This window comes from Salvia splendens, chromosome 3 (genome assembly GCF_004379255.2).
Source record: "Salvia splendens isolate huo1 chromosome 3, SspV2, whole genome shotgun sequence".
NCBI lineage: Eukaryota > Viridiplantae > Streptophyta > Magnoliopsida > Lamiales > Lamiaceae > Salvia > Salvia splendens.
The window spans coordinates 5,352,492-5,492,850 of NC_056034.1; the positions used below are offsets into that span (position 1 = coordinate 5,352,492).

Consider the following 140,359-nt stretch of genomic DNA (forward strand, 5'->3'; position numbering starts at 1 on the left):
AGTATTACTGAAGCAGAATCAAGTCAGTGGTCCTCTAAATCTATATACTAATACTATGAATTAAGAAACGAGGTATACATGCTTAAGGAAGATATCGTTTTCGTGAGTGCCAAATGCAGAAATTATGTCGACATTAAACTGTACTATATAAGAAAAATAATTAAAGTTTTCCATATAATTGTAAATAAATAAGTTAAATAATAAATTGAGCTTTGACTTATAATTTTGTAAAATAAAAAGACACTACATTTGTCCCATAAAAATATCAATATTTTCATTTTGTTCCGTCCCATAAAAATAGCATCTTCTATTTTTGGTAACTTTCTTCTTTCTAATGAGGTGGACCTCATTATCCAACGACAATAATTCAATTATTTTTTGTTTATATATTACTCTTACATTACTAATTGTTCATTAAAATTTGTGCCGTTCCAAATGTCTATTTTTATGGAATATTGAATATTTTTAATATTTTAGAATTGAATTAAATATATAAAATAAAATAAATAACGATAAACATATATCAAATAAGGATAATGTTATGTAAGATATGTAAGGAGTAACATATTATTTTCCTACAAAAGAATATTATAATGCGAAAAAAATCACAATGATATAGTTTAATTACGTGACTATTACGTTTATATCAATATGGAATTTTCTAATAATCTCTCCGTCCGAAAAAAATAATCTGATCTTTTCTTTTTCGTCTATTCACTAAAATTTGTCTTATACTAAAATGAAAAGTTACTCTCAATATATTACTCACTTTTATCATTCTATAATCTACGTTTTATTCATGTATTTTTATCGATTTCTCAGATTTTACTCACTTTATATTTTTCTTAATTATACTTTATTAATTTTATATTAAAATGTGACTCATTTGAGATTATTTTTTATGGGTGATATGGGCAGTGGCATGGCGGACCTAAAGAGGGTCATGGGGGACCCATGGAACCCCCAACTATTTTATGAATGCCTATATATAATCCATATTAATGATAATGCTAAATACTTCATCCGTCCACGAAAAATATGGCTATTCTATTTTTATTTCTCTCTTACTTTTCTTTCTATCCACTTTAACTATTTATTATCATTTTTTCAAAACAAGGGATAAAAATGGAATAGTGCTATTTTTCATGAATATAAAGAGTAGTTCAGTAGCACAGTTGGCTTCCTTAGCAGCCTTTACAGTGATAGGTGGGGAGTTTGATTTCCAGCAACACCATAGTTTAGTGTTTATTTATTTCTTTTACTGATTCTTCTAACAACTTTATTTTTCCTTATTTACGGTTAGACTTAGAGTTTGATTCTTATAAAAATTATACTTTACAATAACAGAATTACTAAATTTTTTTCCTACATTTTACATTGATTTTTTTATTTTATATTTTATGTGCGCATAATTATAGTATCACTTTTTTTTCTACATTTTACATTGCTCCGATTTAGAACCCAATTAAGTCTTTCTTTTTTTTAATAATTTATGCTTTATTTTATTTATTTTTAAAAACTCTTTTTTTAGACAATCTTTTTATTTTTTATTTTTTTTACGTTGGTATTCCATCTATCAACAATAACCTTACATATAACCTTAATCATTTAGGTTGACTATTCATAAATCATTCTTTGCTGCTTCACCGTTCTTCCACATTGCAAACCCAAATTTGGTGTGCCCCACCCATTAATTATCGTGAATGCTCAAAATTATTTACAATTTGATACTAGTATTAGCTACTAAAAGTCTAAAAGAGATTTTTCAGAACCGAAAATGAGACACCGCGTGGTTTCCTCTCACTTTAGTGGGGGCACCACGTGCTCCAATCTTATCACAATTCATCCATACGATTATATCACAATTTTGTTTGCAAGTGAAAGTGATGATGCTCATAATCAGGGGGAATTGATCAAGAAAGTTCATTGAATAAAACCCGTGGAAAAGTAATAAAGATTACAAACACATTATTCTTGTTACGAATCAAAATCCAAAAATGAAAAGTAATCATGCCCACTCCACGTCTATTGTGTTAGTGCATGGGTTTTGTCGGACCCCGTTTCACTCATTTTATGGACTCTTACAAATAAAGATTAACACTAATTTTGTTTAATCAAATCAAATCAAATTCATGTCAGCCTTTGAATCTGGCTCAAACTATGTGCTGTCAATTATTTTCAATAGTAACATTTTTGTGAGACCACTATTAACTATGGACTCGGGGGAGTCAGCGTAATATATACGTACTCCTCGTTATCCAGTCAAACTAGCTAGGAGTGGGAAAAAAAATGATATTTGTGGAAACTAAATCTATAATATTTTATGTCAATCATGGTTGGCATTGGCCATATCATTGGCTTAAAAGGGTAAAAAAATATTGAACATTGGAAGCATAATAACAAAATCAAGGCTCAATATTTAAAACCTAACATTTAAATAATGATGTAAAAGTATCCAAAATCACAATTTTCAATTTCGAAAAATCGATAGTTCAAAAATATACACCCAGTCCATAAAATCGAATATCACATTTGATAATTTAAATATATATAGTACGAATCTAGATATTGTTTATGTTGAACGGCAACAGTAACACTAATGAAATGGATACATCATCCAATGGATTTTAATATTATGGGATGCAATTTCATAACCGTTATCCTATTTTTACTGCTTAAGTTACCGTTGGAAGGGGTGAACAAATGAAAGATCTAACCAAAATTATTCATCCACTGGCTAAATCTGAATTCCCATTAAATTTTGCTCGGAACTTCTGTTTGTGTAATGGTGTCCATAATGGTGGCCCTTGAAGGCCACCAAATGTGGCCCGGCCACCATTCGTGGCTCTTATGTGGCCCTCCGCAATGGTAAAAGTAACAAAATTAACAAAAATAACAAGGGCCACCAAATGTGGCCCTCTAAAAAAAATTTAATTTATTTGCTTTTTTTAATGTTATTTTTAATTTAACTATATTAAATTTTAGTAGACTAATAATTTGGGAAATAAACATAATTTAATAAAGTTACAAATTAGAGATAAATTTTCATCGTACTTTTGATAGGGGAAAATTCTACAACGAAAATTTTTAAAAAACACAACATAAAAAGATAAAAAACGCCACCGCTACCTACTCGGTGGCGTCATCGGAATCCGGCACATCTTCTTCACCTCCTCCACTGCCGCCGACACCGGCCCCACTGGCGCTAGCTTCTCCCGTCTCCGACCGAACGGAGAAGCCCAACTTCGACCTCAATCTAAGAATGAGGTCGTAGTACATCATCTTGGTGATAGGGTCCGTCGACTTCTCGTACAAGGACAAGTTATCCGCAAGTTGCTTCATCATCTGCACCTCCAGTGTTTGAGTCAACACCGCGGTCAGTGAAGGGCGCGGTGCCGCCGCGCTCGCCCGAGAGACTTGGGAAGCGGTTCTAGCTTCCCGGATGGCGGCTTGTTCGCCCTGCGGGCGCTGGCGCCTCGACATTGTCGAGGGGGGCTCATCCCTCATATCATCATTCAGGTCGAATGCACGTGAGTCGCTACCACTGCTGTAGGTGCCGTCGGCCCCGATTTTTGTCCGCTTCCCAGTAGGACCGGTCTCATCATCGCAGATCACCTTGAATTGAGGGGAGTCTCGGAGAAGCATGTATTCATTCCAGTAGGTGAACTTGGGCCAACGTTCAGTATTAAACAACTGATACGATAACGCCCGTACGTCGGCTTCGCTGCGGCCGCTTTCGGCATTCTGGAGCTGTTTCTCGTAAATGCTCCTGAACCTCTTCAAAGCTCTACTGATCCGGCCGAACTTCTTCCGGATCTGGCCTTCATCACGTCCGGCATTGCCTTCTGGTTTGAAGTCGTTGTACACCGTCAGGACGCGCCTCTAGAAGCAAAAGTCGGTCTGATCCGTGTCGATGACCGGATTCGTCGTGACCGCCTCCCAAGCCCGCGCAACAGCGAGGGATTCGTCGTCGTTGTACTTCTCGCCCCGCCGATCACCACCGCCTCGGCCACCGCCGGTTTTCGGCTCTCCGTCTCCGCCTCGCCCACCCCCGGTGGGCCGCCCACATCTGATTGGGGAAGTTGTCGTATCCCGAGTCTCCATACCCCGGGGAATTACCATCTCCACCTTGTATTTTTTGTAGGGTTTGGAAGTGTAAAATGAAGGGATTGGAAGTGTAGAAATAAGTGAAAAAAAATGGAAATAGAAGTGCAAATTTATAAAAAAATTCGAAATTAAAAAAAAAATTTATTTACGCGGCCCGCTGCAATGGATGGCCGCGGCTCGCCCTCGGCTCTCGGCCCTGCGCCCCGGCTCTCAGCTCTCTGCAATGGGGGGCCGCCCACCGAGCCGCGGGCCCGGCTCCCCCATTGTGGACACTCTAAAAAAAACTTTTGTAGACATTAGGTGTGTTTTAGTGAATTTGCATAACTTATACAACTACATGTTATTATAAAATGTGGATTTATGAATAATGACACTGATGAATCCGCGAATTTTTGATGTTAGTAAATGCTGGTAGAGAATAAAGACTACGACACAAAGAATTTACGTGGTTCGATTTACTGAAGTAAATCTACGTCCACGGGAAGAAGGGAGGGCAAGATTGTATTGCTTGATCTGGGATTACAGCTTACAACACAGACTTGCTATATGATTTTATCTCTAGAGAGCTTAACCCTTTTCTATCTGATCTAAGTTCTATTTATACCTTGAACTAGGATCGTGGTTTGCAGCCCCACTAACAAGATCGTGGGTGAGCAATAACTGCTCAATAACTGCTTCGTACCACTAAATAGATCGTGGGCATAGTGGAGGTCGTGGAGGCCTTTCATGAGTCCACTAACTCCTAGTTCGGTCGAATGCTGAGACCGAACTGCTGGACTTTACCGATCAGCTCTTGCCGATCTGAGAGGAGAGCTTGACTGGTCGGCTTTTACCGAGCTGTAGGCTGAGTCCGAACTCTTTGGTCGTGCCGAACTCTTTGGTGCCGAACAGATACTCTTTCTTGGGCTCTGGGCTGATGGGCCGTCACTGTTATTGGGCTTGCCATTAGGGTTTAGTTCGTACCCCATCACTACCCCCCCCGAAAAGCGAAGTGAATCACTTCGGCGAGGTGAGTCACTTCGGCATTCTGGATAACGGTAAGGGGGAGGCTGACGTCAGGGGACGTGCCTTGCGCGTGCCTGCATTAAATGCGACAGTAAAATCCGGCCGTTGAATCCTGAAAAGGTGGGATTCGAAACAGCGCAACGATTTCGAAATCTTTCCTGAATCTGATAAATATGCTCTTTCTTCCTCATTTGAACACTTTTGCTGTTGCGTCTTCTATACTCTCTCTTTCTCGAGAAATTTTCTTCCGCTTTCAAGAGCTTCCTCAGACTTTCTTCACCTTCAAAAAGTAAGAAAAATGGCTTCTATTTCTTCTTCGGAGTCGGGTAGCGGTAGGAGAGGCGGTAAGGGGTCTTCTGGCCGGAAAGAGTCCGGGGAGAAGACCGTAGAGTATTTCCATAGTATTTTGAGTAAGGATACTGTGATATCCCTACCCGAAAAATACTTTTTTCCTGGGGGGAAGGCGGTGGTACCTGACGGTGATCATAGGGCTGACTCCCCGCCGGAGGGTTACGCCACCGTGTACGAGGCCTGCTTAGAATGCGGGCTTCGTTTCCCCCTCCCTTCTGCCTTTATAGATTTACTAGATTTTTTTCAGCTTCCTTTAGGCCAGGTGACTCCGAACTCTTGGAGGCACTTGTCGGCCTTCGCTGCCGAACTCCGTAGGTTAGGAAGGGATTTGTCTTTGAAGGCGATCCTTAAATTCTTTCAATTTAAGAGGAAGGGGTCTTGGTTTTACTTGATCCCTGTACAGCCCTTTAGGGCCTTTTGTAAAACGAAGTGGCCGAAGTGGCAAAACCGCTTCTTCTACTATGATAGGACCGCGGCTCCTAGTTTTCCCTGGAGAGGGCCGAAGTCCGTTATCCGTCATCCTCGGCCTGAACCGTTGGACGAGCTCGATGGCGAGCTCAACAAGATTCCCATAGTTAGGAAACAATACACGGAGTCTGAGCTCGTCAAGGGCGACGTCGTGTTCGACATCTCGTCTTCGGACGAAGAGGCCGAGGGTGAGGATTTCTCTTTATCTTTATGCTCTACTGCTTTAACGAAGAAAATCTGACTTTGCTTTCTTGCTTTTTGGCAGTGTACATGCTGAATAAGGCTATCCGAAAGTCCTCCGAGCTTGTGGAGCCGGAGAGGCAGAGAGCCCCTAGCTCGGCGTCTGAAGCCGAGAAGAATCCGAAGAGGCAAAAAACCTCTTCTTCGGATCCGAAAGTGCCGGAGTCGTGTTCGGCTAAAGGGAAGGGGAAATTTCATGAGTCCCCAAGAGTGCCGGGGAAAGACCTGGTCATCTCCGAGGTGGTTGCAGACATCCCGGAACACGTCCCTGAGCCTTTTCAATGGCCGACGAATTTTGTGGAGGTAAGCTTTCTGACTTGGCTTCTTTTCCACATTTTTTGATGGCCATTCTGTTGAGTTTTTTCCTTGTTCATCTTCAGAGAGCCAAGCTCGTCTCCGTGGAGCTCTCCAAAGCATCCCACGACTACGAGGAGATGCAGAAGAAGTTGCATCTTGCTCGTAGTCTGGCCGAACAGGCTGAGGCCAAATTTGAGAGGGCCCGAGCTGCTAGGATCTCGGCTCAGGATGAAGCCCGGTCAGCCAAAAACCAGCTCATCATCCTGCAAGAGCAGACGAAGCACCGGGAGGCTCAGAAGGAGGCTGCCGCCGTGGCTGCCCAGGGGGAGGCTCTCCGTGTTTACACGGAGAAACTCTTTTTGAGCAGCCAGTTCTCGGCCTTTGTCGGTAGTCTGGTAAGGCTAATTACCGATAAGGGCGAGCAGGGGGCCGACGTCGTGCTGCCTCTGTACAGCCGAGAGATAGCAGCTCGGCTTCAGAATCTGCCGCTCCTTGAGGAGCTCGCTTCATCCTCGGTCCTGCTTTCTGCAGACCGAGTCCGGAGTTGTCGAGCTGATCGGGACGAGAACCTGGAGGCTATCTTTGCCTCCGTGGGACCCGTTTCTCCCGCTTCGACTTACAACGGAGAGGGTGAGGCCGAGCCGTTGGAGCTGGAGGCCGAAGTCGAGCGGGCCGGGCATCCGGAGAAGGAAGCCGATCAGGAGGCGGAGGCGAGGCCGGCAGGATGCGAGGCCGAGGCTGAGGTAGCTCAGGAGAAAGAAGCTGAACCAGACCCAGGAGCCGGAGACGAAGCTGGCGGAGTATGATTTCGTCTCCCTTCTCTTAGTCTAGTTTCTTCCTTGTAAAATGGCCTTGAAGCCCTCCTAGTGTAAAAAATTTTCCTTGTGAATGAAAAATTCTCCACACTTGTCTTCGTATAGCTTTTCGTACTCGCCTTTATTCCTGTTGTATTTTACTATCTGCTCGGTACAGCTGCCGAACTAATATAGCTGCTTTGTACTCAAGGAGATGGAGATACTTCACTGGAAACGGCTGTACTCTTCGGCTTTAGACGAAGCTGAGAAAAGAGCTATAGCCGATCAGACGAAGAATGACGAGCTTCTGGCTCGTTTAGTGAAGCTGGAGGCCGATAATAAGGACTTAGAGTCCGATAAGAAGGATCTGGAGGCCGAGCTGAATACGACCATTGCTGAGAGGACTGCGTACGAGGATTACATCCGTGTGCGCGGGGGAGTGACCATATCAGATGTTCAGAGTCGAGTTGACGAACTGTGGGAGGAATATCATGTACTCCGGAGGAACAATGCGCTGGAGAGCTCGGCTTGCCAACAAGTTGTGAAATCATTACGGCGCTGGGCTTCTCGGTACGACATCATTCTTTCCCGGCGTCCCTCAATCGAGAGATTCCTTAGGCATTTCCCGCCAACAGATGCTCGCACTCCAGATCAAGCCTCTGGTTCCCTTGTTCAAAATCCTACTCCAAGTCAACAACGAACTCCGGAACAGCCGGAAACGTCAAGACGAGAACGGGCTCAGGAGCAACCGGAATCGTCAAGACAGGGACGGACTGAAATTCGCCGAGGAGTTGTGACTATGAGCGAGCAAGATCAGCAGATGCTTATTGCAGAGACTCTTCATCGCCGAGGGGTTAGAGCTTCCGGGGCTCGCGGAAGAGGTGTTGGGTCGAGGATAGCATCTCGTCGACCGGCTTATTCTTCATCTGCTCGGAACAACCGAACTCGGCTTCCAGAGGATTTTGTAGATAGGTGGCTTAACTTCATCAACCCTGGACAGTAGAATAGTCCTTTGTAATAGCGTAACGCCATTTTGTAGGGTAGCGGAGTTGTATGCCGAACAAGATTTGAAAAATGAAATTTTGTTTTCGCTTCTAACACTGTATTTACAGCTTAGCGAAAAAATTTCATCGTACTTGTCCTCGGTCTTATGAAGTAAACTTCTTTGACCGGACTTGGTCCTTGGTCTTGTGAAGTAAACTTCTTTGACCGGACTTGGTCCTTGGTCTGATGAAATAAACATCTTTGACCGGACTCGTCTTTGGTCTGATGAAATAAACATCTTTGACCGGACTCGTCTTTGGTCTGATGAAATAAACATCTTTGACCGGACTCGTCTTTGGTCTGATGAAATAAACATCTTTAACCGGACTCGTCTTTGGTCTGATGAAATAAACATCTTTGACCGGACTCGTCTTTGGTCTGATGAAATAAACATCTTTGACCGGACTCGTCTTTGGTCTGATGAAATAAACATCTTTGACCGGACTTGGTTTGTGTTCTAATTCGGCGATTTTTGTCGCCGGGATCGAACTTTCCCTTGTCCTAATTCGGCGAGTTTTATCGCGTGGATCGGACTTTCCCAGTTAACCGAAGTGGTCTTATGCAGTAAACCTCTTTGACTAGACATGGTCGTCTCCGGTCTTATGAGGTAAACTTCTTTGACCGAACTTGGTCGTCCTAATTCGGCGAGGTTTATCGCGTGGATCGGACTTTCCCTTATTGCAGTTCGTTTCAGACGAAGTGCTTATTTCTTAAGCCGAATTGTGGTCTTGTATCTTCCTGAGAAGCTTGGACTCACAATCGTCTTTAATAATCGATCTAAAAAGGGGATCAGTCTTTAAAGAACGATATACCTTGGTACCATTTGTAAGAGACGACAAGCACATAGAGACAAAACACATAGAGAAAAAATGAAAAAGATGAAGGAAAAAAACTTTAAACATTTTTTTAAAAAACGACAAGTAAAAGGTACAAGTAAGAAACAAACAAATAAAAACATATACCCCTATGACCGAACTAGACACGAGACGGACTGACCGGACTTTTGTCTCTTACAAGTGGAACTTCTTGAGGTTGGAGACGTGCCATGTTCGGGGTACTTGTTCTCCTGACATGTGAGTCAATTTATAAGACCCTTTGCCGAGGACTTCTGACACCCGATATGGACCCTCCCATGTGGGTTCGAGTTTGCCCAGCTTTTCTGCTCGGCTTACTTCGTTGTTTCTCAAGACGAGATCTCCCACTTGAAATTGAAGCTTTTTCACCCTTTGGTTATAATACCGGGCTGCTTGCTCCTTATACTTGGCTGCTTTTATGCACGCCAATTCTCTTCTTTCTTCGGCGAGATCTAGTTCTGCTCTCAGTCCGTCGTCATTCATTTCTGAGGAGAAATTTAGAGTTCGGGGACTGGGTACGCCGATCTCCACCGGAATTACGGCTTCAGTGCCGTACACCAGACTATACGGAGTTTCACCGTTGGAGGTTTTGGGTGTAGTTCGGTAGGACCATAGGACTTGAGGGAGATTTTCTACCCATTGTCCTTTGGCTTGTTCTAACCGAGCTTTTAACCCTTTCACCAGAATCCGGTTCGTTACTTCCGTTTGTCCGTTTGCTTGGGGATGGGAGACCGAAGTGAACCGCTGTTGAATGTTCAGCTCTTGGCACCAATTCTTGAACGTCTTGTCGGTGAACTGAGTCCCGTTATCCGAGATGAGGATGTGGGGTATGCCAAATCGGCACACTATGTTCTTCCAGACGAAGTCCAATGCCTTTGAGCTCGTTATCGTAGCTAATGGCTCAGCCTCCACCCACTTCGTGAAGTAGTCCACGGCAACGATAAGGAATTTCATTTGCCGAGGAGCTTGAGGAAGTGGTCCCACTATGTCTATGCCCCATTGCATGAAAGGCCAAGGGCTTTGCATAGTGTATAGATCGGTCTGCGGCATCCTTGGGACATTTGCATGAATTTGGCACTTCGTACACTTCTTGACGAGCTGCACTGCCTCTTGTACCATGGTTGGCCAATAATATCCCCATCTCAGTACTTTTTTAGCTAAAGCTCTGGCTCCGATGTGGCTACCGCACGATCCTTCATGAACTTCTCTGAGGATGTAGTCCGTCTCTTCTGGTCCTACGCACCGCAATAACGGCTGAAGGTAAGACTTTCTAAAGAGGACTCCTTCATGAAGTTCGTACCGAAGTGCTCGGCACGTGATATTCCGAGCTTCTCTCTTATCCTCGGGCAATTGTCCTTGATCCAGATACTGCAAGATCGGCGTCATCCAGTTCGGCGAGCTGGATACTGAGTGTACCTCGGCTTCATCAATGCTTCGGTGCATTAATTCTTCCGCCTTTGAGCTCGGATCTGAGGCCAACTTACTTAAGGTATCTGCTCGGCTATTTTCCGCTCTGGGAATGCGGATTATCCGAAAATAGGAGAAACTTCGGCTGATGCTTTGCGCTTTGTCCAAATACTTCTTCATTCTCTCGTCACGGGCTTCACTTGTACCCAACATGTGATTTACTATGACTTGTGAATCACAATGGACTTTGAGAGATTTGACGAGCAGACTTTGCGCTAACTGGAGTCCGGCCAGGAGGGCTTCGTACTCGGCTTCATTATTAGTAGTGGGGAATAGGAACCGAAGTGAGTAGGCTACCTCGTGTCCGTCGGGAGCGACAAGTAAAATACCAGCTCCACTTCCCATCTTGTTCGAAGCTCCATCTACGAACCCGCTCCAGCAGTCCGGCGGCTCTACTTCGGATTCCAAGGGCTGTGCTAGTTCGGCACTGGCAGAATTCTTCTGTTCGGCAATAACAGGAATTGCTTGATCGAACTTCGCTTCTGCAAGAAAATCTGCCAAGGCTTGTCCCTTGATGGCTTTCCGAGGTAGATATTCAATTGTGTGCTCTCCCAACTCTATAGCCCACTTGGCGATTCTGCCTGATGCTTCTGGTTTGGTCAACACTTGCCGAAGTGGCAGATCAGTTAAGACGCATACCTTGTGAGCATAGAAGTATGGCCGCAGTCTCCTTGCTGCATTTACTAATGCCAGAGCAATCTTTTCCAGAGGTTGATACCTGGTTTCTGGACCTCTTAATGCTCGGCTTGTAAAGTAGATGGGAAGCTGCTTTAGGCCTTCTTCTCGTACAAGCACCGCGCTGATGGTTTGATCCGATGCCGCTAAGTATAAGAATATTACTTCGGCTTCGGTTGGAGCAGAGAGAATAGGAAGCTCGGCTAGATAACTTTTGAGCTCGTCAAAGGCCTTTTTCTGCTCGGCTCCCCACTCGAACTTTGGTGCCTTTTTCAACACCGTGAAGAACGGCAGTTGCTTTTCGGCTGCTTGAGAAAGGAATCGATTCAGTGCGGCTAGACATCCGGTTAGCCTTTGCACGTCATGTATGGACTTCGGCATCGCCATGTTTTGAACAACTTGAACTTTTGAGGGGTTTGCCTTGAGTCCGTCCTTTGAAACCCAACACCCCAGAAACTTTCCCGAATCTACCAAAAAGGTACACTTTTGGGGATTAAGTTTGAGGTTGGCTTTCTTGAGCACGTTGAGAGTGGACTTGAGGTTGTGCTCGTACTCCGAAGTGCTTTTGCTTTTGACGACTATATCGTCAACATACACTTCGACCTCCTTTCCAATCAGGTGCCGAAAAAGCTTGTCTACCATCCTTTGATAAGTGGCTCCGGCATTCTTTAAACCGAATGGCATCTTTTTATAAGCGAAAATGCCGAAATCAGTAATGAAGGCCGTTTTTGAAGCGTCAATCTCATCCATTAAAACTTGATGGTATCCTTTGTACAGATCAAGAAAACAAAAAATTTCAAAGCCTATCAAAGCTTCTACTTTTTTATCTATGTTCGGAAGGGGATAGCAATCTTTGGGACAGTGCTTATTTAGATCGGTGAAATCTATGCACATCCGCCATCCTCCTTCCTTTTTCTTGATCATGACAGGATTGGCCACCCACGAAGGATACTTCACTTCGAATAACACATCCGCCTTCAATAATTGACGGACTTCGTCATGGATGACTTGACTTCGTTCTGCCGCAAAGAGTCTTTGCTTCTGTTTTATCGGCCGGACCGAAGGATCAATATTTAACCGATGAGTGATTACCTCGGGGGGCACTCCGGTCATGTCCAACGGAGACCATGCAAAGACGTCTTTATACTCCTTGAGGAGCTGGATGGTTTTTTCCCGAAGTAGAGGCGTTCCCGCGAAGCCGATCTTAACCGTTCTGGATGGATCGTCTTCGTACAGCTGAACTGTCATCGAGTTCGGCTCCGGTATGACTTCGGTCATCGCCTCTGACTCCGGCTGCTGTGATTGCTATGCTTGGTGGTGCCGATCTGACTGCTCGGCACTTCTAAGCGCAATTTGCAGACATTCCTTTGCTCTCTTTTGGTCACCTCGGATGACCGCTATCCCTCCTTTAGTAGGGATCTTGACGGTGAGGTGATAAGTGGAGCAAACGGCCCGAACTGTGTTGAGCCAGTCTCTTCCCAGGATGATGTTGTACGGGGACCGAGCTTTCACCACGAAAAACTCAATCATCGTACTGGAGCTAGTAGGCGCTTTCCCCACCGTGATCGGAAGGCTGATAATACCTTCAGGGCGGGTGTCCTCCTGGGCGAAGCTCTTTAGGGGAAGCGGAGCCGGACTGAGCCGAGCTGGGTCCACTTCTAGTTTGTCAAAGCACTCTTTAAAAAGAATGCTAACCGACGCTCCTGTATCCACAAACACCCTGTGGATCAGTTTGTTTGCCACTCCGGCTTGGATGACAATGGCGTCTTGGTGAGGAGAGATGGCCGGGACGGGATCAGCAGCCGAGAACGTAATCACTTCGTCCTGCTTCAGCCTTTTATGCGTTGGCTCCTCTCGATTGGAGCCTCTGCGCTCTGACTTTAGGGACGACTTGGTCTTCCCGGCAGGGAGCGCGTCAATAGTCTGGATTACTCCATCATATTGCGGCTCGTCATCGTCTTCGGGATCCGGCTGCCTTTTCGGATCCTGAGGAGCGCAGTTCGCACCACTCTGCTTTTTATTCTTCTTTGGCTGCTTGCTTTGGTATTTTTTCAATGTCCCTGCCTTCACAAGAACATCGATACCTGCAGCCAAGTTTCTGCACTCCTCAGTATCGTGACCGTGGTCTTGATGGTAGGAGCAGTAGCTATCCTGTGGTCGGCGCGCGGCTGATTTCGTCATCCGCTTTGGCTTTTCGAATAGGTCAGAGTGCAGTTCGAAAATTTCCGCTCTCGGCTTGTTCAGCGGTACGAACTGAGCGGGCGGCTTCTCGGGATTGAGACGAGGTCCCAATCTGTCTTGCACCGGAGCCCTTTGAATTCTTTCAAATGGAGTCCGGCGAGGATGCCCCTGATCGCTATGATCGGGCTTCCTTCTGTCTCCTCGGGTCGATGAGCTGTCTAACGACCGTTTGCGACGGTCTGCCTCATCGGCCCGGGAGTACTGGTCCGCAATGTCCCACATTTCCTGAGCTGTCTGCGGACCGCACTCAACGAGCTTCCTGTAGAGAGCTCCGGGCAGGATTCCATTTTGGAATGCCGAGATGACAAGCAGATCGTTGAGATCGTCTACTTGCAGGCATTCCTTGTGGAATCTTGTCATAAAGTCGCTGATTTTTTCGTCGCGACCTTGACGAATGGAAAGCAGCTGAGCCGAAGTGATTCGGGCTTCCGCTTTCTGAAAGAACCTCCTGTGGAAGGCATCCATTAGATCTCGGTAAGATCTGATGCTGCCCTGGGGGAGGCTATCGAACCACCTTCTCGCGTTCCCGATGAGCAGCTCGGGAAACAGCTTGCACATGTGGACCTCGTTGAGACCCTGGTTCGCCATGTTATATTGATAGCGCCCCAAGAAATCGTGAGGGTCCACGAGCCCGTCGTAAGTCATCGACGGAGTTCGGTAGTTCTGTGGAAGGGGAGTTCGGGTGATATCGTCCGAGAACGGAGTCTTCAATGCTCCGTACATGGTGAACCCGACATCTCTTCGGTATGGAGGAGATGGAGATCTCCTGTGATTCCGGTACCGAGGAGGAACAGGAACATGTCGGGGTTGAGGATTCTTCTTCCTGGAAGACACGGCACTACTGCGGTAGTGACTTTCATGTCTGGATGAGGAAGGAGAATCCACCGTTTTCGTCTTCGGCTCTTGGCTCTTTTGCAGGAAGGCTAAGAACTCATCCTGCTTCTCAGCCAAGAACAGCTTGACAGCCTCATTCAAATCAGGCTGCTGGGAAGACTCGGTGTGTGGACCTTTTGAGCGGCTTGTTCCTTCATCGTGAAAACTGGAAGTAGATGTCTCCCGAGGCTGTTTTCCGGACCTGCGGGCTGGACTGGCTTCCTCATGGTTTTCACGAACGGTATTACGGGTAGTATGTGATCTGGTATGCATTTTTTTGGGGTGGAAAAAGGGTCAAAAATTCGCTTTATCACAAATTTTGTTCTCTGATTCCCACAGACGGCGCCAGTGATGAATCCGCGAATTTTTGATGTTAGTAAATGCTGGTAGAGAATAAAGACTACGACACAAAGAATTTACGTGGTTCGATTTACTGAAGTAAATCTACGTCCACGGGAAGAAGGGAGGGCAAGATTGTATTGCTTGATCTGGGATTACAGCTTACAACACAGACTTGCTATATGATTTTATCTCTAGAGAGCTTAACCCTTTTCTATCTGATCTAAGTTCTATTTATACCTTGAACTAGGATCGTGGTTTGCAGCCCCACTAACAAGATCGTGGGTGAGCAATAACTGCTCAATAACTGCTTCGTACCACTAAATAGATCGTGGGCATAGTGGAGGTCGTGGAGGCCTTTCATGAGTCCACTAACTCCTAGTTCGGTCGAATGCTGAGACCGAACTGCTGGACTTTACCGATCAGCTCTTGCCGATCTGAGAGGAGAGCTTGACTGGTCGGCTTTTACCGAGCTGTAGGCTGAGTCCGAACTCTTTGGTCGTGCCGAACTCTTTGGTGCCGAACAGATACTCTTTCTTGGGCTCTGGGCTGATGGGCCGTCACTGTTATTGGGCTTGCCATTAGGGTTTAGTTCGTACCCCATCAGACACATGTTTCACTAAAAGTGGGTAGATTCTCCCACTATTGTGTTACATAAGTAAATTTTGAATTAGTAGTTATAGCGTCAAAACAAAAGGGTTGGTTGAAGATCTGTGAATCACCTGCAAAAGTAATTGAATGATTCCAAAGTTGTGAAAAGTAGTAATTAGTTATAATCTAATGACATCCTAATAGGGTAGTGAATAAAGTAATTACCAACTTGAAAGATGTGGTAATAACTGTGCAAAATGAAAGGCTCTGAGAGGACAGGAACAAAAAGCTAAACCATAAAAATGTGATACTTGTACAAGAACAAAAAATAAAGGACCACAGCAAGTGTAAAAGGTAGTGGGCGATGGGCATGTGAGTGTGAAGAAGAGGAAGCCTACAAAGCCAAAGTTACACAAGAAACATTATATAGAGGCAGAGCGAGGTACCACGCGATCGCCACGACCGTACACTACTCCTCCTGCTACCCAACACACGCCCTCAATTCACAACCACGCTTTTCCTCCAACGTCATAAATATTCACTCCATTGCCTCTCCTAATTTACTCACACTCAACACATATATATATGATGTTGGAGTGTGGACAACTCCTCTTCTGTCTCTCTCACACACACATACACCCACACCCACACCCACTAGAGTTTTTCTATTACTATTTGATAAAACTAAATTTCTAATTGGAGGGTAGGATTTCAAATGAAATATGACAAACCCAAAATTGATCACAGCTGGAGTACTAGATTTGTGCTCACACACACAAAATAAGCAATCCCTCGGTTCAGAATCACCGTTTAAAAGATTAGTTGTCAAATCTACAAAAACCATAAATTTTTAACTTTTATAACGGCCATTTAATGGAATTATATTTTTGTCATAATAGTAATCCTCAACTCACATTTTGCTAATTACTATGCATTAAAGAAACAAATAATGCCCAACATTAATTTTTAAAATATTAGGAGCCTCTTTTGATACTTTATTGACGTTGAAAATGAAATTAATGTCAGCCGGTCGAGGATTATGCAAGATTTGCATGTTCCTTATATATTGGATTCATTTATGTGTTATTCGTTTATAATATCAGTAATTTTATAAAATTAGATTATAAATATATAATACTAGTAAATTTGATCTTAAAGCAATGCACGTAAATTTTTTTTTCAAATTAGTAATTTTTGTTGGTTTTCTGTTTTATGGATTTTCTCTGTAACTTATATTGATTTTTTAGTATTATAAATCATTATAATTTGTAATCATAAAGAATAATTTTTATAATTTCAAAATATAAAATAATTTTTTGATTTGATAAATATTTTAAAATATTAATCACACCGTCGCACAAGAATATGCACTCTTTCCTTTTTAGTCCGTCCCACAAGAATATGCAATTTCTAATTTTAGAAAATCTTTTCTCTCTAATGAGCTGAGACCCATTCTCCACAAACAATACTTTAACTATTTTTTTTCTCTACCTCTCTGTTAAGAGCACAATTCTCTTAACAAAGAAATCCTGCGATTACACTCGCAACACACCAATCCGGCGCCCCGAACGTTGGGGTCGGCGGCTCAATTCGTGGCTGGCGCAGAGAACTTCCTCCGTCGGCAGTCTTCAAGGTTTGATAAGGAGTATTGCACAAGTAATGTGGGTAAATTATTTCTTCATTCAATGAATAAAAAGATAACAACCTAGCCCTATTTATAATACTAGAATACTAGCTTAGGGAACAAGAAAACAAGATATGAAAATATACTATGAATCAAAAGATATGGGGAATAAAAAGATAACTAAATATTTGGAGAATCCTAAGATATAGGAGGATCGTAACAACTCCCCCACGGTTAAAATCCACCTTGTCCTCAAGGTGGGAACCATGGAACCTCGGGCACAATCGACGATAGCAAAAGCATTGAAACGTCACCTCCTGGATCAAATGCGATTAGGAACATGATCACCATCATTTCACTTATGACTCCCACCAACATTTCTACGCCGTCCCTTTCCTCTCTCGCCTTCGTCTTCACAAAATCATCCTCGATGGCTGGGACTTGGAGGAGGCTCCGGATCATGCACCGGCTCCTGACGCCGGCATCATTCCTACGCCCCCCAAACTGCTTGTCCTCCATGAATCGCTGCACAAGGACTCTTACCAGCTGGAACTCCGCAGCAGTGAGGTTGTAGGAACGCCTCTCATCACCATCTACTCTATCATCTTCATAATCATCATCAGAGTCCAAACACTTATGCTGTGAACAATTATCAACACATGATGAAGATGAATCAGTCACTCCCACCACATCCCAAAGCAAGTCCGAATCATCACTCATCTTCACAGAATGGCATTCCATCTTTGTGAACTCATCATCATCAAAAGTAGCCTTATCATGATTATTATCATCTACTAGAGATGATTTTGAATCATCAGCCTCTTCAAGAAAACTACCCATCCAGTTCGAGGAATCATTTTTTTCCTGATGAGCATCTGATTCTTGATCCAGGCTTGAAGAATGGCAGCCGGGAATCAATTCGATTTCATAGCAAAATTCTTCATCCACCATCTTTTCTTCAAACCCCATGATTTCAGGGCGCCAAGGTTGTGTGCTCGGGCGTGGGCTGCGCTGCTGCCGGAAGTGATCGGTTTGTCGCCTGGGTGTATCCCAACGACTAGGCAGACACTGTGGTGGCTGATCATAATCCGAGTATCCTTGCGATGCACGGTGAGGTGGTGGTTCCCAACAAGAGGGATGCCATGACCGTGGTGGGTCGTAGGGCTGGAAGCTCAGTATTGGTCGGTTACCGGGAGGATCCCAACCGGAGGGGCGGTTGATGGGGGGGTCCCACGATGTAGGCTGTCGGTACCCCCGAAAACCCCTATCAAACTCCGTTGTGACGCGAGCTGCTGGTCTATCCCAGCTCGTGCGAGGCCACGAAGCAGTGTGCGCGCGATATGGAATCGTGCCAGAGCCAGGCTGTGCGAGCCCTGCCTCTCGCCTGTTTAAATCACGACCCGTGCCCCTACGCCGGCGGACATCCCTACAACGGACACGCCTGCCGTGATTGAAAACTGAGGGGCCGTCCTCGTCGGTCGGCCAGACGTCTCCCTGGGAAAGATACCCATCGACGTCCCCGTCGTCCGAAAAATAGGGTTGATCCGGTTTGGGAAGCCGTGTGGCCTTCAACCTATCAACCCTTCTATCCCTCGCATCCAATTTAAATTCCAATTGATCAAATCTTGCCATAATTTTGTCGAGCGCTGACAAAGTAGGTACGAGCGCCCCCGATCCATTGCGCAGCGCGCTGCTTGACTCCGGGTCGTCTCGTCGTATCCGCTGCCATCCGTCACCGAGGTAGCCACTCGCCGTGAAGCGTCGGGGCTGATCGGCCATGGTTGAGCTCTGGATGAAAGCACCAGTTGTTAAGAGCACAATTCTCTTAACAAAGAAATCCTGCGATTACACTCGCAACACACCAATCCGGCGCCCCGAACGTTAGGGTCGGCGGCTCAATTCGTGGCTGGCGCAGAGAACTTCCTCCGTCGGCAGTCTTCAAGGTTTGATAAGGAGTATTGCACAAGTAATGTGGGTAAATTATTTCTTCATTCAATGAATAAAAAGATAACAACCTAGCCCTATTTATAATACTAGAATACTAGCTTAGGGAACAAGAAAACAAGATATGAAAATATACTATGAATCAAAAGATATGGGGAATAAAAAGATAACTAAATATTTGGAGAATCCTAAGATATAGGAGGATCGTAACACTCTCTCTTACTTTACCAATTTTACATTAAAACTCGTACCGAACCCAAAGTTCTTATTCTTTGAGACGGAGGGAATATATAATATTCCCTCTAATATAAAAAATCTATAATAGAAATAACTTTTTGATCTAAGAAATATGAAAATATATCATACTATAATATTAGTAAAATATGTGCTATACTCTAAAAAAATCTATTCAATAATTAATTTTCTCATCATTCAATAATTAATCCTTTTATATTGCTCATGTTCAAACTATATCCGCATCATTAGCACTGAACACACTCAACGCATTTTAAGACCATCCACAATGCCGCCCAGCCGACTCCCAGCCGAGCGCCGGCGCTGGGCGGTTCGCTGGGCGGTCTATTGCAGTCGCCCAGCGGGCGAATGAAGAGAGAAACCGCGCAGCGCTGGGCGGTCGCTGGGCGGTCCGCTCGGCGCTATTGCAGCGCCCGGATCGCCCAGCGCACCGCCTAGCGCGAATTTTTTTTTTTTCGAAACACTATATATACGCGCTTTGCTCGTCATTTTCATTCGCACCACTTGTTTTAACGAGTACTCTCTCTATCTTAATTTATGTACAAGATCAACAAGGGAAATGGATCTCAACAACGAGCCTAGTTCAGGGAGTAGCGGGTCACAAACTCCGTCGATCCCCGTGGGAAGTGGATGGGGTCAGATGCCCGGGTACTACAACATGTACCCGTGGCAGTAGATGTATTCCGGGATGCCAACGGGGGGGAGTCCGCCGGGGGGGTTTCTGGCGGTACCGGGATGGGCACCACCGGGATGGGCACCCGGGATGCAGATGATGCCCGGGGGTACCGCCGACACAGGGGACTCCGGGGGTAGTACCGGCTACACAGTAGACTTATGGGGGGTCCCCGGCGACGGCGGGGGATGTCTATCGCCCCAGTTTAGATTTTTCGACTGGTTCATCGCACACATCGACCCAAACGCCCTTGGGGTTTGATAGTTTCTCCTTAGATGACTTGGTGTTTGATACTCCCGGAGCTCCGGATACTCTCGTTGAAGGGGGAGGGGCAGAGCGGGTACGTGGCGCCCCCGCGAAGAAGGGCAAGAAGAAGGTCGGCGAGTCGTCGCAGCCGGGTGAGGAGGAGGTACGGAGGAGGTGGACGGACGAGGAGAACGTCGCGCTCTGCAAGGCGTGGGTGAGTGTTTGCGACGATCCTCTCGTTTCGAACGAGCAGAGGATCGTCAACATGTGGGGCAAGATAGCAGCAGCCTATATGAGATTTTGCCCGGAGGGGAGGCCACGCAACGGGGAGGATTGCCGGAAGGCCTGGAACCGAATCAGGAGTGCGGTCTCCCGATTTTTGGGTTTGTACACCAACGCACTCCGCATGATGAGCAGTGGCCAAACGGAGGAGGACTGCAGGAGAATAGCTGAGAAAGCCTTCCCACTGAAGGGGGTATACAAGGACTTCACCTACTGGAACTGCTATCTTGTGCTGAACGAGTCCGAGAAGTTCCGAGTAGGTGTCGACTCTGGCTTGCCGAAGAAGCAACAACGGAACTACACCGGCGATTTCAGCGGCAGCAGCGGTGGTTCCCACGACCTCCCCGAGACGACGCAGGAGTTCCCCACGCCGCGTTTGGTCGGTGGCCGACCTCGCCCGATGGGGCGCAAGCGCGCTCAGCGGGAGGCGAGGGGGAACGCCGGGGCTTCCCAGGAGGTCCAGTCGGCATCCCCCCTTGGCCAATCCGCCGAGGATCTCAAATTCTTCGCTCGCGCCCAAACGCGCGCTCAGTTGATCAAGACGATGGCCGAATGACGGGTTGCGACGGATCCCGTGGAGAAGAGCGTGCTTCAAACCTTGCTCATGAGCCTGCAGGACGAGTTGGAGGCGGCACGGAGGGAGACCGGCGGCGGCGGCGGCGGTGGCGGCGGTGATGGTGGCGACAACGACGGAGGCGGCGACGACGGAGATGAGGAGTGAATTGGCACTCCTTTTTATTATTGTATTTTTTAAAATTATTATACTTTTTTAAATTTTAATATTATTATTAAACTTTTCCCGTATTTGTCTCGTAAATTAAATTTCGTATATTGTGTGATTGTTAATTATTTCATTTTGTATATATTTGCTAATAGTGATGTGGATATTATGTGGCTGGGCTATTGCTGGACTATTTGCTTGTTTTGATGATGTGGTAGAAGGATTTTTAGTGCTGATGATGTGGCAGTGGCTAGGCTATGACTGGACTATTGCTGGGCTATTCCTATCGTGGATGGTCTAATGGTAGTTTGGGTCCTCAACAGTCAAAATTTTGGCTCTGCCACCGGGTACATCCATTCTTCCTGTTTATTTAAGCTAAGTACTTAGTAAATACAGAAATGGTGGGTTCAGACTTATCGCTTAATTATTTTCCATAGATGCAGGAAATTATTATTATTAGGTAAAAAACAAAAATGCTGTGTTTATGCTTATCCCCGGCTTTTACAATTCATATCTATCTATCCATCTATATGTAGGATAATTATACAGATTGTAATAACTAAAATAATTTTATAATGACGACATTTGAATTTCATCTCTGACGAATTTGTTCAGACTTCAGAGTGGCCACATTAAATAAAAAGCAAAATTCAAACTGGGCACAGTGTTGGGATTCTGGTCCCATTATTTTTTCGCCTTATTTGCAGGGGGAAAAAAGAAAAGAAATCACAGGTTAAAGAAAGTGATAGTCCCCAAACTTACTCAAGATTCCTGATGTGATTGTATATGTTCAACATTTCAAATTTCACCAATTTCATTTCATGTGATATATAATAATCCTATGTAAGAATAGAGGCAGAAAGCAGCAGCCTATTTGTCCCACCATCTCTAAAAGCTTGGATTCCATACCACTGTTTCACCAACCTTGAACTTCCCACGTGCTTTCTTCACATTTGCACCAGTTTTGGATATACATTTCACCATTATAGTATGTACCCTATTTGATATGAGTATTTGGTTTAATTTCACAACTACTCCACTTGTGCTTAATGGAATTTTAGTTGCTCTACTCTTTGTAACTCTCTTTCTAACATTTTTTTGTTTTTTGTATTTATGAATGCAATTTTTGCTATTGTTTCAGGTTTTTGATTGTTGTGGTGGAGAAACTTGTTGATGAATTCCTTTTTGTTAATGGATGTTAATCTGAAGTTGGTGGATGTGGCATTTTGCCTGCTGTTTTTGGTATGGATTTTGTGGGATTCATCCGGGAAAAGAAAAGAAGCTGGTGCTGATGAACATTTTGTGCGTAGAGAGAGGTCTTCACTCTCTGCCAAAGTTAATGTTCTATTGAGCTGTGTAGTAGGAGTTTCCTACATCATCTACTTGCTTCGTGAGTTTTGGGAGTCAGTGAATTTCCCTATTGATGACATCTTCTCTGCTATAGCTTGGGGTTGTGCATGCATGTTGGCTGTTTATTCTGTGAGCATAGGAAAGAAGAGGTGGCCTTTACTTCTCATTCTGTGGTGGGTCGTTTCGAGCATTTGCTCTTCGGTTGCAGTCTCCTTTTGCTGTCTCCGTCATTTTAGACACATAAATGAGCCTAAGTTTGTCCCAAAAGCCAACACGGTTGATTTTGCTGCTATGCCGTTGTCATTGCTGATGTGTTTGAATGCTCTACTTAACAATACTGTCAAGAAAAAGAGCGATGCAACGAGACCTTTGCTTTCAGAGCTGGAGAGCGAGTCAGGATGTGAGAGTGATCCTTTTTCCAATGCTGGGATTTGGAGTCTCCTCACATTCAGGTGGCTTAATCCTCTCTTTCACAAGGGCCGTTGTGAGAAGCTCCAAACAGAAGATGTACCACCAATTCCTCAATCAGAAACTGCAGATGAGGCTTCTTGTTTGCTCGAGGAGTTTTCCAGGAAGCAGAAGACTAGCATGCCCTCCCTGTCGAATGCCATACTCTACTCGATCAAGACGCCCCTCGCCATAAATGCGGTTTTTGCAGGTATTCTTCTGCCTACAATCCAAACTCTTTGATACTTTAAAATGAAATAATTAGCACTACTTATGTTTATGTCCTAGCAATGATTTTTATTTTTTGGTATTCTTCTGCCTTTTTTCAAACTGGTTGATAATTTATAATGAAATATTTAGTGGTTATGTCCTAAGCTATGATTTTGATATTGATTTTTATGCATAACTTTGATTGTCCTTGATGAAGTGTCATATACTCTTGTTAATAGGTTTGTGTGGCTTGTCGAACTTTTTTTGTAATGTTGACATGATAATTAATTTTATTTTGAACATGACTTTCTATTTTTATTTTTCCCTAATCTGGTGTTTTGCTGATGGTTTTTTAGGAGTCAATACAATTGCTTCTTATATCGGTCCACTCCTAATTACAACATTCGTAAACTTTATGTCATCAAACGATGAAAATTTGAAATGGCATCATGGTTTGATTCTTGCACTGATCTTCTTCTTTGCGAAGAATGTGGAGTCACTATCTCAAAGGCAGTGGTACTTTGGTGCTCGTCGGCTTGGCATCAGGGTCAGGGCAGGTCTGATGGCATTGATATATAAGAAAACTCTGGCCTTGAAGTATGGTGGTACGAGAAGTGGTAAGATCATTAATTACGTCAACGTTGATGTTGAGAGGATTGCAGAGTTCTGTTGGCACTTCCATGGCATTTGGCTGCTCCCGTTTCAGGTCACCTTTGCCCTGGGCATCTTGTACAATAATTTAGGGGCAGCTCCCGCTCTTGCTGCTTTTTTCACCACCATATTTGTGATGATAAGCAACACGCCGCTTGCCAAAGTGCAAGAGAAACTCCATACAAAGATAATGGAAGCCAGGGATTCGCGGATAAAAGCTACTTCAGAGTCCCTGAAGAGCATGAGAGTCCTGAAGCTGCATTCATGGGAACCGACTTTTCTGAAAAAGCTATTCCATCTCAGGGAAACAGAAAGAGGTTTCTTGAAAAGGTACCTCTACACAAGCTCAGCTGTGACTTTTCTTTTCTGGGCTTCGCCAACATTGGTTTCAGTTGTCACCTTTGGGGTGTGTGTCTTGTTGGGGACGCCATTAACATCAGCCACAGTTCTCTCAGCTTTAGCCACTTTCCGAATTCTTCAAGAACCTATCTACAATCTGCCAGAGCTTATTTCGATGGTGGCTCAGACTAAAGTCTCAATTGATCGGGTGCAAAGTTTCATAAGGGAGGAAGATTCGAAGAGATTGATGCATAGTCATACTTCAGGTGCACCAGGTGTTGCCATCGAGATTGAAGCTGCCGAATTTGCATGGCAGGATAGAGATGCAAAAAAACCAACCATCAAGATAACAAAGAAGCTTAGAATCATGAAGGGGAGCAAGGTGGCTGTTTGCGGTTCAGTGGGCTCTGGTAAGACGAGTTTTCTCTGTAGTATACTCGGTGAAATACCTAGAGTATCTGGGCCAAGTATCGAAACTTATGGCTCAAAGGCTTTCGTGCTTCAAAGTGCTTGGATACAAACCGGTACTGTTAGAGACAACGTACTGTTTGGTAAGGATATGGATAGATCTTTCTATGAAAATGTGGTGGAAGCATGTGCGTTGAACCATGATATTGAGATGTGGGCTGATGGAGATTTATGTGTCGTGGGTGAGAGGGGGTTGAACTTGAGCGGAGGTCAGAAACAAAGAATTCAAATGGCAAGGGCGTTGTATAGCAACTCGGATATATATCTGCTCGATGATCCTTTTAGCGCTGTCGATGCACATACTGGGGCTCATATGTTCAAGGTATGTGATTTTTACTTATCTTCATCCCATCAGTGAACACATTCCTTTCATGCGGACTAAGTTCCTTCGTTGATTTATATATGCAGAAATGTCTAATGCAACTCTTGCACGACAAGACCGTAGTCTATGTTACTCATCAGTTGGAGTTTTTAGATTCCTCTGACCTAGTATTGGTATGTTTTTTTTACAGATTCATAGCCTAAACCAAGAGTGATTTGTATATTACCAGATTCATTATGAGAGAGGTATATATAGTTGTAATGGTAATTAGCAAAACTAGATTCTCATCTTAGTTTTTACATTTTTAACAGGTCATGAAAGATGGAAGAATTGTGGAATCAGGAAAGTACCATGATTTAGTTTTGAATCCTGATGGGGAACTGATGAAACAAATGGCAGCCCACCACAAATCTTTAGATCAAGTGAACCCTTCCAAGTCGAACCCCCCAATGAAGCACCGCCAGTCTAACAGCATAGAAGCTTGTGAAGTAAAATTTATCGACCTTAGTAGAAGCAACCCGGTTTCAAAGATGTGTCTGTACGAAGAAGCAGAGAGTGGGAGAGTAAAATGGCACGCATATGCAGCCTTTGTGACAGCTGCATATAAAGGAGCTCTTGTTCCAATCACCCTGTTATGTCATGTGCTTTTCCAGTTGTTGCAAATGGCTAGCAACTACTGGATTGCGTGGGCGTCAGATAGAGAAGAAATCGTTACAAAACAACAGTTGATTAATATGTTTGCTTTGCTCTCTGGTGCAAGCTCCTTGTTTGTTTTGGGAAGAGCATTTCTCTTGTCAACTATTGCCATAGAGACCTCTCAGTGTCTTTTCGTTCGAATGATGAAATCGGTGTTTCGTGCACCGTTGTCGTTCTTCGACTCCACCCCTTCAAGCCGAATCCTGAATCGAGTAAGTTGATTCACAGTGCTGCTATTTTCATTTTCAGTACAAACATGTTGGTTTCTAAAATGTTGATCTACATTACCAGTCTTCAACAGATCAAAGCATAGTGGACACGGATATTCCATACCGGTTAGCTGGACTGGCCTTTGCGATTATCCAGCTATTAGGCATCGTTGCGCTCATGTGCCAAGTTGCCTGGCAGATCTTCTTCCTCTTCCTCGTGGTTTTTGTTGTCTCCATATGGTATCAGGCAAGCACTATTTCCATTTTTTAAGTGCAATCTCCATTTCAAACTAGATGTCAATAGATGCAATGAGTTAGCAGCAAGCAATGTGTGTCAACTACTAATTATAATGGCTTCTTTGGTGCAGGCATACTATATCAGCACAGCGAGAGAGCTAGCCAGAATGGTTCCTATTCAGCAAGCTCCGATTCTTCATCACTTTTCTGAATCAATAGCTGGAGCAACAGTAATTCGGAGCTTTAACCAGGAGAGCCGATTTTGGAAGACAAATGTAGATCTTATTGACAACTACTCTCACGTTGCATTTTACAACGCTGGTACAATGGAATGGCTCTGCGTCCGGATCAACTTTCTCTTCAACCTCGTCTTTTTTCTCCTCCTCGTTATTTTAGTCAGCCTTCCACGATCAGCCATTGACCCAAGTAAGCACTTCGCATCCTCTATGTTTTTATATCTTGATAATCTAGCAGTAAACACAGTTTTTTTTAATCCAAATAGCCAATACATAGTTGAATATCTGAGTGATCTAGTTTTTCTCTATTGCTTGCAGGCTTGGCTGGACTAGCAGCTACATATGGTTTGAATTTAAACGTGCTACAAGCATGGGTGATATGGAACCTCTGTAATGTAGAAAACAAAATGATATCCGTAGAGAGGATCCTTCAGTTCACTGGCATACAAAGTGAAGCTCCTCTGGTCATTGAAGATCACAGACCAGAGATGGATTGGCCTCGTGATGGAGAGATCAACGTTGAGAATCTCCATGTGCAGTACCACCCCGATCTTCCTAAAGTTCTCAAGGGAGTCAGCTGCACCTTCCCAGGTAAAAAGAAAATTGGTGTTGTGGGAAGAACCGGAAGTGGCAAGTCGACTCTGATCCAAGCACTCTTCAGAGTGGTCGAACCTTCACAGGGACGTATTCTGATAGATGGAGTCGACATTTCAAAGTTAGGACTACAAGATCTGAGATCGAGATTGAGTATAATTCCACAAGACCCGACTTTGTTTCAAGGAACGTTGAGGATGAATCTTGATCCTCTGGAAGAGCACACGGACCACGAGATATGGGAGGTAAGAAGCCATGCGAGTTTCCCTTGCCAGCATTCTAATGAAAGAATTCTTAACTTATTGCTGTTGCAATGTTCTAACTTTCCCAGGTTATACACAAATGTCACCTTGCTAAAAATGTCAAGCAAGACGAAAGGCTTCTAGAAGCACCAGGTTCCATTTCTTCCGCAGCCTTGAATGGGTATATTCTTCTTGTTAATTGTGTGACAAAAAGTATGGAAATTAAATTTTTTGCAGTTGCTGAAGATGGAGAAAACTGGAGTGTGGGACAAAGGCAGCTTGTATGCTTAGCTAGAGTGTTGCTGCAGAGGAGAAGAATACTAGTCCTGGATGAGGCCACAGCATCGGTAGATACAGCAACGGATAATTTAATGCAGAAGACAATAAGAGAAGAGACAAATGGATGCACCGTTATAACTGTGGCCCACCGGATTCCCACGGTAGTGGACAACGACCTCGTTTTGGTTCTTGGTGAAGGTAAGAAATGATCAAGAAAATGCAACTAAAATCCCTTGTGTTTTATTGTCTAAGATACATATGATGTGCTGTTTCTTGCAGGTAAGGTAGTGGAGTACAACTCTCCTTCGGAGTTATTAGGCGATAGCAGCTCGGCCTTCTCGAGTTTGGTGATGGAGTTTCTACGAAGATCATCTATAACGGACAACTACCAATGAGACAAGTTCAGAGGTTCAATCGTTGAATATAGGTGGCTCTTTTCACACTTGTATAACTAGCAAAAGGAAATCATAACCTAGCAGTAGCAGTGACTTTATAACTCAGGAAGAAATAAGAATAGGTAGTTAGTTCCATTCACGGCTTCGAGAATCTGCATTTGGAGAGCGATCAGTGATGTAAATATAGGCTAGAAAATATCTCATGCTAGTTTTATTTTCTACTCCATCTGTACACAATTACTAGAAGTCAACTAGTCATCCTGTTTCCATTTTGAGTTATCCAAAAAAAATAGAACCTTAAATTTTTGTTAAGTTTCTCTCAAATGATGTGAGACTCGACCTCCACTCGCAATGCTACTATCAATTTTTTCCCCTATACCTCTCCTACTTTTCCAATTTATCGTAGGTGATATAAGAGCATAACATGTTCACTTTAATACTTCCGAAGTTTCAGCAAAAAAACTACCTATGTGAGTTGGATCCCCTCTGCAACCGCTGCCATTTCTTATCCGCTGTTGTGAAAATTAATGCATGCAATCAGTGGCGAAGCCACATGAGGGCCATGGGAGCCCATGGTCCCCCATCAATTTCATTGTTTACTATATTCCATATACATATGTCTAAATGTCATGTACTAATAACCAACGCAGTTGTTTTACCACTTTGCCTTTTTACCACTAGGTTTAGAGTTCGAATTCGAATCCCATAGGCGCAGATTGAATTTTAGTTTCACAATGTTTGTTTTTTTATATTTATTACTTCTAGTTTTTTGCATCCATAAAAGTATCTTATAAATATTATTAGTAAGTACAGTTTCACCTAGGTTGCATCGGTTTTTGGCTATGGAAAAAAAAAACTCGCCCCCTAACACTAAAATTCTGACTTCGCCACTGCATGCAATGCAACATCATATTCTCTGCTAAAGTAGATAACCTTTTCCAGCTTCTAATGATTATATATGCTATAGTAGATAACCTTTTCCACCTTCATTAGTGTTGTGGTTTCATTAGATGGCATTGCTATTTAAACTAAGCAAAAGTTACAGAAGAGGTGTTAAATCTGGTGAAGTTTTTTATATAATCAGGAGCTAACTGGTCTGTCTTTAAGAGTTGTACTAGAATTAATTTTGTGGAAATAAACTTATTGAACAAATGGTTTCGTGGTGTAGTTGGTTATCACGTCAGTCTAACACACTGAAGGTCTCCGGTTCAAGTCCGGGCGAAGCCACTTTTTATATTAATTTTATTTAAGACATAATTTTCGTTTGTTATACTTGGTATTTATGTTCAATTTTCGGTGCAACTGAACCTTAAAAACATAGTTTTGTGCCTTGAACATACAAATATTATTTTTACAAATAAGTGTGAAATACATCGTAGCTATGACGTCCACTCTCATGCCTCCCAAAATTGCCGTTTAAATTTTCTCGTTGACATTTATTCAACATTATTTTATTTTCTAAAAAATCTTATTTTGATTGGTAAAGTTATTCTCTGAATATAAATATTGTCTAATAATTATGTACATATATTTTTCTTTACCGAACAATGAGCCAAAATTTCATCAAACTTCTAATATATCATATAAATACTTTATTTAGTTGATGATTTAATGTTATATATCGATATTGAATACTGGTTTGACCTCAACATATAAAATAAAAAAAAATCAGAAGTGACTTCAGACAGTTGGTATCAGAAAATGTGGTGGACCACGTTTTATTTGCTAGAGTATCCACTACAATGTCCTCTCACCGTAATGTCCTCTCACCGTCCCTTAAACTAATATTTGAGAGTCTATTATACTTTTTTACTTCATCCCTTAACTAAGGGACGGAACCTACAACGCTCCGTCCCTTAACCGTCCCTTAAATTACTATTAATTCAATTTCATTTTTTATTTTTATTTTCAACCCAATTCAATTAAAACAAACACACTTCATTAAAATTAAAATAACACTACAACATAAAATAAAAATACAACTTAAAATTAAAAAAAATATATAATTAAAATACTAAAAAATAAAAATGACATAATTTAAAATATAATTTTATAGAGACATCCTTGAATGTTTTATGTTTCATTTTTTACGTGAGACAAAATCAATCAAGGATGTCTCTATAAAAGAGAAACAACCAAGAATGATTTTGTCCCACATCGAAAGTGAAACATAAAACATTCAAGGATGTCTCTATAAAAGAGAAACAACCAATAATGATTTCATAAATTCGCAAGCTCATCAAATATATATGGGCTATTATGAATTTCTTGTATTCATTTATTTGTAAAAATTGTTTTTAAATATAAAAACAATTTTTATAAATAAAAAGTATTTTTTTAAATTCGATTTTTTTAAAAAAAATTATTTATTGCGTCAGCGTGACAACGCTCACTCGCATGCCGGCGTGACACGTCGCCACGACGCGTGGCGTGATAGCTTTCCCATGTCTCGCATGCACGGGTCGCGGGACGGGACGATGTGCGGCAACGCGTCGCGCGAGCGTTCCGTTCCTCCGCGACGGAACGCGGGACGGTGGCGCGCCGCGTTGCGGGTGCCCTTATGCATGCACCATGATTGGTCAATACTCCACTATTTATTGTCTTTCCGTTACTGTTCTTCGGTTCTTCCACTTATATTTATCAAATAAATATCTCAAAAAAATAAGAAAGTAGCGAAACCAGATGATTAAAAAGAAGCAAAGAAAAAAGCAAGAATGTTTCAGCACTTGTATCGAAAAGTGGCATTTCAAAATTGGAGTCTTGAATTGTTCCTACTAATATTCTATAAACGATTATGAATACTTACTTTTGATAGCAGCCATAATAAGTACTACTCCAGTTTTAATTGCTTGAAAATATAGCTATAGTACTTCATTTTAGTAATAGAGTCATTTACTATTTTATTTTATTTTCTAGCAAAAAAGTTAAAACAATACTTCTTTCTTACTTGCTCTCTTCATCTTTTTATCTATTTTATTTTTCTATTTTATTATTTCTTTACTTAACTTATTTAATATGAATAGAAGTATTTCTTATATTGCTGGAAAAAAAAAACATCTCCAATACCATAAAATAAAATGTAGTAACAGTACTAATACTCAAATTTCCAAAAAGAGCAAAAGAAGAATTCAGAAAGAATTCAAAGCTTCGAAATTCTATGGGTGCAAAAATGAAAAATCTATGTACTCATCCAGATTTAAAGCAAAATTCGAGGAGATATTTTATTTTATTAAGTAGAGCATCGATTTCAATTTCTTTTTCCCTTTTATTTTTCAAAACATTTCTTTTTCCCCAAGACAAGAATGAAAACCACTAGTAGTTTTGACAAAACCGGGTTTTACAACACACCTTTAAATATGCCTCAAAGGCTCATTTCTCCTCACTACCTACTCACGAATCTCACAACTCTCTTTTTCTATCATTCAACCGCAAAGTTTTCAGTTCTCGTTTTACTAACCAGCAAATGGCCAAGATTAAGATAGGAATCAATGGTATATCACTAGATCTACGCTTCAATTCTAAATTAATTTCTCAGTTTTTCAATTTCCGCTCTGTTTCGCTTCAGCTTCATCTGCATTGTTCTGATCTGTTGATACTGGTTGTTTTTATGTTGTTTGATCAGGATTCGGTAGAATCGGCCGTTTGGTCGCGAGAGTAGCTCTCCAGAGGGACGATGTAGAGCTTGTCGCTATTAACGATCCATTTATCACCACCGAGTACATGGTAAAATCTCATTTATTGTAGTACTAGTAAATTTCGCGATCTGTTTCTCCTTGAGATTAATGATGGTTGATTTATTTCCTGCAGACATATATGTTCAAGTATGACAGTGTGCACGGCCGCTGGAAGCACAGCGATGTGAAGGTGCAAGACGAGAAGAGCCTTCTCTTCGGCGAGAAGTCGGTCAGAGTCTTCGGATGCAGGTACTAGTTTGTTTGCATGTTGTTGACGATGTTAAGACTTATAAAAACATGAATCGAATAGCCAAATTTATTTAATCATGGCGGTTGGTTTGCAGGAACCCTGAGGAGATCCCATGGGGTGAAACTGGTGCCGAGTATGTCGTGGAGTCTACTGGAGTCTTCACTGACAAGGACAAGGCTGCTGCTCACTTGAAGGTAGGTCTTTATTCTCTTTCTGGACCAATTTTATAGCCTTTATATTTTCATTCGTGCTTTCTTCTCATTATCGTTTGTTTACTTAAAATATGTGTATCTTCTTAAGATCTGAATTTACTATGCGTTGTCAAATGAATTAATGATTAGATCTTTCTGTGATGCCTAATATTTAATTCGGTTCGGATTTGTTCCATGGCGTTTAAGTTATTGATTGTGCTGTATTTGTTAATTTTATGGGGATCAGGGTGGTGCCAAGAAGGTTGTTATCTCCGCCCCTAGCAAAGATGCCCCAATGTTTGTTGTGGGTGTCAACGAGAAGGAATACAAACCCGAGTTGGACATTGTTTCCAATGCCAGTTGCACTACCAATTGCCTTGCTCCATTGGCCAAGGTTATCAACGATAGGTTTGGCATTGTGGAGGGGCTTATGACCACCGTCCACTCCATCACTGGTACTTGATAATATATCCTGTTTGCTTATGATTATAGGTTGATATTGCATTTAGGTTGTAATATGTTTTGTTGATCCAATACTTGATTCATTCAGCTACCCAAAAGACTGTTGATGGTCCATCAAGCAAGGACTGGAGAGGTGGAAGAGCTGCCTCATTCAACATCATCCCCAGCAGCACTGGAGCTGCCAAGGTATTGTGTTCACTCAAGCTCATCTACTCATTTGATTTGATAGAACATTGTAGAGATGTATTTGATGTGTCTTTGTTTAGGCTGTTGGTAAAGTGCTTCCAACTCTTAACGGAAAGTTGACTGGCATGTCCTTCCGAGTCCCCACCGTTGATGTCTCAGTTGTTGACCTCACTGTCAGGCTAGAGAAAGAGGCCACTTATGATGAGATCAAGGCTGCCATCAAGTGAGTTATTGTTTCGAACAATGCGAGTTTGGAGTTGGTTGAGAGTATTATCTAATGTTGGTTGTTAATGTTATTCACAGGGAGGAGTCAGAGAACAAGCTCAAGGGCATCTTGGGATACACAGATGATGATGTGGTGTCCACTGATTTCGTTGGTGACAGCAGATCAAGCATATTTGATGCCAAGGCTGGAATTGCATTGAGCAAGAACTTTGTGAAGCTTGTCTCGTGGTATGACAATGAATGGGGATACAGGTATGTAAAGATTTCATTCAAGCTTTACTAATCTTGCTAGTTGAATTGGTTGTTGATACATATTGTTAACATGAATGGTGTTGTGGTGTTGCAGCTCAAGAGTGATCGATCTGATTGTTCACATGTCATCTGTTGCATGAAGATGAAGGCATTTTTTCCTCTTGGAAATGGCGACGCTTTAGTTTCATATTTCCGGCTTTGTTTTATGGCATTTTCCTTTCTATTCTAGTTAAGACTTCAGAGTTGAGACTAGTAATAATTCCTGTGACTGCTACTCTGTGTTGCAGTTATTTGTGTCATTATCTTTCAAAGAATTTACCTGAGATTCAAAATCAATATATCACCTCTTCTTCTTCCAATGTTCCTCAGCTAGGGCTAGTGTTATTTATAAGTATTACTGAATTATTTTAATTTATTCATCTTAAATATGCACCAAATTTTGGTTCTTCCATGTAATTTGTTTTGTTGAAAAAATTTAAAAAATAAGAGACCATAAGGCTAAAACAAAAAATAGAAAATGAAAAAGTCTAGCTTATCTATACATATATAAAAAGGGAATTTTGGAGATATTTACAAAACTGCCATTATGAATATTATAATAAAATAAAGACTTCATAATTATAAATCATAAATTATAGTCATTATATGTAACTGCTATTCAGTTGGTTTAGTGGAGTAGTGCAACACATTAAATCTTCCTATAAGTATTTTCTTTAATGTAATGCTGAGACACGGAAAAGAGAAACTACATTGAATACTTTCATCCTTCTCCTATGGATATCTCTCTCATCTACTATAGTCTTCTCATTTTCCTTTAGTCGGATCTTTATGTTTTTCGGCAACGATGAACCAAGTAGAGGTCTGCCGTGGTCAAGGCAGAGTTGGATGTCCCCATCAGGTTGTAACTTATAAACGTCTGGGCGAAGCGGAGGATGCGGTTCTCAATATGGAAGCCCTTGGAATAGCTTGTTTTAAACGTTCCCACCTTGGGGTGGGTAACGAATTCTCATGCCGAATGTGCCTTGAAACAGGAGGTGTACTTCGGAGCTCCTACCATGCGCTCGTTTCAAATGCCATTATCGTCCTCAGCGTGGGTGAACAACCCCATCCGCACGGACCACTCTCTTATACTCATTTCGTGCTCCTCGGTGAAGAGTCTGAAAGAGATGGAATCAGCATCGAGGTCAGTGGTAGGTTTGAGCCGGAATGTCGAGAAGAACTCCCGTGCTAACGCCGTCGGCACCTCCGCAGTGCTATGTTTCAATAGCCAATCAAACCCAATAGCACCAATATATTGGCGGAATTCCTCGTCTGAGTCAATCTCCCGCAGTTCTTCCGGATCGTACTGCTTCCCAGACTTCGCCAGCTTACCAAATCCACTCCGCTCCTTGTAAGTTGCTGCCCTCTTTGGATCGTCAAACTTCCCCATCGCTTCAAGCAGCCCCTTTGTCACCCAGACCTCCGCTGGGTCGTAATTTAGCTCTTCTTCTTGCTCATCTACTTCTTCATCCTCGGACTCACCAGCCGGGCTAGGGCCGACCTGCTCCTTAGCGAAAGGAACCTTGGTTGGGGCTGTGTGTGGAGCTTCAACAGATTTGACCGTTGCGGTCTTCTTTGACTTCTTGGTCTGGGGAGCGGCCGCGTGCTTACCCTTGCGCTTTCTTTCCGCGGCCAAGCGGCGTTCTTCTTGTTCATCCTCTTCCCTGCTAAACCCAAGAGCCTCCTCCTCTTGTTCGCCCTCTGTCCCTGGGGCAAGGAACTCCTCTGCTGTATGTTGGGCGAGATCATTGGCGAGCAGGTTTCGAACGTCGAGCGAATACGGACCAAGTTATATTGAAGATAACTGAACCGATTGGATCAGTTAGCAAATGTCGTTTCCACTTGATCGATGCAAACTCGCTCTCACTCGTTTTACCCACCAAAGTAATTTATAACTCCCAATTTCGCACTACTTTAACAGTAAAGCGGCAAGTTCATGGTCGATCCCACAGAGAAGTTGGTGTATCAAGAGTGTGAATAGAGAACAGGGGGTTGGCTGCTGCCACGCTTTAACTTGGGAGTTTTTAACTACTGATTTTACTCTAGGCAGAATTAAACTTGCTAGCTTGATCAAGGTAAATTTAACTACTGGGTCAAGTGCTCAAAGATGAAATTAAAGCAGTAAATGCGAGGATGAAAACGGAAGGAACTTTGATTAAAACTAAACTCATTACAACGCGAAATTTAAACTAAGCTAATACTTGGGCAACTACGAAAGCAATTAAAACCGAGACGAGCCTAAGCGGGAAACTTAAGACTACGCCGACAGATAAAAAGTATTCTGTAGTGCTTCTTCAATCCCCCTTTCTAACTAAGCATTACTTTATCTAAGCTAAACTAAGCTATTTTAGAGAACTGAACTAAACACTAGAACTAAGCTAAACTAGGCGGCAAGTAAAAGATCGGCTCTTTTTTCATGTGGTGGCACATCCTCTATTTATAGGCTCGGCACGACCTCCAGCTAGATAACAATCTTGGCAGGGAATATTCGCTTATGCTGAGAGTGAGTGACTCATTGATTGCTACGTGCTCTTCTTCTAGAACGACGACGATTTTCAGCAACAGAATCGTGACTCAGCTCCTTCCTTGCGTCTCATATTTCAGCACGTGTCCCCTTCTAGAACGTTGTCCTTGATAACAGAATGTTGTGCACCATCCAGTTCATAGCCTCGTGTGTCCTTCTTCTGACATCCAGTGGTCCCCTCCTTAACTGCTTGATTACTCCCCTTGATCAACTTCCCCCGAAATCTGGTCTTTTTCACCTATTGTACTTGTTTGATCAGTGTGACCTAGTTGTCTTGGTCAAACGGCATTTCTGCACATTTAACACTTGTTTTGAGCGATAAAACTGATTAAGTAGAGTACATTTTACCCCTAAACCGCTGCATGAAATGAGCCTTATCAAACTACTCAGACTTAAAACATACTTGTCCTCAAGTATAAAGAAAAAGAAAAGAAAAGGATAAGGCAAATTTCAGGCACGATTTACTTATTTCAAAAGAAAAAAAAGAAGACGAAAAGGAAAAACAGGACTCGAAACAAAAACACATATTCACATGTATGCATTAGATCGAATAAATTTCCAACAATCATACCCGAGGTCGAGGTCAATCCATTTGCCAGTAGCTTATGTTTCTTCTCTTTCGCGTTTGCTTGATCAATGTGTCAGTTCGTCAAGATTGCTCAAATTATTTTTGACCCATATAAGGGTATTGCTTAATATTCAAAAAATATTTTATAATTTGATATAAATAATATGCGTCATAGCACGGGTGTAATACTAATTTATACTAAACTCAAACTTATTTTAGTCTCTAGTTATTTATACTAAACTCAAACTTAGTTTAGTGTAAATATTATTTAAAAAATAATATTACTTCAATCATTTACATTAAACTTAAATTTAAAATAATACTATATTAAGCTTTTTTTTATTCTTAAAATTTGAAAAAAGTTATAGGTTTGATTTTCGAGTATTATTGAAGCCAATTGTCTACTCCATTATAGATTCTAGTGCATCATAGGAGATATCTAAAGACGCACGCGTTGGCATTAAAAACAATAATTCGTTCTAATATTTTCAATTGAGTTAGACAGAGAGACTGCATAATTTCAAAACATTAAATAAATAGCGAGATATAAAATACCCCGTAGTAAACAACATACTGTGTAGATAACCTTTTCCACCTTCATTAGTGTTGTGGTTTCATTAGATGGCATTGCTATTTAAACTAAGCAAAAGTTACAGAAGAGGTGTTAAATCTGGTGAAGTTTTTTATATAATTAGGAGCTAACTGGTCTGTCTTTAAGAGTTGTACTAGAATTAATTTTCTGGAAATAAACTTATTAAACAAATGGTTTCGTGGTGTAGTTGGTTATCACGTCAGTCTAACACACTGAAGGTCTCCGGTTCGAGTCCGGGCGAAGCCAATTTATTTTTTCCTATTTTGCATTACAATTTTATATCCAAATTGGCCAAATAGTCAAATATACTAGCGACTTTCACATGTCCTGTACTGGATTAGTATTTGTTAAAATCTTCAAGGATTCTGAATTTTGATTTACACATTTCATATAGATGTTTGAATTTGAAATATGGCATCTACAAACTTTGTGACGAGTTTAAAATATCATTGTGGCCTTCTTACACAATAAAAAAATATCCATGTGGACGATAGAGACTATTACTCCCTCCATCCCACATAATTTGGGACACTTTGACCGGGCACGAGTTTTAAGAAATGTAATGAAAAGTGAGTTGAAAAAATTAGTGGAATGTGAGTCCCACTTTTATATATTAGTTTTATAATTAAATGTGAGTACGAATGAGTTAGTGAAATGTGGGGTCCACTACAAAAATGTTAAAGTGAAATGGGTCAAATTATGTGGGATGGCCCAAAATGAAAAAACTGGGTCAAATTATGTGGGACGGAGGGAGTATAACATAGTAATAAAACATGGACATTTAGAAGCCAACATATTTGAATCCAAGCACTTCCTTTCTCATTAAGCTGTGGATGAATGAAACTAAAATTTCATTTCATCACCTTAAATTAGTTTCTCCATAAAATAAAAAGTTAAGAGCGTAATACATAAAAAAAATAAGTTTCGTCGACAGCAGGGTTCGAACCTGCGCGGGCGAAGCCCAACAGATTTCAAGTCTGTCTCCTTAACCACTCGGACATATCGACCTGTCGTGTTCTGGTTGGAGTTGTAATCAATTATTAACCCATATTAGTTCGCACTAAGAATGAGTTGATGATTTGTTAGCACAATTGGTCACTATGCAGCAATCCTGCTTTAAATGAACATTGAAGAATGTAATATTGCTCATTACTAGTTTTCACCATTCTAGTGTAATATTTCAACATGTGGTATGTTTGCAGCAGGTTTTTATATGCAGAAAATTTGAAGCCAAAGACAAAAGCATCAACTTCATGTGGCGTAGTTGAAGATGTCAGTGGGTTGTTTGTTTGGCTTAAATTTGTATGGGATTCTCACCCCCAAATTACAACCTTCCAAAATCCAAACATACTATACCACTTCATATGTTGACAAACAAATCACTAAATTGTAGCCATCCATTTTATTCATTTCGATTTGGATTAGTGCACCTCTTTTCTTTGCCAATGGGAGTAACTTTTTTGGATTATTCTTGATCAGCAATTACTTCCCAAAATCCACATCAAATCTCTTTTCACATAGTCAAGTAATTAATTTGAGCGTTAGATAATTGTGAATATTATAGAAAAGACCGCCATGATTTGTTCCTGACTAACTTCAAAACTCAAAAGACTCATACAATAAAAATTAAGAAAGATAAATTATGACACGTAATACATTTTTTTTAATTTAGTTCTATTTTAGGATATAATTTCATGACTAATATATCCATATTTTATAATTTTGGATATTTTTTTATCATTATCATTTTAGGAAAAAATCATTGATTTAGATTATAAATTAATTATGGTATATACACACCTACATAATTAAATTACTCCATTATACGTAATTGTAAAATAATTTTACTATAACTTAATACAACCTTATATATTTTTCAAATAAATTTTCATCTAATTATTTTATATAGATTTTTTCTAGTTTTTGTCTTTGTATTTTATGTAATTCTCCCATAGCTTGTTTTTATTTTTATTAATATTTTATAAAACAAATCATCGTGTATAAATCATCAATTTAAGAATGAAATCCTTTGTCTTAATATATGAATTTTTTAAAAAATATTTTCCATATTGAAATGTGAATTACTAATAAAATAATATAGTCAAAATAATTAAACATTTTTCTTATCCAAAACTTAATAAAGAACCCAAATTTTGAAATGTGAATCCTATTTTGGATGTCTATCTTATTTTCAAAGTAATGGCTAAATGCTATATTAACAACGGGTAATAACTTTTAAATCTTCGTGAAAAATACGATCGCACATAATTACTGTGGGCAGTGGAGGGAATATTTTTTTAAAGGTAACATGCACAATTTACAAATCTAAATATCATGTATACAATTAAAGACTATAAATATTAATGTAAATTACCTCTTTTATTTAGAGTTAAGATTCTCTAGTTTTGAAAGCCTGTTTTACACTGTATTCCTAAAAGCTAAAAGTAAAACTAAGCCAGCTATACATAAAGATAATTACAAATACAACATACAAAATAACCAAATTTACAATCTGCCGAGTCAAATCACCCAAAAATGTTATACTACCATTGTTGCCTAATTTTTGTTGACTTGCATTTTTGTAATGAAATGTGGTCTATTTTCAAATAACCCGGCTACTTATTTAATCGTCCACATTTGATTACTTGGAACTTTTCGTTTGTTATTCTTCTCCTATGAAATTTTCGAAAAGTAATTATAAATACTTATATTCAAGTACAATTCCCCATAATTAATGCTAATAATGAAAAAAATTCTACCTACCTTGCCAAAAAAGGCATAAAAACACGTTAAGCAAAAGTAATTTTCTTCACCAGTTGCTGTGTGCACGAATACAAGATGAATCCAGTGATTCTTTTTAGAGGGAACGTCTTTTTTCGGTCCACAAACTTTATTAAAATATCATTTTAGGTCCGTGAACTTTGAAAATATCATTTGAGGTCCGTCTACTATGGGTTAATCTCAATCGAAGTATTTTTTTTACTATTTCCAAGTTATTTCGGACGAAAATACCCTCAATACCTTGAAGGGTGCATATTTTTTATAAACTTATCACATACTCATATTTTTTATAAATATCTTTACTATATATTTTTTTTATAAATTTTCTAAATATAATTTGACTTTCAATATTATCACTTAATATTGTGACAATCAAGAAAAGTTTCTTCTTCAACTTTTTATAATTAAAGAATTTTAAAATATTTTTGAGATATGGATACTCGTAAAATATTAATGTTACAGTCAATAGACGATATTTGAATATTGATATATTGTCAAAAATATATAGTAAAGATATTTATCAATATTCAAGTATCGTCTATTGACGGTGACATTAATTTTTACTAGTATTCATACCTCAAAAATATTTTAAAATTCTTTAATTATAAACAGTTGAAGATGAATTTTTTCTTGCATGTCACAAAATTAAGTGATAACATTGAATGTCAAATTATATTTAGAAAATTCATCAAAAATATATAGTAAATATATTTATAAAAAATATGAATATGTGATAAGTTTATTAAAAAAATGTACTATTAAAGGCACTGGGGGTATTTTTATCTGAAAAAACTTAGAAATAGTAAAAAGTATTTCGATTGAGATTAATTCATAGTTGACGAATCTCAAATGATTTTCTTCAAAATTGACGAATATAAAATAATACTTTGACAAAGTTCATGTACTCAAAAATAGGTCCCTCTTCTTTTTATTACACCACTCGGATCTTTTCTTATTATTACAGGACGACCTAGGAGACACGATAAAGAAGAATCTGTTGCAAATCCTAGCGAAAAATAATACTCCGCCTCACCACAAACGTTGTAATCTCTCTCCTCTCTCTCTTTAATGTCTCTGTGTACTGAAGCCTCGACATCTATGGCCACTCACGGGATGAATTGAAAGGGAGGGAATCTTCAACTCGAGGAAATTTCATGCTTTCCATTTTTCTCTGTCCACAAAAATACAGAAAAATTAAAACCCAAACCAACTAACAAATTTGTGGCCTTTCTTCTCCTCTGCCTCACCTCCCATCACTTCACACAATTAACTCTGCTCCTGCTTCCTCCTCTCTTCTTGTCTTTCACTACTAATTTTCAATTTCTTGATGATTGATTTTCTGCTTTTCTTTTGCTGATCCCAAGAATTCCCACCCCTTTATTGAGAAGTTTCCGCTAATCCAACAAAAAACAATCAATTTCTATAAACTTTTGTCGAGCTTCAACTGCAACTTGTTTGATCAAATGACTCATCCAACATACTTCCCCTTGAGATGGGAGACAACAGGAGATCAATGGTGGTTCGCTTCTCCAATAGATTTGGCTGCTGCAAACGGCCACTACGATCTAGTCAGAGAGCTTCTTTACATTGACACCAATCTTCTCATCAAACTAACATCCCTTCCAAGAATCCGGCGCCTCGAGACCGTGTGGGACGACGACGCCACCTTCGCCCACGTTGCCAAGTGCAGGTCCCAAGTCGCTAGAAAGCTCCTCCTCGGGTGTGAAAAAAGAAACGGCCACAATTCTCTCATCAGGGCTGGCTATGGAGGCTGGCTGCTCTACACTGCTGCCTCAGCTGGAGATATGCCTTTTGTGAAAGAATTGCTGCAGAGGGATCCTCTGCTTGTGTTTGGGGAGAGAGAGTATGGCGTCACTGATATGTTCTATGCTGCTGCCAGGAGCGGGAATTCGGAGGTCTTCATGCTCTTGTTTGATAGCTCTCTCTCCGCGAGGGGGCAGGCCGAGCCATCGTCCGGTTTTAAGGCGGAGATGGTGAATAGGTCGGTTCATGCTGCGGCTAGGGGCGGCAATGTGGGGTTGTTGGTGGAGCTTTTGGGAGATGGCGCCGATGTTCTTGGTTTTAGGGATGTTAGAGGCTCCACGCTTCTGCATACTGCCGCTGGGAGAGGGCAGCTTAAGGTGAGATTGATGAGATTTTCATGTTGTTGTTTCTCTTTATTGGTTTAGTGTGTCTCTTTAATGATTAGCAGATAATTTATGCTTCTCTGTTACATGCTGCTGTTGTTTAGTTTAATGTGGATTGAATTCAAAGATGCTTATTTCAAGTGATGGTTTAGTTTGAGGTGTGTTGTGAAGTTATCATGTAGAGTAAGTGTTTGGTGGTTCTACAATGCAGGTAGTTAGGCATTTAATATCCTCGTATGAGGCGATGATCGAGTCTGTGGACAACAGAGGCAACACGGCCTTAAATATTGCGGCCTACAGGGGCCATCTGCCAGTGGTGGAGCTTCTTACACGCGCAAGGCCTAGCACTGCATCTCTGACAAACAACAGCGGGAACACGTTTCTTCACATGGCAGTGTTGGGCTTCCTCGCCCCCGGCTTCAAAAGGCTGGACCGACAGCTGGAGCTCATGAAACAGCTGGTTTCCGGGAGCTTTGTTAGTATGGAAGATGTTGTCAATGTGAAGAACAAAGAAGGCAGAACTGCCCTTCACATGGCAGTAATCGAGAACCTTCAGTCCCAAGTTGTCGAGCTACTCATGTCTATGCGCTACATCAACCTCAACATACGCGATTCAGATGGGAACACGCCCTTGGATCTGCTCAAGCAGCGACCACATTCAGCCTCTTCTGAGATTCTGATCAGACGGCTGATTGCAGCCGGAGGGATTGAGAATTCTAAGGATCAAACGACAAGAAATGCTCTTGTCTCTCATCTGAGGAGGCATGGCATTGGAGGTAGTCCCGGGACTTCTTTCAGAATCCCAGATGCTGAGATACTTCTGCACACTGGAACGGATGACATTGGCCCCTCGAGCTGTGATTTGACTAGCTCTGAGTTTGGCTACTCTTGTGAAATCGAACGTGTTGCATCCACCTCCTCTAAATACAACAAGATGGCCACCATCAACAGTGCTGCCAAGCGTTTCAAGAACCTGCTGCTGAAGAAGGCCAGGGATGGAGATGCTTCTGACATGGAAGACGATTATTCCTTTGGATCGCCTAGGTTAAGCTCGGGCAGTAAGAACAGTCCTATCTCGCTTAGGCAGCAATTCTCGAAGCAAGCTTCCCTCCCAAACAACAAGAGAACACAATATTCTTTACCAGCTGGTACTCTTCCAAGTCCATCCACCAAGAAGAAGTTTGCTGCAGGGTTATCACAAGGCGTGCTGCAGCTGCTGCCAAAGTCATACGCTGGTTCCCCCTCGAGTGCCTACTCTGAGTCGTCGTGGTCATCTCCACTATCAGCTGATAAAGGAAAGAGCCATTATCATCGCAGTGGGAGCGATGCACCTCACTCCCCCAACTCGGGCAGCCTTAAAATGAAGCACAACCACCCGTCGTTCAACTTGAAGCTGATGAACAACTACTTCTGTTTCGGAGCCCAAGGCTTGGCCGTGGACAACTCCATCACCTCGCCACGGCCGAGCCAGAGTCAGCATAGACTAGCTGCCTAGGTTTGGTTTTGGAGAAAGAAAAGTTGTGGCTAGTTTGTGTTTGTGGGACTTTTGGTTATGGATCAATAATACACAATGTAAATTATTGAGAGGCTATCTATCTATAGTAGTTATACCTAATTGTTTATCGGAAATTTGCTCACTGTGACGCCTTGTGTTCCTCCTCTTGAGGTAAACCATTACTATAAAAATATATTGTTTCCTTAATTTGTGAGACTCATTGATGCCCTTTCATTCTTGGCGTTACATATGTTGTCAGTTATTTTTGGTAGTGAGGTGAATTTGACACGGTTTTGATTCAACTTTCCAAACCCAAAAAAAGAATCAAAGACAGTGAATAATTTCCAAAATCTTGGGAGATTTAAAGGGCTGGAATCAACTTTCCTTGTATTCATATATTATTAATGGAGTACTAATACATATTGAATTTTGACAGCATAGCTATCTGTTCATTTTTAAAAGAGGATTTGCTACTCAAGAATCTTGATTTGCCATTCTTGTGTTGAGTGTGAGGGATGGCTGCCAGAGAAGGAGAATGTGACCAGAGAACGGAGGAGGAGAGGGCGATTGATGACTGGCTTCCGATCACGTCGTCAAGGACGGCCAAATGGTGGTACTCAACTTTCCACAATGTGACTGCCATGGTTGGAGCTGGTGTCCTCAGTCTTCCATATGCCATGTCTAGCATGGGATGGTACACTATTTCATTTCTAAAATATCCCTTTTTTTACTAATAGATCTTTGGAATTTGACTGTAAATATGTTGTAGAGTCATGGTGAAAAAAACAACTGATTTTTCACTCATCAAATAATTAAAAAGATATATAGTCTTGAGGAATCTATGAAATTTTTAGTTTTCCTTGTATAACTTTGACAGTAAAACAAAGATCTGACTTGATTATTCAAATTATATGCAATGTAAAAAATATTGTTCCATTAAGGGAAAATGAAGAGTGATTCTGCAGGGGAGCTGGTGTGACAATGTTGATAATATCATGGATCATCACCCTCTACACACTATGGCAAATGGTGGAGATGCACGAGATGGTTCCTGGGAAGAGGTTCGACAGGTACCACGAGCTAGGCCAGCACGCATTTGGGGAGAAACTCGGACTATACATCGTGGTTCCTCAGCAAGTGGTGGTCGAGGTCAGCACGTGCATCATCTACATGGTCACCGGGGGAAAATCCTTGAAGAAGACGTACGAGTCCTTGTGCTCCGACTGCAGGGAGATCAAGCTCACCTACTTCATCTTGATCTTCGCCTCTGTCCACTTTTTCCTCTCCCACCTCCCCAACTTCAACTCCATCTCTGTTGTTTCCCTTGCAGCAGCTGTCATGTCCCTGACGTACGTTCAACGTTGCCATAGCTCGATCTTTCTTGATTTATGTGTGTTGTAACTAGTGTGTTGATTAATTTGTTCCATTTGTGGTATGTGTAGCTACTCTACCATTGCTTGGACAGCTGCACTTGCAAAAGGAAGTGATGGTCATGTGGACTACGGGCCAAGGGGCAAGAACACGAAGGACAATGTGTTCAATTTCTTCAACGCGTTGGGAGACATAGCCTTCGCCTATGCTGGACACAACGTGGTGTTGGAGATCCAAGCAACGATCCCATCTCCTTCCAAAAAACCTATGTGGAAGGGAGTTGTGTTTGCATATATTATTGTCGCCCTCTGCTACTTGCCCGTTGCATTCATCGGGTACTACATTTTTGGGAACGAGGTGGAGGACAACATCCTGCTTGGGCTCAACAAGCCAGAATGGCTCATTGCTGCTGCTAACATCTTTGTGTTTGTACATGTTGTCGGAGGCTACCAGGTTAGTTTGTGGTGTATTCAAGATTGTGTGTCTATATTGTTGATGTTTTGTACTGTTGGAATGGTAGATATATGCAATGCCGGTTTTCGACATGTTGGAGACGTATTTGGTGAAGGAGATCAAGTTGAAGCCTAGTTTCTGGCTTCGTTTCACTACCCGTACCATATACGTTGGTCAGCTTATTTATCAATTATCATCATCTTCTTAGATTATGTTTACCTTTGTATTGTGAAAGAAAACACATTTTTGAATCCATTTGCTGTGCAGCATTGACTATGTTTATTGGTATGACATTCCCCTTCTTTGGTGGACTGGTTGGATTCTTTGGAGGATTTGCTTTGGCTCCAACTACTTACTTTGTTAGTCACTCTCACTCTCAATATCTCTCTCTTATAAGTATATGAATCTTTTATTTGTTTATATTTTTGTAGCTTCCTTGCATCATCTGGCTAATTGTGAAGAAGCCCAAGAAGTTCAGTTTCTCCTGGATTATTAACTGGGTAAGTCATCTTCTTGTAATATAGTTCTACTAACAATTGAAAGTTTCTTGAAATTGTATGATGTTGAATGTTCAGGTGTTTATTATATTGGGTTTGATGCTAATGACATTGGCGCCCATTGGAGGGCTAAGGAACATCATTCTATCAGCCAAGACCTACAAGTTCTACCAATAGATTTGTCTCCTTGTTTATCGTTTGAATTTCAATAACATATGTTCCTCATGTTTGGCTACATATCAGTTATCGATGTTGACCAAATTGACCTAAAGAATTCATCTTTGCTGCAATTTTTGTCACATTTTGTTTCATTTCCAACCCTTTTTCTTACTAACCATATACGACTTATAATTATTGCAATTCTACATACATAAAACCACAATATTTCTCAGTGAAACAATATTTTACTCGTGTCATATTACTTCGGTGCATATATGTGACGTTCGGTTGTCATGACTAATTATTATACATAATCCATCTAGGATTAAGTTGTGAAATTAACTGATTATCACATAATTATCCATCTAGGATTAGAATTAAGTTGTGGGATTCAATCTTATGAATCTAATACAATGCTACATACTTAATTATGAGATAAGTATAATCTTGCAAACCGAATAGTTCCAATAGTGTGTAACAACTATTAACCCAAATTGTATAATTGCCCATCCCACACCTTGTGTGTATCATCTACAATCGTTTCCGAATTCTTACCCTTCAAACTTTATACTCCTATTTGTTTGAGTATTCTTCTTACCTAATACAAGAAAGAAAATTAGAAAATATTGCAGTGTAGACCAAGATTGTTTTGTCCCTAAAACAAGAAAGAGCAGAAGAAATAGCAATGAAATAAAAAAAGAAATTGCATTGTAACAAAGGCCCAAACTTCACTTATGACCCTGAACAAGAAAGAAAAATAGAAGAAGAAATTGAAATTGCAATGAACGTCAAAACCATTCTAGTAAGTTGGTATCTTGGCCTAATTTTTCTTCATATGCCTCTCCCAATTTTCTTACAATATTCACATAATCACATATAAAGAAAAGGCAACAATCAGCAATTATTCATAAAAAAAATTAAAGTTAAAAAAATGCACTCCTACTAATTACATTTTCTAAAAAATGACTAATTTAACTTGTTGACCTCCTCTTTGACTCTACGGCTGCGGCTGTACAAGTGAAGCCAGAGATGAAGAACCCACAAAATGCTCAACCCAATCCCAACCGCCATCACAACAATCCAAGAAACCCAACCCCACCTCGGAATCACTCCACCCAATTCACTACCCCCAAACAAAACCCCAATCCTGTACACATACAACGGCCCGACAATCCCCCTCACCACGCTGTAAAACCCATAGAAAAACGGCGACAGGAACTCAACTAGCGCCGCCGCCCTAGCCGATTCCCCCCGCCGGCATCTCGCCAGGCTCCACACGTTCTGACAAGATGAAGTAACTTCAGCGAGCGCGAGGATTCCGAGCACAGCGGCGGCGCCGTGGGCGAAGGCGAAGCGGCAGGTGGCGAGGACGTAGAGCGTGGCGAGGTGGTGGAGGATGAAGAGGGCGTCGGTGGGGGTGAGGATGAGGTAGTGGAGGAGGTCGGTGATGAAGTAGGCAATGCTGTGGTCGAGGACTAGGTTTTGGAAGGGCGTGTTTGGGGATGCGAATTCCAATTCAGATTGGGATTGGAGGAGGGATGGCATTGATAGGATTAGTGCTGGGGTGCCGTGTGCCAGGGAGATTAGGCAGCTTGATGCTTCGCCTCTCTGTTTTTTGGGCCACTTTTTGAAGGCGAACAAGTATCCGATGGTGTATATGGAGATGAACCACGCTGTGAATGCAGCCACGCCTTCCATTGACGCAATTCTGGCGAGCTTCAAAAATCCATCAAATCCGCCCCATGTCTCGTCTATCTATATATTCTTCTTCCACATTACATTATTTTATTCGTATGTTAGGATATACACATGCGATGCGAAAATATCTGTGACTGTCACTATCATATGAAAATATTATTATTTATTGACATCATATGGGAATGAAATGCTTTGTTCTTGGAGAATATTCTCCGTGTCATCTGTTGCTTGTGTTGATTCTTTTATTCAAAGTTATCTAATTTCAAGCAAAACATAAAATATTAGTTTTTTTGGTTCATTATTATATAACTGGAAAAAAGTCTTTGGGTTAATCTTGCAAGGCAACCTGTCTATGGAAGATGGATTGTAAAATGGAACAAGTTGTCACTATAAAAAGAAAGATGACTCAACATGTCAATCTTTTGTGTGTGAATGGAAATTGGGATTCAAGATGTACGTGAAATAAACGTAGTAATTAATGTGAGCTTAAACGATAAGAGTGGTGGAGGCAGCTATCGTTGAATATCAACTTGAATTAAGAGGATTTATCATAGTAGTAGTATTAATTAGGTGGAACACCAAACATATTTCCACGTTGGAATGATCGCCATTATCTAATGGAGCAATGCAATTGGATTATTGGATAGTAGTGTTAATTTAAGAAGGGTCTATTTTGGCTGATTTTATTTTATCAAGTTTAAAACTTAATAATATCGTATTTTGGCGTCAACCGATAGACTTGGAAATATTTTAAGGTGTGGTTGGATGGACTAGTTTTTAATTTATTTGGATATTAATTGAAGGAATCAACTTTCTCTTGGTTGAAGCTACCTAGTTGTTTTTTTAAGGTATATCAAAAGGTTATAGTTATTTATATTAGGTTATCTAAAAAATAAAACAACAAATTGAATTCTCAAATCTTCACGCCTTAAATCTTGTAAAGCGTAATGACTTTTTTACCCAATACAACTTTGTTCTTGAATACAACTTTGTTCTCATAACACTTTCAAATAAATTACAAGATCTTTTCTAAGAGCTTCAATGATAATATAAAATGCCATGAATGGCAAAACTAATCTCAATGATAATACTATAATTTGTTTTAATAAACCATAAGATCATATTCAAATGGAAGTACTACAATACAACCACCTGCTTTCAATAAACTCAAATCTTGTTTTTTTGTTCTCCATAAACTCAAATCTTGGTCACGCCAAATTCTTTCGCTATAATAGATGCGAGTCGACTCATTTGGAGAGGAGAATCTAGAGCAATGGTAAATATCAGGAGGTTCTTACAGGACCATACCTCCATCAATGGTTAACACCTGCACAGCATAAAAATTACAAGGTAAACAAGAGAGGCTCTGAGTTTAGCACTATGAAACTCATTCCCAAGACAGATTTTGTGGGTAAACAAGGTGTGTGCTAAGTGGTCGATTGGTTACAAACCTGTCCAGTGATATAACTAGCGGCAGGGCTAAGGGCCAAGAATTCCACCAACCCGGCAACTTCGTCTGGTTGTCCATACCTTCCTGAATTTGCATAGGGAAGCAGTTAGTAAACCTAAAATATTTGCTCAAGATATGAATATCAATATGACCTTGAGCAATTGCAATTGGCATGCCAAGATAAATGTCCCCCTAAGTGGCCCTAACCAATATGCAGTATCAGTGGTACTACATGCAGATTAACTCTGAGAATTTCATCATAGTAGTCATCATTTTATGTTGAAGAGATTCACTAAATTAACCTAACATTATTGAGTAAAACACAAAAAATGATCATCTAGGCAATATAGAAGGAGAGGTATCATGGTTATCCATAAACATGTTCAATGTGGCCAAGACATAGATGGAAGTGGCCAGAGTTAGTTACAAGTTCAGATGAAAATGGACACGATTACCAGAGGAAGAGAGGGAGAATGACATGTATGACACTGATTATGATCAGAGAAATTAACTGACCCAATGGGATGGCGTCCAATATCTTTTTCTCAAACTCTGCCCCAAGCTTAGAAGTCATATCAGATGCAATGAATCCAGGAGCAACAGCATTCACCTGTCACATAATTTTTTCAAATTTCAGAATGCAGATAAATACAATTTTCATAACACATAAAGATAAACCATCTCAGCAAACTCACAGTAATGTTTCTGCTAGAATATTCCTTGGCGACTGCCTTTGTTAGTCCAATTACCCCGGCTTTTGCAGCACTGTAGTTGGCTTGTCCAACATTTCCAACAAGACCAACTACGGATGAGATATTAATAATCCTTCCCTATAGATTAAAAAATATGATATCAAGAAACCTTCATCTCTAGAGAGTGAAATTATACTGCATAAGAGAATTGAAAAGAAACTGAAGGACGGAATTGCAGCTTAAGAGTCACACAATTATTTAGGACATTGTGAATGCAACAAAGATATAAACAAGGAGTCATCACATGTAACTTCACAGGTTCTAGTACCACCACCCACTAGCATAATACCACTAAAGAAACAAGACAAAGAAGAATGTGCTCATCCAGAAACAAAGAGAATATTTACAACGAGAAATAAGCTCATGAACATGATTCAAACATTAAGAAACTAAGCATCGTAGTTACCTTTTTCTTCCTCATCATAACCTTGGCAGCTGCCTGAAGAGAATGAAAACATCAGAATTATTTTTTGTGTAAGTTTGGTCATTACTATCAGCAGGCAAATAGGAGCTCTGGCAAATTGACCTGTGTGCATAGGAAAACTCCAGTAAGGTTCAGATCAATGACCTCATTCCATTGAGATGTCTTCATTCTCATCAACAAACCATCCCTTGTAATTCCTGAGATTTGTTCACATTAATACACTATAAAAGAAACCAACCAGATAAATTGGATTTACAACTAAAAAGAAGTGGATCCTTCTACTACCTGCATTGTTGATCAAAATATCTACAGTTCCCCATGCATCAACTGCCTGCAGGAAAGATGTGATTGAGACAATGATATACTTCCATTCAACATAAGGTGAAAATAACAGAAATGGGGAATTATCTCACAGTTTTTATCATTGAATCCACATCTGCTTCTTTGGAAACATCTCCACCAAAAGTAAGAGCCTGTCCACCAGACGCCTCTATCTGCAATAAGTACAAGGTATAATTTTATCATTTACATTAAAGCATCAAGTACTTGCTATAACCAGCATACTTAATGTCCAAATCCTGGTGAGTGGTAACGTCATATTACATGGAGTATTATTTATATCTCTTTATAGAGAGCAGGTAGCCAAGATCATGCATGTAGTTCACAAGGATGGCTGGGAAGAAGGGGATACAGACATGCAGTCCACTGAAAATCAACTACCAAAGAATCCTTCTATATGAACTTGAGATTTTAAAATGTGTTTTTTCAAAAATGGTAATATGGCCACATCATACACTTACCAGTCAATCATAATCTTTATGAGGCCTTTGAGGAGGGATTGAGAATTTTGGATCCAAAAATATTATAACTCGTATGATGAACCCAATAACGATTTTACAAACAGTTAGTGCATGTTTGGTAGGCATGTTAAATTAGCACAATATAATTAATTAAGATGGACTGTAAGATAAGGATATGCTATCTCCCTAAATAATCCACCATTTTGAACTAATTCACTCCGGGCCTCGGCGGGCCGAGATGGGCTTTGATGGCCTAACATGGCCTTATTTTATCTACCAAATAGCCAAATAATCCATATAACTCATATATCTTGGTCTTATAGGTCACCAAACAAGCACTTACTATACTATTTAACAAATCTTGAGAGAGTTTGAGGATAAGGTAGGAGTGACAACCCAGATATTTGGTACTATGACAAATAGTTCTGAAGAGTACATTATGCATTCGTATAAGTGGTAAGTTACCTCTTTGCAAACTTCTTCTGCGTCACTTGATGACCTTGCATAATTAACTAAAATCTGCAGCACGTAATGCCTAATTAGTTCGAGAGAAGCCAAATTCTCACATAGTACATATCACAATTACCATATACTCAGCAAAGCAACATACAGGATTCCCGATTAACTGACTCAGTACTACATTAAATTAAACTAGATACTAATCGAGAATATTTATTCATCCAGCTGGATGAAAGCCTAGAAGTTCCTTGCATAACAGTAGCTGGGACAACAAAAAATAAAGAAACTTAAAAGATACAGATTACGTCATGAATTCTCAGAAAATAGCTTCCTAAAATAAATTATTCATTACATTGCTCCTCTGCTACAACACAATCACAATGCCATGTGAAGTATAATCATCAATCCATCTCATTGCAGAAAGGTAAGCAATAAAAACACACGAACACCTAAATGCAGACTTGTTTAGCAATGAAGTAAAGAAGGCAACCTTGCAGCCAGCTTTCCCGAGAGCCAAAGCAACAGCTTTGCCGATTCCTCTGGATGCTCCTGTGATAACAACAACAGGAGCTTCTACCTTCTGTGGTGTTTCAGTAGCCGCTTGTTCGATAGTTGCGACCTGCGCCTTTATGCCTGCATATGCAATTTAACGAGCTACTGAAATTATGCAGTAAGCAATTAACACCTTCCTTTACGTCTATTAGAGCTAAATGAGGCTAACAATAAAACGAAACATTCTGAGCACGAAATGGGAGGTGGTAGTACCTGAGGAAGAAGCGGCGCGAAGAGATCGGCATTGCAAATCGATGGAGGCCGGAAACTTAACAGGCAATGAAAGGTGGCTAAAATTGGAGATTTGTTTGCGGTGGGAAATCCGTTGAGCATTGAGGGAAAGGGCGGTGGATCCAGCAGCAGACATCGTGGTTAGAATCGCGGAGCGGAGGGGGAGAAGAATACGAGAAGACGCAGCTGAGGTAAAAGCACCAACTTTATTTATGCAGTGCAAAGGTGGGAATTTCCGCAGAGGCGATGACTACTATGTTCAAATTTTCCCATTTTGTTGGGTGGTTAGGAATTTTTCTTTTTCACTTGTAAACCTTTTATTTTCTTTGCTTTTTTTAATTGGGCATGAGAAATTATCTTCAATATTTAGGTAGGCATTAGCATAAATTTAAGTTCATATACAATAATCTAACTTTGTATTAACACATATTCCACTTTTTTTTCATGAAGAGACTTCGTATTTGGTAAACAACTCTTTTTTCCATCAACAGGCATAAATAGGTCAACTGCAATAGAAAGAGTGGGTATGACTCACTTGACCAATATAGTCTTCATGCCCCCAATGGAATAATCCACAAGCAAATAGTAGTATACTACTACTACTACTACTATGTCTTTTCTATTTAATTTATCCATCGAAACAAGTTTGGACTTTGGACAATGGACTACTATGGTGAGCTATTTAATCTATGAAAGAATAATTAGAAGCTTAATTTAGGGTCCAAAGTGTGACGCTTTTAGTTGGGCCACGAGCCCCAATTATACTTAAATTGCATATTTTGCTTAGTTTCATCATTTGTGATAGGCTTATAGCTCAATGTGGGTTTGTATTCCAATTTCCAACTTTGCTGATTTCATTTTTTTAATGTGTTGTAGTACATGAATAACATGATATTTATAGTTTGGTTTTTCAAGGTCCTCGCTCGCAATCGTATACAAATACATGAATATGATACATCATCTTTTCAAATGGGCTGACTACTACACAGGTTGTAATTTGCAGCCATATGAGCAAAAATAAACAATTATCCCTTGGCTACTTTGCTTAATACTAGTAGAATGTTGAAAAGTGAATAGGAGGGATATGATTCATTCTATCATACCCACTAAACTATCTATTGAGACCACTTCTCGAAGACAAGAGATAGAAAATTGGCAACATTTATCCCAAAACGACTATGCTCGCACTTGTGTGTTAGAGCATCTCCTATGGCGCCCCTCCGGTAGGACGTCCGGTCGGACACCGGGAAGGGCGACGGGACGTCCGCCGTTGGGAGGTCGGAGGTCGGATACGGACGTCCCGTGAGGACGTCGGGTGTCCTCAGACGTCCCGGGGACGGGCGGGTGGACGGGCGCCACTGTGGCGAAGGTCGGACGTCCCGGTCGGACGTCCCGGTCGGACGTCCGATATTTGATTTTTTTTTTTTTTTAAATTCTATATATACGGCTCGTTGAACTTCATTTCATTTGCACCACTTGTGTTAACAAGTTTCTCTCTTCTTTTACTACAAATTTCATTTCTACAAATTAAATTATTGTGATTTTTTTAATTGCGGGATGTCCTAGTGGGAAGGGCGATGAGAAGGGCGGATATGCAGGGGATGTCCTAGTGATGTGGCAGTGGGGTGGGATGTCCTAGTGACGTGGCAGGAGGTGTTTTTGGGATGTCCTAGTGGATGTCCGAGTGGGATGTCCGCCCACTGGAGATGCTCTTAGCTTTAGCAATCTCGTTAACTTTTCTGCATTCGTTTTATAAAAATAAAATAAATAGTTAAAGTAGAGAAATGATAAAATAAGAGATAATAATTTAGAGAAGAGTATTAGTTTCTGTAGTTATTATTTCTGATAACCTTGACTCCAAATCATACGCATTTTAAATGGCACGAATTAACCACGCAATAGAATTAAAACACTTTCTCATAATACTCCCTCCGTCCCAGTTTAAGAGTCTTATTTTGCCATTTCCGTCCGTCTCAGTTTACGAGTCTCATTTAGAATTTACCATATTTGGACATATAATTTAACCTCATTGTTGATTAAATTTACACTCAAATGTCATTACTTTCATAAAAGTAAAACAAAACAAAATCCTAAACATACAAAAAGTTAAAAGGGTCCCACTCTCTGCTACTTAACTTTAATTATTACACACTCCAACAACTACGACCTAACTTTATTTATTACACACTCCACCAATTTCTTAAAACTCATGTCATAACTAAATCTTACTCTTAAACTGAGACGGATGGAGTATAACATGACGCTTTTACATGAATGTCTCTATGTTTGATGATGGCTTTGCAGCCAGAATCCCCTCAAAGTTATAATAAGCTCTTGCCTTCTCTTCACCAACGTGAACAAACACAGTGCTTAACTTTTAGGCAAGATGCTTAGAGCATCCACTACGCGTCCCGCGCGGCTCGCGTTCCGTCCCGGAGGGACGGTTCCGCCGCGGGACCCGTCCCCAGCCCGTCCCGTAGCCCGTATCCGCGAGACAAGGGACGCGCCGACCCGTCACGCGCCCGGGCGACGTGGCGCGCCCCCTATGCATGCGTGACGCCCACTCGCTGGCCCGCGAGTGGGCGTCGTCACTGATGACGCAATAATTCGTTTTTTTTTAATTCTATTTTTTTTAAAAAAAAAATCGAATTTTAATAAAAAAATTTATTTTTCAAACGGTAATGTTACCGTTAATTTTTTATTTTTATTTTTTTAATTTTTTATTTATTTACTCTATAAATAATCCTATTTCATACTCATTTCACACACAAACACACATCTATTCCTCTCAAATCCTCTCTATACTCCAATTTTCATCTTAAATCAACTCAAACAAATGGATCCTTTTGAGCAAATGCGTCAATTAATGGAACAATCACTTGAAGAAGATCGACGACGAGAGGCAGAGGAAGCCGCGCCACCCCCACGACGCTCCCGGAAGTACATCAATCGGAACCGGGAGGAAGCCGCCGCACGGTTAGTACGCGACTACTTCTGCGATAACCCGATTTGGGGAGATACCTACTTCCGTCGCCGTTTCCGCATGAGTAAATCGCTATTTCTCCACATAGCGAATACTTTGGCGGCCCGGGAAGAGTTCTTCCGAGAAGGGTTCGACGCGGTCGGCCGTCCCAGCCACACGACGCTGCAGAAATGTACTGCAGCCATCCGTCAGCTTGCGACTGGACAAACGGCCGACATATTCGACGAATACCTCCACATCGGAGACACCACTGGGCGCATGTGCTTTCTCAACTTCTGCAGAGGCGTCCGGGCAGCCTTCAGTGACGAATTTCTCCGGAGGCCAAGCATGGACGATTGTCAGTTCCTCCTCAACCTGCACGAACAAGTGCACGGATTCCCCGGGATGCTTGGCAGTGTCGATTGCATGCACTGGCAATGGAAGAATTGCCCGGTGGCTTGGAGGGGGTCCTACACGAGCGGCCACAGAGGCACCCACCCAACCGTTGTACTCGAGGCCGTTGCCGACTACCGGCTTTGGATCTGGCACGCGTACTTCAGGGTCTCTGGCTCGAACAACGACGTAAACGTGCTCCACCAGTCCGATCTCTTTACCGAAGTTTTGGATGGTAAAACGTCGGCCATCAACTTCGTCGCCAACAACCGGCTGTATAAAATGGGGTACTATCTCGCCGACGGCATCTACCCGAAGTGGCCGACCTTCGTGAAGACGTGCAGCAGGCCTGCGAACCCAAAGCAGGCTCTTTTTGCGCAGAAGCAGGAGGCTGCGCGCAAGGATGTGGAGAGGGCATTCGGGGTTCTCCAAGCGCGCTTCAATATCATCAAAGCCCCGGCTCGTTCGTGGTTCATGGAGAGCATGGTCGACATCATGTATACGTGCATAATCTTGCACAACATAATTGTCCGAGACGAAGGACCCGATGCGGGAAATTGGTTCGACCCCGAATCCCCCGGAAGCTCAACCGCAAGTAGTCCGCCGCGAAGTGGAGCGCATCCGTCTATACAAGAACGGTTGGCTATTCGGGCAAGGACACGCGACTCTAGCGCCCACACCCAACTCCAAGAGGATCTAATTGAGCACATTTGGGAAAACTTTGGCGGATAAGATTAAATTATGTCATTTTTATTTTTTTATAATTTTAATTATGTCTTTTTTTCTTTTTTTAAAGTTTAAGTTGTAATGTTGTTTTAGTTTTAATGAATTGTGTTTGTTTAAATTTAATTGGGTTGTAAAAAAAATAAAAAATGGAATTGAATGAATAGTAATTAAGGGACGGAATAAGGGACGGTTAAGGGACGGAGCGTTGCAGGTTCCGTCCCTTAGTTAAGGGATGGAGGAAAAAAGGACAGTGGAGCCCTCGAATAGTGGTCAAATAGTAGTTAAGGGACGGTTTAAGGTACGGTATAGAGACAGCGTGGTAGATGGTTTTATGGTATTGAATATTCACAATTCGGTATCAAGCGTCCCCTTTGGATTCTATACTTAAATAAATACTCCTTCAGTCATTCCTCATCATAAAATAGACTACTTTAATCATTTTTTATTCATTCTATAAAAATAAATAAATTTTTTTACTAACTTTTTTTATCTAATGATGTGGGCCTCATTCTTCGGTATTTTGTCATCCAAAACTTTGATATTTTTATAGGATGTACTATTAAAATATACTCCCTCCTTCCACGTTAGGATTCGCAATTGAGTCAGACACAAATTTTAAGAAATGTAAAGAAAAGTTAGTGAAAAATGATATAATGTGTCTCATTTTAATATATTAGTTTTATAATAAATATGAGTGAAATAGGATTAGTGTAATATGAGGCCTATTACTATTTATAAAATAAGTAAACCGACTAAAATGAAAAACTGGAAGTCTGGAAGGGATTCTATCCCGCAAAAGTACTCAATTTGCCATGGTCATAATTCTCATAAGAATGTGCAAATCCATTATGTAGAAACAACCCTTCATATTTTCTACTACAACAAAACCAAGAATTCAAGAATAATACACGAACAGAAGTTGGATCCTTTTCCCAGTCAGGACATTTGTAATAGTGGACAAAAAATCAGTCCTAATATTCGCCGCATTTCATTCTTCACCTGCCACATCTTCAACTTAATTTACTATTTTTTATATTTTTATATTTTAATTTTTGTTTTAGAAAACACGTACTCATTCCCTTAAAATTTACTCCCTCCGTCCCAAGCTACTCGCACTTATTTCCTTTTTGGGCGTCCCAAGTTACTTGCACTCTTTCCATTTTTAGTAAAAAATTTCACCTACAGCCGTCATTTTTTACTTTCCTATACACTCATTCCTTAATCTCCGTGCCGAAAAGGAAAGGAGCGAGTAGCCCGGGACGGAGGGAGTATTATTTATTTCAATTTTTCTCAGTCCCAAAAAATTTGTCACATTACTATTTTTGATAGTGGACATCACATTCCACCAACCCATTCTCATTCATATTTTATTAGTATAAAACTAGATATAAAAGTATGACCCACTTTCCACTAACTTTTTAAACCTCGTGGTGGATCAAATGACGACAAATTATATTAGGAAGGGAGGGAGTAACATAAATTAAAATACGACTACAATGCTAGAAGAATAGGGGTAAATTAAAATTAAAAATTAAAAATTAAAAATATCCGCTCGACGGAAGCGCCTGCAATAGCACTGCAGAACCCGCCGATCATCAGGCGAGTCACCATACGCTTTACCATTTCTCCACCTACAATATAGCCCCAAAAACAGCCGCATGCGGCTGACCGACTTTTGGGCTCTATTGTCGATGCTCTGACCCACGTACGCGGTACACCTACAATAAAAAATGGAACCGTTTCTCCACTTAAAACCCTCCGTCCCAAGGAAGATGACCATTTTTTTGGGCGGCACGGATTTTCTGCCATTTTATTTTATGAGTTAAGTGGAGATAATCAAGTAAGAGAGAATAAAATAGAGATAAATGTATTTCTATTTTTAGTAATAAATCATATTGGTTAGGACAACTAAAAAGAAAAGTGAGTGATTTTCGATGGAAGAAAATGTATAAAATTATCACCTATAAATAGTAAGCACATTCTTATCCTGAGATTAAATAATAATGAGTAATAATTAATTTTAATTAATACTATAATTCATCAAACTAAACCTAACAAAAACAATCCAACGATATATTTTAAGTTTTTGAATCGGGCTTAAAAACCTATGAATTGATATATTGTCGAGAAATGTGAATATTAAATTTAATATTTTTTAGGTCAAATTAAAATATTGAATAGAAATCGATATGTATGGATGTTCATGTTCTCTTTACAAATTTAATAATATAATATAGAATGATAGTCCATCCTTTTAATAATAACGTAATGACTAATCCAAAAATGTCGACTTTATTAATTTATCAATCGAATCACAGTTGTTTTTGTTTGGAGACGCCAATAATGGCCGATTACAACTAGCAAATGCGAGATATTAGCAAAAGCCATGATTAATTAAATGCTAAGTAATAACCTAAGAATAAGAAAGCCTACTAGTTTATCCACTATGACCAAAGCTTAATTTAATCCTTCAACAACCAATTAAAAAACATGATTTTATAGTTAGCCTATTTGAAGACAAAGTTAAGACAACATTTTCGTCATTATATTTATCTTCCTGGTTGTTGGGTCGTGGTCCATTATAGACCTATAACTTGAGATATATTAAGCCCTTTTTTTTATTGATTTTGGTGATGATCCAATTCCTGAGATGTAAATATAGCACTGAAAGTAAAACACATAGAGGAAAGATTCGTGTAACTCCAATTTAACATTGATTTTGTGTCACCACCTGTCATTAATATTTAATGATAATAATATACTCCTACTTACATTGAGTTAATTGCTTAAAAAATCAAGAAGTATAATAGGTTTTGGTTTCCTGAGCATTTTTCCAATTGTTGTAATATTAATTTTTTTATTTTAGAACAAAATACACGTGTTACTAGTTACTCCTATATTTTGAAGATCTCATTATTCCTACAACTTCGTTGGCGAGTATTATATGCACATGTCAAGTTTACGCAGATATGAAAAATCACATTGCTTCATTTTTTTATGACCGTCTAAAAACATATTAACCAAATCATATCAAAGTTAGTGAAACTTTTAATAATTAATCATAATATATTTGCGTTGGTGATCAAAGCAAAAAATCATAGTAATTGTAAGATTTTTTTAAACTGGTAGTAATTAATTTCCAACTGATACACTTGTCTAAGTTTGCCACATTAGGCACTATCACGTACTTACCTTAAGGTTCGTTTCAAATACTATTAAAATATGGAATAGCAAAAATAAATGCTACTACTTAGTGAAAGATCTTCAAAAATATCCCGATTTTTTTTTAAAATTAACTCCTATATAAGAGAGAAAATTACAAATATAGATAGGAGGAAATTACAACTGATGTTAAGAGGGCTCGAACTCAGCACATCAGGCAATAATGTCTAAGCTCCTTACCGCTAGGACAAAGGCTCTGGACAAAATAAAATAAAAATATCCCGAAAAGTTGAATACACAATTGCTGCGAAATTCGCAAAACGATTCATTACACCACTAGGACTAGAATGAGGTATTCTACAATAGTGATTATATAACTCATCTTTTTTGGATAATTACCTATTCACCAAAGTGTTGATTTTTTCATGCTTTGTCATTTCAAGTTATTATCAAAGTTTGTTTATTTCTTGCATTCCAACTAAAGTATTTGAATATTATTGCATTTACCAGCTTGACAGTTTTGTATGCAAATAAATATAATAAAATACGGAGTTTAAAATAAAACCAAAATAACATTTAAATAATGAATTATTGGTGCATAAAAAGTTTCTGATCAAAAGTTTAATTAGATCGATGAGTTTGGGATGAGTGGTCCAAAAATTGTTAGATGCAACGAATAAAGTGCAACAGAAAAAGAAAATTAGGTTTCAGAGTAACATGATAGATAGAAGTGTAATTATCTGTATTTCATATTCATTTTATTTCACCATTGCTTGATAAAAAGTGGTAATAAGGATATTAAACAACAAAAAGATTTCCACATGGAATAAAGTGCAGTAAAAGGGAAACAGAAATATCTATAAATAGGTAAATGAGTTCAATTATTCCAACTAATTATTACGTCATTACATAACTAAGCAGCGTAATGTTAGTTAAAGAAATATTTTAATTAATAGCCTTATCTATTTACTTTATTATTATTATGGTAATTAATGTGTGTGTTTGTGGTGTGAGTGAGAGAGAGAAGAACTGGTATACTTATGGAGAATATCCAATGTAACTGAGAGTGACTGCAAAGTGCAAACATAGTAAAGAAAAGCTCCATTAATAATGGTGTTTTTATGATTTACTATTATGAGAGGCGAAAAACATAAACAAGGATAATTTTTTATCTAACCTGCTTTTCTTTTTCATTTTGATTTTTGTTTCGCTTCTGCTATTGTGGTGTGGTGTGGTGTGGTGTGGTGTGGTGGTGCTGCTGCTGCCTGCTGCACATTTCCCTTTCTCACTTCACAATCCACCTCTCACGTGAACCATAATTACACCCTTTCTTCATCATTTGCTTTTTCCTGTTCTTCACCTTCTATTCTTAGGGTTTTCTAGGCATTACTTTTTCTGATCTCTGATTTCTTTTGATCTACTCAAGCCTCTGTAGATCCACCCAACTTTATTGCTCTTGCTTCAGAAAATTTCGAGGGTTTTTGCAGGAAAGATTTCAGCTCTCAAGGGGTAAGTGTACAACGAACAACACTGTGCACATGTTTCACATATTGGACATTTTTCCCGTAGCGTGTGAATTTGAGTAAGCATTTTCTAAGCTGGGTTTAGGATTTTTTAAGTGAAATTTGTTTTAATCTGTGATTTGGGTTGGGGTTTTGGGAAGTGGATGAATAATTTACCAATTTGATCCGGCTCTTTTATATCATTATATGATTGTATATGTCAAAGAAGATTGTATTTTTCCTGAATTTGATGAGAATGTGAAGTGGGACTTGCTTGTTTATGGCAGCGAGGAAGGAAGTTGAGCTTCATAGTTCGGCAGCGGACCAGTTTCTGTGATTTTCATAATGTGTAGTTTAGGTTTGAGTTTTTTTGAGGATTTGATTGAGATTCTGTAGGGTGTGCTAAGTTTAAGAGTTTCAGATATGCCTCCGTCGCCTGCTTTTAGAGTTTCCCCTGGGAGGGGGATGAAGGCAGAGAATCACAAGAGGGGCCGCAGTCTTGAGAGTGGGCTTCTCTTTCAAGAGAAGGATGATGATCTTGCTCTGTTCAATGAGGTGCAGAACAAAGAAACAAATAATTTCTTACTTCAGACGAATGATGACTTTGATGACATGTTTTGTAAGTTCTCAAGTCCTGTTCTGGCAATAGTGAAGTGTGCGTTACCTGTGTTAAGTGCCCTTGCTGACAATGTCGTTATTCACCATTTATGTTTGACAGCTACAAGGGCGAGACACTTCTCCGATTACAAGCTTGGAATATCCATTCCTGCTCGAGGGGAGAGTAGTGACCTGCTCAATGCCGGAGGAGATAAAAATGATTATGACTGGTTGGTTTTTCGTTGCTTATGAATTTTTTCCTTTACCGAGTTTCTAGTTCTTATGTTTTGGAAAGGCTTGTGTAGCTTAGTCATGTTGTCCTGATTGGTGTTTCATTTGAGAACAAGAATCTCGGCTGAGTTTACTTTCTGGATTTAGTCAAGTTAGTTCAGATTGTTTCTATTTTTGTTCTCTTTCTGTAATCACTTCGGAAAATACCAGTGTTACTGAATTGTGTAAAGATTAAATGAAGATAATTTATAAATAGATCACATGCTGGTTTATATGTGAAAGTAGTTCATCGCTGTATGGTGTTAATGATTTTTTGCCTATATTGCTACCTTTTATTTGTTTTTGACTAATACATGTTGCCATTATAGGTTAATAACCCCTCCTGAAACTCCTCTGTTTCCTTCTTTGGATGATGAGGCACCAGCAGTTAGTCTTGCTCCCAGGGGCAGGCCCAGGAGTCAACCTATTACAATCTCGCGATCATCCACGGTAAGATATTAAATATAGAAACAGCAATGATCTTATAAATGTCCCATCTTTTCTTGTAATTTCTTATTGATGTCTGCAAATGGTTGCTGAATATGTTCAATTTTAGATGGAGAAGGGTTACAAGAGTAGCAGGACTAGTGCTAGTCCTCGTCGCCTTAGTCCATCTCCTCGATCTGGTACCAGTACGATGCAGTCTAGAAGCAGACCATTTTCTGCCACTCATTCTAGTCCACCTCCTGCTTTGAGACATTCTTCTCCATCAAGGGGGCAGTCTCCCACACCAAGTAAGCAAATACCTGCTCCAAGGACTAGAACGCCAACACCTAGGAGAATGAGCACAGGTTCAACTGGTGCTACTGCACCTTCAAGGGTGAGAGGAGCCTCTCCTGTCAAGACAAGTCAGGGTAACTCTGCTTCACCTAAAATAAAAGCATGGCAATCTAACATCCCTGGATTTTCCTTAGAGGCACCTCCTAATCTTCGCACCTCACTAGCTGATAGGCCAGCATCATATGTCAGAGGTTCCTCACCGGCATCGAGAAATGGGTCCAGATCTGCTAGACAGTCTATGTCCCCCACTGCCTCAAGAAGTGTCGGTTCATCCCATAGTCGTGAAAGGGACCAATTTAGTTCCTACAGCAGAGGTTCAGTTGCATCATCTGGTGATGATGATGTGGACTCACTACAATCCATTCCTATCAGCACCTCTGACCGCTCATATCCAAGAAGCATAGGTACTTCACCAAAAAGCAAGACTATGGGGCTCTCCAAGAAACCAACCAAAACTTTGTCAAATTCTGCTCCCAAAAGATCCTTTGACTTGGCACTTCGACAAATGGTAAGCATCTTTCTTCTTTTATCCTACTGTTTCCTTTGCTGATGGATGGAATATGGCAGCCTACTATTCTAGATTCTACATTATTTATTTAACTGCTTTCAAGCTCTTGCTTCTAGACCTTTTTTCTCATTGAAACGTGGGTCTTGTGATAAATCACTTTTGTTTGCTCGTGTGTTCATGTTTGCATGGGGAGTGCAATAATTGAATTTAATTTGGCATATAACAATATTTAATACTACATTGCTAAACTTATCAACTTTAAGGCTGGCTTCATTCAGTTGGTTCGCAAAAAATGTTTATTCTACTGGTACCTGCACAACATGCCTTTGATCGAGTTAGATGGATTATTTTATTTGCTCCAGAAAGAGGTTTCTACTTGCATTACAAATATATCCACCTATATAGCTGACCTGACTAGAAAAATACATTGCCAAAATCTTTAAGAAGTATACGTGGCAATAACCTATATAAGAGTAGTGTTTGTAATAAGGATTATACAAACTCAAGCAAGCACATCCCTGCACGGAGTATTAATTATTAGGACTTGTTATCTCCTAAACTGAACAGATTACTTTGTATGTTTATTGTTGCATGAGAAACATAATAAACATATTAGTAGTAGAAAGAATTCAGCATCCCTATAATGGTAAGACATTTCCAAGTGAGGCAGGCTATGGTTATTGAACTTGACTGATTATGTTCAAATTATTCATTCTATCTTTATCTGATATTCCATGTGCAGGATAGGAAGGTTCCTCAGAATATGTTTAGACCCCTGCTGTCCAGTGTACCCAGTTCTACCTTCTCTGCAGGGAAAGCAAGTACACATCATCGTGCTCTGACATCAAGAAATTCTTCAATCACTACTAGCAGTAATGCCAGTTCTGATCAAGGAACAAGTGGGGCACTTGATACTGAAGAAAATGAGCCAAACCAGGATGAGGTGACCAGCAACTTTGTGAAGGGACGATACCCAACAATGCATGATGAAGTATTTGTCATGGATCATGCTGATGTCATAAGTGAAGCATTTGAGAACAGAATTATTGAGGAGGTACCTGGTTATCAGGATGAGGAAAATGATAACCCTGCTAGAGTTATTTCTCGTTTAAATACTACTGAGAGTAGCAGCCAACTTGAAACTAGCCCAGCTATGGCTTCTGCTGATGTAGTCTCGGATGGGAAATATGACGATTCCGGTGTTGATGGGACGACCGATATGGGAGTATGCTCTGGATGCAGTGACAGGTTTCCTTCAAGTCAATTGGCAAGGGAAGGTGACCTATGGTTCTGTGTGGAGTGCAATAGTTTGAAAACAAATCCAGTGGCAAGCCTCCCAGTGAAAACAGTAAAGAAAGATAAGGAAATTGCAGAAGATTTTGTTCACGATGAAGAGTGTGGATGGCTTGAGGTTTTGGACCAATCTGTCTCAATTCAAGAAATGCACCACCTTGACTCTACTGCAACTGATGATCAACAGTCAAAGAACGAGCCATGCATGGATCATGAAGTATTGCAATCTGAGAAGAGGGAGCTTATGGTCACCGGCCAGCAAGAGATAGTTAGAGATGTGGATTGTCACAGTGGCAACCAACAATTGCACCAGTCTGGTATCTGTTCAACTTCAGATGCTGATGTTTCAGAAGGGACAGGTATATCATTACTTCTGAAGAAATCAAGTAGCAGTAAAGGACATCTCTTACAAAGCAGGAGTTTCACCGCAAGTAACATTTGTTATGATGATTTCTCTTATGTGAGGGATAGTGTTAATAGTATGAGAAGCTCTGGGGGGTATAGCAATGCATCTATATCATCCTCCATTGATCTGGGATCTTCTAGGCAAAGTGAGGTACGCATTAATCGACAATCAAGTGGTCGGAGATCTGATATTGAAAATCACAGATATGACATTCCTACAAAGCACAAACGCTCCGTCTCCTCTATGTCTGGTGCATCAGCTCTTGGATCCCAGGTCCCAAGTACAACACCAAGTTGCCTAGGAGAGAGTTTTGAGCTAGTGTCTTCCAACAAAGATAGGGAGGTTAGTGGAGTAACAGATGCTGATCCTCCTAAACAGTCACTGCTCTCCGAAAAAGAAGCAGAAAGTACATGCACGGATTTAGAAAGCAGTCTAACTTTCAAGGATGCTGCAGAATTAGCGAGTGATTTGATGAATTCCCATTCAGGAGGTAGTCCACCGGAGTCACTGCTGGCTTTGGAAGAGCCAGTATCACAGGAGAGTGGTGAAAACCTGACAAACAAATCCAGTAATGAAGAAACAACAGCTACACAGTTGCAGACTGCTACCCGAGGGGAAGACATGCAAAGCTCTTGTAATGACATTGTGGATGTCACAGAAGTTCCAGATCTGGGTTCTTTGAATGATATATCTGAAATGGAAATTCAGAATTCTGGTATTGTGTCTTGTGACTCACAATCTGACATTGATTCCACAAATTCAAAGACTTGGATGGATGAATTAGTGGAGCCTTGTGTCTCAGTGGAACAGAATGGTGTTATGAGTGCGACTTCAGAAGAATTTAACATATCTGTTCCTGTAAATTACTTCCTTGGTATGTGCATCTTACATTCTAAATGTTATGTGTTTTATCTTAGTCTTCCCCTCTTTATGCTTGAGCTTCTTTTTGGTGCCAAACTGGTTATATGAATATTATAAGACTTCTAAATTGTAATACCGACTGGAGATGTCTTTATACCTATCTTTCATCCTTGATTTTTGTACTTTTCAGTAAAAAAAAACTTGTGTTTGATCTTCTTTGAAAAATTCCCAGAGTGTTTGGTTGTGCATAGTTTCTATTTCTTGTGTCTTGCTTATTTTAGCATCAGACACATGAAGATTACAGTTCTATTCTCATTTATATTTGTACTGGTATCTCCAACTTCTGTGAATTTCAGAAGATTCTACTATTGTACTAGAAGACAACATTGTTGGAGCAAAATCTAGAAGCCTGACCCTCGAGGAAGCAACAGACACAATCCTCTTCTGCAGCTCGATTGTCCACAATCTGGCATACGAAGCTGCAAACATAGCCATAGAGAAGGAGAACTCATTATTGGAAGTCGCTAGACCAACAGTGACAGTGGTTGGCAAACCCAATCCCGACAGAAGGGAGATGCGTTCAAGGCCACTGGGGAAACGCAGTTCCAAGTCCCAGAAAGCTCGTCAAAGAAAATTGGAGACGGAGACAAAGCCACGGCCTGTGACTCCGGAAATGGAAGAAAAATGTAGTCCGCGCATTGTGAGATCTCCTAGCAAGGTTGATGCCACGCATCCTCCTCCGAAACTGGAGTCCAAGTGCAACTGCACCATCATGTAAGCTGGAGATGGTAACCACGTGTGTTTAGTCGATTTGTTTTTGTTGATTCTAATTGTTCCCTAAGAATATGATATTTAGAGGCAATCCCTTTTGTAAAGTTGTAATTTTTATTAGGCTGGCTGATAATAGGTTGGTATTCTTATTCTTGGTATACGTTGATAGAAGGTGAAATCCGTAAATTCTTTTGTTCTGGGGCTTTAGAAGTCAGAACATTGTATTAGACAATTATTCTTGGCCATTGTAATTGTAGCACTTGCTTCAGTTGTAATTACTCAGAATAATTGCCATTTGCTTTGTTTTGTTTGTAATGCCATTTTATGAATAAAGACGGGTGAAAAATGGAAATTAATATTTTTTCGTTTTTCGAATAAATGCACAATGTGGGGTGAAAAATATCCTATAAAAATTAGATACTCTCTATTTTCATTTATTCCATTAAAATAGATATTCTTGTCATTTTTGTCACTTTCATAAAAATAGCCTATTTATATTTGTAATAATTTTTTTCGTTCTAATAAAACGAGTCTTATTCTCCACTAATAATACTTCAATAACTTTTTTTATTTACCTTATTAATTGCATATTAATATTTATATTATTTCAAAAATGTCTAGTATTTCAAAAATGTGCATCTCTTCCAATGGCTTTCAATGATCAGCAAATAAAAAAAATAGTCCGGGTCGAGCGAGTTCGGATCGGGTTTGACCCAAGTGCGCTCATATTGACAAAAATACCCTTATAGCTAGAGCAGCCCCTTACAAAATCGGCGGGAAAATCATGTTGCCCACACTGCAGTGTTGTCGGCCATGGAGTCCGATTCAGACTCCGGTGCCTCTCACATCTCCGCCACACCGCCTAATTCTCCACCACGTGCTCCGGCCCCTACGCGGTCAGCGTCACGCCGCGCTGCTCTTCTCTCCTCTTCCAAATCAAGAACCAAAACCTCTATCTCCACCTCAACCACTGCAAGAACATTTCTTCAGCCCGTAATCTCCAGGAAAAAATCAAACCCACTTCCACAGGCGGTCCCGGAACCGGATCCTCCACGATCCAGCCCGCCAATCACTCCTCTCCTCTCCAATCTGCCATTCCAAATTAAGAAAGGCAACCTACAAAATGGCAAGGGTGCCTCTGATGGACTCCTTCATGGTGGCCACTGTGCTTCCAAGTTTGCGTCTTTCTTGAAAGCTCGGGATAAGAATCTCAACTTTGAGGCCGATAATGCAATTGAGATGAAAAGTAGGACTTCGGTTGAAAGTGCTACTCCCGTAGAGGCAGTAAAAAAGGAGGTCATTGGGGAGGATTCGATGGTGAAAAGAATGCGGAAAAATCTTGGTGTGATTGGAGGTAGTAGTTCTGATACTGTTATAGACAAAAAGGTTAAATGTGGCAGTGAAGGGAATTTTGTGAAGCTTAATATCAACGGCTATGGCAGGAAAAAGTTCAAGTTTAAGAATAAGAGGACTGGTTTTAGTTCTTCTTCATCCAGTAAGTATCGGAAAAATTTTAGACGAAGCAAGGGAAGTGAGAAAGGTAGAGGAGGAGGAGGAGAAGAAAATTGTGTTTTTGATGAAGAGGGATTGGTGGTGGATATTGGAATGGGGCAGAAAACGTTGAGTGTTGATGCTGGATCAATTGAAGAGGCTGTGATGAGGGTGAGAGACGAGGCATCGGATGAGAATCTGCTGAAGCTGTTGAAGCTGACACATGGTTATGACTCATTTAGGGATGGCCAGTTAGAGGCTATAAAGATGGTACTTTCTGGGAAGTCCACTATGCTGGTCTTGCCGACTGGCGCAGGCAAGTCCTTGTGTTACCAGTTACCGGCATTGGCGTTGCCAGGGATCACACTTGTGGTCAGCCCTTTAGTAGCTTTGATGATTGATCAGCTTAAGCATCTGCCTCCAGTGATTCGAGGTGGCCTCTTGTGCAGCAGTCAGGTTGCTTCTGTCTCTGTGTTATAACTATGTCCTTTGCATTTGTATTACCAATTATTTGATTTTTATATCTATCTTGGTTGTTGTTTAGACAATGGAAGAGGCTTCAGAAACACTCCGGTTGCTGCAAGAAGGTTCTATTAAGGTTCATTTATGCCTTTGGTAGCCTCTGAGCCCACTCAAGCTCTCTGCACACTATCACCAATGCTCTAAATTTGGAATTAATTTGCGTAAATGAACATCTGCAGTCAAAACTCAATACTATAATCAACATTTTGTCAACAAATTTGAGTCGTATTTCAACAAGATGATACTTTCTACTTCTGTTTTACTCATGTTGTAGGTCCTTTTTGTTTCGCCAGAGAGGTTTTTAAATGCGGATTTTATTTCCATCTTTTATGGCTCTTCGGTGTTATCTACTGTTGTTGTTGATGAGGCCCATTGTGTTTCAGAGTGGTGAGTGCACATTTGCGTATTTTCTCTTTTGCACTCACACATTACCTTTTCTAATCTTGCTTGGTTCCCTTTTCTAACTCATTGGTAGTAGAATACTTTAAATACTTGATATATTTTTGCAGGTCACACAACTTTCGACCTTCATATATGAGGCTTAGAGCCTCTTTGCTGCGTGGTAAGCTTAGTGCTGGATGCATTCTTGCAATGACTGCAACTGCAACAAATAAAACCTTGTGTGATGTGATGCATGCTTTAGAGATTCCCCCTACAAACCTTATCCAGTCTACCAAGTTGAGGGAAAATCTGCATCTGTCAGTTTCTACAAGTGGGAATAGGTCTGTGCATGCACACTCTAGCTAAACCAATGTCTGATTCGGGAAACTTAATGTTAGCTTTGAATGTAGTATCAACATAATTCAACCACTTTGCAGGATGAAAGATTTGATGGCGCTGCTTAAATCTTCTCCTTTTTCAAATATTAAAAGCACCATTGTTTACTGCAAATTCCAGGTATATTTTTCCTTTAATATTTTATGTATAGCCATGAGTTCACACTCTCAATACTAAATGTAACCGAAACTTCAGTAGACATATATTATTACAAATTGTACTTATTGGCCTTCATGTAACTCCTTTTGCTCAATTTTTGTCTGCAGTCTGAAACTGACATGATAAGCAAGTATCTTTGTGATAACAATATCTCAGCAAGGGTTAGTGTTTTATTTGTAGGCTTCATTTGGTTGAAAGATCAAGCTGCTTCTGGACATTGTTCTTAATTAATATTTTTGTTCAAATGAATTATTATTTTTATGTTCAGAGTTACCATAGTGGTATTCCTGCAAAAGATAGGAGTCGTGTACAGGATTTGTTCTGTTCAAACAAGATTAAAGTGGTAAGAAGTTTGATTATTCTTTACTAGCTTGGTCTTTTAGGGTGTCTAGGTTTCATACTATTTTATACAATCTGTTTAGGTCTATTAACTTGTATGTTTCTGTTTATGGAAGGTTGTTGCAACTGTAGCATTCGGGATGGGACTTGATAAAAGTGATGTTGGAGCTGTAAGAGAATGTTCTATCATTTTTTTTCCTTACATTTGGTTCTACTTCACGTGAAGTCAAAAGTCATGACTCTAGTGACATTGAACCATTGTGATCTTTATGGTCATTCTGGTTTAGTTTCTTTCAAATATCTCTGTTAAAAATCTCTGTTCAATACTATAATATTTAATCCCTTACACTTAATGAGAAACTTGAAATATAGAGCGCAGCTTGAGAATTTATTTTGCAATAAATAAGAAATCCTTGCATATTGGTAAAAGCTTATCTTCAACAATCTGTAGTGACTTATGCGTGGATGGAGATAGTTCCTCTTGGCACATTTTACATTATGGCCACACTTATGGTTATTTTACCAACTCTCTAATTGTCCTACCTCAGGTGATTCATTATAGTTTACCTGAAAGCTTGGAAGAGTATGTTCAGGTAAACTATTCACATTTATATCTTGTAAACACTGATAGTCTTCCCCAACTAGTTTAGTTGAAAGATGAATATGTTGTCAAGCTGCTAGAAGTAAAATCACATTATTGTGTTAGGAAATTGGTCGTGCTGGGCGTGATGGTAGATTATCTTATTGTCACCTTCTCTTTGATGATGCCACATATATCAAACTTCGTAGTTTAATGTACAGGTAATTAATTGACTAGACCATTTTGAGGTCAGTTCCTCCCTTTTCTATAGTTTCTTGTCTAGATTTACTAACATATGTTCTATTACTCAATGATCAGTGATGGTGTAGATGAATATACTGTCAACAAGTTACTCTGTCAAATTTTCACAAGTGACACACCTTCTGGGGAAGAAACGTGTTCGATAGTCAAAGAATCAGCATGTCGTAAATTTGACATGAAAGAAGAGGTCATTCATATAGCTGTTTTTGCTACAAGTCTGTCTATTCTTCCTCTCAAATCCCTGTCTACATCTGCAGTATTGAGTAGGAGTAGTATTTAAATAAAAGCTAATTTTCCTGATCCTTGGAAATTTTCTATGGCTTTAGTGAACAAGTTGATATTGCTATTTGCTAATATGTGAATTTGTGATAAGTTCCAGTGATACAATCCCTGAGTTTGGAAGTTAAAAAATGATTTCAAAACTGATTCTACCACTCTTATTTGGCTCAATATTAGGATGATTACCATTAACCTTTTCCTTGTTTATAGGTAATTTTAACCATTCTGACGCAGTTGGAGTTGGGTGAAGTACGTTATGTGAAATTGTTTCCGCAAATAAATGTAACTTGTGTCTTAAATTTCCACCAGGTGTGTAGCCTAACCTTTTCCGAAAAGCAATTACACACAAGCGGATCATGTGGTTATGCTCTCAAGTCTTATATAATTATCCCATGTTGTTATCTCTTCTTGTTAGAATCACCCATAGAATTTATCTACATCCCAACTAATTTTCTTGTTCAGTTCATCAAATGCAAATGTGAAGCTGTAAAGTGTAGACAGAAAGGAGAAAATAATAAAGTGTGCATTCACAGCTAGAGAGATTCCTATATATATAGAGAGTAGAAAGCTAGGATTACTATTAGGTTAAAGCTATTCCTCAATTACAGCTGATAAGTAAAGAAAGCCTAGATACAAAAGATATTATACAATATTCCCCTCAAGCTGGAGGATAGCAACCATGTCCAGTACAAAGATCTGATAGCATTTCCCTTCCAACGGTTTACTGATGATATCAACAATTTATTTGGATGAAGAAGTGAATGGAGTAGCAATGATCTGGCCGCTTATACACTCATAAATAAAATGTCAGTCAACCTTAATTTTTTTGCCCTCTCATGAAACACTGGGTTATTTGCAATATAGATAGCTACTTGGTTAGGTCAAGGTTCTCAACCTCGACAGAAGATCTAGCAATTGTGTGTTGTTTCTTACTTCACCAAGCTACTAAGTTTCCTCCCTATTATATGCGTTATCCATGACTAGAACAACAGCACCCCAGTGAACCTGCCCAGGCTTATCCATAAAAAATGGCTGATCAAACCAACAAGAAAGAGATGGCAGGCCTTTGTTACTGTCAAGTAGATAATTTTCCCAACAAGTTCTGTACTTAGCTTTGTCCTCCAAGAAGTCTCCAGTATCATCCCAAATGCTCGGATAGTATCTATAGAGTATCAACTAGTTTCGTTCCTAGCAAGAACATAATTTTTTGAGATCCTAAGAATAACATAAAAGCATAAGAACATAGCAGATAACTGGACACATATAGGAGAAAAGAATAAATTGTACATTAACAGCTAGGGAACCTCCTATATATAAGGAGTAGAAAGCTAGGGTTACTACTAGCTTAAAATTTAAATCTATTCCTACAATAACAAGGATAAATAAGGAAATTCTAGATACAAAAGGTATTCACAATAACAAGCATATATTATCTGCCTATCTTTGCTCTAGTTTAGTTTAGCTTGAATCATCATCCTTCTTCAATTGCAGACTCCACCACCAGTACTTGCAGCTAGAGATGTTGCAGTTGCTGCAATTTTAAAAAAGTGAGAACTAATATATGGCTTAAACTGCCAACTGGAGCAATTATGTTTTCCAAGTTCTTTTCACTTAGTTATATTATATGCGCACCTTATTACACAGGTCTGAGATGAAAGATGGGCAGTATGTGTTTAACATTCCTTCTGTTGCAAATAACATTAGAATGCAAGCTTCTGAGCTGTTAAATCACTTGCAGAATCTAAAGGTTAGTATTATTTAAGTTGTACTATAAAATTCTTATATAAGTTTCAGTTATTAATGGCCTGAGGATTTTGTTGCACATTTTGTGATGTGCTTGTAGACTTAATATGATAGGATTTCCATTTCTTGACCAGATGAAGAGGGAAATAACATATGAATTGAAGGATCAAGCATTTTGTTATAAAATTTTGGGGGTACCAAACGATATTTGCTCTTTGGCAGCTCAGCTAACTAAGTGGCTTGGGGAGGTTGAAACTTGTAAGGTGATTGAGTTTCTTTCCATGTTATTAGTTGGTTTGTGCTTTCTTGTTGCTATTCACTTGCTAATTTGTATTCATTAACTGGTTTATTGAAATGGAAATATGCCTGTCATTTACCTACTATCTAAATTATGGAATAACATTATGTTGCTTTTAATTTATTTGTTATAGAATGTCTTAACCTGCAGATGAAATCACAAGTCTCCTTTTCTGTGTTAAGAATTAGTCAAAAGAATCATAAGATCCTTATTTGTTTTCTCTAGTTATATAGTGCTTCTGAGAATATATTGAGATCTTTTTGGCCAATCTTTTGGTGAGAGAATAATTATTGCCAATATATATTTGTAAAGAGATCATTGTATTTGTTTTCCAATGCTTACTAGTTTATACCTACGCTACTAAATTGCAATCCAATTTTCACATGCACTTGGCTCAACATAGGTACGGAAGCTAGACATGGTGTATAATGCTTCAGTCTTTGCCGCAAAAGTTTGTGACAAAGCTCTCGGTTGCAACAATGACGAACATACACCTTGTTTGCAAAGGAAGATTCAGGAGTACTTCAGTGGGGACTGTGATGCTGATACACATATTCAGATGGATCAAAACAGGTTGAGTACAAATTTTCTGAAATCCAGCACATAATTTAAGAATGTTAAATTTTTTTGCTTGGAGCTGTACATATATAACTGCCTAAAGTTATCAAATCAAGTAAGTCTAACTAGATAGATTAGTGTATGAAACTAAATGCCAAGTTATTGATCATGATAAACCTGGAATAAGCATAATCTTTTATTCCTTATATGCATCATGTAAGTAATCATGCTTCTAGTTGGAAAATATGTCGTTGAGCATTCTAATACCAATAAACTAATACAAATGTGCTTCCATTTTGCAGTAGATTTTTGCGAGCAGATACAAAGGTAAAATTCCAAACCTTATATTTTCACAGCTGCTGGAAAAGAAGTTTATCAGGTGATACTTAATCTTTGATTTTCTAATAATGCATTAGGTTTTTCTCCAAAGCAACGCACAGGCAAAATTCACACCCAGAGCGATTGCAAGGATTTTTCATGGACTTGGCAGTCCAGCCTTTCCTTCTGCTACTTGGTCAAGAACTCATTTCTGGTAATTTTAGGGAAATGAGAATGTTTTTACATGGTTATAGTTTACTGTTCCCTTTAAACTAGCAAGGTGTAACTGATTGAATTTCAGGGGACGATATGCAAATGTGGAGTTCAGGGCAATAATGGAGGCAGCAAAGGAAGAACTCGTGAATTTTGTGGGGAAGAACGTGACATAAACCTTTTCACTCCCAAATTTTCACCTGAAATTCCAGATCTGCTAATGGTTTTGCTAGTCATCAACCACAAAGAACAAGGGATCATCGTGTCATAACGATGCTGAACTTCATCATGAGGTTACGTCACGTTCGTCCATTGCATCACACTGAGTAATCCTTAGCTGCTGAAGCATCCTTAGTTGTATTATGAACCACAGAACAGGGGATCATATCGCGTCATGCAGAAACCAGTGGGCATGATGTAAAACGAGTTTGTGCATAGCGAAAGAGGATTCTGCTTTTCTTCCACCATTGCAGTCAATCTGAGTGAAGATTTCCAGTCTCATCTTAAAGTTGAAGGTAGGTCGATACAATGTTCTTGTAGTGATATTGCAGCTTTTGGAACTGTCATTCTTGTATTTTTCTCTTTTTTTCTTTACTTTTTATGCTTGTAAATCTGTGGGGGCATAACATTTGTGTTGTGATCACTGTCATGGGATAATTCCATATATGTAGCGGTTGTTCAGTTTGTTAGACAAAATAATCATGAGATGTAGTTTAAGATTTCATTGTGAGATTATTTTAATTAGAGATGATGACTACTACTAATTATCACATGATCATCCATTTAGGATTGAGTTGTGAGATTCAATCTAATTAACTAAAAAAAAATAGTACATATTTCATTCTTAGATATAATCTTACAAGTTACAATAACATGCATATTTGAGATTATGTTGTGATAATTAGATATTACTCCTACGTTACACGCTTTATAAGAGCATAATTAGTGAGCACCACACTTTTAGCATTTTATATTTTGTTTAGCACGTTTAGTTTGTATCTAATAAATTAAATTTTGTTATTGATATTATAAATTTACAATTCATATAAAATTTAGAGTTTGATTTGTTATTTTATCCATTTATTTGACATTATAGAAAAAATGAATACTAAATTGAACTTTAATTTTTGATTAATTCATGTAATTAATAATAAATAATAATGCAATATTTTCATTACGTACTTGCAATGTTTGAATTGTATATAATTTATAAATTATTGATTGTTGATGCAATATTTTCTTTGAATATAACTTCATCATACTATTATCATGATATTTATATTACGTTTTTACATAATGTTCATTACTACTATTATTTAGACAATCTCACGTCATATTTCCCTTCATCATCACGTTCTGGCTTTTCATAATGAATATTGATATATGTGTAATGGAAAGTTTATATAGGTATCTAATAAATGCAAAGTTTAAATATTATACAAACTCCAAACTATTATCTGCACTGTTAAAAATGTCAACAGATGGCAACAGAAAATATCAACGCATTGTCAACGGTTGACACCGTGTTGACATTGTGTTGACATCAAAATCTTAAAATTTTACACTTTATTGACATGAGGGGTGATCAATTGCTAACTCACCCCTTAGTTGTTAACTATAACTAATTTACGACCATAGGAATTAAGAGATCTAATGGCCTATAATTTGTCATGTGTAATTTCATTTTTCATATTTTAATATTAAAAATAGAGTAAAGGTTAATTTTGGTCCTAAACATATGCTAAAAATACGAATTTTGTCCAAAACATTCACTTTTTGAAAAACGGGTCCATAACATACGAAAACGCTATCGGTTTGGTCCTAAACATATGAAAACGCTGTCGATTTGGTCCTTTTTGACGATTCCGTCAATTTTTTGACGGTCAGCCGTGAATTAGCAAAATTTTGACCAGATTAGTAATTAATTAAAATAAAATAAAATAAATTTAAAAAAATCTAAAATAAAATCTCTCTCACATTTCTCTTCCTCTCCCCCCTCTCCCGTCAATTCTAAAATCTGAGATTTGTAGTTGTAGGCCTAAACCATTAATTCCATCAAATTGCTTCGAACCTCCAACTCTAGTTGTTGATTCTTTAATGGCGTTTCAACGATTTCCACATCCTTCCCCATGATGCAAGGATTCGATAATCCATTCCACGAATTCAGCTTGCTCAGCTCACCCAAACACCTCGCCACCTCCTTCATCGACAGCCTCTTGTCTCTGCACGACCTCACACATTTCGCCGACACCATCTTCCTCACCCTCGCATCCCTGGGCATCGGAACCCTAGGATCGTACTCGCTCATGAATTTCCGCTTTCTTATCAGCGGAATCTCCCAATCCACCACCAACGGCGACGAATTCACCATATCCAGCTCTGGCGGTCCGGAGAGCTAATCGGAGGCGGCGGGGCCAGGTTGGGGGGCGAGGATTGGTGTGGAGGAAGTCGTACAGAGTGTCGTTGCTCATGAATTCGACGAGGAGGCGGCGGCTGTGGGAGTTGGTGGAGAAGCCGAGGAGGTTGATGAGGGAGGGGCTGTAGAGAGAGGAGAGGGTGTCGATCTCATTGCCGAGGTCGTTGGCGGAGGGCTTCTTGGAGTCGGAGAGGTTGGCTGTGGGCCGGTGGCTAATTGGAGGTCTTTGTAGGTGAATTCTTGGATTTTGATGGGGTGGGAATGGAAATCGGATGTGGAGATGGAAGAGTCGATTTTGCAGGAGAGGTACCCCTTTAGAATTGAAGAGGGAGAGTGATGGATTGAGTGTCGCCGGCGAGAGAGGAAGAGAGAGGTACCCCTCTATTTTGAATTATTTTTATTTTATTTTATTAAATTATTATGCATCATTATACTAATTAAGTCAAAAAATCGTTAATTGGGTGCTGACCGTCAGAAATTAACGGTTCCGTCAAATTAGGACCACTTCGTTAACGATTTCAAATGTTCAGGACCCGATTTTCAAAAAGTGAATATTTTGGACCAAATTTGTATTCTGGCTATATGTTTAGAACCAATTTTGACATTTACTCTTAAAAATATAAGATTAACACCACATTTAGGGTTTTGAATCGGAATGTCAATATAGTGTATTAAAGATATCAACACAATGCATTGAATATGTCAACACAATTTAATATTGACATTGTACACATATTATGTTGACATATTATGTTCTCTATATTGATATTAAGCTGTATGTCGAAATTATACGAAAATTTACAATTTTTTAAAAAAATTTGACATCAGAACATGTGCATGTAAGATCTCGTTGGAATTCTTATAAAGTTATCTTTAATTTGATATATGTTGTGTGAAAAAATAATTTAAATTGAGATTATTTATAATCATTTAAAGTTTTGAGAAATTTTTTAAAAGTTAGTTATAACTTATCTTTTTGTCCGTTGACATTAATACCCCTAATTGATATTATTGATACGTTGTATTGATATTTATGGTTGTATGATCTTGTGCCTAGATTTAATGATCCAAATCCAAATGCTATCGTTTAGTCGTAGTTAGCAATTTAAGAATGAGTTAGCAATATAACACACCATGTGTTGACATTGTGCTTATGTTATGTTGACACTGTATTGAAAAGTTTGAAATTTGTATAATATATAGAGTTTGCATTTTATCACTACCCATATACACTATATATCACACTACATCATACTTCCTCCATCCGCCATTAGGAGTCTCATTTCTTGGCGACACTGGTTTTAAGAAATATTAAGAAAAATGAATAAAAAAAGTTAGTGGAATATGAGTCTCACTTTTATATATTAGTTTTAAATAAAATGTGGGTGGGATGAGTTGGTAGAATGTGAGACCCTATTACCATTTATAGTAAAAGTGAATCGGAACTCCTATTCGCGAACGGACTAAAATAGAGAAGCGAGACTCTTATTCACGGACGGAGGGAGTACCTAAAGTACATTGATACAAAGACCAAAGGAAACAACAACTGTAGAATGACTTAAATGAAAAAATTGTATTATAATAAACATATAGTATCACAATACATGCATGATAACGCAACAATGATATAATTGTAATGGAAGTTTTTAACATCCATTAATGACATCTTGAATAAAATATTAATATAATCAAAATGAGATAATCATATTGAATGAACATAATTATATACGTCAATACATATTTACACTGGAAATTGTGCACACTATGTAATGAACAATCTATAACTGTAACAGATAAATAATAATTTAAAATATATCAGTAAACACATTAAAATAAAAATATATCACAACACATTAGGGCCTCGTTTGATTGGCCACATAGGGTGGGGTGAGATATGATTTTTTTATATGGTTTTGCATGATATGTCAGATGGGGCTTATCACAAACCGATGTTTGATAGCCCTGATGTTGCTTTGAAGAAATCTTTTATTGTCTTTGATTAGATAATCGAAAATGTATGATAAGATGATATATAGTCTGTTTTGTCCTCATAAATTTACTGAATATCCCATTTTGTCCTTGCAGCCCTAAATAGCGGGTATTCAATATTTCGCCCAAATGGTTCCCGCGCCTCGCCGAATACCGCGGTCGTGAAGAACGATTTTGCAGATTCCAAGCAACATCTGTCGAACTACTTAATTCCCATCGTCATTCGCCCTAATTTTCGTATCGACAGGTATGCAATCCTTCAAAAACCTCTTCAAATCCAATGATTAACCAAGGTGATTGCTTTGAATGTATACTATCTGGGTTCATTTGGACTAAATTGAGTTGGAATTTATCGCCCATTGTTACTTCTTAATCTTGGTACACCTTGAGTTGGTTGATTCGCTCGTATCGTGATAATCTACGTTTATGAATTGATCGTCGTTTATACTTTTTCCAATGTTGGTGTTTGATGTTTTGGTGTCCGATTGTATAGGATTTAAAGTGCATTGTTACTTCTGACTCTTGGTAGTTTTTGAGTGATATGGCCTCGCAACACCATGACGTTAGCGAGAACGAAGGAAGTCCAGAGGGTAATATTGTTTTTGATTCATGTAATCGTTTACTATGGTATGCATACACAAAAAATCGATATTCAGTTGTTTCTTTCAATAGGTAGCAACGATTTCTATCCGACTAGGAACTCAAAAGCTGACAGGTCTAGACGCATATGGTCGGTCCGTGAAGAAGAGATCCTAATGGCAACTCTAAAGGAGTTGGCAGCTAATGGATGGAAATCCGACAACGGGTTTCGCTCTGGTTACCTGGTACGCGCGAGGGAGGCGATAAAGCGTGAATTTCCAAATACCGATATCCTCCCACACCCGCACATCTACTCCAAAATAACTACTTGGAAGAGGAATTATGGATCACTAAAGATGATGTTAAACCACAGCGGCATTGGCTTCAATTCGGATGGTACATACCGAATCGAAGCCGATGATGAGCAGTGGGCACTTTTTTGCAAGGTTTGTATTGTTCTATTTGATTTGTGGTTTGCAAAATGGTTTTTTTTCCCTGCGTGCCTACTGCTTAGGATTCATTACATTGAATTGATCATTGTGTATATAAATCTTGATATATATAGCAAGGTCTGTAATGTGCTATTTGGTTTGGGGTTTGAAAAATGTTTTATTTTTCAATGCGAGCCTACTGCTGGAGTGATCAGTGGGTGTATAAATCTTGATATGTTTGCTCTGGATGTTTGTACCCAGAAAGACAGACATGCGAAGTACATGAGGAACAAATCGTGGCCTCAATACGAAGACTGGAAGGAGGTGTTTGGTCAGGACCGTGCCGATGGTGAACGTGGTATAGACGTGGCTGCTGCTGCGGGTTCAATATACGGCCAACAAAATGAAGTTCCAGTCGATGAGGCCATTTCCCCCCACATGACGTTTGCAGAGCTATTTCCTGACGAGCCAATCCCGGACGGGATCCTTCCAGACATGTTAGACGACAGCCAATCTGTAACAGAGGGTGGAGTGCCTGGATCTGGTGCTGGTGTTGATGTCGGGACTGTTTCGGGGGACGGGGTGCGTGAAGCACATGCCGTGGGTGCTGCATCTGGGTCGAGGTCCGGTCCAGGACAAAAACTTACTAAGAAGGTGATGAAGAAGCGAAAGGTCGAAGACAAGATGGACGGCGTGCTAACGCTCATGGGACAGATTCACAGCGATACTAATGATCGTTTGTCCGAGATTTCGAAGAGAATAGGATACGAGTTCGATCTAAGCAACAAGCGGGCTGAGGTCTTTGACCAACTGAAGGGTCTACCAGGCTTATCTCTTAAGCTACAATTCTATGTGAGTAAGAAGCTGGTCAAAGAACCCGAGCTACTTGACCTGTTTCGGGGGTTGCCGGAAACTGCTCGTGCAGCGTTTGTGTTCGACCTATTGGAAACTGACAACATGTTGCAAGGCTGATCTCGGTGAAGAAATGGTTGGTGATGTTTTTTTGCTTTTATGGTGCAGCAGTTGGTAGTTTTTTTTGGGGTAACAGTAGGGGCTCATTTGGGAACTCTTGTTTATGGCCCTGCTTTTGTATGCATTGTTGTTATTTAAGGTCTTTACCTGAACATGACACTTTGTTATGCATAGTTTTTGATGGAAGCTTATTTGATACTGTTAGCTTATTTGATAATGTTAGCTTATTTGTTAGTGTCTGCTTATTAGCGTTCTGTTTAAGTGGTTCCAGTCGACACACATGATGCTTCCCAATATACAGCCAAACATTAGATAAGCTAAAAGACCTCATATTACATCAGTTGAACCATTCCCACCACAAAACTAGTCATTTCCATTGAACTTCAAAACAAAAGGTTGTAACGCATGGTTGGCGCCCCAGGGCACCATAACCTTACCTCGGGGAAGGACTCCAAGAAGCGCACGACTCTCCATCTGATGAGGAGAAGTTGACCCTTTTCTCATTGTTATACACAGTAGGCAATGAAGAACTGGGACGCGCGTGGAAGCTTGGTATGTCTACTTCAAAGAGATTACGCCGAACAAACGTTGAAGAGACCGGCATCGGTGATGTCACTTCATCAGAGATCGCGGGTGAATGAATTAGCCGGTTTTGCGTTGGCTCAGCCGGGATGTCGGAGTCAGATAGCACTATGACCTCCGCACTGTTGTCTGAAATTGTAATAACCTCGTCAGGGATTTCAACTTTGACGTCGTACGCGCCAAAGAAACTCGCAAGCAGGCTGAAATCTGGCTCATCACGATAGTAATACGCCGCCGCCGAAGCATCCCTCTAGCAAGCAAAGTTACGCAAACAGAGTGCATTACATTTAAAGAAATGATGCGCATTCATGATTTCCTTTTAAGAAGCATATATTTTCTGGACTTAGTAAAAAAACATGAGCTACTACGAACCTTGAATATAAACTTCCACGTCGCATCCGAGGCGGACACAATTCGATCTTGAGTATTCCACTGGACACCGTTAGTCTTGACCAATTTTTTGAAACGCACGTACCTAGCCTTCAATAATTTAACACGCACTGCTATGTCGTCGGTTGTAAGATCCAATCCAAAAGGATGATTGATCACATCACGGACATTGCGGAGCACCGCGTCCGGCACCTTGCCATCTTCCCACTCACGTCCGGTCCTCAGAGTGATTAGCGTCGAAATGAGCATGGCATCCATCTCTTGGGTCCACTTACCCCTGTAGAAGAACATTGCTTGTGGAGGTATTTTGAAGCTCATTGTGTTAATTGGTGTATGAGTGACGATGACACAATATTTGTCAAAGGGAGCACCCTTTTCATCCGAAGCAATTTATGGTTGAGCAATAAATATAGTCTTTCTTACATAGCTAAACTTTAGAATTGATGTTGGCAGGTAGTAGATATATTAATAAGTCCACAAACATACACTTTGAACAATACATGACAACTTTTAAAACTTCCACCCGTGATGAATCACTTCTCCAATTCTATAAGTAATCTCTGTGCATATAATTCCAAATACTACCCACCTTTTTTGTATAGGCAACTGACAGCATGCGTTGTAGCAATCACGGCAGTGAGATGGCTTATTAAATCCCTGTAGTGCAACAGTTACAATTGTGGTTGAGGGTGATTAAATAGGCCACTACAATATCAACAGCACCCATCCACATTTCACCAAACATTCCCTGCGACTATGGATTACTCTCGGCACCCTTCCTTCATGAAGAAAATCTCGATAGAGCACTGCCTAAATGAGTTGGTTAGTACTTCATCTTTTTTTTCGTATGTTTTTGGTTGTTTTATAGCGTAGTTGGTTGTACTGAAATAGGGGGTCGTTTATTTGCAGCGCATACCACCAGAATTTGTATCTCTTCATGGATCAAGGCTCATGTTTGACTGTCGTCTAGTCATGCCGGGTGGAAGGAGTTGGCCGGTGAGACTCCTGAACATTGCGAGTGGTTGCCATTTCCACAATGGTTGGGCCGAATTTCGCCTCGCGAACAACATTATTCACGATGACGTGCTTACATTCACTATGGTAGATGCGGGCATATTCCATGTGAAGCGCTATAACCCGAGGACGGGATGTCCTCGACTTAGTGATTTACACGGTTAATTCCTGTAGACAAACTTTAATCTTGTTTAATATATGGATGCGTCTGTATTTAATTCATTGCTATGCATTAACGTGGCAGAGGAAGGTGTATACGGCGACTCAGAACACAGTGATGCTCCGGACGTGGAAACGTCCGACGACTATGTGCCCTCGGACACGGATGGGGGCGACTCCTCGGATGAGGAAGAGTATGTGCCGGACCCCGGGGTTTTAGCTGATGATGGTTGCCCGACTTTCACTGTAACTTTGGACAGCACAAACATTTCCCGTTCTCTAGAGATTCCGATGGCGTTTTGGCGTCGCCACATTCGGATGATATCACTTCAAGATCCGGTTTACTTCAACGTGAACGGAGACTCGTGGTTCATTGTTCTGGACCACAGTGACACCAAGATTTGGGTTAAACGTGGATGGCGGCGTTTCAAAATTGCCAACAACATCGTTGTTGGTACGCGCTGCCACTTCAAGCTCATTGATCGGATTGACGTCCAGTTTTATGTGTGGTTTGATCGACCGTAAGTATTAGGAATGATGTGAAAATGTATTATGTATGTAGTAGAACTCTTGCGGGTGCAATGTGTGTTTCGGCTGTGTCCAGGTGATTAAAGTTCACCAAATTTTCAGTTAGTGTTGTTATTACAGCCGTTGTTAAGTTGATATGTTGGCTCCTATGTATTTGATGTGGTTATTTCGAATATGAAATGTAGTTGATGTCTACCATCTGTGAAATTTGATGCATCGAATTCTATTAACAATTGTTCTCGCTTGTATGAAAATTGATGCAACAAATACTAATACAAAATGATGTCTCCAAACGAACAACAATATTGCACGAAGGCGTAATAAAAATTTGATGTCTCCCTTCTGTGGAAAAATGTCAGGTTACAACACAATCGAAAATTGTTAAGAATGCGTACAAGAAAACGAGCAATACACAGAACAATGTATCCAAATTACGCTATGGTTTAAGGAAGGCAGAACTCAAGAATCAATTTCAGAACCACTACCTATCCATTATTTCTTTCGGCCCACATTGCCCTTGCAAGATCATCCCTTTTTGTATTCCATATTGCTGAGGGTTCCACACTGCTGATATTATCAGAGACCAACGGAGGCTCATTATCACTTTCGTCATCACACTCTTCCTCGTTTACCAACTCAGCCTCCACAGGATCAACCACCATCTGACTTCTTATGTAATTGTGAAGAAGAAAACATGCGATTATTAGGCCGGTTTGAACGTCTATCGGATAAAAGCTTGCAGATCGGAGGATACCCCATCTCATTTTCAACACGGCAAACGATCGTTCGATGACGTTCCTCGCCTTAGAATGTCTGAGGTTAAAAAGCTCTGCCGGATTCTGGGGAGCTTGCCGACCGACGCCCCATTCCTTAAGATGGTAACGAACTGCTTTATAAGGAGTCAAGAAACCTTCAGCGTTGGGGTATCCATTGTCACATAGGTAGTAGCAACCTGTAATTGGATACCATGTTTTATCAGAAAACTTGCTACGAATTCAAGTGATATTAACTGAACCAACTATATGAAACTTAACTTTAGGAACTTTGAGGCCTAATGGTCTGCTGACGGCATCTCTTAAAATCCGAGAGTCACCCGCAGAGCCCTCCCATCCGGGTAGTAGATAAATGAATCTGAGCTTGGGGTCACACACGGCCAATGTGTTGGTGGTGATGTGGCCTTTTCGATTACGGTATCGGGGAGCATCAGCAATGGGAACACGCACATTGATATAAGTACCATCTAAAGCACCCAGACAACCCTGTATATAGACAACAGCAACAATCAAGCATTATATCGAAGACTTAAGGAAGTATTACAATATATATGTACCTTGAACCATTTCCACCTACGGTCAGAGCAAGTTTCATCTATGGGGGTGGGCTTCACCAAAAAAATACTATGTAGTGTGAGAATACAACGGAGTACAATGTGTATATACTTTGACACAGTCTGAGACGAACGCATGAAATTATGCCCAACGATGCGAGATTTCTTGTGGTGTGCTAACACACAAAGGAACATGGCTACTTGTTCTTCCACACTGACTAGTCTTTGATCAATTAAGCCTACCCGGTCCCGGAGAATGCGACATAGACGCCCAAAGGTGTTCCTATCCATCCGTAAATTATCTACGCATGCCCTATCTGTTACACGAACTAGTCTATCCAGCTGACGGACATGAGCCGGAATAGAATCTAGAACCACTGACTGATTTAGACGATCCCAACGTTTACGCTTGCGGTTTTTAGGGCAAATCAATGATATCATCAAAGAGATGAGCAGCAGGTTAATTTGATAGTTGCGTATAACCTCTTCAAGCAAAATCAACACGGTCGTCATGTCATTTTGTGTACTTGAAACCTGATCAAGCCGTCCATAACAGACAATGCAAACTTCAATTCGAGATTTAAGATTCCTAGTAAACTTACACAGCGAAGGCAATCGTTTTTGCCTATTATAAAATTGAAACCTTATGCCTTGCACTAACTTCAATCACAACAACAACGTAAACTTTGGAAACATAGACATTCAGACACCAAAATATTACCAATTTGTATAGAGTTCAATCCATATCACAGAAAAGATGGAAAAATTTACATTCAGATCTAATCAAATGCGTAAACAATGGTGTGCTATGAATTCACATACCTCACGGAAATCCCCTCCATTATCCATTGACCGCCGGCTATGATATCGAAAAAGTACGCTGCGCAATCGCTAATAACATACACACAACTTCAATGTTTGGATTAAAGAGACAATTATGCAATTAATGAACAATTGAATCGAAATTGATACCAAATAGCCGCCGGAATTCGAGCCTCACCACAAATCGCCGCCGCTGAACTTCAATTCGAACAACACTTTGTATAGCCTATATTGCCACAACACCACATACAATCGGCAATTTGCGGGGTCTTTTAGGCAATCTTACAATCGGGAAAGACGGCACAAGGCGTATCGGAGCCGATAAGCCTGATACGCATACCCCTAAAAACTGTGTTGGTATCTTAATGCGGCCCGGGTTGGTGGTTGTATCCCGGGTCGTTGTGCAACACTATCAGGGCAATCAAACCATAGACAAGTCAGAGATAGGAGTGCTTATCTCATCCTATCTGGCCAATCAAGCGAGGCCTAAGGCCTCGTTTGATTGGCCACATAGGGTGGGGTGAGATATGGTTTTTTTATATGGTTTTGCATGATATGTCAGATGGGGCTTATCACAAACCGATGTTTGATAGCCCTGATGTTGCTTTGAAGAAATCTTTTATTGTCTTTGATTAGATAATCGAAAATGTATGATAAGATGATATATAGTCTGTTTTGTCCTCATAAATTTACTGAATATCCCATTTTGTCCTTGCAGCCCTAAATAGCGGGTATTCAATATTTCGCCCAAATGGTTCCCGCGCCTCGCCGAATACCGCGGTCGTGAAGAACGATTTTGCAGATTCCAAGCAACATCTGTCGAACTACTTAATTCCCATCGTCATTCGCCCTAATTTTCGTATCGACAGGTATGCAATCCTTCAAAAACCTCTTCAAATCCAATGATTAACCAAGGTGATTGCTTTGAATGTATACTATCTGGGTTCATTTGGACTAAATTGAGTTGGAATTTATCGCCCATTGTTACTTCTTAATCTTGGTACACCTTGAGTTGGTTGATTCGCTCGTATCGTGATAATCTACGTTTATGAATTGATCGTCGTTTATACTTTTTCCAATGTTGGTGTTTGATGTTTTGGTGTCCGATTGTATAGGATTTAAAGTGCATTGTTACTTCTGACTCTTTGGTAGTTTTTGAGTGATATGGCCTCGCAACACCATGACGTTAGCGAGAACGAAGGAAGTCCAGAGGGTAATATTGTTTTTGATTCATGTAATCGTTTACTATGGTATGCATACACAAAAAATCGATATTCAGTTGTTTCTTTCAATAGGTAGCAACGATTTCTATCCGACTAGGAACTCAAAAGCTGACAGGTCTAGACGCATATGGTCGGTCCGTGAAGAAGAGATCCTAATGGCAACTCTAAAGGAGTTGGCAGCTAATGGATGGAAATCCGACAACGGGTTTCGCTCTGGTTACCTGGTACGCGCGAGGGAGGCGATAAAGCGTGAATTTCCAAATACCGATATCCTCCCACACCCGCACATCTACTCCAAAATAACTACTTGGAAGAGGAATTATGGATCACTAAAGATGATGTTAAACCACAGCGGCATTGGCTTCAATTCGGATGGTACATACCGAATCGAAGCCGATGATGAGCAGTGGGCACTTTTTTGCAAGGTTTGTATTGTTCTATTTGATTTGTGGTTTGCAAAATGGTTTTTTTCCCTGCGTGCCTACTGCTTAGGATTCATTACATTGAATTGATCATTGTGTATATAAATCTTGATATATATAGCAAGGTCTGTAATGTGCTATTTGGTTTGGGGTTTGAAAAATGTTTTATTTTTCAATGCGAGCCTACTGCTGGAGTGATCAGTGGGTGTATAAATCTTGATATGTTTGCTCTGGATGTTTGTACCCAGAAAGACAGACATGCGAAGTACATGAGGAACAAATCGTGGCCTCAATACGAAGACTGGAAGGAGGTGTTTGGTCAGGACCATGCCGATGGTGAACGTGGTATAGACGTGGCTGCTGCTGCGGGTTCAATATACGACCAACAAAATAAAGTTCCAGTCGATGAGGCCATTTCCCCCCACATGACGTTTGCAGAGCTATTTCCTGACGAGCCAATCCCGGACGGGATCCTTCCAGACATGTTAGACGACAGCCAATCTGTAACAGAGGGTGGAGTGCCTGGATCTGGTGCTGGTGTTGATGTCGGGACTGTTTCGGGGGACGGGGTGCGTGAAGCACATGCCGTGGGTGCTGCATCTGGGTCGAGGTCCGGTCCAGGACAAAAACTTACTAAGAAGGTGATGAAGAAGCGAAAGGTCGAAGACAAGATGGACGGCGTGCTAACGCTCATGGGACAGATTCACAGCGATACTAATGATCGTTTGTCCGAGATTTCGAAGAGAATAGGATACGAGTTCGATCTAAGCAACAAGCGGGCTGAGGTCTTTGACCAACTGAAGGGTCTACCAGGCTTATCTCTTAAGCTACAATTCTATGTGAGTAAGAAGCTGGTCAAAGAACCCGAGCTACTTGACCTGTTTCGGGGGTTGCCGGAAACTGCTCGTGCAGCGTTTGTGTTCGACCTATTGGAAACTGACAACATGTTGCAAGGCTGATCTCGGTGAAGAAATGGTTGGTGATGTTTTTTTGCTTTTATGGTGCAGCAGTTGGTAGTTTTTTTTGGGGTAACAGTAGGGGCTCATTTGGGAACTCTTGTTTATTGCCCTGCTTTTGTATGCATTGTTGTTATTTAAGGTCTTTACCTGAACATGACACTTTGTTATGCATAGTTTTTGATGGAAGCTTATTTGATACTGTTAGCTTATTTGATAATGTTAGCTTATTTGTTAGTGTCTGCTTATTAGCGTTCTGTTTAAGTGGTTCCAGTCGACACACATGATGCTTCCCAATATACAGCCAAACATTAGATAAGCTAAAAGACCTCATATTACATCAGTTGAACCATTCCCACCACAAAACTAGTCATTTCCATTGAACTTCAAAACAAAAGGTTGTAACGCATGGTTGGCGCCCCAGGGCACCATAACCTTACCTCGGGGAAGGACTCCAAGAAGCGCACGACTCTCCATCTGATGAGGAGAAGTTGACCCTTTTCTCATTGTTATACACAGTAGGCAATGAAGAACTGGGACGCGCGTGGAAGCTTGGTATGTCTACTTCAAAGAGATTACGCCGAACAAACGTTGAAGAGACCGGCATCGGTGATGTCACTTCATCAGAGATCGCGGGTGAATGAATTAGCCGGTTTTGCATTGGCTCAGCCGGGATGTCGGAGTCAGATAGCACTATGACCTCCGCACTGTTGTCTGAAATTGTAATAACCTCGTCAGGGATTTCAACTTTGACGTCGTACGCGCCAAAGAAACTCGCAAGCAGGCTGAAATCTGGCTCATCACGATAGTAATACGCCGCCGCCGAAGCATCCCTCTAGCAAGCAAAGTTACGCAAACAGAGTGCATTACATTTAAAGAAATGATGCGCATTCATGATTTCCTTTTAAGAAGCATATATTTTCTGGACTTAGTAAAAAAACATGAGCTACTACGAACCTTGAATATAAACTTCCACGTCGCATCCGAGGCGGACACAATTCGATCTTGAGTATTCCACTGGACACCGTTAGTCTTGACCAATTTTTTGAAACGCACGTACCTAGCCTTCAATAATTTAACACGCACTGCTATGTCGTCGGTTGTAAGATCCAATCCAAAAGGATGATTGATCACATCACGGACATTGCGGAGCACCGCGTCCGGCACCTTGCCATCTTCCCACTCACGTCCGGTCCTCAGAGTGATTAGCGTCGAAATGAGCATGGCATCCATCTCTTGGGTCCACTTACCCCTGTAGAAGAACATTGCTTGTGGAGGTATTTTGAAGCTCATTGTGTTAATTGGTGTATGAGTGACGATGACACAATATTTGTCAAAGGGAGCACCCTTTTCATCCGAAGCAATTTATGGTTGAGCAATAAATATAGTCTTTCTTACATAGCTAAACTTTAGAATTGATGTTGGCAGGTAGTAGATATATTAATAAGTCCACAAACATACACTTTGAACAATACATGACAACTTTTAAAACTTCCACCCGTGATGAATCACTTCTCCAATTCTATAAGTAATCTCTGTGCATATAATTCCAAATACTACCCACCTTTTTTGTATAGGCAACTGACAGCATGCGTTGTAGCAATCACGGCAGTGAGATGGCTTATTAAATCCCTGTAGTGCAACAGTTACAATTGTGGTTGAGGGTGATTAAATAGGCCACTACAATATCAACAGCACCCATCCACATTTCACCAAACATTCCCTGCGACTATGGATTACTCTCGGCACCCTTCCTTCATGAAGAAAATCTCGATAGAGCACTGCCTAAATGAGTTGGTTAGTACTTCATCTTTTTTTTCGTATGTTTTTGGTTGTTTTATAGCGTAGTTGGTTGTACTGAAATAGGGGGTCGTTTATTTGCAGCGCATACCACCAGAATTTGTATCTCTTCATGGATCAAGGCTCATGTTTGACTGTCGTCTAGTCATGCCGGGTGGAAGGAGTTGGCCGGTGAGACTCCTGAACATTGCGAGTGGTTGCCATTTCCACAATGGTTGGGCCGAATTTCGCCTCGCGAACAACATTATTCACGATGACGTGCTTACATTCACTATGGTAGATGCGGGCATATTCCATGTGAAGCGCTATAACCCGAGGACGGGATGTCCTCGACTTAGTGATTTACACGGTTAATTCCTGTAGACAAACTTTAATCTTGTTTAATATATGGATGCGTCTGTATTTAATTCATTGCTATGCATTAACGTGGCAGAGGAAGGTGTATACGGCGACTCAGAACACAGTGATGCTCCGGACGTGGAAACGTCCGACGACTATGTGCCCTCGGACACGGATGGGGGCGACTCCTCGGATGAGGAAGAGTATGTGCCGGACCCCGGGGTTTTAGCTGATGATGGTTGCCCGACTTTCACTGTAACTTTGGACAGCACAAACATTTCCCGTTCTCTAGAGATTCCGATGGCGTTTTGGCGTCGCCACATTCGGATGATATCACTTCAAGATCCGGTTTACTTCAACGTGAACGGAGACTCGTGGTTCATTGTTCTGGACCACAGTGACACCAAGATTTGGGTTAAACGTGGATGGCGGCGTTTCAAAATTGCCAACAACATCGTTGTTGGTACGCGCTGCCACTTCAAGCTCATTGATCGGATTGACGTCCAGTTTTATGTGTGGTTTGATCGACCGTAAGTATTAGGAATGATGTGAAAATGTATTATGTATGTAGTAGAACTCTTGCGGGTGCAATGTGTGTTTCGGCTGTGTCCAGGTGATTAAAGTTCACCAAATTTTCAGTTAGTGTTGTTATTACAGCCGTTGTTAAGTTGATATGTTGGCTCCTATGTATTTGATGTGGTTATTTCGAATATGAAATGTAGTTGATGTCTCCCATCTGTGAAATTTGATGCATCGAATTCTATTAACAATTGTTCTCGCTTGTATGAAAATTGATGCAACAAATACTAATACAAAATGATGTCTCCAAACGAACAACAATATTGCACGAAGGCGTAATAAAAATTTGATGTCTCCCTTCTGTGGAAAAATGTCAGGTTACAACACAATCGAAAATTGTTAAGAATGCGTACAAGAAAACGAGCAATACACAGAACAATGTATCCAAATTACGCTCTGGTTTAAGGAAGGCAGAACTCAAGAATCAATTTCAGAACCACTACCTATCCATTATTTCTTTCGGCCCACATTGCCCTTGCAAGATCATCCCTTTTTGTATTCCATATTGCTGAGGGTTCCACACTGCTGATATTATCAGAGACCAACGGAGGCTCATTATCACTTTCGTCATCACACTCTTCCTCGTTTACCAACTCAGCCTCCACAGGATCAACCACCATCTGACTTCTTATGTAATTGTGAAGAAGAAAACATGCGATTATTAGGCCGGTTTGAACGTCTATCGGATAAAAGCTTGCAGATCGGAGGATACCCCATCTCATTTTCAACACGGCAAACGATCGTTCGATGACGTTCCTCGCCTTAGAATGTCTGAGGTTAAAAAGCTCTGCCGGATTCTGGGGAGCTTGCCGACCGACGCCCCATTCCTTAAGATGGTAACGAACTACTTTATAAGGAGTCAAGAAACCTTCAGCGTTGGGGTATCCATTGTCACATAGGTAGTAGCAACCTGTAATTGGATACCATGTTTTATCAGAAAACTTGCTACGAATTCAAGTGATATTAACTGAACCAACTATATGAAACTTAACTTTAGGAACTTTGAGGCCTAATGGTCTGCTGACGGCATCTCTTAAAATCCGAGAGTCACCCGCAGAGCCCTCCCATCCGGGTAGTAGATAAATGAATCTGAGCTTGGGGTCACACACGGCCAATGTGTTGGTGGTGATGTGGCCTTTTCGATTACGGTATCGGGGAGCATCAGCAATGGGAACACGCACATTGATATAAGTACCATCTAAAGCACCCAGACAACCCTGTATATAGACAACAGCAACAATCAAGCATTATATCGAAGACTTAAGGAAGTATTACAATATATATGTACCTTGAACCATTTCCACCTACGGTCAGAGCAAGTTTCATCTATGGGGGTGGGCTTCACCAAAAAAATACTATGTAGTGTGAGAATACAACGGAGTACAATGTGTATATACTTTGACACAGTCTGAGACGAACGCATGAAATTATGCCCAACAATGCGAGATTTCTTGTGGTGTGCTAACACACAAAGGAACATGGCTACTTGTTCTTCCACACTGACTAGTCTTTGATCAATTAAGCCTACCCGGTCCCGGAGAATGCGACATAGACGCCCAAAGGTGTTCTTATCCATCCGTAAATTATCTACGCATGCCCTATCTGTTACACGAACTAGTCTATCCAGCTGACGGACATGAGCCGGAATAGAATCTAGAACCACTGACTGATTTAGACGATCCCAACGTTTACGCTTGCGGTTTTTAGGGCAAATCAATGATATCATCAAAGAGATGAGCAGCAGGTTAATTTGATAGTTGCGTATAACCTCTTCAAGCAAAATCAACACGGTCGTCATGTCATTTTGTGTACTTGAAACCTGATCAAGCCGTCCATAATAGACAATGCAAACTTCAATTCGAGATTTAAGATTCCTAGTAAACTTACACAGCGAAGGCAATCGTTTTTGCCTATTATAAAATTGAAACCTTATGCCTTGCACTAACTTCAATCACAACAACAACGTAAACTTTGGAAACATAGACATTCAGACACCAAAATATTACCAATTTGTATAGAGTTCAATCCATATCACAGAAAAGATGGAAAAATTTACATTCAGATCTAATCAAATGCGTAAACAATGGTGTGCTATGAATTCACATACCTCACGGAAATCCCCTCCATTATCCATTGACCGCCGGCTATGATATCGAAAAAGTACGCTGCGCAATCGCTAATAACATACACACAACTTCAATGTTTGGATTAAAGAGACAATTATGCAATTAATGAACAATTGAATCGAAATTGATACCAAATAGCCGCCGGAATTCGAGCCTCACCACAAATCGCCGCCGCTGAACTTCAATTCGAACAACACTTTGTATAGCCTATATTGCCACAACACCACATACAATCGGCAATTTGCGGGGTCTTTTAGGCAATCTTACAATCGGGAAAGACGGCATAAGGCGTATCGGAGCCGATAAGCCTGATACGCATACCCCTAAAAACTGTGTTGGTATCTTAATGCGGCCCGGGTTGGTGGTTGTATCCCGGGTCGTTGTGCAACACTATCAGGGCAATCAAACCATAGACAAGTCAGAGATAGGAGTGCTTATCTCATCCTATCTGGCCAATCAAGCGAGGCCTAAGTATATCAAAATTTTGATTGCCTTTCGAATTAATCATCCATTTGATTCTTTTATTGTTTTCATCGCATTGTCCATTATATTTTGTTGTATGCTTGTATCATAAGTACTTGGTTTTTATCGCTTTTGTATTATAAATAAATAGATATACAGTAATTAAATAATATTTCTTCTGTCCATATAAATATATACTCTTCTTACTATTTTCATTTTGGTATGTTATATAATTATATGTCATTTCTATTTTTGGTAATTTTTCCTTTTAAAATGAGAAATTATTTTTCACCAATAATATTTGAATAACTTTTTTTTTATATATTTCTTCAATTTTGATAATGAACATTATTATACATCTAGCCTATGTCAGTTTCCATAAGTATATAATTACGTGGCATATTCATTCATATACTCCGTATTTCTCACAAAAGAAAAGAAAAGAAAAGAAAAGAAAAGGAAGGAAAAGAAATAAGTATATATTAATTGTCAACCCGTGTGTCAGTTAACTTGTATACGCAGCTGCTGCTTTGCTTCCCAAGATCGACTTTGAATGTGCAATTTCCATCCAAATTAAGGGCCCCTCGTTGAAATTGAGAAGATAAGAGCTACTACGTGAAGCCCACTGATATAGAAATCACTAATTACAACTAATCGGAGGAGCAGAAAAAGCGAGAGAGAAATGGTGAGGGCTGATTTGGGGGGAATGGGTTCAACAGTGGGCTTGAATGAAGAATCAACGGCGGCGGCGGCGACTGGAATATGGGCGCTTTTTACAAATCTTGCGTTGATGTCTGCCTTTCTTGGCTTCGCTATTGCTCAGGCCATTAAATTCTTTACTGTCTGGTATGTTCTTCTTCTTCTTCTTCTTCTTCTTCTTCTTCTTCTTCTTCTTCTTCTTCTTCTTCTTCTTCTTCATCATTGTTAGGGCATTGATCTTGCCCTTTTCTAATTTCTACAACATCTGAAATATTAGAATCCCTAATTGCATCGCTCTTACTGCTGGGTGTGTTGGGGTTTGTGTGTGTGTGTGTGCGAAAGAGAAAGAGAGAGAGAGAAACTATATGATTATTTTGTGTGTTTAATTTGTAAGATGTGCAAGTAGATGATGAGCCTCACAAGACACTGATTTTTTTTTCACAGTTAAACTGAATATTTGCATTTTAGAACATAATGTGATTTGGTCTCTTTTGAAACTTTTGAAAATAAAATTACTGTTATGGAGATTCTTTTGTTCTCTTGATTGTGATTTTTAGGCCTCTATAAGGTTATGGGCACAACTTGGTAGATGAGTCTATTCATAGTACTATGTTTATGCTGGTGAGGAGTTAGCTATTTCCAGCTACTTTCAATCTCTGTTGAATAGATGCAGAATTCATCCAAACAAATCAAAGTTTAGAACAATAAATATAGATATATGTGGAGAAGTATATAGACATAGTAGAGAAGAGTAGTAGGTATATTTCATTACTCAACATAGCCCACATATATATAGTACAAGAGACTAAGCTAGACTATGTCACACAACCGATGTGGATACTCATATTCTATAACACTTTGTATCTGTAAACACCACCATTGACAATCATGGATTGCTTGATATCTTTGGTGAAGTTTTTTGCATTTTAACGTTAAAAGAAAATATTCAGGCCCTTATATCAGAGTTTGTTCATAAAAGAGAAAATGCAGGTTCTTTCTCTAGATAGCAAGGCGGCATTTCTTTGGCATTTTTCAATTGTTTTTCTTCTCTAAAGTGTTCTACTATTTTTATAAATATTGTCTAAGTCAAAAGTATATGAGGGCATCCCCACTCTGCCCCTTCCAATGTACTATAACATTAACCAAAACTGTAATCTTGGAAGTCTTAAGAGCGTTGTATTTATCCAGGTATAAGGAAAACCGGTGGGATCCAAAGCAACTTATTGGATCTGGTGGTATGCCATCATCACATTCAGCTACAGTAACTGCTCTTGCAGTTGGTGTTGGTCTACAAGAGGGTTTTGGAGGACCACATTTTGCAACTGCATTAGTCTTGGCATCCGTGGTGTGTTCTCTTGTTCCGTTATAGCATAGTCTGAACATTATGTTAATAATTGTATTAGTCTTGGAAACCACATCTTGCGCAAAAAATTACTTTTTTTTGGCTTTGTACATGATGCGCAAGGATATAAATGTATTTACTCAAATTCTGTAGAACTAAAAGTAAGGGGGATTGCTTGGTATAGGAGTATGGGGAAGTGGGAGATGTGTCACAAGGAATGAGTGCTGTCTGGAGACTTTCCCTTTCCCAATCCCATACCCGTTCCTTTTTTATCCACCTTCATGGCAATCTATTCTCATTTATGACTTGAATTGCCAACCAAATACTTCTATGCAAAATGAAATCTTAGGAATTAATTTATAAAGAATACTAAAACTAAATAACTTTTTATACCAACTCATAATTGCTGAGGATTGAAACCTAAAGGTGAGGGTAACACTAGCATTTGATTTCATATTAGTAGATCTTGATGCATGGGCTTAAAATGTTGTTTATTTGTTTTTTATCCACTTGACAGTTGAGCACTAGTTTCACTCATGCTCGAGCTTTGACATAAACATTTACTTACACAATCAAATTTTATGTTTAGTTACAAGCTTCCATATAATATACTCACGGTCTTACTCGGCCAATATTTGACAGGTGATGTACGATGCAACTGGTGTGAGATTACATGCTGGACGTCAAGCAGAGGTTTGTAGTTTCTGATGCAGTTTGTTTTATGCACATCTAGGTTGCTTTGCACAAATACACAAGATACTTCATCAATTCCCCCCCCTCCCCATCCACACACACACACAATTGCGATAAATATGTTAGTAACAAAGAGCAGAAACTAGAGTTTGTATGCATCCAGAGATTCCTAATTAAATTATATGTATCAGGTTTTAAATCAGATCTTATGTGAACTTCCAGCCGAGCACCCTCTTGCTGAGAGCATACCGCTACGTGAACTTCTTGGTCACACGCCTACTCAGGTTCAAGTGATGCTTTGAATTATTTGAATAACATTCCCTGAATCTGTATTGCTATTTTTAAATAATGTGAATTGATACACTTATTTCCCAATAAATTATGCTCCACCCCAATTCTACTAGCCATATGCACTCTGCTTGCGCTACATATATCAGCGACCAATTTATTGCTCAAAACCAAGTATTTACCTTGCTTGAAAGTTGAAACCTTAGAAAATGACCAAATACTCAATTGTAGATTATAAATGAGCATTTCGAAGTTTTAGATAAAAAAATAGTGGCTCTTATAATTAAGTGGGATCGCTTATTAATTACGATGTTCATTGTTTAACTTCAGGTTGCTGCTGGTGCGATTCTGGGATCGGTTACAGCAATGCTTATAAGTTTAATCTGACTCAAGCAGGATAAGACTTGGTTTAGAGTTACTAAAGTGGTATCTGTCTTTTATTTCTATTTTTAAGAGAAAGGGTAGTACAAAGGTACATATATGATGAAAAGATAAAAATCAAAATTTATTGTGACCACAGGACAATTCCTCTGTAACAGTTTTCTCCTTCTTTGTTTTTGTAAACATAAAATTTGCCTCCAGTATTTCGTTCATTTTTCTGAAATGGTGCATCATGAATCTAGTCTCTGTATAGCAGAGAAAAGTTTCTTGAGATCCAAAACAGGATCGTTCTTGATCTGAGACTTTGTGCGCCGGCCAGCCTTAGTAGAATAGGTCCTCAATCTGTCATCTCTGGTAAACTAGGACAAGGTTTAGCGACGTCTATGAAGTTGTAGATATAAAGAACAGCATGCCTGGCCTCTCATTCATCAAGATCAGTAAATGTATAGTGATAAGTTTTTGCAAATCATGTTCCGATTCATAAAAAATCCCGATAACCAATTCAAGGAACAAAAATTTTCTTCATATTCAGGAGCTGCAGCAACAAAGAGACACCTTGATGCTAATACGGATGCTCAACATCGAGTGCAACACCATATGCGATGACCATGGTGGAGATTTAAGCCCCTTTGATGGGGCTTACAGTGTCCATCTGCCATGCAAGCCTTCTTCATATTGAACCCTTTTTCATATTCGATTTTGATAATATCCATATATATAAACTATATAATTAAGATCTTATGTATGGCGTGTTCACTTGCACGAGAATATTATTTTGATATTATCAGAAATTGAATTGGTATGCGGACAGTAGAAGTATCTGGGCACTGATCACAATCTATAGATACATAGCTTGGGTGCATTTTGGAGTAGATTAGTAGTAGTAGGAATGAACAGTCGTTTTCACAAGTACCACTCTTTTCTACTCCCTAAAGATAGCAGCATTCTCTGAGACTCATGCCTTTTTTCCTCAACCGTTGGCTCCTAATCTTCTCAAACTGCCATTACTCTCAATTTTTAATTTTCAGAGAGAGGAAAAGAGGAAGAAAGAGTATTTGCTAACAAAATGAGCTTATTATCTATGCACAAAGAGTATTCATAAAGATGCAATACATTGAGTATTATCTAGATGCACAAAGAGTATTTTGTAACAAAATGACGAGTGAAGGAATAGCAAAGGAGGAATATAGCTTGATTGTTGAAAGTGAATAGATAGCCTTGTTTTATCTCCTATTCTAATAGATGCAGATATAGACACTCCCTAGAGCACAACACCGGACCACAAAGTCAGATGGAAATGCTGTTGGGAATACCACGACCAGTAACGCCAGGAGGTGAAGTGGGAAGAAGCAATTCATATGGAGGAACACCAGCACCAGTTCTGTTTGTCAGTTGTACATTCTTATTCCGTAGATTGATGATTCGTTCTATCTCTTCTAACTGAACAGAGAAATTTTCAAAAAACTTGTGAACTTGAGGATCATTAGAGGAAAGCCTGTGAATCTGGTCCAACTGATGCAGGTACTCTTCATCTGGAGAATGTGTTGATAGGCTGTCTTGGACAGCCATAACCTTTGTTGCCTGGAGTTGCGTGGGCAATGAAGTCAAGAAAGTGTACTCAGGGTTGTGAAGGAACTTTTCGTACTCAGAGTCACCCGGTTGAGGGATTAGTTTCCTCATGAGAGTTGGACGGTTAGGTACGTATCCCCCAAACGGATATTGTCCAAAGTTAATAGCTGCATGCTGACCAGAAGCAGTCCAAATCATGGTTGTAAGTATGCTTGACAAGTCATCTTGTGTATTGAGGTTAGGCCACCACGATTCATTTCTCTTGCCATAATGCCCCACGTTTTTTATCTCATTCCACCAGGCCTGAAGCTCCACATCCAATGAGATGGAATTTGGCTCGGAATAATAGTGCTCAACGTAGGATTCTACCAATTCCTGTATGGAAGCCCATATGAGAAGCCCATCTGCAGCATAAGGATAATCTTCGATCACAAGTTTGACACCACCAGGCATGGTGGGATCCTCAACAGCCATTCCCCTGCATAAGTTCCACAGTGAAATGTGTTCATCAATATAACACACAAAGCAACAATCAGGAAAGGGGCCTGACTGAGTTCATGGTTTTGAGAGAAATTCTACCGGTGAACTAAATCTGCGGGTAATGCTTCCCTGTCAAACCGCCACAGGCTCTCATAGGCGGCTGAGCTTATCTCCAGGGCGTACTTTCCAGGGCTGAAGCAAGCCTCTATGACTCCACCGCCGTTTATCAAACTTTGCCTTGCAAGGGCATTGATTTCCATGGTGTAGCGCATATGTGGGTGCAGTAGTTTGTAGACTGGGTGCATTGTGCTTAGCTGCCTGTGAGTGGCGATTATATAAGGTTCCGTGCAGGCATGAGTCCTCAACCTGAAAAAAATAACCCGTTGTTAGTATTTGATAGTATTTATGTTAGGATGACTAACAAAATGAAGTATAGAGGCACCAGTGGTTCACGAGTTGGTGAACGCCTGCATCATTGGAGCAAACATGAGCTTTAGCCAGCTTCCACATCCAGCTAGAGGTGGCACCGTGCCCATGAGTATAAATTTTCTTGTTCCTGGGAGACGAAGAAGTTGGAGGGAGTGATAGCTCAATGACAATTGGCCTAAGAATGCCTTGATCAAAATAGAAGACAGTTCTGGAAGCATAAGCTTTTCTATCTGGCAACTCATTCATCTTCTCAATGAATGGTAACAGCAAATCATGATAGTCAATTATAAACAGCTTCTTGTTTTTCATTGCCTGTGAATAGAATACAGCAGGAGACAGAGTCAATTTACTTGTTATGATAATTTTTTTTTGTCTCACATGTCACAGTAAATAACAAAATGATTTACCTCTTCAACGCTGATTCCGTTAAGCTCTCTGGCGATCAATTCCCTTGTGATTGCAGATTCCGGAGGGCCATATATTTCAGGATCTAGTTTACTTGAAATGGGAAGTTCCTGAAATCAAATTCCAGTTTCAATTTATTGCTGATGATAAACAAAGGTAATGCATCCTATCTCAACCAAAAACAGGCTAAAACAATACCTTTAGTAGCTCGATATTAACAGGATTCACCCCGGCCAAAGTCTGACGAGCAAACTCGTTATCCCTTAGCCATGAAAATCTGTCACCTGAGAGAAAAAAGATAGATCAAGATTCACATTTTTCCCTAACAAAATAAGAAAGCATGTCCTTGTTGAGAGTGGTGCTTACGCCTAATAATGGCTGGTATTTCGTATTTCAGCAAATTATCACCAACATTCATCACTTGATCCATCAGATTGGCAAGGAGGTGATTATTTTGGGCTTCTTTTGGCAGCAGAATATCATCATTATACAGGTTATCTATGTCCGAGAAGTTTGTGAATGGGATGTCCGAACTAGCCAATTTGGAAACGATCAATGGTATAAGGTTGTGGAGCACAGCCTTCAACCTTCCAGCAGAAAATGTGCTCTGCTTGACCTCCTCAAACGTCTCATCACGAGGAACATACACCGGATCAGGCTTCTCGATTCTACTCTCTGTATCGGGATCTAATTAAAAGATTTCAGAAAGTCAGTGATATAAAAAACAGGAGGAGCAACAAAACCGACAGCATTGCAGGGCAACACATACCTGTTAAAGAGGGACGTCTACCAGTCCGGCATCGCCTAGGGTACGGCCTCTCTTCACCGCCCACAACCGGCCTGGCTAGCTCCTCATCCTTATCAGGATTACCCAAATCATTGTACACATCATAATCATATATCCTCTCGTGCATCTTCCTCTCTCCTTTCCCATCGCCACGAACACGATGCAGCTCCTCTTGCCTGAGATTCTTGAGCCCGGGTGGGGTCTCAGACGGCAAGTAAGCCTGCCACCACAAAGAGTATAAGAAGTGATAGAGTGGGGTTAAATTTCCTATGAACAATGACAAGTAAAGCTATATATGGCTACCTGATTCTTGAATATTATCCTACTCTTAGGATTGTCTTTCTTCGAATGAATCCATGTATCAGCAGTGAAGAATATTGGCTCTTTGAAGCCATGAACCACAATCTCCATCAAGAACACCTCTTTCTCATGGAAATTGGTCACAACAACAGCTCCCGGCTGGCCGAAATCATTTGGCACCACCATGTCAGCTCCATACTCCACCACATATGGATTGTCAGATATTCTAGGCAACCACCCTCTCACAAAAGTCTCATCACTCTTGCCTGAGAAGAATATGGTGTGAGAAAATTCAACAAGAAAAAGGTAAGTAGTGATCAAGAAATATACCAAGATGAGGTTCTTGGCTGATGAGCTGAAGTGAGATCCCTTTCCCAATCCCATTGAGGAAAGAATCCCACTGATCCTCAATCTTGTCAAACAACTTCTCCTTCATCTTTTTCCTTATCCTGATCACTGCTCTCACACTCACACCTCCACTTCTTGAAGAAGACACTAAAGCTCCATTACTTTCCACAGCTTTATCTGCTATTTCCACTCCTGCTTTGCTATCTCCACTGCTGATGACAGCCCTTATCACATGCTGCCTGCCGGGCCGGAGAGTGGAGGGATTTACGGTCAGCCTTCGTTGTTTCGAGGTGGCGGGGAAGGGCTCCCTCCGCCGGAGAGTGGTGGGGCTGGCCTGAGCTGTGAGCATATTTGTGCAGTGGGGAAATGAAGTGGGAAATGTGTTGAGACTTGAGCATGGGAGTATTTACATTGCAAACAGGGCATTTTTTTAAAGAATGTGACCTATTGTTTTCACGAGCCATATTTTATTTATTTATTTATTTCTATAGTTGATTTGGAAGTCATTTTTTAATTTATTTTGGTGTGATTGCGTGGGAACTGAGAGGATGCAGTAGTTGACAACAATAATTGCGAATATTAAATTGTTGTTTAAAACTTGTGTTCACTAATACTTTAGTGTTATATTTTAGTACTACTAGTTAATATGTGAATGTGATGTAGCATGTAGATTTGTGTAATTTGTGATGTAAAGATGTAGAGACTGTTATAATGGAAAAGTGCGCGTAACAAACAATAAAAGATAAGAGAAGGCGTGCAGGATATATTTATCATGTGACAATTGATAAATACGTGCATCATCATTTGAGTAGTTTCAGATACATAATGATATTTTATCAGATTTTAAGAAGCTTTCAATCGATCGAAGATTAAGAGTTAGTGGATTAATGAAATCCAATAGATTCAAGGAAAAATACTACTACTTACTACTATCATTTTCGATTGTATAAGGCCATTATTGATGCATGATTTATAAACTAAATGAACTCTCTCTTAATTATATTTGAGATGGTTTTTTCTATTTTATTTGTAATTTTGATATTTTCATTGACATCATTGCATGCCTAATCCAAGCATAAATTAAAATAAAATAAAACGCCACCATAACTAATTATTGTGAATAAAGAAGAGCATAATTACATCAATCATGTAAGAACTGTGAGTTAGAATAAAAACTTTAAATATCTTATTTTATACAGAAGATAAAAGGGAAAAACATAATAAATTGTTTTAAATTGTCGGGACCAGTTATAATAATATAATAAGTTAATTGTAATGAATCCACCTATCCATTTAAACACCTAAGCAAGAAAGTCAGTGATCAGACTTCACATCTAACAAATAAAAGTAACATATTTAAATTCCACGTGTGTACTGGGGTTACATTAATTAGTCAATTCACAGGTAATGAGAATTAACAAGACTTTATTTTCTTCTCCTTGTATATAATAGTAATATTTTAAAATAATAGGAAAGAGTTGATTAAACTTTAGCAAATAAAAAATTATTCAGTCAATATTAAAAATTGTATACCATGTCTGTTGGTAGTAAATAGTAGTCGATGTGCATGATCTCGATGATCTTGCACCTTAGTTGTATTCAATCAATTATCATAAATAAAGCCAAAATCTGAAGTCTGAAGATAACCCTCTGATAGCTATCAGATTTAATTAAATAAGGTTATCGAAATTTCTAGTCCATCATTAAATAATTGAGGAAACTTTACGATTCTTGCTTGTCGTAGAATATTGGTTAGAATTTGGAAATGAGCGAATATGATTGTTTTGGTGACAAAATTAACAAATAAATCACGGCAGAGATCGAATTTAAGTCTGCCCCATGTTTTTATAAAAGTCAAATTTTGCAATTATATCATCATTCGCATCACAAAGTGCATGCATGATGATATGGTAGCCGATTTATGGAGTACTAAAAGAAAGAAGGAAAGAGAGTTACATAAAGTGAAAATAAATTGAAAAGAAGTTGCAGGTCGTGCACTAAAAATGGAGGGGCACTGCACTGCATACATTTATATTTCGTGTGATAAGTAGCTATCAAGGTACAATTGTTTGGACTTTGGAGCATTGCTTTTGGCAATTGACAGATGATAAGACCTCCACCTTCAGCTAGTTTTGAACCCATAGTCTTTCACTAAATCAACATTTCATATAACTATCTGATTTTTTTAAAAAAACAATTACAAAAATTAATAAAAACATGGCATCACTTTATATTAGTACTATAATTTTGAGGACAAATGACATGCTACAAGCGTTGCTATAATGGTAAACGAAATCAATCAATACCACGAGTAAGATCTTCATTCTACATTAACGAATTTGTGCATTTTCGCAACATAATAATAAGAAGTCAGCCTTCGACACATCATGTCACGGATCAAACATTGAAGTGAAATACGAAGATAAAATTGATTATATTTGAAAAGATTGGTGTATAATTGATACAAGGGTTATTAGCATGTAAATACATGAACTTTCAGTTTTTTCTGTTTTTTCCCCAAAACTTTGTTTTTTGAATATAAATACATGAACTTTCAACTTTTTTGTTTTTTTCCCCCGATTCAAAATTCCGATCAAATTGAAGATGATGTGGAAAATGCATACTTATTTTATTATCTATGTGGCAGAAAATGAGAATAAAGAAAATCTGACACGGATAAAAAGGAAACTTTGTAATTAAACTTTCTGATATTTCCCCAAAACTTTTGAAACTTTCTGATATTTCCCCAAATTGAACGAAACTTTCTTGCATTTCCCCAAACTTTCTTCGCTAAATTTAATGTTAATATCATGAAAATTTACAAAAATAATTATGATAAAAAAACTCATTACATTCCATCATTTTTTCATTCAAATTTCTTCATAATTCCATTACACTTCAAAAATTCATCATTTTTCCCATCCAAATTCAACAATTTCACAAAACAAATATCACCAAAAACTAACAAAAAACTAGTACAATTTTTTTTATAAAAAAACTTGTAATCAATCATCGTTCCCTTGTGAACAAAAAACTTGTGGATGCTCTTTTCGTGTTCCTCGACTCGAGCCTACTAAGCTATTTTGTTGTGGAATTTTCTTTGCAAGTTCTTTTATAAAAAAAATTGTACTAGTTTTTTGTTAGTTTTTGGTGATATTTGTTTTGTGAAATTGTTGAATTTGGATGGGAAAAATGATGAATTTTTGAAGTGTAATGGAATTATGAAGAAATTTGAATGAAAAAATGATGGAATGTAATGAGTTTTTTTATCATAATTATTTTTGTAAATTTTCATGATATTAACATTAAATTTAGCGAAGAAAGTTTGGGGAAATGCAAGAAAGTTTCGTTCAATTTGGGGAAATATCAGAAAGTTTCAAAAGTTTTGGGGAAATATCAGAAAGTTTAATTACAAAGTTTCCTTTTTATCCATGTCAGATTTTCTTTATTCTCATTTTCTGCCACATAGATAATAAAATAAGTATGCATTTTCCACATCATCTTCAATTTGATCGGAATTTTGAATCGGGGGAAAAAACAAAAAAGTTGAAAGTTCATGTATTTATATTCAAAAAACAAAGTTTTGGGAAAAAAACAGAAAAAATTGAAAGTTCATGTATTTACAGGCTAATAACCCTTGATACAATTATATACTCCAAGACAAATTTCCAAAATTAAGATATAAAATTAATAAAATCATTGATGGATATATTTGATCGTAAACCTCTCATTTAAATCATATTATATCTTGCAGGTTCGTACTCTATTAGTTAACATTTGGTGGACTACTAAATACTACTCCTCCGCTCATTTTAGTTACTCTAATAATGCTTCATGTACTATAAAGTCTATTTTTCGTGACGAAAACAGTAGTGAGTGAACGTACTTGCTAGAAGGATGGGTTTAAACCCTCACCCCACTATTTTTTTATTACTATTAATTTTGTTGAAATTGTTTGAAATTACATGTAGCTCATACTAACTTGGTGCATATTATTGGATATTGGATTGAATAACTGAATTCATTGAATGATTTTTGATACATTATACATGGGTATAAATAGGAGTCTAGACATAAATGTATCTAGGAACCATATATCATAATAAATGCTATTCTTATTTCCCAATACTCTTGGAACTCATGCATCTTCTTGGGACTTAATAATCTCTTTTCTCAACACTCCCCCTCAAGTTGGTTAACGGGATTCCCGATATCCAACTTGCTAAGAGTCTCTGCAAAGTTTCTTGTTCCTACTGCCTTGGTCAGAATGTCTGCAAGTTGATCTCCAGATCGAACAAATGGGAACTCAACAATTCCCTCTTCAATTTTCTCTTTGATGAAATGTCTATCTATTTCAACATGCTTCGTCCGATCATGTTGGACTGGATTCTCTGCGATACTGATTGCGGCTTTATTATCACAGAAAATTTGACACGTCTTCTGTGATAAAAAACCTAGTTCACCCAACAATCTCCTCAGCCACAGTACCTCAGTTAATCCATTTCTGATCCCTCTAAATTCTGCCTTTGCACTTGATAGTGCTACGACTTTTTGCTTCTTGCTCTTCCATGTAACAAGGTTCCCTCCAACAAATGTGAAGTACACCGAAGGGGATCTTCTGTCAACTGGGTTTCCAGCCCAATTGGCGTCTGTATATCCATGGATTTCCAGATGCTCACTTCGTCTGAACATTATTCCATGATCAAAGGTACCTTTGAGATACCGAACAACTCTCAGTGCTGCTTCAAGGTGATCGCTTTGGGGTCGGTGCATAAATTGACTTATCACACTTACTGCATATGCTATGTCCGGTCTGGTGTGTGAAAGATAAATCAATTTTCCAACTAACCTTTGATACCTTTCTCTATTGGCTAGTTGAGCTCCTTCTGTGATTTGAAGCCCATGATTAACTGCAATTGGTGTGATATGCAGGTTTACATTCCATCATGCCAGTTTCTGCCAGAAGATCCAAAGTGTATTTTTTCTGATTTATGAAGATCCCTTCCTTCGATCTCAAGACCTCGACCCCGAGAAAGTACTTAAGTGCCCCTAGATCTTTCATCTCAAATTATGTGGCCAAGTTCTTCTTGAGCTCCTCTATCTCCTTAGAGTCATCTCCAGTAATAATCATGTCATCGACATAGATTATCAAACATGTAACTTTATCCCTTTCTTTCTTTAGTTCACCATGTAAGAAAGCATTAGTTACATCAAACTGGTGAAGAGGCCAGTCTTTGCTTGCTGCAATAGAGAGTAATACTCGGATAGTATCCATCTTTGCCACGGGCGAGAATGTCTCAGAGTAATCCACTCCATATGTCTGGGTGTACCCTTTAGCCACAAGGCGAGCCTTATATCTCTCGATGGACCCGTCTGGTCTTCGTTTGATAGTAAAAACCCATCTGCAACCTACAGTCCGTTTCCCCTTTAGAAGTTGACACTTTTTCCATGTTTTATTCCTCTCCAGGGCTTTTAGCTCTACCATCATTGCATCCCTCCAATGCTTGATTTTTAATGCTTCCTTTACAGTCTGTGGAATTTCCTCTTCTCCATAGAGGGCTGCTTCAAATGCCCTAGCTAGTTTGGTTAAGTTTGCTCTTGCCATACTTCCCACTGGATATTTTGACCTTCTACCCATTCTTTCAGGTGAGTACCGTTTGGGTGGAATTCCACGAGTACTTCGGATAGGTCGAATGTACTGTCCGGTGTCTTCATCTATAATCTCTCTCTCTTCTCCTTCTGTAGCAACATTGTTAGTGCTAATATTAACAGAGTTCTCAGGGTTGGTTACCTCAGATATCGAAACGGGTACTGTTGGGGTGTCACCTAGCTCCATAGGTTGGGGTGTGTTCGTGGCATGCTCGGCGACAGATGTAGCTGGCTCTGGTAGTCCTTCGGTAGAGGAGTGATTATTTGGCATAGGCAGCCAACTTATCGAGTCAATTGTATTTATTTCCTTCTCCCCCTGACTTGGAAGTTGGGTGGCGTAAAAGAATTCAGTTTCTAAGAAAGTGCAGTTCATTGTGGTGATAACTTGGCGGGTTTTTGGATTATAGCACCTATAGCCTTTCTGATGAGCCCCATATCCAATGAAAACGCACTTATCTGCACATGGTGAGAATTTGTTACGCTCATGTTTGGGGATATGGACAAAGACCGAACAACCGAAGATGCGAGGTTCGAGGGACAAGGTAGGAGGTATTTTAGACATGGTGGATAATTTTTGGAGGGGGTTTTTAAGGTCGAGAATTTTGGTGGGGAGACGATTGAGGAGATATACAGATGTGGCTACGGCTTCAGGCCAGAAAAAATTTGGGACTTTGGAATCAAGGATAAGGGCTCGGGTTATGTTTAGGATTGCATGATTTTTTCTCTCAGCTACCCCGTTTTGTTCCGGAGTATAGGCACATGATGTTTGATGGATAAGACCTTTTTCAGCACAAAAATCTTTCATTTTAGTGTTGACATACTTTCCCCCATTATCGGATCTAAGGACCTTGATTTTGGTTTGAAATTGGGTAAGAATCATAGTATAAAAATTAGAGAATTTTGAAAAAACATCAAATTTATTTTTAAGAAAATATACCCAAGTCATGCGAGTGCAATCATCAATAAAAAGAACGAAATATCGAAATCCATTTCCCCCAACTATTGACGAAGGACCCCAAACATCAGAGTGTATTAAAGAAAAAACAGAATCAACCCTAGTATTACTCGATTTAAAAGATTGTCTGTGGATTTTTGCCAAAACACATGTCTGACATTCAAAAATGAAGTTTTTAGGAGAATTCGGAAATAAAATATTTAAATAACTCAAGGACGGATGTCCTAACCGCCTATGCCATAACCACATTTCTCGTTCCGTAGGTCTGTGAGCCAACATCCCTCTGCCAGTTTGAGCTACCTCGTCCACATAATATAACCCATGGTATTCAGTGCCACGCCCAATCGCCATCCCCGTCCGAATATCCTGTAGAAAACAACAATCCGGTTGCATTAGGAGTCTGCAGTTGAGTTCTCGTGTTACATGGGAAACATACATCAATTTTTGTGATAACGTGGGAACATAAAGACAATTAGCAATTTTCAGTGTTGGAGATATTTGAATAGTCCCTGCCCCTTCAACCGGAACAAGATCTCCTCCCGCTGTCTCGATATATATATATTTTTGACTTTGTTCATTTCCCAAAATCAGCCCTATCGTATGACATAGTATCCGTTGCTCCATAATCAAATATCCACCCTCTTTCATCCCTAACGTCTGATTTTTTTACTTTACAAGCCATGGAAATATCGAAATCATTATTTAGGACTGAAAAATGATTTCTACATTCTATAAGGGGTGTTTTTGGAATATCAGCATGAATCAAGGGCATGTTTTGCAATTTTGGGGTGACTTGGGGTTCTTTTCCTAATAAACCATTTTTCTTGGGGTACAAATTGAGAGAGGGAGAAAAAACAAGGGTTTGTGGCAAAGCCCCAAACCCTTTACCTTCAACTGAGTGTGTATACGAAGCCTTAGCCAATTCTTCCTCTTTTCCGCTTCCTCCACCATATCCCCACCAGCTGCCCGCCACTGAGCTCCCAATCAGACGACTGCCATCGTTCCCAGCGCCGGTGGCCGCTTGGTTGCCAGCTAGGAAAATGCTCCCGTCTGCTACTTCTCGCCCGACGGCGATTTTTCCCTTGGCGGTGTTGTTCTTGTTTGATTTGTGTCCATCTTCCCACCATTCCGGGAAGCCGACGAGTTTGAAGCACGTCTCCTTGGTGTGCTTGGTCATCCCACAGTGTGTGCAATAGAGTTTTGATTTGTCAACTCCCTTTCGATTGTTGGAGTTCCCTCACGGTGGTAGCGCCGATGAGCTTTGGGGAGGCGACTGGATTCCTCGGAATTGGAGTTGTGGTGGTGGTTGTCTCGCACCGAACCCGCCGCCTATTCCCGAATCTAGGGTTTGGGTGGCTGGTTTCCAAATCCCCTCCCTAGATTCTTCTTGTTTTACTCTTCCGAATGCATCCTCTGCGGTTGGTTCGGGATTCTCTTTTAGGAGCTCCCTCCGGAGCCCATCATATAGCTCGTTTAATCCGGATAGAAATTGATATAATCTCTTTGTTTCTGTTTCCTTTTTGTATGTATTGATTGCTTCTTCACAACATTTGTAGGGACATGGCTTACGGTTGTCCATCCCCACCCAGAGATTCTGGAGTTCGCTCCAATAGGCTTCAAGGGAGTCGTTCCCTTGTCGGAGTTTGTTGGTTCTGTCCTCCAAGTCGTATACTTGGACTAGATCAACTCTGGTTCCAAACGTAGTTGTAAGGCTCCGCCACATTGCCTTGGTAGTTTGATGTTGAGCAAACTGCAGCACGAGTCGTTGTTCCATGTTGTTGATGAGCCACGAAAAAACTGTGAAGTCGGATGCTTGCCATTCTTGGAATTTTAGATCATTGGTTTGGGGGGGAGCCTTCTCTCCTTCGATGTGGTCGAGCTTCTGTCGACTTCCGATTGCGACGCGCATCAACTTCGACCAGATTGGGAAGTTTTTCCCATCTAGTTTGATTCCGATTGAAACTGTTTCAATTGTCTTGTTGGCCATTGAGGATGTGGTACTCACTTGATCTTGGTTTTTATTGCAACAGGGGCTGCTGCATGGTTTTTTCTGAGATTGGATAGAGATGGTTTGTTGCCTGATCTTGGCTGATTGGTTTGGGAAGGGTATGGAACTGTGACGAGGAAAAATCTGAGTTCCAAAGAACTACTTTTGAATTGGTTCAAGGATCGATTTTTTTTCTGCTCTTGATACCATATTGGATATTGGATTGAATAACTGAATTCATTGAATGATTTTTGATACATTATACATGGGTATAAATAGGAGTCTAGACATAAATGTATCTAGGAACCATATATCACAATAAATGCTATTCTTATTTCCCAATACTCTTGGAACTCATGCATCTTCTTGGGACTTAATAATCTCTTTTCTCAACACATATGAAAACCAATTTAACAAAGATTGGAGAATTAGTAATGATTGAAATTAGAGAGAAAAAAAAATCGGCAAAAGATTGGTTTGAGAAAAGAAGAAAAAATTAGTACTACGAGGAATATAAAGTAAATGAAAAAGGTCAAAAAGTAACTTTGATGTCAATCATTGATACGTAAAATTTTCTTTTTGGTAAGTAAAATTTCAAAGAAAGGTCAGCAATATTTGAAGATAACCTTATTTCATTTTATAAAATAATACTACTAGGATGTAATTATTTCGATTAGTTATTCATTTGTTATTTTGTAGAGCATTGTTTAGGATGATGGTAAGAGAAATTATGATTTATTACAACACGCCAATATATAACAAAATTGACGGTTAATTTTCTTTTCTTTTTCTTTCAATATTCAATATATAATCAACCCAATTTTACTCTTAGATGTGTTTTTGGAATTTGTCATAGGAAAAGATAATTGAGTATTGATAAGAGCATCCGCAACGGCGCGCCACCGCCGTCCGCGCCGCTGGCACGGACGCCACCAGCCACCGCTGCGCTCGCGCCACTGGCACGGCGCTGCTCGATGCATCGAGCAGCGCCGTGCCAGCGAGCAGCTGACGTGGCGCGCCCTCATTCGTCAACGGCATAGCCGTTGGGTTTAAATAAATTTTTTTTTTAAAAAAAATCGATTTTTAATTAAAAACCCGATCAAAAATAAAAAAAATTCACTTCCCAAAAAAATTATATCCGTTTATAACCGTTTTTTCCCATTTTTTAAATTTTTTTTTATTTTTTTTACGCCAAAAATACACACTTTCATATATAAATACCCCCAATTTCACTCCCAAAAATTCACATCAAACTACACAATTCTCATCATCATTCTCTCATCTCCATTCTCATCTTCAATCTCTCATATCCATTTTCATCTTCATTCTCTCATACCCTACAACATCACTATGTCCGGCCAAGGCGATAACCCTACGGGCTCCCACGGTTGGAACCCCGAATGGTTCGGTTCACAACCGTTTCCTAGTCCGGAAATGGAATATTCGGCCCCTCCTCAAACCCAAGATTCGGCCGTTCCGGGTGGCTACCGTCCATACCCAATCGACGACCAAGGTGCCTCCGAAGGACGATACGGGTGGACACCGGAGCCTAGGCCGACCGCCCCCTCCCAACCTCCGCAAGCTCCTACTCGCGGCAGCGGTGTCCGCACACCGTACACGCCGGCGGAGATGGATAAATTGTTCAAGGCGTACTTCGAAATCTCCGAAGATGCGGGTGTTGGCACGAACCAATCGGGCGATCACTTTTGGTGGTGCGTATCTCGCCGGTACAATGCAAACCGGCCGCCAGGAACGATCGAGCGCAACGAGAGTATGGTGCGCAACTGCATCGGCCGAGCCAACGACGAAATTGGCAAGTTCAATGGCTATTTCCTCCAGGAGTCGCGGAATGCCGGGAGCGGCCGGAGCGAGGTCGACATCATCACTGCGGCGCCGAGCACATACCAATCCATGAACAGTAAGTCGTTCAAGTACCGCAACGTTTGGCAGGAAACGCGGTTCCACCCGAGGTATCTGGGAGGCGTAACATCCTCCTCTAGCGGCTCCTCCAAACGGTCAAGGTCGGTATCCCTATCCGACTCCGGCTCCGAAGAAGTGGCTAGCCAACTCGCCGGAGCTAACTTGGGTAGCCCCGACGCCGGACCAAGCGGTTCCCAACGCCGACCGCAAGGAAGGAAGAAGGCGGCAGCCAAGCGCCGACGCTCCGCGACTCCATCGGCCCCCGCCCCCGAACCCGCACCCTATGTTCCACCTCCACCCCCGAACAACTCGTTGTGGGCCCTTTTGGCCCAACTCAATATGACCGATAGGTCAACTATGACCCCCACGCAACTTCAAACGCACGAGGGCATGATAGTGGGTCTCCAAAAACAATTGGGGTTGTTGCCGCCGGATGAGTAGTCTTCCTCGGGTAATATTAGCCAATAATTATGTAATTTTTAATTTTTATTATTTTAATTATGTAATTTTTAATTTTTAGGATTTTAATTATGTCTTTTTAATTTTATTTGTATTTTGTAATATTTATTGTGATTTTTAATGAATTTTAGTATTATGGAAATGTTTATGTTTAATTGAATATTAAATTAATTGTGCTCGTCCTTGCGGAAGAGCACAGTTGTGGGTGTTGTGCTCTTGCCAGAGAGCAGGCATGAATAGTATCGCCCGGGCCCACAACCGTGCCGCTGGCAAGAGCACGGTTGTGGATGCTCTAAGACATCAAACTAAAATTAACAAAACATAATGAAACATTGTTCCACAAAATTTGTCATAAATGGTCATTAAGAAGCGTTTGTCCCCGAAAAACTTATGCATTGAAATGGAGGATAGAGCACATTTGTTTATGAGATAAAATAGCTCTCAATATACCATGTTTTTGGCAATTGAAAAGGAAACATCATATGGCAGCTCCAACCACAATACATGGTCCACCATTTTCTACTAAATTTACAGCACTACATATCATGTTATCTTTTAATTCCCACCAGCTTTTCAAATTTATTTTGATATGAGTTTAGTCTTTGTACTAGTAGTTTCATTATTATGTAGATATATTCATTTCATAATTTCCTATAATGTATCTCAAAAAATAAAATATACTGTAAATAGACATGAACTGGGTATAAAATACTCCAACATCACATTTCCGGAAATTGAATATTTGTTCATATGAAACTTATCTGCTCAAAATTTGGGGACTTTCAATTTCGCAATTTCTGGATAATTCTGAAAGCAATAAAAGTACTTTTCTTTGCTCGTTTAATCATTTTGAATTTGAATTTGAATTTGAATTCAAGATGCCAATCGTGCTCCATAGCATTACATAGGAAAAATAATGTTAATATCAAGAAAATTCAAAATATCTATAGAGCCCAATTGAGAGTTATGGTCATAAATAATCATGGCGAGACAGAAGCTTCTGTTGAATGGTCAAATTATCAGCAGTTTATTGGTTTGCAATCCACATTCCTATGTGGTGACATCGCAGTGGTCACTCAATTCTGTATCACATTGAGATCATTAAAATTAAATGCATAAAATACATTGTTTTATTGAAATAAACTTGATATTAAAAATACTAAGAAAGGAATGAATCAGTTGGAGACTTGGTTATGTATCATTTTGTTATTTGCAGGAATGGTACCTGAAAAAATGGATGAGAGCTAGAAAAGGAAGTAGTTTCTTGAAAGTGGAAGAGTGGTAAGAACCTCGCCATCTGCAGTCACAGTGTAGGTCTCTGGATCAACAACCGTTATGTGTGGAAGGGCATCGTTGAGCTTCATGTCGAGTTTCGTCAACTTTCTTACATTGCTTACTGCTTCCACCCTCTTCTTCAGTCCATACTGCTCTCTAACTCCGGCATCTAAAGCAGCCTGTAATATGTAAAGCAAAAAACATTGAGAAAATAACTCTATCTTCGCATTTGTAGAGAAGGAGACAGACATGGTGTTTACCTTACTAACAAAAGCAACTGAATTGGAACTTGCAGCCTTGCCAAAAGCTCCAAACATTGGCCTCATTTTCACCTATAATAACATGCACTCATTTAAAGTGGAGCATTCTTGGATATCAATTGGTATTACAAATGGATACGAAGCAAGAGGTCCAAACCAAAATGGTCATCATCTGAGTTACCGGTTCTGGAGTTGGAATGCTTGCATTTGGATCACCCATGTCAGACCATGCTATTGTGCCACCTTTTATCACCATCTCCGGTTTCACTCCAAAAAATGCTGGTTTCCATATAACAAGATCAGCTAGCTTTCCTACCTGCACCCAGTTATAGCGATAAATTCTTGGTTTATAAACAAAAACATGAGTATATTAAGTGATAAGTGTGAAGATTATTACAGTTAATGCTAGTTTACCTCAACTGAACCAACATATTCAGAAAAACCATTAGCTATAGCAGGGTTAATTGTGTACTTTGCGATGTATCTCTTGATACGCAAGTTATCATTTCCGGGTGTACTGCTTTCAAGTTCTCCTCTGATTAACTTCATCTTGTGAGCAGTCTGCCAAGTTCTACAAATTACCAGCCAAGAATAGAATACTAGTAATGTGAGCAGTTTTTCCAAATGTGAAATTCTTATAGCCTTCAAAATGAAGGTTGATCACTCAAAACCCTATCCTTTACATACTCATGTTCCTGAGTACGTAAAAGACAAAAAAGATATTCTTTAGAACATGAAGCGCAAAATCCATCCATACTTATACAGTCTTTAGTAAGAGTTTCGACAACGAATTAAAAAAAGTGTAGGATTAAGGATAACCTCTCCAATGCAGCCCATTGCCTGTGAATCAGAAGATATGATACTTAGAGCATCCACAATGGTTATAGCCCAGCCATAGCCCAGCCACAAACTCCTCCTGCCACATCATCAATACTAAAAATCCTCCTGCCACATCAGAAATAGCCTAGCCATATCATAAATAGCCCAGCCACATCAATAGCCACATCACTAATAACACAATATACGGAATTTAATTTACGAGAAACATTAATAATACTATTTTAATTTTTAAAAAAAGTACAATAAATTAAAAAAAGTACAAAAATTTTTAAAAAGTACATTAATAAAAAAAAATTACATTCATAATCGAAAAAGTACATTGCTTAAAAAAAATCACACGTCGGCTCCCTCGCCTCCGTCGTCGCCGTCGCCACCGCCACCGCCACCACCGCTGCCGCTGCCGCCTCCACGCAGATCGTCATTCATGCTCTCGAGCAATGTGAAGAGAAATCTCTTCTCCTGGGGGTCCGTCGCCGCTCGCCATTCGGCTAACGTCTTCACCATCATCTGGCGTGTTTGTTGACGCGCGAAGTACTTGAGATCCTCTGTAGACTGGCAGTCAAAGGGGGATGCCGACTGGACCCGGCGACCCCCTCGCCTCCCGTTGCGCCCGCTTTTGCCCAGCGGGGCGAGGTCGGCGGCCGAACGAACGAGGGTTGGGGAGCACCTGGTCCGTCTCGGGGAGGTCGTGGGAACCACCGCTGCTGCCGCTGTAATCCCCGGTATAGTTCAATCGTTGCTTCTTCGGCCAGCCAGCGTCGACACCTACTCGGAATTTCTCGGAGTCGTTCAGCACAAGATAACAGTTCCAGTAGGTGAAGTCCTTATACAACCCGGGCTGGGGGAAGGCTTTCTCCGCTATCCTCCTGCAGTCGTCCTCCGTTTGGCCACTACTCTGCATGCGGAGGGCGTTGGCGTACAAACCCGAAAATCGGGGGACGGCAGCCCTGATTCGGTTCCACGCCTTCCGGCAATCCTCCCCGTTGTGTGGCCTCCCCCTCGGGCAAAATAGCTGGTAGGCTGCTGCTACCTTGCCCCACACTTTGACGATCCTCTGGTTATTAGAAACAAGAGGATCGTCGCAAACAATCACCCACGCCTTTGACAGCGCAACATTCTCCTCGTCCGTCCACCTTCTCCGTACCGTGGGATCATCCCCACCCGGCTGCGACGACTCCCCGACCTTCTTTCCCTTGCCATTCTTCTTTGGGGCGCCACTACCCTGTACTGCTCCCCCCGTTTGAACGGGAGTTTCCGGAACTCCGAGACTATCAAACCCCAAATCCGACAACGCAAAATCATCAAAACCGCTCGGCGTGAACTGCGCATCCGTTGGGGTCGATGTGTGCGACGAAGCAGTCAAAAAATCAAAACTGGGGCGATAGGCGTCCCCCCGCGTCACCTGCGTCGCCGGTACGCCCCCCGGCGTCCCCTGCGTCGCCGAACCTCCCCCGGGTATCATCTGCATATTGGGTGCCCACCCCGGCATCATCTGCATATTGGGTGTCCAACCCCGCATCACCAGGAATCCCCCCGGCGGACTTCCTCCGGTCGGCATCCCGGGTAGCATCTGCTGCCACGGGTACATGTTGTAGTACCCGGGCATCTGATTCCATCCGCCTCCAACGGGGATTGGGGGAGTTTGAGAACCGCTCGTCCCTGAACTAGGCTCGTTGTTCAGATCCATTTCTCGGTGTTGATCTTGTACAGAAATTAAGATAGAGAGAGTACTCGTTAATACAAGTGGTGCGAATGAAAATGAAGTGCAAATCGCGTATATATAGTGTTTCGAAAATTAAAAAAAAAATCCGCTGGGCTATGCGCTGGGCGATCCGGGCACTGCAATGGAGCCGAGCGGATCGCCCAGCGCATAGCCCAGCGGTTTTCGACCGCCTAGCGCTAGGCGAAATTGATTTCTGAAAAACCGCTCGGCGGTTTTCGGCTTCTCCAATGGTTCGCCTAGCGACCGCCTAGCGCCGGCGCTCGGCTAGGCGGTGCGCTAGGCGCCATTGTGGATGCTCTTATGGCTCCCATATCATGCAAAATGTCTTCTGCAGCAATTGTTTCAGCACGAATCCGTGACTCTGCAAAAGCAACATCCTCTTTGATATCCTTGTCCAGGTGATGGCAGACCATCTGCGGAATATATTTTGATCATCTTGAAAACCAACTTATTTCTGTTTGGTGACATTCTAACCATAAAGCATTACTAGTCATGGTGATTTCTTACAAGCATGTCGAGGTGCTCATCTACAGTATTGATAGTGAAAGGACGGGTCGGGTTAGTTGAAGAGGGGAGAACGTTTTTTACTCCACAAACTTTGATAATATCTGGAGCATGACCACCACCCGCGCCTTCACTGGTAACAAGAGATGTGCACAAACAAGCTTAGTCAAAGCAAATGCAAGATTTATTTACCTGTGATAAGTATGAATAGTACGGTCTTTGAATGCAGCAATTGTATGCTCAACAAATCCAGATTCATTTAACGTGTCGGTGTGAATATTAACCTAAAATATTTATAGAGAGTAAATAAGGGGTTGCATGTCTTGAGGCTTAATCTGATTATGGAGGAAGCAACCACCTGAATGTCATATAAATCTGCAACAGTCAAACATTTATCAATTGCAACCGGAGTAGTTTGCCAGTCCTCATGAAGCTTCAGTCCCATTGCTCCAGCTTTGATTATTTCATGTAGGCCCTCTTCTTTGGCAGAATTTCCCTACAATTGATGGAAGAGAAACATGGTTAAGCAGACAATAAGAAATCCAGTGGCAGTCATAGATTCCAATCTGATGACATAGAGGAATAACTTTTCCTGTGAAACCAAAGTTGAGAGGCATGTCATCTGTTGATTGCAACATTAGCTTCATATGAAATGGTCCTGGAGTACAAGTCGTGGCAAGTGTCCCATGAGCAGGTCCTGTACCACCTCCCACTAGTGTAGTGATGCCTACATATTATTCAAATAACTAAGTAAAAAATAAAGATGTAAAGGTCAGGATTGACTCTTAACAATTTCGAACCGAGGGTGTTGCTTTCCTAAAACACCAATAGTAAATAATGGCAATCTCAACAGTAACATAGCAGTATGTCCAATCAGCATCATTATTCACTAGAAAAAGGTAATGAGATAATTAAACTCGATAACAGCTAGCTAATGATATACCCCATAGGAGCATTCCTTGGTGTGAAAGGTAAAAAGCTATAACAGACATATGTTTCCATGAGCGATTAGAAGAACATATATTATCAGTTGCAAAAGCCATTCTGTGACCCAAATGAAGTTTACATAAGTCATTACTTAAAACCTCACCACTTGTTATTGCTTCAAAAGCTAATTGCGGGCAAATGAAATGTACGTGACAGTCTATTGCTCCAGCAGTAACAATCATTCCCTCTCCAGCTATAACCTCAGTATTCACCTGACCAGAATATAAACATATGATGGATTATAAAACTTGACGCTTAAATCAAACTTAAAACTCACTCCTATAATCATGTCATTTGACACTCCATGCATGATATCTGGATTGCCTGCTTTACCAATAGAAGTAATATAACCATTTTTGATGCCTATATCAGCCTTGAAAATCCCTGTATAATCAATGACTACAGCATTTGTTATTACAGTCTCCAAACAATCACACGATTGATATCCACAAGCCTGCCCCATTCCGTCTCTAAGAACTTTTCCACCACCAAATACACTCTCATCGACATACACAGCAAAATCTCTTCAAATTTCTGCAAGTAAATTGTCCAGTGGTAGGGCCATACATATTAGCATAATTGTCACGAGACATTGAATGAGAGACAGAAGATCCTTCTTCGGTCACAAATTCCCTGCACAACATACAAATAAAAAACTTGTGGGTTTAGAATCACGATACGAAAGCAATTTTTCAAAAGAAAATCATATTTTGAACTTCACAAAAAGCAGAATATCAATGACCTAGCATCTGCTTCTTCTGAAAAACCATATTGCTCATGTACAGCTGTCATCACAGATGTGATTTCGGAATCATTAACTGGTGCATCAACAAGATTATTCCCACCCCTTATAATCTGGTTTCCACTGATGCTGACAAGTGAAACACTTTTTGTGTCCCCTGGCTGCAAAAAGCAAGAAAAAATTGTACTGTAATTCATTTTCATGCATGTGGACGGAGGAAGAAAATGGATGTTCATCATATAGAGATTAGGACATGCAAAGCTACAACAAAAAGTGGTGGCAGTCAATTAGATTGGTTGCTACACTTCGTAAGTTCACCCATCACATTGTTTCCGGTTATGTACATGAAGCTTACCATCAACCTTTTTTATATGAAAAGAATTTAATTCTGAAGAATGATGAGTAGATTGATTCCAAGGATCCATTTACAACAAACTTAACAGTGGATGAAACAAATGAGAATAAAATAAGTGTTTTCCTACATAACTGACAAATAGATCAGTCAAGTCCTCTTTACCTATAGATTAAGGCCCTTCTTGGTATGATGGAATGAAATGGGGGTGGAAGGGAATGACAATTTTTTTTGCATTTCCTTATAGATTAAGGCCCTTCTTGGTATCGATTTGGAGAACGATAGAATCAACTATGGAGTTCGACATGTTTATCTCAAGCTGGTGGACAAGAAAATTTATAAGGAAATTGTTCAAACAAACTTTAAATTTATCTCAAAACAATATTTTGGACGACAGAGAAATAAGTGACCCTGACCCAGGATCTCTCCCATGCCCCCTGGATTTATCACATTAAACCAAATGGTCTGCCTAGTGTAAAGTTGAATTATTCACTAATTTTGCTAAATGATCCCTACTACCTCTACAATCTTCTTAGTTATAACAAAACTATAATACTCTAAAACATTTAAGTGATCTTACTATAAACAAACTTTAAATTCAACTATTTGATAGATCTCTATGTGGTGACAGATATAATTACCTGAACAGGCCTGTCCCCAGTGTTAGTTACTTTGAGTACCACGCCTTTCCTTCCTAAGTTTATGGCTAGATGTTGAGGTCCACATATCAATTCACCAGGTATATTACAACTTTCAACTGGGGGAAATTTGTCTAGAGAAGGAGCTGCAGGGGAAAAAACACAGCCATCAGATTTCATGTAAAATAGCTTGCTACAAAGAAGATGAGAAAACAGAACAAATGGAGATAACTTTGGTGTTTTCTTACTAACTTGGTTAATTATAGTAATGAACTAATGACTTTTAACGAAAAAGCCATTTTTTGTACTATTTAATTAAGGCATTAGGGGTTCAGATAATCATCACAGTGTGAGATACCTGGTAAAGTTGTCTCATGCATGGATTTGTGACAAACTTCACAAAACAAAACAGATGAACTATTAAAATATCCATGGCCAAGAACTTTACTGTGCCTAGTTTTCTTATAAATTGCCAGCCCTATGAGGTAAGTCTAAGTAACTTTGATTAATTATATGAACTTAAGGTCATTATGATGAACATCTTGCTTCATGCCAATTGTCCGCCACCATGAAGCAAGTTGAGACAAGTCCAAGTTAGTTTACTTTACTTCAATAAATCAGGCCAGTTCTTCTACAGTCAATGGATGAAGCACCAATTAGAATATTAGATTGCAATATTGGTGATCACACAGCTAAACTTATAAAACATTCTAGGAAGTATGTTCTTGAATACAGAATTCCTCAGGATAAAACCTTAGTTCACATGAAGTCTGAGGAGAAGTGACACTTGATAGAACAACGTTACCTAGCTCTTCAGAGGTTAATAAACCTAGTTATAGCTAATTTCACAGGAAAGTCCTGCGTTTTAGAAATTTCCATGTAACCAATGAAAAATCACACAACCAACATTCCTTCCCGACAGTAAAAAACAAACTTATCCCATTTGTGTGTGTGTGTGGGGGGGGGGTATGATGACCTAAACTTCTTTTGCAACGACAGCCATCAAGCAACCAATTTTAGTTCGATCAACTTCTGCATCTGAAGGGGGTTTTTTTCTATTTCTTGAGCTACTGATACATTCTTGATTGGGATTTGAATTAAGTGCACTGGATAGCCAGAAAAGTTAATAATCAATATAATCACCTGGAAGAAAAGAGCCATGCAACGCTAGCTCCAGATTTCCATTTTCACATGCTACAGGGTCATGGATCGTTATCAACTTTGTCCCATCTGGGAAGGTCCCCTCTACCTATATATGTAGATCAGTAGCCAACATAAATTTTTTTAATGATATCTGGAAAATTAAATATATTCCATTGTTTCTAATCAGAAAGATGACCAACTATTTATTGCAGAAAATAAGAATTTATACCTGAACAGAATCCAACAGATAAGGGACAGATGGAAGAACTTGTCTCCTGCATTGCATAAGTTTTCTATCAATATAACCTGATGTGTTCTAGAAGATATTTAGTTGAGCCTCACCAAAATTCAAAGACAACAGTCAACATGTGATTCACACAATAAATGACCAATATTATTCTTTTTACACATGTATTTATATTCAAAACACAATCCTGAAGCTGTCTTCTTACACAATTTATGATTAGACATCCATTGGCTCACAAATACAGAAGCCCACAAAAGTGATTGGTTTGTATATCGTGTTCCTATCTCCATTGCAAAACTTCACTTCATCATAATCCATATTATTAGCATCGTTAATTCTGTTAAATAGCTTGTGGCTATCTTAAGCTCAGTATCCACGTACCAAATCATGAAAAAAAGGCAGGTCCAGCCTTTATAAACATAGAATAATTATATTTACAAGCAAACACACAAGCATCACTGTCATCGAAAATCCTCTCTGTCACAACACCGCGATGAAAAGTGAAAACATAAACTTGTGAACACTGTTTTATATTGGTACCTCCCCAATAATTGTCTTCCAAGATCCATTAACTCGACCACACTTTTGTCCCCATCCCAGACAAATTCCAATATCTATCAATAAACCACAAGAACGGATCACACACACAGAGAATATACACTCTTTTCTTTTTAATCCATTCCACAAGAATATACACTCTTTTCTTTTAATCCGTTCCACAAGAATATGCACTTTATAATTTTGAAAATTATTTTCTCTCTATTAAGGTGTGATCCATTCTCCAGTAATAATACTTTAATTACTTTTTATCTCTATCTCTCTCTTGCTTTAATAATTTTGTATTAAAGCTCATGATGAACCCAAAGTGCACATTCTTTGGGGGACGGAGGGAGTATTTGAATGATCAGCCCATTCCTATCACTTCATTATGACTGGTGCAACTGCATGGAGTTACTATTGATTTCGATTGGCGTTTTAAACTCGAGATACACTAGACATATGTTCACATCGATGATCTTTCCAGGGACATACCTAAACGATCGACCTTATGTGCATGATGAACTCAATGCAAAAATTGGATCATGTCTCATTGGTTATTGTAAGGCTATTTCAACTAGATGTTTGTAAATCCAAATTGATTTGTAATTGTGTCCCAAAAGATATACCACCAATCCACCATAGACAACGTCAAGCCTCAAGCCCAACAATCAGACTCAAAAGATCAATTATCCAAGTTCTAGTCTATGGATTGGTTGGTGTATGCTGGTGCGCGTGTTTGAGCTTTATAGGTTATCAGTTAAGTACATAATTATTACTACTTCATAAGCAATGACAAAATTATCTTAAATACTTCATATGGGATTAATAAAAGATGAAAAAATTATCTTAAGTTACTTCATATGGGATTAATGAAGGATCATTTATAAATGTGAGATTAATTAATTTTAACTTTGTAAAATTAAATTTTTGTCACTCTCTCATCCAATTCGCTTAAACAACATTGACCGGACTCCGGTCAAAAACAATTCATAGTTCTTAGAGTTTCATTTCGTGATTCATTTATAATATCTATAAGGATTTATTAAAATACATTTATTATGCGGATAAAATAATACTCCATCTGTCCCTAAAATTAGACAACATTTGAAATGACACATGTTTTAATACACAATTGGAGAATGAGCCCATCAAAATGGCAAATGTAATATATTTTTAAGGGACATAAGGAGTATTGTACAGTACATGGGCCTGGGCCTAAATGTCATTGGGCCTCACTGGACCTGGGACTCACCGGCCTGACCCGACCCACTTGACATCTCTAATTTCTACACTTGTAATCTGTATTTAGTACTCACCAAACATAAGTTACATTACATTAAACATAAAAGCATTATACTTCTCCTTCTCTTGAACTATTTTCATTCTCGCCTGATCATTTTTCCTAGTCTTTTAGAGGAGCCAATTTCTACCAATAAATTGCAGTCCTAGTTCAGCCTGCGAACGTGATTACTACACCTTTCCTCTTTGTTGCATGACTTATTTAAAAATTTGTTGTTAGTTAGAAATTAATCATTGAAGTTACAACTAATTTCTTGCAAGAGAACCATAAAATTATGTTTTAAATTGAAAATATATTCATTGAATCGAAAGCAGGTAAATCAATGGATAGGTCCTAAACTATATACTCTAGGGCTTGTTCTGTTTGTTCAATAGTTTCAGATGTAGATAAGGGGTGAGCCAGATAAAAAAGTCACAAATTGGATGTTGGGCTATTCGATACAGCTGTTTGGTTTGCACTATATGAAGCACAAGTGATATATATCATTTGTTTGGTTTGCCGTAAATCAAATACCACAATATATGTTTTGCCCTTATTACCCTCAATGATGTACATAAATTATAACCTTGTACCCAACCCTAAATTGGAGTACATATATTTCCCGCCCCCGCCTCTCTTCCGTTTCAGCGAAGTTGTATGATCCTTTCTGTTCTACCACGGTACAGTAAAGTGTTCATTCTTTCTCCATAATTTATGTTATGCATTGTAGCTTACGCGATGTTCTGCAATGGGTATAAGATTTTTTTTTACCGAGCTATTTTCATTGTGTCCAGGAAAACATGTCTGACTACATGCGTTCAAGGTTCACTTCCGCTGATGTGCCGAGTTAGCAAGGTACATATAGCTATCCCAGATTTTAATAAAAAATTTAATTTATTTTTGTAGGGTTCTACATCATTTCGTATGACAATTTATTTGAAAGCTTATTTTGTCAAGTATTGTTAGTTTGGTGCCAGCTATGTTAACTAAAGAATATGCTGCACAAGGATTTCACATTTCGTTCTTAGATCTTGCGGTGCTTTAGGCCATCCACAACGCTGTTCATATACCGTTCCTTAAACTACTATTTGCGGGCCCCACTTTACTTTTTTACTCCATTCCTTAACTAAGGAACGGAACCTGCAACCCTCCGTTCCTTAACCGTTCCTTAAATTACTATTCATTCAATTTCATTTTTTTATTTCCAACTCAATTCAATTAAAAAACACACTTTAATAAAAAACAAACACACTTTATTAAAAAACACACAACATTAAAACAAAGTTACAACTTAAACTTAAAAAATAAAAAGCACACACTTAAAATCCTTAAAAAATAAAAGTACACAATTTTAATAATTTCATCCGCCAAAGTTTGCCCAAATGTGCTCAATTAGATCCTGTTGGAGTTGGGTGTGGGCGCTAGAGTCGCGTGTCCTTGCACGAATAGATAACCGTTCTTGTATAGACGGATGCGCTCCACTTCGAGGCGGACTACTTGCGGTTGAGCTTCCGGGGGATTCGGGGTCGAACCAACCTTGCGGCGGCTTCCTCCCGGTTACGATGGATGTACGTACGGGAGCGTTGTTGGGGCGGCGCGGCTTTTTCCGCCTCCCGTCGTCGATCTTCTTCAAGTGATTGTTCCAATATTTGACGCATTTGTTCAAAAGGATCCATTAGTTTGATTAAATTTGAGAGAAGAAAAACATAGTTGATTTGAGATGAAAATTGGGGTGGAAATAGAGAGGATTTTATAGGAATAGATGTGTGTTTGTGAGTGAAATGAATATGAAATATGAGTATTTATAGAGTAAATAAATTTAAAAAAAATAAAAAAAAATACAAAACGGATAAAAAACGGTCACAATACCGTTGCAAATTTTTTATTTATTTATTAAATTCGAATTTTTAAAAAAAATGAATTATTGCGTCACCGTGACGAAACCCACTCGCGGGGCAGCGAGTGGGCGTCACGCGTGCGCTGAGAGCCCGCAACGTCGCCTCGGCGCGTGGCGGAACGTGTCGTGCCGCGTGCCGCGGCAACGACAGCCGGCACGGCATAGGCACGGAATGGCGACGACACGGCGGCTGCAACGCGTGCCGCCGCGGAACTGTTCCTCCGGAACGGCATAGGCACCGCAACGGCACAGCGTTGCGGGTGCTCTGAAGAAATCTGGCGCCTAATTATCTGTGAGTCTCCGCCACGTCGTAGTATAAATAGCAATACTACCATGCGATTGATTTATGTAGTATTTTGCTGAATTCTGATAAAATATTTGTAATTCAATTTTTCTATATGCATTTTCCTGTAATTCGAGATTAAGGCGACGAACAACGACTCCACTTCTATTCATTCAAAAGTTGACAGCAGTGGACTCGTTACTCCAAACAAGGACTCCAATCAGCGGAGAAGACTCTCCTTTCCAATCGTTCTTCATCATTCCATTGCAAGGTGAAAGGCTCAAACCTCTTTTTTTTCGGGTTTATTGTATTTTCCTAATTGTGTCATGATCTTCTGCTGATACGATTCCGATTACGTGTACATAATGCATTTCATAAACAAATGATTTTCTTATGCAAAATTGACCAATCTGGCAAATTGTATTAGCTAAAACTTGACAAAATGCAGTAAATCCCTTTTTCTTATTTTCATACGCCTGAGTTAATACTCATTCAAGTAGATAATACCCTTCATATCTTGGATTTGTTGATCAGGTTGTGCCTAATCAGACACAAGTAGAATTTGATCAATTTCTCGCAAAGCAATGGTTCTTGGGATGAAATCCAAGCACAAAAAAGGTGTAGCTGTTGGAGTCGAATATATGGTTACCATAGAGGAGATTAAGCCCTGGCCTCCATTAGAAAGCTTGAGGTCTGTTCAAATTGTATTGATTAAATGGGAAAATGGTAGTGAGAGCTCCGGATCCTTTCATGCTGTTACTGGTGACTCCAGCATTGCATTTCGTGAGTCTTTCAGGCTTTCCACAACACTGTATTGGAAGAAGGCCACAGCAAAGTTTGGTAAAAACTATTTGGAATTCAGCTTGTCTGAGACTCGTAAGGACAAAGTTAAAGGTCATCTCTTGGCTACAGCTTCACTAAACCTGGCAGATTATGGAATGATTGACGTCGAATTAAAACTAAATGTTCCTTTAACTTTCAAGAAAATATCTAATGGCTCCGTGCAGCCGGCTCTGGCAATTAAGTTGGAACTGATTGAAAAGGATACATCTTATTCTTCGCCTGGTGTTGGTTTTTCGAATGAACCATCTCTGGATGGCGGTGATGATGATGACTCAGAAATCGCGTCTTATACAGATGATGATGTCGTCTCTTCTCGTTCATCACGAACTGCTGGCTCTTCAGCCTTTGAGCTTGCCATGCCGTCACCATCTCGAAGTGAGAAGGTTGGTAGGCTTGTTATGCATTGGTATCTAAATTTTGTATTTGGAATTTTGCTGAACACATATATTCTTGAAATGAGGTTATTTTCCTTGCTAATGTGACACAATTTCATAAAAAAATTAAATAGATTGAGGTAGAGATATAGATTTTTCAATTGAAAGTCTATAATTGTAAGTCTTTATACTTTGATAATGCGAATAGTATATAATGAGAGAAATCATAGTTAATGAACAGCTATAATCTCACCTTTGCTTAGTGGATGTTCATATTATATCTTCATTTTCACTTAAATGCAGAGTGGACACGGAAATCATTCATCAGCTGGTGCATCATCAGATACATGGAAGTCAGTGAAACGTTATGTTTCTTCGTCTAAACTTTCTGAACGAAGCATGTCACTTGTCAAGAAGAGCTCTAGTCCCCCCTTAAACATATCTTCTCCCTCATTCACAAATTTCCAAGATAGCAGTGGGGAGTTATATGATGCCTCCAAAAGCACTCCATTTGTGCAAGTACAATCCTTTGATAGACTTGCACATGACGCTATGTCAGCCAATCATTATGGAGAATATGGTGCTAAGTCCAATTCTTTGTACTCCCTTTCTGCTCGAGAAAACGAGTGGCAGTCCGAAGCTTTGCCAAATAACAATGCACACGCTGGATGGGCGCAGGTTCAGGAAAAAATGTCAAGGAAAAATATTGAATTGGATGAACAGAGTATAGAGGAAAGATTGTTGCAGAAATTGTCGGAAGAAGAAGCCACTAGACGGCAGATTGAAACGCGAAGTGATATCCTTGCTCCTAGAAGGAAAGGACCAGCAATCCCACCAGCGGCTGAAGCATGAGAAGTCTGTTAAGAAACATGATTCAGTCAAAGTAAATGGAGATCTAGCCGACACTTACGTTGGGGGGAATCCGCCAGACTTGAATATACCAAATGGATCAAACAAGTTAGGTAAAATCAGTGGAACAGTTGAAAGAGAAGAAGAAGAAGAAGAAGCTTATCATTCTCTTCGAGAAAATGAATGGAAAATGAGGGTCGAGATGCTTGAGGAAGAATTGAGGGAGGCAGCAGCAACTGAGGTGAGTTTATTTTCCATAGTTGCTGAGCATTCCAGTTCTGTAAATAAGGTCCATGCTCCTGCTCGGCGACTATCCAGATTTTATAAGACTGCTTGTAGAACAAGATCACAAGCTAAACGAGCTAGTGCAGCAAAAACTGCCGTATCTGGGCTAGTTCTGGTTTCTAAAGCATGTGGAAACGATGTACCAAGGTATTTCATGGATTCAGATATACAGAACTTTGATATTGTCTAAATCTTGACGTTTGTAACTCCCTCTATCCTACAAGAATATGCACTCTTTCCTTTTTAGTCCGTCCCACAAGAATATGCACTTTCTAATTTTGGAAATTCTTCTCTCTAATGATATGGGACCCATTCTCCACTAACAATATTTTATTTACTTTTTCTTGCTACATCTCTCTTACTTTACCAATTTTGCATTAAAACTCGTGCCGAACCCAAAGTGCATATTCATTGGGGATGGAGAGTATGTAATATTTTCAGATATCACATATACTGATTTTCCTCTCTATCAAGCCGTAAATTTGACTGAACTGAGAAGCTAATATTTCGCAGGCTAACCTTCTGGTTATCCAATTCAATAATGTTGAGGTCCATTGTCAGCCAGATTGCTGCAGAACTGCCAAATGAACCAAGTATAAATAGTAATGATGGAAGGCTTTCAGACACAGCCCGTCTTAAGGGTAAGGGGCATCGGTCTCAGTTAATTGATGAATCCGATGACTTGGATGACGTCTTGACATTCCTTATTGCGCTCGAAAAAGTTGAATCGTGGCTGTTTTCTCGAATTGTTGAGTCCATATGGTGGCAGGTTGTTTGTTAGTTTTCTTCGTCTGCCAAACCGTACCATCATGTATTAATTTGCATTAGTCTCAGATATATTAAAGGCCAATTTGTTTTTTGTTTGCTGTAGACTTTTATACCTCATATGCAGCCCACTGTTTCCAAAGACAGTAACAGAGAAAGAAGCTCAAGTAAAAAGAAAACTAGCTCAAGAAATTATTTGGGTGGTAATGAGCAGGCAAGTTTTTCAATAGAGTTGTGGAGGAAAGCATTCAAAGATGCCCGTGAAAGACTTTGTCCGATTCAGGCACGAGGGCAGACATGTGGCTGCTTGTCTGCACAGGTTATACTGGTATCTCTCGATATCCTATGCATGAAAACGTTCATACATGACTTGACTTGATGTATAACAATGATTTATCTTTTGCTTTAGGTGATGCAGCAGTTAGTTAATAGGCTCGATGTGGCAATGTTCAATGCTATTCTGCGTGAATCTGCCAAAGTTATGCCGACTGATCCTGTTTCTGATCCCATTAGTGAAACTAAAGTCCTCCCAGTGAAGCCTGGCAAAGCAAGCTTTGGCACTGGAGCACAATTGAAAAATATTGTGAGGCATACGTGATGTTACATGAAAATTATCAACTTTATAGTGTCCGGAAAGATTATAGTAACTACTTTCTTTTTTTTAAGTTTCTGTTGTCAGTATTTGCTTTTTGCGTAATGTTTTGTTACATTTTTCTCAGCCACTTACCCTTAAAAACTACTCCACATGTTTTGTTAGGAGTTGGTTTAATGTTCTCAGTGCGTTGTAGATTGGAAACTGGTCAAGATGGCTCACAGATCTCTTTGGATTAGAAGATGACGAAGGTGTTACTCTTGGGGACATCAGCAAACCAAAACCTTACAAGGCATTTTGTCTCCTCCGTGCTCTCAGCGATCTCATGATGCTTCCCTATGAAATGCTTGCTGATGTTTCCACAAGAAAACAGGTGACATCTCTAGCATTACCTATTTCAACTTCACACTCATCCAACTATTTCCTTTTCCTTTTTCAAAAGGTCTGCCCAATGTTCGGCCCAGCAATAATCAAAAGGGTTCTAAAAAACTTTGTCCCTGACGAATTCAGCCCCGATCCCATCCCGCCATACGTAATTCACATCCTCAGTGCAGAGGTTAGTATCCATCATACATCTCTTCATCTTCAACTTAATCAGGGCAACAATATTTTCAAAACATCGAAGTTGAAAAGGATTCGCTCTGCATTCAGGAGAGGCCAGATTCTCCAGAGGAGATGATCACAAGCTTTCCCTACGTCTCAACTGGTACAAAGTATTCACCGCCGCCAGCAGCTCTGCTGTCCTGTGTGGGAGAGGTAGGTAAGCAAGTGCTCAAGAGTAGCAGGCTTTCGACACTCAAGAAATCCTACAGCAGTGACGATGAGATGGATGAGCTGGACTCACCCTTGACCACAATCATCCCCGATAGCTACCAGAGCTCTGCTGCATTAGCAAAGCTTAGCTTCATGCCTAAGGAAAAGGGAGGTACCAATGCTATCCGGTATCAGCTGCTCCGTGAGATATGGAGAGATGATGATTAGTTATGTGTTTATACATATGCACACTTACTGGAAGATTTTTGTAGACTCGTTATTATTTATGTCAACCTTCTTCAACAACATATACTATCATGGTTTAGAGTTGCAATTTCTATTTGCATGTTGCAATTTTGATTATGAAAAATCATAGTAATAGAAAAATAAGGATATGGATTTAGTTATAACAGCATTTTCCCCCTCTCTCTCTCTCTCTCTCTCTCTCACCAACTCCAACAAACAAAACGGCCACGCTGAATGACAACCATACACCATCCTGAATCCATGCTTTTTTATGCATTCTTTCGTAGCTGTAGCCTTTTTGTTCCACACCATTTCCAAAAATGAGGCTTCTCAATCTCATTTGGCTTCCTGCAAACATTCTAAACTCAGCGGCTTCCTCTCTAACTTCGGTATCATCTTCATCTCTCATTTTACTTGCACTTTCTTCTACTTTCTTAACCGATTAATCCTTCGCAGCCATGGATTTCTCACGGACACACCTCCGGAAAATCGCCACGTCGGCGGCCGCTGCACACATGCGGCGCTTCCTGTGTAGTCATCGCGCGCAAAGCCAGCGCCAAGGCGCAGGATCTGGACGCGCCGCTTGGACCGATGGCGAAGAAGTCCATCTCCATATTCAACACCTTCTGCCCCTCCTTCGTACACAGCGCGGCGCATAGATGTTTAGGTCTGCTGATCGTGATCGACGATCAAATCCTGACGATCGAAGGTAAAATCGAGGCGATCATCCCCCGATCGGCGGCCGTATTCGACGGGATCGACGGGGTTGTGCGGGGCGCGGAGGCTCTGCCGGAGCTCCTGGACGAGGCGGTGAGGAAATCGGTGGTGGTGATCCGTCAGTTGCCGTTGGTGGATTGGGCGGTGGCGCGTCTGATCTCGTGGTTGAGCTTCGTGCTGTCGGTGCTGGTGGGTATCGGATGTGGAGAGAAGGAAATCAGCATCGACGAGAACTGCAAATCGGAGGAGCAGACGAAATCGGTGCAGTTCGAGAAGGGGTATTCGTACGCGGACACAGCGAGGAAGGTGCAGGAAGACGAAATCGGTGGAGTTCCGAGAGAAGTGATACATTTGTCAGTGAAGAGGATGCATTCATGGAAGAGCAGAATAAAGGCGCTGGAAGAGCCGCTGTCGGCAGGGGATTCGCCGATGTACTCTTCGTATCAGTCGGCAAACACGTCTCCGGTGTCGGATTGCTCGCAGGAGGACAACCATGCCTTCAACCAGACGCTAGGATGCAGTTACAAGGATGACCAAATGGAGACGGAGGAGGAACATGTACATTTGAAGGATATTCCACCCATCCAATCAAACTGAACTATTCTTTCCTTCTTTCTCTTCTTTGTGCCAACACATGCTAATTTTTTTACTTTTATTTTGATACTAGAATTACAATATATGTATGGCTGCCAAATTATGTTTAGTTACATGTCACTTACCCGTCTCTTAATCGTCCCTTACTTTATTATTCATGGGTCTCACTGTACTTTTTTACTTCATCTCTTAACTAAGGGATGGAACCTGCAACCCTCCATCTCTTATCCGTCCATTAACAGTCCCTTAAATTACTATTCATTCAATTTCATTTTTTATTTTTATTTCCAATAAATTCAATTAATAAAAACACATTTCATTAAATAAAATAAAATCACAACATTACATTCTTAAAACAATAAAACAAAACATAATTATAAATCTTAAAAAATTAAAAATACATAATTTAATTTACACTACCAAATTTTGCTCAAATGTGCTTCATTAGATCATCTTGGAGTTGTGCGTGGGCGGTAGAGTCATGTGTTCTTGTCCGAATAAACAACCGTTCTTGTATAGACAGATGTACTCCACCTTCGTCTTGGACAATCATATTGTGCAAGATTATGCACGTATACATGATGTCGACCATGCTCTCCATGAACCACGTACGAGCCGGGGCTTTGATAATGTTGAAGCGCGCTTGGAGAACCCCGAATGCCCGCTCCACATCCTTCCGAGCAGCCTCCTGCTTCTGCGAAAAAAGAATCTGCTTTGCGTTCACAAGCCTGGTGCACGTCTTCACGAAGGTTGGCCACTTCGGGTAGATGTCGTCGGCAAGATACTACCCCATTTTATAGCGCCGGTTGTTAGCGGTGAAGTTGATGGTCGACGCTTTACCATCCAAAACTTTGGCGAATAGGTCGGATTGGTGGAGCACGTTTATGTCGTTGTTCGATCCGGGGACCCCGAAGTACGCATGTCAGATCCATAGCCGGTAGTCGGCGACGGCCTCGAGTATAACGGTGGGGTGGGTGCCTTCGTGGCCGCTCGTGTATGACCCCCTCCACGCCACCGGGCAATTCTTCCATTGACAGTGCATGCAATCGACGCTGCCAAGCATCCCGGGGAATCCGTGCACTTCTTCGTGAAGGCGGAGCAGGAACTGGCAATCTGTCGTGCTTGGCTTCCGGAGAAATTCGTCGGTGAAGGCTGCCCGGACTCCTTTGCAGAATTGGATCAAGCACATTCTCTCATTGCTTTCTCCAATGTTGAGGTATTCGTCGAACACATCCGTCGTTTGTCCAATCGCAAGCTGACGGATTGCTGCAGTACATTTCTTCAGCATCGTGTGGCTGGGACGGCCGACGGCATCGAACCTTTCTTGGAAGAACTCTTCCCAGACTGCCAATGTATTTGCGATGTGGAGAAATAGCGGTCGCCGCATGTGGAAACGGCGACGGAAGTAGGTATCTCCCCACACCGGGTTATCGCAGAGGTAGTCGCGGACTAACCTTGCGGCGGCTTCCTCCCGGTTACGATGGATGCAAGTCCAGGAGCGTCTTTGGGGCGACGCGGCTTCCTCCGCCTCCCGGTGTCGATCTTCTTCAAGTGATTCTTCCATTATTCTACGCATTTGCTCATATGGATCCATTAGATCAATTAAATTTGGGGGAAGAATAAAAGAGATTTGAGATGAAAATTGGAGTGGAAATAGAGATGATTTGAGAGGAGTAGATGTGTGTTTGTGTGTGAAATGAGGATGAAATATGACTATTTATAGAGTAAATAAATAAATAAATGGAAAACGGTCGAAAACGGTAATGAATTTTTAATTTCTTTTTATTCGAATTTTAAAAAAAAATTGATTTATTGCGTCAGCGTGGTGAAACCCACTCGCGGGCCGGCGAGTGGGCGTCACGCATCGCCCAGGAGCACGCCGTGTCGCGCAAGCGCGTGGCGAGACAGCTCGCGGGCTGTCTCGGCGTGACGGGGGTTCCGGCGGAATGGTGACAGGACGGGACGGGAGGGGACGCTACAACGCGTCCCGCGCCCGTCTCGTCACGGAGGGACGGGACACGAGCCACCCGCGTAACGCGTTGCGGGTGGCCTTAGGGTAGGGTGTCTGCTGCTACTTGATTTACAATAATGGTCTCGAACCTATAATTCATAAGCAAAAAATTAGAATAAATCAAAGAAATGGGCTCGTTCCAATACATAAGCAAAAACAACTCATAAGCTAAAATTAGAAGCCTATGAGCTCAAACCCCAAAAAAAAAATCATAAAAATGGGCTCGATCTCAATGCATAAGCAAAAATTAGAATCCAATGGGCTCAAACCCAAAAAAAAATTAAACAACTCATAAGCTAAAATTAGAAGCCTATGAGCCCAAACCCGAAAAACAAAAGAAAATTCATAAAAATGGGCTCGATCCCAATGCATAAGCAAAAATTGGAATCCAATGGGCTCAAACCCAAAACAAAATTAAAAAGCGGCGCGCCCACCGTGGGGCTCGAACCCACGACCACAAGGTTAAGAGCCTTGCGCTCTACCAACTGAGCTAGACGGGCTTGTTGATACTCTGTATTTGTTTTCTTTATATATATTATTTAAATTACCAAAACGAGCAGCAAGACCATTTAATAAGGAAGCTATCTGCATTGTTATGTTACTACTACACTACTTCCTTCGAAGCTACTTAACTTAGGTCGTGTGTGCAATTTATGCCTAAAAGATGCATATAGAAATTTCTACTTATTATTTACCTTCATTTTTAAAAAACAATAATGTACCTAATTCATACATTATTCTTATTATTACAAAATAAAAAGGAGAATACCTTGACAAATTAAAAAACGGTGGCATTCCTTTTAACAATTAAGTTGTTCGATGAATATTTACATAAATTTCAAGAGTATACTACCATTCAACGTAGAGGGATATAATTTCGTAGAGTATATCTCCCCTAAAAAAGATAAAGAAAATAATGAAAAGCAAAAAACTAGACTAAGAGAGCTACAAAACCGTAGTTAGACTCTGGTGTTGGAAAGCTAAATTGAAGTGTTCCAAAGAGGATGTGGAGTCCCAACATGTTGGAAGTGTATAACATTTATTATGGAGGGTTCCAATAAGTATAGTTCCTAGAACATTTATATCTAGAGTCCTATATAATGTATCCTCCATGTACTCTCAAATAATCAAGAAAATAAAACATCTTTCTTCCTATCTTTCTTCATGGTATCAGAGCAGAGTAAAATCTGGCTCAGAAAAGATTCATCATAGCCAAGAAACCATACCAATCTCGGCCAAGAGGCTGAAACCGATCCCAAGCCAAATACCATACCAATCACGGCCAAGAGGCTGCCCAAAAATCCCTACACATAAAACATGTCAGGATCAGATTCTGAAGGAGAAAATAAACCCACAATCAAACCATCCAAGATGAAAACAAGCAAGCACGTCACTGTTGCATTCAAACTAAATGGGAAGAACTATCCTTTATGGGCCCGACTAATGAAAGTCGCGATAGGAAGCCGAGGAGGGTATTCCCACATCAAAGATCCACCGCCAGAACCAGAGAACCCCGGGTATGCCGAATGGGAGGAGACTGATCTCGTGGTGTTTTCGTGGATCATCGACAACGTCGAAAATGACATAATTGCCGACTTTGCTCACCACCAAACCGCAAAGGCAATCTGGGACAATCTCGCTGTAACGTTCGAAGGCAAGAAAGATCCGTATCTTATATACGATCTAGAGGATAAAGCCATCGCACTCCGCCAAGGAAGTCTGGATCTCGAAACCTACTACAGACGAATCCACGGACTGTGGATCAATGTAGATAGGTGTCGAAAACAACCGGTGGATTGTTGCGACAAGGGGGTCAAGCAGTTCCGAGAGTTCTCAAACACCATGAGGCTATTCAAGTTTCTCACTGGACTTAACCCTGAGTATGATACAATTCGAAGGGATATCCTCAAAGAGGAACCTTACCCCTCAGTCGAAGAAGCTTACGGAAGGGTCCAGAGGGAGGCGGCTCGATTGAAGATCATGCCACCGGCATCCTCGACACCTACCGAAGTTCCTGGCGTTGGAAGCGCCGATACATCATCGGGGGAGATCGGCTACGGGTACGGAGCACAGAGAGACCGGCCAATCAATCGAGGACCACCGCGACCGCCACCCACCAGAGCCAATCACCAAGACGGAGGAAGAATCGACAAAACCAAGCTATGGTGTTCACATTGCGGGAAAAACAAACACACGAGAGATACCTGCTTCCTCCGTGTGGGATTCCCCGAATGGTGGGACGATAAACAGAGGGCACGAGCACAAACGAAGTTCGCTGCCGTCGGAATCGGCGAAACAAGGCAGGGGAATCCCCAAAATCAACCCAGAGAAGGACCAAAGGGAGGACCAAATCCAGGTACCCCAAAATACCCCGGTGATAATGGCGGTGGCAGCAGTGGCGGCGAAGTTCGGGTTGGAAATTTCGTCGAGAGAACGGAAACTCAGATCGAGAGACAGAAATGGAATGGAGGCGCAGCAATAGGAGGTATCGGGTTTGGTCAAGGATCAAACCCTAGATCTATCCCTTTATTGCATTTTAATCCCCAGAATATGAAAGTCATGCAATTTAGTCCGCCACTTATTGATAATCCCAAATGTGACCCCCCAGATCTGGATATTTGCGAAACCAACCCCAAATTCCCTAGAAAGTCCGACTTACGCCCCCCAATTAGCCATATCTCCACACATAATCGGTTTACACCGTTGATGAATTTTTCCGCTGCTTTATCTGTAAAAAATACAAAAAATGTTGATAGGAAGGGATGGATTTTTGATTGTGACGCCACAGACACTATGACACCAGAAAGATCTGATTTTAGTAATTTTAAAGAGGTTACTAAAACTTACATTAGAACTGCCAATGGGGAATTCATTACTGTAGCAGGGGCAGGAACCATAAGAATTTCCCCTACTCTTCGATTATCAAACTGTCTGTTTGTCCCTAGCCTGTCTCAGCGGCTAATGTCAGTAAGCCACGTAACAAGGGAATTAAATTGTACACTGCTAATGCATCCAACTTTCTGTATCTTACAGGATATTCGGACGAGGAGGATCATTGGGCGTGGCACTGAGGATCGAGGACTCTACTACGTGGATGGGGTAGCTCAACATGGCAGTGCGATGCTGGCTCACGGGTCCACGAAAGAGGAGGCTTGGCTGTGGCACAGAAGACTAGGACACCCGTCTCATGGTTACTTTAAACTTTTGTTCCCAAATTTTTCTTTACCTAAAGATTTTTCTTGTGAAACTTGTGTTTTGGCCAAAAGCCACAGACAGAGTTTTAAACCTTCAGATACCCGTATGAAATCCATGTTTGATTTAGTGCATGCTGATGTGTGGGGGCCGGCACCTGTTATTGGGGGTAGTGGATTTAGATATTTTGTGACATTCATTGATGATTGCACGAGAATGACTTGGATCTATTTCTTGAAACATAAGTCAGAAGTAATTGACAAATTCATTCTTTTTTTCCATATGATACACACCCAGTTCCACAAAACCATAAAAATTCTTCGTTCAGATAACGGGAGGGAATTTGTTAACACCGCTATGTCCAATTTCTTTCATAAACAAGGTCTCCTCCACCAAACATCCTGTGCTTATACGCCCGAACAAAATGGGGTAGCTGAGAGAAAAAACCGAACCATTCTGGAAATGACCCGTGCCCTTATGATTGAGTCCAACGTCCCAAAATTCCTTTGGCCAGAAGCCGTTGCAACCTCTATCTACCTCATAAACAGACTACCCACCAAAATTCTAAAAACCAAAACCCCCCTTGACATCCTTTCCCAACAAGCCCAAATACCAGAATCCCTTAGCATGCCACCAAAAGTCTTTGGATGCACTGTCTATATTCATATCCCTAAACATGAAAGAACCAAATTTTCCCCTTGCGCAACCAAATGTGTCTTCGTGGGATATGGGGTCAACCAAAAAGGGTATAGATGCTACGATCCAAACACTAGGAAAATCATCACCACCATAAACTGTGACTTCCTTGAAACCGAGTTCTTCTATAAACACCACCTTAACAGTCAGGGGGAGACATCCGAAAGTAATTATGGGGACTGTCTAAGTTGGTTTGTGCCACTTCCAAGCCACTCGATTGAGGATCCACCCGAGACAGTTGTCACTGTCGCCGAGCAGGCCCCTCCAGAGTCTCCTCAACCGCGCCCATCTGACTCTCCTTCACCAATATCCGAGGTATGTCCGGAACCAGTCTCTGAGGAAAGTTCTACAGTTAATACTAACACTGCAGAAACCGAGGATAATACTGTAGACAGTGATACCGGGAGGTATGTTCTCCCTCTACGAAGTACTCGAGGAATTCCTCCGAAGAGATACTCTCCGGAGAGGATTGGAAAGAAAAGCAGATATGGAGTGGCAAACTTTGTTCAAGGCAATCTGACGAAAATGGCCCGAGCATTTGAGGCTGCATTATATGAAGAACAGGAGATCCCGCAGACTGCTGAAGAAGCAATGAAGTACAAACACTGGAGAGAAGCTATGCTTACCGAGATGAAAGCCTTGATGAGGAATGATACTTGGGTGAAAGAAAAACTGCCAGAAGGAGTGAAGGCTGTGGGATGTAGATGGGTGTTCACTATCAAAAGAAGGCCAGACGGGTCAATCGAACGATATAAGGCCCGACTAGTAGCAAAGGGATATACTCAAACGTATGGAGTCGATTATTCCGAGACTTTCTCCCCAGTAGCAAAAATCAACACCGTACGAGTATTATTCTCGATTGCAGCAAACAGAGACTGGCCTCTCCATCAGTTCGATGTCACGAACGCATTTCTACACGGTGAACTACCAAAGCCCGTGTTTATGGTTCCTCCCCCAGGGTTCACTAACGAATTTATGACTGGAGAAGTGTGCAAGCTGAAAAGAACGCTATATGGGCTGAAACAGTCCCCAAGAGCCTGGTTCGGCAGGTTCACCGAAGTAATGAAGAAATATGGGTACCAGCAGAGTAACTCAGATCATACATTATTTCTCAAAAAAAGGGGAGGAAAGATCACGTGTCTCATCATCTATGTCGACGACATGATTATCACAGGAGACGATGAAGAGGAAATAGGTGAATTGAAAAAGAACTTGTTCACAGAGTTCGAGATGAAAGACCTAGGCCTCCTCAAATACTTCTTGGGCATTGAAGTCTTGAGATCAAACCGGGGAATCTTCATAAACCAAAAGAAGTATGTGCTTGACTTGCTTGCAGAAGTGGGAATGATAGATTGCAGACCTGCCGACACTCCAATAATACAGAATCATGGATTACAAATACGTAAAGGAGGAAAGCTCACCGACAGGGGGAGATATCAGAGATTGGTAGGAAAACTCATCTACCTTTCACATACTCGACCAGATATAGCATATGCAGTAGGTGTCGTCAGCCAGTTTATGCACTCACCACAGGAAGATCATTGGGAAGCTGCCATAAGGATCGTTCGATACTTGAAAGGAACGGCAGACCATGGGGTGTTGTTTGAAAAACATGGTCACTTGGAAGTACATGGGTTCACTGATGCAGATTGGGCAGGAAACCCGAATGATAGAAAGTCAACCGCCGGGTACTTCACTTTTGTAGGAGGAAACCTTGTCACTTGGAGAAGCAAGAAACAGAAGGTGGTTGCGTTATCAAGTGCAGAAGCAGAGTTCCGAGGCATAAAGAGTGGCCTCACCGAGATATTATGGTTAAAAAGGCTCATGGCTGAACTTGGTCTTCATTCATCACAACCTTGTAAGTTGTTCTGTGATAATAAAGCTGCGATTAGCATCTCAGAAAACCCGGTTCAACATGATAGGACTAAACATGTGGAGGTGGATCGACATTTTATAAAGGATAACATTGAAGCCAAAATTGTCGAATTACCGTTTGTTAAGTCCGAAGATCAATTGGCTGACATATTGACTAAGGCAGTGAATTCGAAGTCGTTCCGAGAAGCACTTGACAAGTTGAGTGTTGGAAATCCCATCACTTAACTTGAGGGGGAGTGTTGGAAAGCTAAATTGAAGTGTTCCAAAGAGGATGTGGAGTCCCAACATGTTGGAAGTGTATAACATTTATTATGGAGGGTTCCAATAAGTATAGTTCCTAGAACATTTATATCTAGAGTCCTATATAATGTATCCTCCATGTACTCTCAAATAATCAAGAAAATAAAACATCTTTCTTCCTATCTTTCTTCATCTGGTATTCTAGCAAATTTATATTTTTCATTTTCTTTTCTTGAATGCAAAAGTTTATTACATAGTGGCAACTAGCAAAGGAGCATCTATGGGGAAAAAAACACCTACAAAATTGGGTGAATTGCTTTCGCAAAGAACAAGACGGAAATTTGGAGATCATTTCATGATGCAAAGCTTATACCAAAACGTTACTCAGCTCCATATATGAATCCCAGAATATACAACAAACTATTCACACCTATGATTTTCTTCATCACATTGCTCTTCTTCTACCCTTAATTTATACTCATACACCATCTATCCTACTGTGTTGCGTTGCCCCGGTGCAATGTAGAGCCCATTCGGTAAAACATCGGAGAAGCAGAAACTTTTACAGCAGTAAACTCCCTTCTAACATTGGTATACAGAGAAACTCTTGTTCTTCCGCAAGAAACCCCATACCTTACCAACTTTTCTTCTGGAAACCGTCTTTGACTTTGTATCTTCAGAGGCCAGCCCCGTCTCACAAATCTAAGACCCCGGCTGTGTAGGACCAGTTGGGGGGTCTCGTTGCCGCTGCTCCCGGAAAAACATCAGAAGCTTCTGCGCTTTCTGTTTCCCTCTCACAGTCCCATGTAGGAATATTTATTCTTATATGTGACCTATGTAAAGATTGGTTTAATATTAAAGATCAAGTTCAAATGTGTCAATGGGATTCTAATATTAAAGACGACACCGTGATGGATCGGTTTCGATTAAAGAATTAGAATCGGGTGTATTGATAACCCTCCTTTCTTACCTTGTTATTGATATATATTTGTGTATATATATATATAAAGCCTAATATATATGTATGTATATTGGAGATTGTATGCATAAATGATGGTTTATATATGTATACATGTGGCACCGAGAATTAAAAGAAATGGAAAAGGTGTCAGTTGTTAATGATAAAGAAGTTATCACTTCTATTTTATCTAATTAGCAACGGTTGTAATATTCAATGTACATATATATAAATTTGGGTGTAATGCATTTATAACCGTAATGATAAGGAAGTTGATTTCTTATATAAGAGGAAATGCAATTCTCTTTATAGCAATCAACGTATCTTTGGTTAAATGAAACAATATGATTCTTCATTCACGTCGTTTGAACGTGTATAAATATGTGCGATGGTTTCAGCATTAAGAATCAATCAAATTCGTGTTATACACACAGAAAAGTCACAATATATATATATACACATTATATACAAAGTTTTGATTCTTTGTCCATTAAAAGAGTCATTGAAGGTCTGAGGTCAAGGAGAGGATAAACATCAATAGCAGCTTAAGGGGAAACATCAAATAGTGGATCCAACCCTACATCAAATTAATAAGCATGGATGGAGGTTGGTGATTTTATCCCCTCTTTATAGTGTGTTAATATGGTTGAACTAATTCAAATCTAGAATGTGATTTCAGTATAGAGATCAGTAAAGAATGGCTAACAGATGGTATCAGAGCCAATCTAGATTTGGCTAATTCACCATTTATGTGTTTTTCAAAATTGAAATTTAAATGGTATTAATTTTCGATTTTGGTTAAATTTGCTTCCGCTTATGTGTTGGGTATTGTTTTATGAAATAATAAAAATAATGTTTTCTACCCATTAAAGATTTCAATATTTAAATGATATATGACTTGTTAATCACCAAAGTGGTCTTGTTATATTGCATTTAATTATTGAGCATGATGAATGTTAGTTAATTGATCATGATTAAAGAGATGCTATAAATGACATTAAAGTTTGATTGATCAATTATATTATTATTTATATACTTGGAGATCACCCAAAGGTGGATCATTGTATACATTTCATAATACGAAA

At 40.2% G+C, this 140,359-nt stretch overlaps 15 protein-coding genes, 4 non-coding genes and 1 pseudogene across 24 annotated transcripts; 14 read left to right on the forward strand and 6 right to left on the reverse strand.

Moving 5' to 3' along the window:
* Window positions 1–21,865: 21,865 nt before the first annotated feature.
* LOC121794529 (putative ABC transporter C family member 15) lies at window positions 21,866–28,078 on the forward strand. Its single transcript, XM_042192725.1, has 11 exons — window positions 21,866–22,079; window positions 22,233–23,099; window positions 23,455–24,878; window positions 24,965–25,051; window positions 25,190–25,786; window positions 25,866–26,030; window positions 26,152–26,446; window positions 26,575–27,095; window positions 27,182–27,245; window positions 27,330–27,569; window positions 27,651–28,078. The coding sequence occupies exons 2-11, from the start codon at window positions 22,265–22,267 to the stop codon at window positions 27,764–27,766; spliced, it is 4,344 nt and encodes a 1,447-aa protein (XP_042048659.1). The 5' UTR covers window positions 21,866–22,079; window positions 22,233–22,264; the 3' UTR covers window positions 27,767–28,078.
* An 841-nt stretch (window positions 28,079–28,919) lies between these two features.
* TRNAV-AAC lies at window positions 28,920–28,993 on the forward strand. Its single transcript has one exon. It is a non-coding gene; the product is annotated as a tRNA-Val (tRNA).
* A 2,139-nt stretch (window positions 28,994–31,132) lies between these two features.
* On the forward strand, window positions 31,133–33,365 carry LOC121794530 (glyceraldehyde-3-phosphate dehydrogenase, cytosolic-like). Its single transcript, XM_042192726.1, has 9 exons — window positions 31,133–31,257; window positions 31,389–31,489; window positions 31,574–31,689; window positions 31,785–31,884; window positions 32,129–32,336; window positions 32,432–32,529; window positions 32,610–32,752; window positions 32,833–33,006; window positions 33,101–33,365. Exons 1-9 carry the CDS (start codon window positions 31,230–31,232, stop codon window positions 33,144–33,146), a joined length of 1,014 nt encoding a protein of 337 aa, XP_042048660.1. The 5' UTR covers window positions 31,133–31,229; the 3' UTR covers window positions 33,147–33,365.
* A 3,536-nt stretch (window positions 33,366–36,901) lies between these two features.
* TRNAV-AAC lies at window positions 36,902–36,975 on the forward strand. The gene has a single exon. It is a non-coding gene; the product is annotated as a tRNA-Val (tRNA).
* Window positions 36,976–37,654: 679 nt separating this feature from the next.
* On the reverse strand, window positions 37,655–37,736 carry TRNAS-UGA. The gene has a single exon. It is a non-coding gene; the product is annotated as a tRNA-Ser (tRNA).
* A 2,755-nt stretch (window positions 37,737–40,491) lies between these two features.
* On the forward strand, window positions 40,492–43,359 carry LOC121794531. The gene is made up of 2 exons (XM_042192728.1): window positions 40,492–41,651; window positions 41,869–43,359. The coding sequence occupies exons 1-2, from the start codon at window positions 40,974–40,976 to the stop codon at window positions 43,150–43,152; spliced, it is 1,962 nt and encodes a 653-aa protein (XP_042048662.1). The 5' UTR covers window positions 40,492–40,973; the 3' UTR covers window positions 43,153–43,359.
* On the forward strand, window positions 43,185–45,772 carry LOC121794532 (lysine histidine transporter 1-like). The gene is made up of 8 exons (XM_042192729.1): window positions 43,185–43,323; window positions 43,660–43,846; window positions 44,118–44,501; window positions 44,595–44,976; window positions 45,044–45,149; window positions 45,244–45,335; window positions 45,408–45,476; window positions 45,552–45,772. The coding sequence occupies exons 2-8, from the start codon at window positions 43,668–43,670 to the stop codon at window positions 45,648–45,650; spliced, it is 1,311 nt and encodes a 436-aa protein (XP_042048663.1). The 5' UTR covers window positions 43,185–43,323; window positions 43,660–43,667; the 3' UTR covers window positions 45,651–45,772.
* An 826-nt stretch (window positions 45,773–46,598) lies between these two features.
* On the reverse strand, window positions 46,599–47,330 carry LOC121795827 (TLC domain-containing protein At5g14285-like). The gene has a single exon (XM_042194449.1). It carries the CDS (start codon window positions 47,328–47,330, stop codon window positions 46,599–46,601), a length of 732 nt encoding a protein of 243 aa, XP_042050383.1.
* Window positions 47,331–48,263: 933 nt separating this feature from the next.
* Window positions 48,264–52,266, reverse strand: LOC121793582 (3-oxoacyl-[acyl-carrier-protein] reductase 4-like). Of its 2 annotated transcripts, none has more exons than XM_042191613.1 (11): window positions 51,981–52,266; window positions 51,706–51,848; window positions 51,222–51,275; window positions 50,370–50,450; window positions 50,242–50,287; window positions 50,101–50,153; window positions 49,939–49,971; window positions 49,476–49,610; window positions 49,297–49,390; window positions 48,782–48,864; window positions 48,264–48,657 (listed from the first exon to the last, which is right to left on the reverse strand). In XM_042191613.1, exons 1-11 carry the CDS (start codon window positions 52,132–52,134, stop codon window positions 48,625–48,627), a joined length of 909 nt encoding a protein of 302 aa, XP_042047547.1. In that variant the 5' UTR covers window positions 52,135–52,266; the 3' UTR covers window positions 48,264–48,624. The 2 variants fall into 2 exon arrangements, with proteins under 2 accessions (XP_042047547.1, XP_042047546.1); XM_042191612.1 differs by having other exon boundaries at window positions 50,059–50,153; window positions 51,981–52,262.
* An 8,003-nt stretch (window positions 52,267–60,269) lies between these two features.
* Window positions 60,270–66,581, forward strand: LOC121794533. 3 transcript variants are annotated; one of them, XM_042192732.1, is made up of 7 exons: window positions 60,270–60,750; window positions 61,031–61,362; window positions 61,462–61,570; window positions 61,940–62,060; window positions 62,167–62,898; window positions 63,641–65,471; window positions 65,815–66,581. In XM_042192732.1, the coding sequence occupies exons 2-7, from the start codon at window positions 61,167–61,169 to the stop codon at window positions 66,234–66,236; spliced, it is 3,411 nt and encodes a 1,136-aa protein (XP_042048666.1). In that variant the 5' UTR covers window positions 60,270–60,750; window positions 61,031–61,166; the 3' UTR covers window positions 66,237–66,581. The 3 variants fall into 3 exon arrangements, with proteins under 3 accessions (XP_042048666.1, XP_042048665.1, XP_042048664.1); XM_042192731.1 differs by having other exon boundaries at window positions 61,165–61,362; XM_042192730.1 differs by having other exon boundaries at window positions 60,270–61,362.
* A 459-nt stretch (window positions 66,582–67,040) lies between these two features.
* LOC121794534 (ATP-dependent DNA helicase Q-like 5) lies at window positions 67,041–74,489 on the forward strand. 3 transcript variants are annotated; one of them, XM_042192734.1, is made up of 20 exons: window positions 67,041–68,176; window positions 68,265–68,318; window positions 68,517–68,629; window positions 68,752–68,804; window positions 68,886–68,964; window positions 69,061–69,139; window positions 69,286–69,339; window positions 69,447–69,521; window positions 69,634–69,687; window positions 70,066–70,110; window positions 70,224–70,318; window positions 70,416–70,545; window positions 70,848–70,946; window positions 72,129–72,184; window positions 72,282–72,384; window positions 72,515–72,643; window positions 73,082–73,251; window positions 73,539–73,563; window positions 73,653–73,768; window positions 73,856–74,489. In XM_042192734.1, exons 1-20 carry the CDS (start codon window positions 67,043–67,045, stop codon window positions 73,941–73,943), a joined length of 2,751 nt encoding a protein of 916 aa, XP_042048668.1. In that variant the 5' UTR covers window positions 67,041–67,042; the 3' UTR covers window positions 73,944–74,489. The 3 variants fall into 3 exon arrangements, with proteins under 3 accessions (XP_042048668.1, XP_042048667.1, XP_042048669.1); XM_042192733.1 differs by having other exon boundaries at window positions 68,752–68,964; XM_042192735.1 differs by lacking the exon at window positions 70,848–70,946 and having other exon boundaries at window positions 68,752–68,964.
* A 7,849-nt stretch (window positions 74,490–82,338) lies between these two features.
* Window positions 82,339–82,824, forward strand: LOC121795844 (B3 domain-containing protein Os03g0212300-like). Its single transcript, XM_042194476.1, has one exon. The coding sequence runs from the start codon at window positions 82,339–82,341 to the stop codon at window positions 82,822–82,824; it is 486 nt and encodes a 161-aa protein (XP_042050410.1).
* A 6,940-nt stretch (window positions 82,825–89,764) lies between these two features.
* On the forward strand, window positions 89,765–90,250 carry LOC121796462 (B3 domain-containing protein Os03g0212300-like). The gene has a single exon (XM_042195310.1). The coding sequence runs from the start codon at window positions 89,765–89,767 to the stop codon at window positions 90,248–90,250; it is 486 nt and encodes a 161-aa protein (XP_042051244.1).
* A 3,123-nt stretch (window positions 90,251–93,373) lies between these two features.
* Window positions 93,374–96,509, forward strand: LOC121794536 (uncharacterized membrane protein YuiD-like). Its single transcript, XM_042192738.1, has 5 exons — window positions 93,374–93,729; window positions 94,771–94,927; window positions 95,567–95,617; window positions 95,809–95,901; window positions 96,236–96,509. The coding sequence occupies exons 1-5, from the start codon at window positions 93,566–93,568 to the stop codon at window positions 96,290–96,292; spliced, it is 522 nt and encodes a 173-aa protein (XP_042048672.1). The 5' UTR covers window positions 93,374–93,565; the 3' UTR covers window positions 96,293–96,509.
* An 816-nt stretch (window positions 96,510–97,325) lies between these two features.
* Window positions 97,326–101,045, reverse strand: LOC121794535 (lipoxygenase 6, chloroplastic-like). The gene is made up of 9 exons (XM_042192737.1): window positions 100,587–101,045; window positions 100,260–100,522; window positions 99,939–100,176; window positions 99,536–99,856; window positions 99,368–99,453; window positions 99,172–99,279; window positions 98,778–99,076; window positions 98,435–98,701; window positions 97,326–98,333 (listed from the first exon to the last, which is right to left on the reverse strand). The coding sequence occupies exons 1-9, from the start codon at window positions 100,951–100,953 to the stop codon at window positions 97,574–97,576; spliced, it is 2,709 nt and encodes a 902-aa protein (XP_042048671.1). The 5' UTR covers window positions 100,954–101,045; the 3' UTR covers window positions 97,326–97,573.
* An 11,487-nt stretch (window positions 101,046–112,532) lies between these two features.
* On the reverse strand, window positions 112,533–120,324 carry LOC121796463 (annotated as a pseudogene).
* Window positions 120,325–124,428: 4,104 nt separating this feature from the next.
* On the forward strand, window positions 124,429–126,376 carry LOC121796445. Its single transcript, XM_042195302.1, has 3 exons — window positions 124,429–124,555; window positions 124,819–125,510; window positions 125,805–126,376. The coding sequence occupies exons 2-3, from the start codon at window positions 124,869–124,871 to the stop codon at window positions 126,351–126,353; spliced, it is 1,191 nt and encodes a 396-aa protein (XP_042051236.1). The 5' UTR covers window positions 124,429–124,555; window positions 124,819–124,868; the 3' UTR covers window positions 126,354–126,376.
* LOC121796444 lies at window positions 126,367–129,097 on the forward strand. The gene is made up of 7 exons (XM_042195300.1): window positions 126,367–126,782; window positions 127,149–127,404; window positions 127,507–127,728; window positions 127,810–127,983; window positions 128,189–128,365; window positions 128,435–128,548; window positions 128,644–129,097. The coding sequence occupies exons 1-7, from the start codon at window positions 126,541–126,543 to the stop codon at window positions 128,971–128,973; spliced, it is 1,515 nt and encodes a 504-aa protein (XP_042051234.1). The 5' UTR covers window positions 126,367–126,540; the 3' UTR covers window positions 128,974–129,097.
* Window positions 129,098–129,103: 6 nt separating this feature from the next.
* Window positions 129,104–130,346, forward strand: LOC121796446. Its single transcript, XM_042195303.1, has 2 exons — window positions 129,104–129,380; window positions 129,448–130,346. The coding sequence occupies exons 1-2, from the start codon at window positions 129,312–129,314 to the stop codon at window positions 130,303–130,305; spliced, it is 927 nt and encodes a 308-aa protein (XP_042051237.1). The 5' UTR covers window positions 129,104–129,311; the 3' UTR covers window positions 130,306–130,346.
* A 2,394-nt stretch (window positions 130,347–132,740) lies between these two features.
* On the reverse strand, window positions 132,741–132,813 carry TRNAK-CUU. Its single transcript has one exon. It is a non-coding gene; the product is annotated as a tRNA-Lys (tRNA).
* Between the last annotated feature and the right edge of the window lie 7,546 nt (window positions 132,814–140,359).

Bases quoted from the DNA above. Each gene is read 5' to 3' on its own strand.
- LOC121794529 (XM_042192725.1), top strand. From the start codon at position 22,265: ATGAATTCCTTTTTGTTAATGGATGTTAATCTGAAGTTGGTGGATGTG. The intron at 23,100-23,454 runs GTATTCTTCTGC...ATGGTTTTTTAG, and splicing joins CATAAATGCGGTTTTTGCAG to GAGTCAATACAATTGCTTCT. The intron at 27,096-27,181 runs GTAAGAAGCCAT...TAACTTTCCCAG, and splicing joins CGGACCACGAGATATGGGAG to GTTATACACAAATGTCACCT.
- LOC121794530 (XM_042192726.1), top strand. From the start codon at position 31,230: ATGGCCAAGATTAAGATAGGAATCAATG. The intron at 31,885-32,128 runs GTAGGTCTTTAT...TATGGGGATCAG, and splicing joins AGGCTGCTGCTCACTTGAAG to GGTGGTGCCAAGAAGGTTGT. The intron at 32,337-32,431 runs GTACTTGATAAT...TGATTCATTCAG, and splicing joins CACCGTCCACTCCATCACTG to CTACCCAAAAGACTGTTGAT.
- LOC121794531 (XM_042192728.1), top strand. From the start codon at position 40,974: ATGACTCATCCAACATACTTCCCCTTGAGATGGGAGACAACAGGAGAT. The intron at 41,652-41,868 runs GTGAGATTGATG...TCTACAATGCAG, and splicing joins CTGGGAGAGGGCAGCTTAAG to GTAGTTAGGCATTTAATATC.
- LOC121794532 (XM_042192729.1), top strand. From the start codon at position 43,668: ATGGCTGCCAGAGAAGGAGAATGTGACCAGAGAACGGAGGAGGAGAGG. The intron at 43,847-44,117 runs GTACACTATTTC...GTGATTCTGCAG, and splicing joins GCCATGTCTAGCATGGGATG to GGGAGCTGGTGTGACAATGT. The intron at 44,502-44,594 runs GTACGTTCAACG...TGGTATGTGTAG, and splicing joins GCAGCTGTCATGTCCCTGAC to CTACTCTACCATTGCTTGGA.
- LOC121795827 (XM_042194449.1), bottom strand. From the start codon at position 47,330: ATGGAAGGCGTGGCTGCATTCACAGCGTGGTTCATCTCCATATACACC.
- LOC121793582 (XM_042191612.1), bottom strand. From the start codon at position 52,134: ATGTCTGCTGCTGGATCCACCGCCCTTTCCCTCAATGCTCAACGGATT. The intron at 51,276-51,705 runs GTTGCCTTCTTT...TACGTGCTGCAG, and splicing joins TCGGGAAAGCTGGCTGCAAG to ATTTTAGTTAATTATGCAAG. The intron at 50,288-50,369 runs GTGAGATAATTC...TCTTTCCTGCAG, and splicing joins TGGATTCAATGATAAAAACT to GCAGTTGATGCATGGGGAAC.
- LOC121794533 (XM_042192730.1), top strand. From the start codon at position 61,167: ATGCCTCCGTCGCCTGCTTTTAGAGTTTCCCCTGGGAGGGGGATGAAG. The intron at 61,571-61,939 runs GTTGGTTTTTCG...TTGCCATTATAG, and splicing joins GATAAAAATGATTATGACTG to GTTAATAACCCCTCCTGAAA. The intron at 65,472-65,814 runs GTATGTGCATCT...TGTGAATTTCAG, and splicing joins TCCTGTAAATTACTTCCTTG to AAGATTCTACTATTGTACTA.
- LOC121794534 (XM_042192733.1), top strand. From the start codon at position 67,043: ATGGAGTCCGATTCAGACTCCGGTGCCTCTCACATCTCCGCCACACCG. The intron at 68,319-68,516 runs GTTCATTTATGC...CTCATGTTGTAG, and splicing joins TGCAAGAAGGTTCTATTAAG to GTCCTTTTTGTTTCGCCAGA. The intron at 73,252-73,538 runs GTTGAGTACAAA...TCCATTTTGCAG, and splicing joins ATTCAGATGGATCAAAACAG to TAGATTTTTGCGAGCAGATA.
- LOC121795844 (XM_042194476.1), top strand. From the start codon at position 82,339: ATGGATGCGTCTGTATTTAATTCATTGCTATGCATTAACGTGGCAGAG.
- LOC121796462 (XM_042195310.1), top strand. From the start codon at position 89,765: ATGGATGCGTCTGTATTTAATTCATTGCTATGCATTAACGTGGCAGAG.
- LOC121794536 (XM_042192738.1), top strand. From the start codon at position 93,566: ATGGTGAGGGCTGATTTGGGGGGAATGGGTTCAACAGTGGGCTTGAAT. The intron at 94,928-95,566 runs GTGTGTTCTCTT...AATATTTGACAG, and splicing joins CATTAGTCTTGGCATCCGTG to GTGATGTACGATGCAACTGG. The intron at 95,618-95,808 runs GTTTGTAGTTTC...TATATGTATCAG, and splicing joins ATGCTGGACGTCAAGCAGAG to GTTTTAAATCAGATCTTATG.
- LOC121794535 (XM_042192737.1), bottom strand. From the start codon at position 100,953: ATGCTCACAGCTCAGGCCAGCCCCACCACTCTCCGGCGGAGGGAGCCC. The intron at 100,177-100,259 runs GTAGCCATATAT...TTGTGGTGGCAG, and splicing joins GGATAATATTCAAGAATCAG to GCTTACTTGCCGTCTGAGAC. The intron at 98,702-98,777 runs GTGCCTCTATAC...TATTTTTTTCAG, and splicing joins CACCAACTCGTGAACCACTG to GTTGAGGACTCATGCCTGCA.
- LOC121796445 (XM_042195302.1), top strand. From the start codon at position 124,869: ATGGTTCTTGGGATGAAATCCAAGCACAAAAAAGGTGTAGCTGTTGGA. The intron at 125,511-125,804 runs GTTGGTAGGCTT...ACTTAAATGCAG, and splicing joins CACCATCTCGAAGTGAGAAG to AGTGGACACGGAAATCATTC.
- LOC121796444 (XM_042195300.1), top strand. From the start codon at position 126,541: ATGAGGGTCGAGATGCTTGAGGAAGAATTGAGGGAGGCAGCAGCAACT. The intron at 127,405-127,506 runs GTTGTTTGTTAG...TGTTTGCTGTAG, and splicing joins TTGAGTCCATATGGTGGCAG to ACTTTTATACCTCATATGCA. The intron at 127,729-127,809 runs GTATCTCTCGAT...CTTTTGCTTTAG, and splicing joins TGTCTGCACAGGTTATACTG to GTGATGCAGCAGTTAGTTAA.
- LOC121796446 (XM_042195303.1), top strand. From the start codon at position 129,312: ATGAGGCTTCTCAATCTCATTTGGCTTCCTGCAAACATTCTAAACTCA. The intron at 129,381-129,447 runs GTATCATCTTCA...AATCCTTCGCAG, and splicing joins CGGCTTCCTCTCTAACTTCG to CCATGGATTTCTCACGGACA.